General features: G+C 40.2%; 4 protein-coding genes and 3 long non-coding RNA genes across 8 annotated transcripts; 5 read left to right on the top strand and 2 right to left on the bottom strand.

Moving 5' to 3' along the window:
* Positions 1 to 7,176: 7,176 nt before the first annotated feature.
* Positions 7,177 to 29,564, bottom strand: LOC117759453. Its single transcript, XR_004613471.1, has 3 exons — positions 29,290 to 29,564; positions 14,848 to 14,855; positions 7,177 to 7,187 (listed from the first exon to the last, which is right to left on the bottom strand). It is a non-coding gene; the product is annotated as an uncharacterized LOC117759453 (long non-coding RNA).
* A 9,874-nt stretch (positions 29,565 to 39,438) lies between these two features.
* Positions 39,439 to 43,275, top strand: fgf3 (fibroblast growth factor 3). The gene is made up of 3 exons (XM_034581579.1): positions 39,439 to 40,572; positions 41,522 to 41,625; positions 41,920 to 43,275. The coding sequence occupies exons 1-3, from the start codon at positions 40,329 to 40,331 to the stop codon at positions 42,283 to 42,285; spliced, it is 714 nt and encodes a 237-aa protein (XP_034437470.1). The 5' UTR covers positions 39,439 to 40,328; the 3' UTR covers positions 42,286 to 43,275.
* Positions 43,276 to 47,437: 4,162 nt separating this feature from the next.
* fgf4 (fibroblast growth factor 4) lies at positions 47,438 to 52,254 on the top strand. Its single transcript, XM_034581589.1, has 4 exons — positions 47,438 to 48,051; positions 49,438 to 49,541; positions 51,279 to 52,033; positions 52,099 to 52,254. Exons 1-3 carry the CDS (start codon positions 47,658 to 47,660, stop codon positions 51,453 to 51,455), a joined length of 675 nt encoding a protein of 224 aa, XP_034437480.1. The 5' UTR covers positions 47,438 to 47,657; the 3' UTR covers positions 51,456 to 52,033; positions 52,099 to 52,254.
* Positions 52,255 to 63,087: 10,833 nt separating this feature from the next.
* Positions 63,088 to 82,682, top strand: LOC117759457. Its single transcript, XR_004613475.1, has 3 exons — positions 63,088 to 63,227; positions 69,148 to 69,157; positions 82,672 to 82,682. It is a non-coding gene; the product is annotated as an uncharacterized LOC117759457 (long non-coding RNA).
* On the top strand, positions 70,230 to 74,625 carry fgf19 (fibroblast growth factor 19). The gene is made up of 3 exons (XM_034581583.1): positions 70,230 to 70,528; positions 70,661 to 70,764; positions 73,813 to 74,625. The coding sequence occupies exons 1-3, from the start codon at positions 70,318 to 70,320 to the stop codon at positions 74,131 to 74,133; spliced, it is 636 nt and encodes a 211-aa protein (XP_034437474.1). The 5' UTR covers positions 70,230 to 70,317; the 3' UTR covers positions 74,134 to 74,625.
* An 8,006-nt stretch (positions 82,683 to 90,688) lies between the features above and the next one.
* On the bottom strand, positions 90,689 to 108,486 carry LOC117759464. Its single transcript, XR_004613482.1, has 3 exons — positions 107,098 to 108,486; positions 106,898 to 106,904; positions 90,689 to 90,699 (listed from the first exon to the last, which is right to left on the bottom strand). It is a non-coding gene; the product is annotated as an uncharacterized LOC117759464 (long non-coding RNA).
* Positions 98,318 to 126,325, top strand: plekho2 (pleckstrin homology domain containing, family O member 2). 2 transcript variants are annotated; one of them, XM_034581533.1, is made up of 8 exons: positions 98,318 to 98,641; positions 111,923 to 112,051; positions 112,213 to 112,335; positions 122,951 to 123,055; positions 123,174 to 123,272; positions 124,104 to 124,415; positions 124,521 to 125,079; positions 125,110 to 126,325. In XM_034581533.1, the coding sequence occupies exons 1-8, from the start codon at positions 98,633 to 98,635 to the stop codon at positions 125,850 to 125,852; spliced, it is 2,079 nt and encodes a 692-aa protein (XP_034437424.1). In that variant the 5' UTR covers positions 98,318 to 98,632; the 3' UTR covers positions 125,853 to 126,325. The 2 variants fall into 2 exon arrangements, with proteins under 2 accessions (XP_034437424.1, XP_034437423.1); XM_034581532.1 differs by having other exon boundaries at positions 124,521 to 126,325.
* Positions 126,326 to 127,417: the final 1,092 nt, after the last annotated feature.

Here is a 127,417-nt window from a genome sequence, read left to right as displayed (position 1 = left end):
CATTATAACACAACAAAAACAGTTCTGACTCAGTTCTGAGTTTTCATTTAGTTTTTTAGTGAAGTACATCAGAAAACTTCAAACAACTTAAGGTGGAGGAGGAACATTTCTCCTTCAAAAGAATTTAAATATAAATACTTTGACATCTCAAATAAGACATGTCAATGTATTAAAATAGTAATTCAGATAAAATACTGAGCTGCAAAGCTAGTCGCCAGCTTTAGAGTTTAGAGTTTGTATGTTTATGTTTTCACCTGGTTAATTTAATAAAGATGATGAAAAGCACCAGTACTGTCTCTGGCTTTGTGTGAGAGACCCCTGTGGCATGGTCTATTGCCACACTGGCGCCAAATTTGGGACTCCACGCAGCCAGAGACGCGGACCCGTGGGGGCAGATGGTGCTGGTATGGTTGGTGGAGGACTTTGCTGTCGCGTACCGGGAGCAGGCAGCGGAGAGCAGATGGTGGCTGGAGGCTCTCCAGAGGCAGGAGGAGAGGAAGACGGCGCTGATGGAGTGTCTGCTGGCTCGGTCCGGGCCTGCTCCAGCCTGCCTCACCGAGCTGAAGCCGGCCACTGACACTCGGTATGAATGACCTGGTCTGATCTGACCACGTCTGCCATGGTTCCGGCCAGTAATTGCTTTGATTCCCACCCCTGAGTACACAGCCTGGACGCAGTCCATATCTGGAACAAGGCCGTAAAACAGCTGGACTGTAACACGGATCTGCAGGTCTGGAGGCTGATCCGGTCCAGAGTCAGCTGCTATCTGGGTAGGCACTGTGCAGGGGAGGAGCTCTGTGTGTGGCTGGCCTATCAAGGAATGATGTGGACACAGCTATCCAATGAGGATGTTCATTCATCAGGAGTACAGATATTGACACATTTGTGTTCTTAAAAGTACATTATCCATACCGGATACTCCTTTCATCCGAGTATTCGGCTCAACCCTAATTATAGCATTGGGTCCAAGAAGGCAAAGAAAATTTGGACTGCAGGGGGAGACAATGAAGGGTTGCACACAATCAATCAATCAATCCAATCCAATTTTCTTTGTATAGCCATATTCAGAAATCACAATTTGTCTCAGGGCTTTACGATATGCAACATGCTCTTTCCTTACCCCTCTACAAGAACAAGGAAAAACTACCCAAAAATATCTAACAGGGGAAAAAATGTAGAAACCTCAGAGAGAGCCACATGTGAGAGATCCCTCTCCCAGGACGGACAGAAGTGCAATAGATGCCGCATGTAACTGAACACATTAGAAGAAACTGATTTTAGCCTAATGGAAAGGTGTGTCAATGTTTAAAGTATTTATACATAAGAAATTGTCTGGGACCGAGCAGGAAGACCAGAGAGCCACAGATAGTTTTCCTTGAAAAATAGTATTTTAATTTGGTTTTCATTAACAAAAAAGGAAGAGGTCAAACTTCACAAATCTGGGCCAGCGAAAGGTCAACCAACCAAACTAGCCTCCCGTACCCAGTGAAGCCAAGTTAACATCACTACACAAAACTCCCCCTCAACTTACACAGGGGAACATATATAGTGGCTGATCAAGCCACTCAAAACACAAAAGGGGGGTAGAATTAGACATAATAATATTGAAAACAAACTACAGCCACAACATAACACCCCAGTAGAAGGCCGTATAATATTAACTTAGGAACAATAATTAAACATAAATATCAAAAAGTAATCAAAGTTTAATAAATGAAGTATGTTGTATTAAACCAAAATCTATGTGTCCAGTTCTTTATCTGTGATGTGGTTGCGTGTGCAAAGAGAAACAAACTAAGCAAATTAGGAATTAAGAAAGGTTACCACCATGTTACTGAGTTTCAGTGTGTGTGGTTGCTGGTGCGGCAATTACAGAGATGAAGGGAGCAGCAATGACAATTGAAATGGAGGATTTATTGCCGGTAATGGTAAAATATGTGAGTAGGCATATTGTTTATCAAGCAGTCTTGTAATTTTAGTCCATGATCCGCCGCCACCACGATCACAATCCATCATCATGATCAACAATCCACCATTACGATCTATGGTCAGCTGCCACACATGCACACGCACACATACACAAACAAACAAACAAACAAACCAAGCAATTAAGTTCACACACACTCAAGGCATTTTAGGTTCTTTCTGGTCAGTCTAGTCACTCAAAGAGGAAGTAGGAAGATCTGGTGCATATAACTGCTCTGTGAGAGCAACGATTGGCCAAACACCTATACACGAACATTAGTAGCATGACAATGCCTTTGACCTGGTTCCCTGTATTTAGAGCCTTTGATTTTCTGACTCCACTTATTGTTCTGGTCCCAACCATATCAACCATTCATGTCCCACCCAAAGCCTGCTTTACACCCTTACTCTCTCTCTCTTTTTCAACCAGGGTAACTGCACAGAACGAGCATGCTAAGAGTATGAATGACATGCCAAAGGGGGGCTGGGGTGTTGGATTGTGCTGCATTGACACATAAAACCTGTGTTTCTCAGTTTTCAGATGCCTCATTGAAGGCTCTGTCCGCTTTGATATTTTAAGTAGATATCACAACAAAAGGGCCAACAAATGGCAGAAGCGGGGCTGGAGGACTATTTCAGCAACAAGTGGAGGAGCTAGTGTGTGGGCAAGGGTGGAGGAGAGCTCCCTCCTTAGGGACAGGTAGGGTTACCTGGGGAGAGATACTCATGTATTCCCCTCCTCCTCCTGTTCCTGCCAGATCATTGGAAAAACTATATCTGTAGTCCAGATGAGGTGAAGGTGCTGGACTGTAATGTCAGTCTTTCAGAGCCCATAGAAAATGAATAATAATGGAAGCACAGAAGGCTTTTACAAAAACATACAGAATATAATTTCTCATCCAGGATATGTATTCTAGAAGTACATTCTACTAATAATACTTTCAACCGAGTAACCTGTAATATGACAGCAGCTCTTGCTGTTCCCTGATGGTAAGACTGGAAAAAGGAAGTGCCTTGTGTACAATAAACATTTCAGTCACACCTCCTCACTTAGGTATGCAGCTCATTGAGTACCCCCCCCCCCCCCACCACCACCACACACACAGGTCTGGTTTTAATTAAGCAGCCCACCATGTTGGACCACATGTAGATCTCGTTAACACAAGTGTGGGTTTTCTCTGCCAACAAATTCATGATCATCCAAAACACACAAACACACACCTTGTGAAGTCCTACACCTCAATGAATGACTAAAAGCACCCACACATATACTTGGAACTAAAACCCTTGTAAACCTTTCCAATAGAGATTGCACCATTAATCTCACTCTCTGGTTTCGACCGCAAACTCACAAGTAGCACATTTGATTTTACAATAATAATTACATTATTTTTATATATAATAATGTATATTTGGACAAGCTCCTCTCCTTTAGAACAACCGCATTGGTCATTTATGTTCATTTGCACCATTGGAAGTAGCATTGTATTGTTAAACCACTGTCGAACACTGTTGATCACAGAAGGTGATTGGATTAGCCTGCCTACATTTGACTGTATGTGCACAAATGTTTGTGTGTTTTTGTTCTACCATAATTAGCCAAAAAGCATGTAGAGCAGGGGTCATTAATAGATGGACCATGCTCCAGATCCAGACCCAAGCGCTGTCTTATCTGAACCGGGACCTATAATCAATAGATCATTGAGAACTGTTATATTTTGACAGAGCTCTTCTATTTTAATCACAGCTTTTCTAGCTTTTACAGCACTGGTTTAGCGGCCCAGGAAACTCACAGGACAAAAGATTTCTGTCACTGTTACAAATTGCAATAGATACACACAAAATGTTAAGTACTCTGTGTTGTAGGCTGTGCTCTGATACTTTTAATAAAATGTCCTGTCCGAAATAGCACACGTCTTTAGAAAAGATGTTTTCAGTTGATACAGAGGAATTGAAAATAAATAGGACTGAAATGTTGAAATTAATGTAATAAAATGAAATTAAAGAATATTGTGAGGAATATATATAGAGAAAACTTTATATAAATAGCAAAAAATTGTATTGTGTCTAGTGGTGCACCGATGTATTATATTCGCCTCGTTTACTGCCATCGGCGTATCGGTAATAAACTTGACTTTCACCGATAACATTGGCCGATGTTCATTGGTATGTTTTCTGCAGCCTGCCAATCTGGCATCCAGATTATGGTACACTGACGCCGGGTTTACACCGGGCGCTGAAGCGCCGCGCCGCGCAGCGCAGCGCCAAGGAAAGCCAGGCGCCTCCCATCCACCCCCGTTAAACCTTTGTGCGGTTCACATGGGCTGCGATGCGCCGCGCCAGCGCCCTTCACCGATGGTTTCGGCGTTTGAGCGAGCGTATCGCGCCAGGAAACAGACTGAAAAATGATTTAAAACGATATAAATGACATATTTTATATGATATAAATGATCAAATATGCATCCCATACTTTGTATTCCCCTTCTGTTGTCCTGGAGTTTTAATTTTCCCAATTTTCCCAATCACATAATTAAATGTCCCCCTCTGCCCATCCACTACAGCCACACAAGCAGTCATATAGATAAAAACAGAGGGGGGGGGGGGGGGGCTAAAGGCTTGCTTGGAGAATACGTCATTTACCCCCGACACCCGACATTGAACGGGTTACATACAACAACAAGCGGAGAATCGCGGGCTGACCGGCGCGGAGAAATGCGGGTCCGGTGTGAACAGCCAGGCGACTGCGCGCTTGACAATGACGCTGCGCGGAGCGGGGCAAGCATCTGTTTACAGTTGAGATGATGTCTTGAGTAGGCCTGGTGATACTGTTAAATGTTTGGCTGAATAGGTGTCTATGTCCATCCATGGCATCTAAAGTTACACTTGTCACTTTTTCTGTTTTTCATATTATTCAATTAATAAGCAAATATCGGTATCGGCTATCGGCTAGATTGTTGTTTTAAATATCGGTATCGGCCAAGAATTTCCATATCGGTGCATCCCTAATTGTGTCCATTCCACAATCAGGGGATTGAAATGACTTTCATATTTGTATTTAGTTGTGATGATATTGTGAACTATAATTTCAATCAGCTTGTTGTTGACTTGACAGATTTGACAGAAGAAATCAGGAGCTCAGACAAATGTGAGGATTTACATCAGTTCTGTGTTTTATATTTAGGTGGGTGTGTCCACATGTAACTTTGATGTGTAACTTTAAATGTTGTTGTTGCATAGAATTATGGGGCAGCATTTTCTCTTCCCCTTTCATATAGGATGGTCCAATGTTTTCTATGCTGAAGGAGATAAGTTATGAAGCAATGAAGCTCGTTTCCTTATCATTTAGAGAATTTGAACAGCTCTCATTATGATCGCCGCTGAAATACTTCCAGGTCCATTCACTAAGTTAGGAAGGTTCCTAAACAAAATGGACTATTAAAACCCAATAACACATGTGATGCCATTCAGCCAATCAAATCTCTGAATTTAGAAGAGCAGTGAGTGAGTTACACAAGGCTAAAGCTCTGATACAGGATCTGGGACTGGAGAGTACAGATGGAAAACCAGAAACAGGTCTCAGGCAGATGGCCATGGGAAGATGAGGAGCAGGGGTCCAACGGGTTGCAGACCAGAGGCAAGGGGGAGGAACTGGAGTAGAAGTCGGACGAATCGCTGCCTGGGGACCAGGAACAGACGTTGGCTGAACCACCGACTGATGACCAGGGGCAGGAACTAGGGCAGGGGTTGACTGGGCAGCCAACTTGAGATCAGGAACAAGCTTAGGACAGTCCAACATTGAAGTTACAGAGACATCAGCCGAGACCCCCGACATCGGAACAGCATAGACGGCAGCTGGGACCCCTAACACCAGAACAGCAGAGAGATTAGCTTCTCCAAGGCCAGTGGGGTACCGAGGTACGGGTTCACTTAGGATGTGGACTCTGGACTGGTTGGTGGGCGGCTAGCAGGCCATGGAGCAGACTGAAACTGAGACTAACAATAAGGTGAAACTTCACTGGGTCCATGTCTTGGTCAGTTCATACTGTCATAGCATGGAGAGCAGCAGGACCCAACAAGGAGTGTCTTTTAATGCAGGCCGATTTCAAAACAAAGGAAAATCTGTGCAAAAGAAAAGCGGGGTCCATAAATCTAAATCTAAATCATCTAAACACGGAGAAACACTTGGAAAACCAAAAGAGCTGTAACACACAATAAGGATCCAGATGAACAAGGTGAACAAGATGAACCAGGGAAACAAGACAAATTGACAAGACAAAGGGAAGGGGCTCAGTTTCATGGCAGGTGGGATATAAGTGGAAAAGAAAGGAAGAGAAAATCAGGTGTTAAAGACATATCAAAATTTCTTTCATAACTTTAAGTCAGGATTATCTGTACATAATGTACCAAATTGTGAGAATTGGATCCTCAGCCTAGTAAGGGCTCAAGCACTGATAACACCCCCTAACAATTTTAAATATCAAAGGCCCCTGATTTAATTTTACCCCAAGACTAGAAAAAATAAATACAGACCATCTTACAGAGGAGTCAAGAGCCTGACACAAGTCTCAAGGAAAAGACTGGGTGATCAAGTGGTCACTGAATCCTGCATGGTGCATGCCACATTATCACCTGGCCTCCGTTATTGGTCTTCTTCTGCCTACTTATCTTCACGGGGCCTTCTCCTCCCATTCAGTTGACTAGGGCTGCTCACATCATCTTTCAGTTTAGCATAGTCAAAAGCAGTACAAGAAATAATCCATCGATCGAATGAAAGTTCCTGTTTTGACCAAATTCAAATAGGATTCACCCTGCAGCTGCATTAAATCATGGAACTTTCGCCTGTAGGCTTCCGGTACAGTGCCAAAAGCTTTTAAAACAGCTTTCCACAGAGCATCATATTCAAGGCCTACATGACTGTCCAAGGCTGCCACTGCTCTTTGGGCTTTCCCAGTAGGCACACTCTGCACCAACAATGAGCACTTTTCCTCAGGCCAATCACTTTCCTCAGCCACCTTTTCAAACATTTCAAAGAATATGTCAACTGCACTCTCTTCAAAACGTGGCATGAGACTGTGTGCTAGATTGTCATTTAGATGGACTTCCATCTCTCTTGGGACACTGACTTGTAACTTTTCCAGTAGCAGTAGGTCTTTCAGTTTAGCATAGTCAAAAGCACTAAAAGAAATAACCGAGCGCTGGCTGTGGTGGCTGTGGTGATGTCACTGAGAATATGGCTGCTTGAGAGATGGGCTCCGGCGTCATTGCTAATTATTATGCCTTTTTCTGTTGACATCTGAGACATTTCACTGTATTTAACATAGCATCAGACTTAGCATTCATTCCACCTCCAATTAAAATGCTGAATCTCTGAAAACACTATGGTAATACAACTCAGCAACAACTGAGCTTCAAGGCTAACATGAAAGCTTCGGTACATGCCTCTCTAATGCCTTCCCAGCCAGGGAAATCGAGGATGTGTGCTGGCAGGGTAAAAGAATAAGCTTCTACCGAGATTTTTCAAAGGCTTCTCAGGATCGATGGCACTCATTCCTACAGTTGTTTCACGTGGCCAAGATTCTGTTCGGAATCGGACTCCCTGCTCTTTTACGGATTCAGGAGGTGCTAAACACCGCTTTGATGACCCAAAGAAGGCCTTGCAGTGCATCAAAAACAAATGCTGCTCCGGATAGTACACTTTTACGGTAGCGTACCTTGCTTTGCCCCTCTCCCTGTAAACCACTGAAATGGACAATCTGAGTTATTTGAGCAGCCTTTTTTATTTAACTACGAGACTGTTGGCCGGTGAACTTTCATACTTTCAAAGTAAATATTTTATCCTTCTCTGCCACTGTGAGGTTGACTCAGATTTTTTTAGATCTGCTCATTCACCAAGCTCAACACTTTTCAGTTTTGTTTTAGTTTTGTTGTTCTTTTTTATCGGTGATGACCTGAACTTTGAACTCATTATTTTTAAGAGTGAACTGGCTCAATACTCCTCGTCAGTTTGTGTATATGCCCTGAATCACTTCCGTGGACACGCACATGGAATAGTCCATTGTAGTGGGGGGAGGGAGGTTGCTGAGACACTAGTTACTCATAAATTATAGGCATTCTGATGCTATTTTAGCGTATCAATTTTTAGAATGAAATGATTAATTAATGAAGAGTAAAAATAAAAAAATCTTAACCATAAGTTTATTAGGTGTTTTATGTGGCCCCTGGTAGTTTGGGGGCCTAAGGCAATTGGCGACCTTTGCCAATGGTTAAGTCCGCCTCTGGCTGCAGCGTGTTGGCTGAAGGACAAAAGCGATCAGATCTCTATCTCAAGTTCCTTCAAGACAGGGGTCTATCATCAAGTCAACTAGCAGCCTTACTCTCATAGGGAGACTGCAAGAAACCTTTAAAGTAAACCCAGTAAAAAAGCAGTGATTGAGTCTTGCTGTTTGCAAGCATAAGCAGTTGGTTTAAAAATGAACCTATTGTGCTGGAACTTATCCATTAACATTCCCATGGACGAGTAAATTTCTATCAATTTAAGAACTTGGTAAAAACAATTTTACTTTACTTTCACTTCCTCAGCCTGCAGCTTTTTCAAGCAGCAACCCCAGTGCAGCAGCCAGGGTTTGTCCCCATTGGTCCAGTATTACGAAGAAGGATATCACAATGCTTATACAGGCCTCATCTCAATCACTACAGACCTCTATGGAAGCGCTGCAAGGGGACGTGAGTTCATTCAACAAGCGCCTTACGGAAACAATAGTGGGAGAAAATTTCGAGCGGCTCACTTCGGCTGAAGCGACCATAAAAACCATGCAGTCACAGAACAAACTTCTCCAAGACCGTTTGGAGGACCTGGAAAACAGGTCCCGACGAACCAACCTCCGCATCGTGAACGTACCAAAGGGCAGCAAGACGGGCAGGGAACTGAAGCAGTTTATAGCAGACTTACTGATGGCGACACTGGGGCCGGAGCTGTTCACTTCACCTCCGCTGATTGACCACGCACATCGCACCGGACCGCTACCAGAATGAGGATCCACCAAGTCCAGGTCTTTTATTGTGTGCTTTCACAACTACTCAGATAAGGAAAAAATATTAAGATGGGCCATGAAACATGAATTAAAGTACCACAACGTGACCTTGAGAGTTTAACAGGACATGAGTGTCACACTTGCCAGAAAGAGAGCGGCTTTCAATGACATTAAACAGAAACTGTACAGAAAGGGGGTCTGCTTCGGACTGTTACACCCGGCCCGCCTGCGCGTCACCTTGGAAGGAGAATCCGTCTACTTTGACACCCCTGTAGAAGCAGAAGCCTTCTACGACCAATGGATAATCGGTTAAAGAAATCACGGCATCAAAAGAAGGTCCCAGAAGCAGGCGCACATAGGCGTGCATGCATGTACACTACCCATTTGATATGCGGACGTTTTTTCTTTTCTTTTCTTTTTTTTGGGGGGGGTAAAATGGTTACTGTCAGCCCGCCACTATCATTGTAAAGGTGGGAGCTACTCTTTTCTTTTCCCCTAAAAAAAAAAAAAAATACTGTTACCCTTTGTAGTACAAGTTCAAGTTTTGATAACTTTCAACATATACTTGTTGTCCGCAATTATACTTTACTTTATTAATCTCTATTGCGGTGCCACAAAGCTGGTCTTAAACTCTCATTTGATGTGTTGGGAGAACCTCCTAGTTAGAAGTAACTAAGGAAGGCTTAACTGGAAGTCCAAGTTAAAGTTAAAGGAGTCCTGCGGCTAGCCGCTGTTAGGGAGACCAGCATAGGAATGTTATTTTATGTTCAAGAAGTCTTATTTTTAAGGGTATTATATAGTTCAGGGTTGTTCAGGATATACACTGCCTCTATGGGAAAAGAAAAAAAATCCTAACTTTAAGTACAAAGCAGACCTATGTTAAATGGAATAAATACAGGAGATGGTATTACAAGATTATTCACTTGGAATGTCAAGGGACTAAATGGCCCCATTAAAAGAGCTAGAGTCTTCGCTCACTTGAAAATACTAAAGGTTGAAATAATTTTCCTACAAGAAACCCATCTATCCACAGGAAACCAAGTGAGATTACGAAAACCTTGGGTAGGTCAAATCTTTCACTCTACTTTTAATAGTAAATCAAGGGGGGTGGCCATTCTTCTTCATAAAAAAGTACTTACTGCAGCAGACATTATCTCAGATCCAAATGGGCGTTATATTATAATTTCAGGTTCACTTTCTCACACACCAGTGATACTTGTTAATGTTTATGCCCCTAACTGAGATGATAACTTTTATAAAGAAAATGATCTCCAATATTCCTACCCTAAACTCTCATAATTTAATATTTGGAGGAGATCTGAATTGCTTAATTAATCCCAGTCTGGATAGATCCAACCCTACTTTAAAACCGCCTTTGAAAATGGCGAAGACCCTGTCGGCTTTTATGGATCAGGTTGGATGTATTGATCCCTGGAGGTTTAAGAACCCCACTGATAGGATTTTTTCTTTCTATTCACATGCCCACCTGACCTACTCTCGAATAGATTATTTTTTTATTGATAAAACTCTCCTTCCTTCAGTGGCTAACATAGAATACTCTGCAATAGTAGAATCTGACCATGCCCCAGTAATTTTAGATCTATCATTTAATCTCTTACAAAAACCCCATCCCCTATGGAGGTTGGTTCCCTTCTGCTTGGGGATAAAAGCTTTTGTGATGTGATAAATACAGTTATTGATGAGTTACCAAAAAGATAATGTGTCCCCTTCTCTTCTTTGGGAGACTCTTAAAGCTGTCATTAGGGGGGAAATTATAGCTTTTTCTTCTTTGCAAAATAAATTACGTAAAGAGAAACAAGATCAACTCATTAAATCAATCAGAGATTTAGATTTACAAAACTCAACGATACCGTCCCCTGAACTTCAAAAACAAAGATTAAATCTGCAAAAGGAGTATGATCTACTGTCGCCAGGCAAAGTTGAAAAGCAACTATTAAAAGCTCAGGGTAGTCATTATGAATATGGTGAGAAAGCAGGAAGGTTATTAGCTCATCAACTTAAAGTTAAATCTGCCTCTCAGCAAATATCACAAATTAAAAACATATCAAATGATGTGACAGTAATTCCATCCGAAATTAATGACATCTTCAAAGAGTATTATTCTAACTTATATCAATCAGAAAACCCGCCAAACAACACAGACATGGAAAAGTTCCTTGAGGGCCTTATATTCCCAAATATTGATAACGACCAAGAAAGGAAACTCGACCTACCATTGAGCATGGGCGAGATACTGGGATCAATTAAAGCTATACAAAGCGGCAGAGCACCTGGGCCTGACGGCTTCCCCATTGAATTTTTAAAGAGATTTTCAGATAAACTACTGCCACTCTTGCTTAACATGTTTAATGACTCGCTATCCAGAGGCACTCTGCCACAAACCCTGACAAATGCATTAATTACTCTTTTGTTAAAACCTGGAAAAGATGCAAATGAATGCGGATCCTATCGAACAATATCTCTCCTGAATGCAGATTATAAAATGTTGGCGAAGGTCCTAGCTGTACGTCTGGAAACAGTTATTCACCAGGTTATCTCTGAAGACCAAACTGGTTTCATAAGGAATCGCCACTCTTTCAGCAATATCCGCCACCTGTTGAATGTTATTCACTCCCCTGTGCCTGGAGAAAACCCAGAGATGGTTATCTCTCTAGGTGTAGAAAAGGCATTTGATAGGGTTGAATGGCCATATCTATTCAGGATTTTGGAAAAGTTTGGTTTTGTCCTAAATTTGTGGCATGGGTAAAACTCCTCTACTCCTCACCTAGAGCCTCTGTTGTCACCGATAGATCAAATTCAGAATATTTCAAGTTATACAGAGGTACCCTTTAAGTCCCTTATTATTTGCCTTAGCTATCGAACCGCTATCTGTTGCTCTTAAAGCATCCCCGAACATCAAAGGAATTCACAGATGGAGCACCGAGCATTAGAGTCTCGCTATATGCTGATGATTTATTAGTTTATATCTCTAACCCAGTAGAATCTGTTCCTGCGTTAGTTGGTATCCTTAAACAATTTGGGACCTTCTCAGGATATAAGTACAATTTTTCCAAAAGCGAATGCTTTCCTTGAAACAATTTAGCAATAAGGACTCCAGAAATACAACTACCATTTTGTATATGTAACTCTGAATTCAAATATCTGGGCATCTATATCACTCGAAAATTCGAAAGCTTGTATGATAGGAATTTCTCTCCATTAATCAATAAGATGAAGACAGACTTTGATAGATGGAAAACCATCTATATTTCACTCACAGGCAGAGTTAATTCTGTTAAGATGTATGTTTACCACGCTTCTTATATTTATTTCAATGTCTGCCTGTGTTTTTGCCTAAGCTCTTTTTTTACTACCTTAGATAAGCATATTACAGGTTTCTTATGGAATGATAAGCAACCAAGGATAAGTAAAGTGATGCTACAAAGACATCCATCTCAAGGTGGACTCTCTCTTCCTAATTTCAGATATTACTACTGGGCAGCAAATATACAGAAAATAACATACTGGATCAAGCATCCTCAAGTAAGCTGGTGTCTAAATGAAGCTAAATCGTGTACATATTCCTCTCTTTTAGCATTGGTAACCTCTAGACTACCCTTCTCCCCAAGAAAATACTCGACCAACCCTATAGTAATTGCAACATTGAACATTCTTGCACAATTCCGTAAAAACTTTGGCTTCACAGATTTATCCACTCTTACTTCTATTCATGATAATCACCTCTTTCCCCCACCAAGACTAGACTGTGCATTCTCTGTATGGCTAAAAAATGGCATTTCCAACATTGGTCAATTATACATCACTGGGGTGTTTGGAAGTTCCGGAGATATATTTGAAAGATACAATATCCCTCAATCCCATCTTTTTCGCTATTTCCAAGTGCGACATTTTGCCAGATCTTACAACTCCAATTTCCCTAATTCACCTCTAGACTCAGTGTATGAGAAAATTCTGAACACCCAACAGAAGGTAAAAGGATTTATATCCCAAATATATCAAACCATCAACTCAATTACTGAGACTAACATTGGTAAAATCAAACCGGATTGGGAAAAAGAACTTGGCATGAGCATACCCAATTCATTTTGGAACCAGGCCCTTATAAGGGTCAATAAAAGCTCATCGTGTGCACGGTTAAATTTACTACAATTCAAGGTACTGTATCGCCTGCACTACTCTAACTCCAAACTTTCAAAAATGTACTCTAATGTGGTGGATAGCTGCAATAGATGTCATAATTCACCAGCAGATCTTACTCACATGTTTTGGATCTGTCCACAACTCACAACTTACTGGGACAAAGTATTCAAAGTAATATCAGACTCCCTCAGTCTTACTCTCATACCCAATGTGCATCTTTGGTGTTCAGGGTGAAGGAGACAAAACTTTAATAAATAAACACAAAAACATAATTGCTTTCTCAACCCTTTGGCACGAAGGAGAATCTTAATGGATTGGAAGTCACATCATCCCCCAAATTGTTCTATGTGGTTGAGGGATTTGGTGTTCTTCTTAAAATTGGAGAAAATAAAATTCTCGCTGCGGGGTCATCCTGAGACATTCAAATCCACTTGGGGTCCAATCATACAATACTTTGACAAATTGAAGACTCTCTCCTTAGATTCATAAACCTTTTCGGTTTCCCTTGGACTTTCCTTTTCCTTTTTGTCTTTTTTTATTAATTATTATTATTGTGTGTGTAAGTTTTCTCTTTTTTATTATTATTATGTTGTATTTATTTTTTTCCTTTTTTTTTTTAATTTTAAAAATACCATCCTGTAATTTCTTAACTTATTTTGCTTAGACTCCTTGAGTTATTAATATGGCAATGTACTTTCTGCATCGAGGCAGTGTGATCTGTTTTGGGGTGGGGGAATTGAAAAATTACATGTACATTGTATTATTACATTCTTTGTGCTTTTGAGAATAAAAATTATATTAAATTTTTTTTTTTTAAAAAGGTGCATTGGTCTGAACAGTAGAAGAACAATTCAATTAATATGCTGCATATGAATCATGGAAACTTTGAGATTGTTAGATTGTTGTATATCATTTTTATTTAACTGCTATTCTAATAGTCAACACCACAACTAAACAATTGTTTGCCAGTGATTGTCCTACACTAACATTCTGCTACTACTGCTGTGTGTTTGTGTTTTTGATATATGATTAATATATGAAATTTAATTTGTTTTTTTAAGAGCATGTGTAGATGGAGTGTATGTCTGCTTATGTATGTTTTATAAATGAGTGTACATAAGTGAGCATTGCTTGTATGCAAATCGTTTTTTATATATTTTCAAAGGTTCCTTTGTGTGTGTGTGTGTGTGTGTGTGTGTGTGTGTGTGTGTGTCACAGCCATTGATGGCCTCTAGAGTTTCATCCTTCCACAATCATTTGCCTGTTGGAAGGTGCAGCCGTTCCGCAGGCATCTGAGACCTGCAGCTAACAATCAAAGAGCTGTAGAAGTATAGGACAGATGTATCTGGTTACAGAAGGCGAGCAAGTGAATGAGAGACAAAGAGTGACACTGCGAGAATGATAGAGAGTGTAATGAGAAAGAGAAAGCATGGAAGAAAGAGAAAGGGAGAAAAACATTAAGACAGCTGTTATTTGCATTCATCCTCTCTTGGGATATATCATTTCCTTTTACAGAAGTAAGAAAGTTGATGTGGCCATCTCTTTAGCCATGTTTAAGCTCTTTCAGCATTTGTCTGTTCACTCATATTTCCTTTATGCATTCGAACCAAATTATACCAAAATGAATACAGGTGATACATAGACAAGCCCCTCCATTTGTCTTTTGCTAATATAAAGGTCTATATCAGACATGTCAAACTCAAGGCCTGCAGGCCGGAAGTGGCATACAATTATATCCAGCCCGTGATAAAATATCATATGTCTATCTTAACTGGCCCGCCGGTAAATAGGACTTTATGTGAAAAAAAAGCTCCATAGGCCGTACCACGGTGCGCAATGCCCGGCTAGACGCACACGGAGCGAGCGAGTGCTCCTCCCGCCTCCACTCACCCGCCGATTATTTGATGATATTAAATTATTTGTCCAGCGTTCCACAGATCCCAGTGCCTGCCCCGTCAAGTTCACCGTGTCTCTCAGGTATATCTCTTTCTCTTTTTCTGTCTTTTTCAGAGAGCCAGGCGGAATGCACGGGCTCCACTGACTGACCCACGGTGCGCAATGCCCAGCTAGACGCACATGGAGCGAGCGCCCTACCTCACATGCCGAGTATTTGGTGTTATTCAATTATTTTTCCAGCGTTCCAGAGATCCCAGTACCTGCCCCGTCAAGTTCACCCACACGCTTTTCTCTGTGATGAAGTGGGCTCACTGATGCACACCCTGACTCCATCTTGAGGGTTTCCACAGCACAGAACCTAACCCCAAACATTAATGAACTGGCAGCTACGAAAAGATGCCAAACATCTGGCTCTGTTACATTTACATAAAAGAAGAATTTAAATATGTTTTGTTTTTGCACTTTATCCAATATCCTGTCTATCCTGTTTAATAAATGTTGACCCTGTTTGGCCCTCGACGTAGTCCCAGTTATTAATTTTGACCCTCTCTGTGATTGAGTTTGACACCACTGGTCTATATATACACAATGCCTATAAAAAGTATTCACCCCCCTTGAATGTTTCACCCTTTTGTTGCTTTTATACATGAAATCATGGTCAATACAATTTGGCTTTTTTGACAAGAATTTTCCAAAAAAAAACTCTTTAATATCAAAGTGAAAACAGATTTTTACAAAATAATGTCAATTAATTAAAAATATATAAGGTAAAGTAAATGATTGCATACATATTCACCCCCTTCAGGTCAGTATTTGGTAGATGCACCTGTGTGGATATGTCTCAATCAGGCTGGCACATCTGGACACTGCAATTTTTCTCCATTCTTCCTTGCAAAACAGCTCAAGCTCTGTCAGGTTGCTCGGGGATCGGGCGTGAACAGCTCTTTTCAATTCCAGCCACAAATTCTCGATTGGATTGAGATCTTGGCTTTGACTTGGCCACTCCAGAACATTCACCTTGTTGTCTTTGAACCATTTCTGTGTAGCTTTTGCTGTATGCTTGGGGTCGTTGTCTTGCTGGAAAATAAATCTTCTCCCAAGTCGTAGTTCTCTTGCAGACTGAGTCAGATTATCCTCCAGGATTTGGCGATATTTTTCTGCATTCATGTTCCCCTCTACCTTTACAAGCCTTCCAGGGCCTGCTGCTGAGAAACATCCCCAGAGCATGATGCTGCCACCACCATGCTTCACGGTGGAGATGGTGTGTTTGTGGTGATGTGCAGTGTTTGGTGTTCGCCAAACATAGCATCTAGTCTGATGGCCAAAAAGCTAAATTTTTGTCTCATCAGACCAAAGAACCTTCTTCCAATTGACCTTGGAGTCTCCCACATGCCTTTGGGCGAATTCCAGGCGAGATTTCATATGAGCTTTTTTCAACAGTGGCTTTCTCTTTGCCACTCTCCCATACAGCTTCGACTGGTGAAGAACCCGGGCAACAGTTGTTGTATGTACAGTCTCTCCCATCTGAGCCACTGAAGCTTTTAACTCCTTCAGAGTGGTCGTAGGTGTCTTGGTGGCCTCCCTCAGCAGTCTTCTTCTTGCCCGGTCACTCAGTTTGTGAGGATGGACAGCTCTAGGCAGATTTAAACAAGTGCCATACTCCTTCCATTTCTTCCATTAAGTGCAAACACTTATTTTACACTATATCTTTTTAATTAATTGACATTAGTTTGTAAAAATCTGTTTTCACTTTGACATGAAAGAAGCTTTTTTTGCAAATTCTTGTCAAAAAAGCCAAATTATATTGACCATGATTTCATGTATAAAAGCAACAAAAGGGTGAAACATCCAAGGGGGGTGAATACTTTTTATAGGCATTGTATATAAGTCATTTTGATGGTATGGCTTTGATATACCGTGTGCATGTAATACAAAAATAAAATCTGTGTTGCTTGTTCAAACACAACTTATCCACTTCAAAATGTTAACTACCACATCACCCCTTGACTAGGTATTGATAAAATCAACAATTTATCGGCAAGATAGTTTTTTAATCAGTTTATCTATTACATTGTGAAAGTTGGAGGCTCAGAGAAGCTTTGACCAAAAATATTATAGTTGGACCTGGTATTAACATGCAACCTGTATATGGATTTCTTATCGCGATGAGTAAAATTTGTAAGACAGACAGCAATGTAATTAGATTTTTGGGCTGCACCATGATTCTGCTCAACCAGGTGTGAAAAACATCTGCACAGTGTGAGCATGTTCACAAGAAATCAACACATAGAGTGTACAGACTCTGTACCCAGGAGGCACTACGTGATGCTACCCCACTGCCCCCTGCATGACCAGGGGTGCCTACATGATGCTCACCTGCTCCTATTCTCTCGACAAGTCTTGTTAATGCTAGTCTAATGCTAAGTAACGTTAACAATGTTGGCCTGGCTCCAAAGCGGCACAAAGAGAAGGCATGAGTCAGACAACACAACAGAGATTCAACCAGAACCAGTACTAAATGCAACCAGGGAGCATCAAGCTAACGTAAGGCCCACTCCCAACGTTAGCAAGGAGCCTGTTGATCTCACGTTACCAACTCCAGCTACCACTACCACAGCCAACTACGATGTTAACAATAACGTCAGTAAAGTCGTCTGTTGTTGAAATGATGAAATTGTGTGTTTTTGCTTCCAGAATGTCTCATTGTCAAAGACATGTCCCTAGCATCTTGGGGCTCAGTTGGAATCTTTCCTACTTCCTGCAATTGGCTGCAATGTTCTGCAGTGTATGATGTTTCATTTATGGTCTGGCACAGGGCTTGTCCATGGATCACCAGATCTTTGAGCAACCTGATGTTGGATGTTGCAATGAAAATCCTGTAGCCAACCTCCACAGGGCAAACAATTGATTTCCAACCTCGTTGCTCTGCCTCAAATGCCATCTCTATACAGCAGCCTTTTCCTCTCATTCGCTTCATTAACAGCATCCTCCCAGGGTACTGTCTTCTATGAAGTTGAATTGACATTACTTCATAGTACTGTCATAGTACAGATACCAACAGGGTGTTAGACCAGAGTATCTTGTCTCAGTATGGTAGTTGTTATCAACGTTTTTTGGAAGCTGGTGAAAAGAGAACTCAGGCAGCAGCTGATGTCTTATGCAGAAGATTTTAATGTAGACTTGATGCATCAAGGAGACCAGAAGGTGTAACAATATACAAACGCTAACAGAGTAACATGAGCAAACATCTGAAGATGTCTCCCACAGCATCCCCATATATCTTCTTCTACTTGCGTCACCCATTCTAACAGCACATCCATGAATGGCTAGAATTGCTGTCACTCTCTATGTTACATGTAGGTGTTCACATCCTATTGGATAGTTAAGCCTAAAGCATGCATAACAAAATCACATTGTGTCCTTCCGTCTTGCCACTGGTGAAATACGCAAAAGAGTTGAAGTTGGTGAGAGTTGAAATTGGTGCCTCTCTCTCTGGAGCATGTGAGTTAGATATGAAAGTCCCTCAACGTAGACACTGCATTGTACTATTGGTTGGCCCTTTATCTATAACCTGACCTTGGGTACTGATGGAGAGAAGAGAGTATCTGTGGAATTTAAACCCGTATTATCCGCATCCGTATTATAAAAAATTCTTTAAAATCCCTAGCTCCACTGAGATTGACCATCTTGTCGATAGCTCTGTAAAGTCATTACGATTAACATTAGACTCAATAGCGCCTCTAAAAAAGAAACATGTAAAACATAGTAAATTAGCTCCCTGGTATAATTCCAAGACACATGAATTAAAACAAGCGTCAAAAAAACTAGAAAGGAAGTGGCGCTCCAGCAACCGTGTTGAAAATCTCCTAGCCTTGAAAAATAGTGTTAAAGCATATAAGAAGGCCCTCCACAAAGCAAGAGCTGCCTACTACTCCACATTAATAGAAGAAAATAAAAACAACCCCAGGTTTCTCTTCAGCACTGTAGCCAGGCTGACAGAGAGTCACAGCTCCACCGAACCCAGTATTCCTCGATCCCTAAATAGCAATATCTTTATGAACTTCTTTAAATTCTAACTATTAGAAATAAAATCAACCAACTCCTGCCTTCAATTGGCACTTATAAACCATCAAGAACAGAAATCTCAGAAACTGCTGAGAATCTTAACAATTATTTAGACAGCTTCTCTCTGATCACCCTTGATCAGCTGCCCACAGTAATCTCATGTTCTAAACCAACAACTTGTATCTTAGATCCCATCCCTACAAAATTACTTCAAGAAATTCTGCAACCTAATTGATAGTACGTTACTGAACACAATCAATCTGTCATTATCATCAGGATATGTACCACAGTCCTTTAAACTAGCTGTAATCTAACCCCTTCTCAAAAAACCCACCCTAGACCCGGAGGTTTTAGCCAACTACAGAACGATATCCAACCTCCTCTTCCTGTCTAAAATCCTTGAAAAAGTTGGAGCCAATCACCTGTTTGAGTTTCTCCAGGAAAGTAATGTATATGAAGACTTTCAGTCGGGGTTTAGAGCTAATCACAGCACGGAGACAGCCTTGGCAAAAGTCACTAATGACCTTCTAATAGCTTCAGATCAGGGATTTGTGTCTGTCCTCGTTCTGTTAGATCTTAGTGCAGCATTCAACACTATTGACCATCAAATTTTATTAGAGAGACTAGAACAGTTAATTAGCATTAAAGGAACCGCCCTAAACTGGTTTAAATCATATTTTTCAGATCGATTCCAATTCGTGCAAATTAATGATGTCATCTGTGCGCACCAAAGTTAACCACGTTGTTCCACAGGGCTCTGTGCTTGGCCCAATTTTATTCTCATTATATATGCTTCCACTAGGAAACATTATCAGGACACACTTTCCACTGCTATGCGGATGACACCCAGTTATACTTGTCAATAAAACCTTAACAATGTAATCAATTAACTAAACTCCAGGCATGTCTCAAGGACACAAAAACCTGGATGACCCGCAATTTTCTCTTATTAAACTCAGATAAAACAGAGGTTCTAATACTTGGCCCTAAACACCTTAGAGATACATTATCTCATGATATAGCTGCGCTAGACGACATTGCCCTTGCTTTCAATTAAACAGTCAGGAATTTGGGAGTGATCTACGATCCTGATTTGTCCTTTAATTCTCACTTAAAACTAATTTCTAGGACTGCCTTCTTCCACTTGCATAACATCTCAAATGTCTTATCTCAAAAAGATGCAGAAAAACTAGTCTACGCTTTTGTTACATCCAGACTTGATTATTGTAATTCCTTATTTTCAGGCTCCAACAGTAAGTCGTTAAAGACTCTGCAGCTTGTCCAAAATGCTGCAGCACGTGTCCTGACAAGAACCAAGAAAAGAGACCACATTTCTCCTGTATTAGCTTCACTACACTGGCTTCCGGTTAAATCTAGAATAGAATTTAAAATTCTCTGAAGGCAATCAGAGAGTGAGGTAGGTGGAAGGATGGAGGTAGGTTTGGTTGAAAGGTAGCGCTGGGTGTCATCCGCATAGCAATGGAAATTAATGTGAGATTTACAGAAGATATGGCCAAGAGGAAGTAAGTAGATGATAAACAGAAGGGGCTCCAGGACAGAACCCTGGGGAACACCAGTAGTGATCGGAAATGGCTGGGATTTGAAATAATTGAGTTGGATGAACTGAGTGCGGCCAGGAGGTATGATTTGAACTAGGGTTGAGCCAAATACTCGAGTATCTGGTACAGATAATGTACTTTTACGAGCACGATTACAATCCAAGTAAAATGTGTCGACATCCGTACTCGTGATGAATGAAAATCATCATTGGATAGCTGTGTCCACACCATTCCTTGATAGGCCAGCCACACACAGAGCTCTTCCCCTACACAGAGCCTACAAAAAATCCACTGCTGCTGCGCCACCAGCACCAAACAACACAATCTTGTTGTTGTCACAGCCTCTCTGCCCACAGGGATACTAACGTGTAACATCGTTATCTATGATCATATATTCTCAGCATCAGAGATGGGCAGTATTTCTATTACTTGTATTTGAAATACGTATTTCAATTACTTTTGAGTATTTTGTAATTTGTATTTGATAGGGCCAATAAAAAATCTAACGTAATTTGTAACAAAATACTTTAGAGTGGAGTAATTTTGTATTTAAAATACTCAAAATACTTTAGAGTGGAGTAATTTTGTATTTAAAATACTCAAAATACTTTCTCCACGAATCAAAAAACAGTTCACGAGTTCAGTCTTCAGATCTTCAAGTTCAACGGATTGTCTGTCAAGGTAAATATTTTATCTGAGTGTGACAGATGTCAACTAGCTTGATGTATAATTTATATCTGGATCTGTTTTATTTTATTTTATTATTTTATTTAAAAGGCATATTATGAAAGTATTCTTAGTTTTATTATTTCATACATTCTACAGTTGGCCAGGTGGACAACATGTCTCAGCAAGATGATGTTCAAGAAGGACCATCAACAAGCACAGATGGAACCAAGCCTGTGTCTGCAATCTTGGATGGGAAGTTCTTCAGTATTGTCTCTCAAACACCAGATGGGAAGGTCCAGGCGGAGTGTAAACTCTGCACCAAAAAGAAAGCAGTAATATCTGGAACTCTTTTAGCTACATCAACTTTCAAAACTCACCTGAAGAGACTTCACCCTGACAGTCTTGATGATTTTGAAAAGCACAAGACAGAGTGTAGGCCTAATTATAGTGGCAAAAAGACAAACACCCCCTATAGGCAGACCCGCCTTTTTGAACACACAGTAACACAGGGTAAACTTGATTCTCTCATTACTTCGTACATAGTGAAGGGAATGCATCCTTTGTCTACAGTTGAACAAACTGAATTTCTTGAATTGATTCATGGATTAAACCCCAATCTGACAGTGATTTCCAGACGTACACTGCGAAGGAAAATAGAAGCAGATTTCAATGCCAAAAAAAGTGATCTGAAAGAGAAACTGAAGACGGTGCAATATGTTTGCACCACTGCTGACATCTGGTCCACTAGTAAGACTAGCTTCATGGGCATAACAGCTCACTGGATCAAGCCAGATTCAACTGAACGTGAATCAGTCGTTCTCGCATGCAGACATTTCCCAAGTCCACACAACTACAACCGCATTGCTGAGATATTGGAGGAAATCCACTCAGAATTTGGCCTGTCAAATGAAAACATTGCAACAGTGACTGACAATGGGTCAAATTTTGTAAAGGCCTTTAAGGAGTTCAACATATCTGTTGTTGCAGATGAAGACGAGAATGATGACACAGAAGAGGATGGACTATCCTTTGTAACCATCAATGCTTCAGAAGAAGAAGTGTCTGAAGGTGCAATCATCCTACCACCTCATGTGAGATGTGCCACTCATACACTGAGCTTAGTGTGTACCACTGATGCGAAGCAGGCGATGAAGGACTCTCCCACACTCTCCTGTCTGAACCACACAGCCATGGGAAAGTGCTCAGCTTTGTGGAATGCATGAAAAAGACCCAAGACGGCAGAGCTCCTGTCAGAAGTGACAAAAGAACAGTTGAAAACACCATGCCCAACACGTTGGAATTCTATGTATGACAGTTTGAATCAGCTGGCCACTTTAAGAGAAAAACTTCAGCTCCCTCCATTCAAAGAGGTGGAGCTTGACTACCTGGCAGAGTACTGCAAAATCCTGAGACCTATTGCAGTAGCCATAGATCGGCTACAGGGTCAGATATCCTGCTACTATGGTGAACATATCCCTACCCTTTTTGCTGTGCAATCCAAACTCCATGACCTACAAGCCTCCAACCTAAGGCACACCTCTCCCCTTTTACAAGCCATCTTGGTAGGTTTTGAGAAAAGGTTCAGTAGTTATCTGGAGTTGAAGACGGATGTGAACGAAGCCATCTTGGCAACAGTCACTCACCCATTCTTCAAAATGCACTGGCTACCACCACGATTGTCAGGAGAAAGGAGGCGAATCCACCAGCTTATGCTCCACTCCTGGCTTGGCCTGGTGGCAGAGAGTGAAACGGCTTCCTCCAACCTCCAAGATGATGAGGAAGATGACTTCTTTGTTTTCTCAGCTGAAGAAACTCAAGTCCAGGAAAGACAGGAGATCACAAGCCTGAGTTAGAGACCCTTCGTTTTCTGGAGGACACCAGAAAAGACCTGCTTTCTCTTCAGCAGTCTCGTTTGCAGGAATAATATTCCATCCGCACAGGAGGCGGTTAACACCAGAAATATTTGAAAAGTTAGTTGTTCTTAAAGGCAACTAAACTGGCTACTCAGTGGTTGGGTCTCAAGAACCAAAATGGAAGGATTATTATGTCATAAAGATGTCAGTGTGAACCTGTATGAGACACTTAACACTGTAATATAGAACTATGTGGCCTACCATGCCACTGGCCAATGTAAGAGAGAAATAAGTAGGCTACCATGCCACTGGCCAAGGTACAGTAAAAGAGAAGTAAGTAGGCTACTCACTTGTTAAGTTACCTGTTCACTTTTGTATTGATTTACTATTTACCTTTTATTTTTATTCATTTTTCTGTGCAGAACTTGATGTACAGTAATTTATTTAGGCTCTTTACCTGTGTACAACTGGTTTTAATTCTATATTTTGCTTTTATAGTATACATAGGCCTAATGTTTGATGCTATTCATATGTGATGAATATTTTCTTGTTGATACAAAGCCAAAGTTTATGGGCTGTTAAGTCCCATTAATACAAATATATATATACATAATCAATCAAGTTGTTGTCTTTTAATAGCTTTGCTTAGTTACACTGACATCCTGTGACTGTTCTTCCTTTTTGTGGGGTTCACCAGAGCTTTGTGTACATTATATAACACCACATAATTAACATTGTGTTTTACTTTGTGTTGAAATAAAAAATACAGCAACCCCCTCAAAAAAAGCTACGACAGGTAGTCAAATAGGCCTTTGATCAGTCACACACAAACATCACACTGTTTTTATGTAATTTTTAAAAAGTAAAAAAGAAAAATCAATAAAAAAAACTGTTGATTATGAAAACTCCTTGAGTTGAGTATGTTGAGTATGAAAACCTGCATTTTACTTATTACTTGTTAATACTTCATGTGTTGTGTTCATTGATTCACTGAAGTTTATTCACTGAAGTTCCTAAAAACTTGTTCTGAATAGTTCTCTTACTCTTGTTATCAAAATTTTTTATCTGAAGCTCAATTGTAAGTCTGTTCTGTAAATAGTTTTCTAATCAATAATAAATAAAGCAACTTCTGATCAACCCATATCAATGTCATGCTTAAAATACCAAGTTCCGGTTTGAGTCCCGTCCACTTCCAGTTTAAGTCTGAGTACAGATACGGATACGGATAATTTAGTTGTTGAACAGATACAGATAATGGTGTACTCGCTCATCCCTAATTTGAACCTATCCAAGGGTGTGTTGGTGATGCCAATGGAGGCTAGTCTGTCGAGGAGAATATGGTGAGAGATGCAGGCGTCAAAGGATGCAGTTAAATCAAGGAGGATGAGAATGGTTAACAGTCCGGAGTCAGCTGCCATGAGGAGGTCATTGGTGATTTTTACCAAGGCTGTTTCTGTACTATGGAGGGGGCGAAAACCAGACTGAAATTGTCCACAGAGGTTATTGTCAGATACGTGAGAATGGAGTTGAGATGCAACAGTTTTTTCCAGGATTTTGGAAAGAAAAGGAAGGTTATCAATAGGACGAAAGTTATGAAATTGTTGGTAAGTATAAGAGTTATTGCAGCTGATTTGAAAGATGAGGGAACAAGACCAGATGTGAGGGAGGAATGTATGATGACAGTTATTAGGGAAGAGAGGGTAGGCAGGCTTTTACAAGGACAGTAGAAAGAGGGTCTAATCGACAGGTAGATGGCTTGGATTTCTGAATGAGGAAATTTAAACAGCAGAGGGAAGATTGAAACTCGAAAGTGAAAGAGAGAGAGGGGCTGAAAAGACCAGAGAGGATGGACTATAGGAGGAGTAACGAGTCAGTTGCTGTTGAATTTGGTCAACTTTGGAAATAAAAAAGGACATGACGGAGTGACAGTAAGAGGTTGAGTACATATGAGATCAAAGAGAGTCCGGTGGTCGTAGTATTTACTCCGGTGTTATTTACCAAGGAGAACAGGGCTCTTTTGTTCCCTCCACTTGAGCTGATTAAACCTGAGTAATTGGTTGATTTTGCTGTAGATAGAGCGTCCTTGTAGTGAAGAATATGATCGTTGTACATTTCTTTGTGCACAACAAGTCCAGTTTTCTTGTAGAGGTTCCAAGCGGTGGCCATTCACTTTGAGTTGGCGGACTGCAGGTGTAAACCATGGGGCAGAATGGGAAAAGGAGACAGACCGGGTTTTTAAAGGTGCCCGAGTGTTTAAAAGACCATGAAGTCATCAAAGGTGGATAAACAGTTTATGCTGGGGAGGCTGTCAATACCACTGGAGAGAGCATTTAAATGAATGTCCTTAACGTTGCGAAATGAGATTACACGTGACAGATTTGTTTTGGATAGTAGTAAGTTTACCTTAAACATATCAACAAATGATCAGAGATGGGGAGATTGACTGTTAGTCAGTCAAGAGGAAAAATAGCAGAACAGCAAATCAAGTCCAGAATATGTCATATATAGAAGAAGAAGAAGAAGAAGAAGAAGAAGAATGAAAGTAAAAACAATACGGTCCTTGCACTGGCCCCAAGACTTTGTCGTGGCTCAGCTCTGTTCTGTCTTGTGTCTCTTCTTGTGGCAGCTAACCTTCTGTCTTTTTAATCCAGGGAGAGTAATTGGACAACTAGACTCAACTGTGCTAAATAACTCTCCCTGGTTCAACTGGAGGTGCTCTGAATATACCTCCGAACTCTTGATGAGGATTAAGGACAGGGGATGTCACACCTTGTTAATGTGACAAAATTAACGAGGAACCAGTAAGCACAACACAGACTCAGGATACTTGGCGACAGTTTAATAATAATTGAATTAGTCACGGAGATGACTCGAGAAGGCGTCGGTTGTGAATCCGGAGACAGAGGACGAGGCAGACTGGAGCATGGAGCAGGAGGGAGATGAGCAGAACTGGGTACTTTAGCACCTGTGTTGACAACATTGTGGCCACCATACAAGTTAGGACATTTCCAAACCATTACAGCTGCATGCTCAATCTCTTGCATTTCGATCAGGAAACGAGATAGAGTACAAAACAGCAAAGTACAGACTGAGGAAAACCATCAAGGAGGCTGATAAGCAGTAGAGAGAGAAACTGGACAGCTTCTACTCTACCGCTGATGCCGGGTGGATGTGGCTGGGCCTGCAACACATCAGAGATAATAAGGGCACCACCACAGAGATCACCAACTCCACCATCACCCTGCCTGAACAGCTCAACCAATTCTATGCCTACTTCGAGACCTCCATCAGCAACACAAAGGGGAGGCACTTACACACCCAGATCACACAACCACCCCAAACTCATCGGCCACTGTGGGCTTGAGGTGGAGAGGGGGAGCAGCTTCAAATTCCTTGGCATCACATCAGGGTTGACCTCACCTGAACACTAAACACCACCCAGCTGGTCAAGAAAGCATAACAGCGGCTGTACTTCCTGAGGAGGCTGAGGAAACTCGGCATGTCACCAAAGATCCTCAGCAACTTCTACAGCTGCATCATTGAGAGCATCTTGACCAGCTGTATCACTGTGTGGTATGGGAGAATGACTGCAATGGACCACAAGCACCTGCAGAGAGTGGTAAAGACTGCAGAGAGGATCGCCAGGACATCACTACCCCCTCTGCAGGACATCTACCACCGCAGAGTCCACAGAAGAGCCTTCTCCATTATTAAGGACTCCACTACCCCCAACATAGACTGTTCACACCTCTGCCCTCTGGCAGGAGGTACAGAAGTGTGTAATGCAGGACGTCCAGACAGAGGAACAGCTTTTATCCAATGGACTATCTCAATACACTGATCCTTTACTCTGCACCAGCCCCCCACAACAAGACCATGTTTTACTGTCTATTGCACTACATTACTGTCTATTGCACTGCATTGCACAGATGTTTCATTGTACATATTTATATTATATTTTTCATACTTTGATATTTTTTATAACTATTAAAAGCACGGTGTTCGTAGTGGAAGACAAAGAAAGAATTTCATTGTACAGGATATGTGACAATAAACGCTTTGAACTTGAACTTGATACACACACTGCACTTATCGTCATTTGTTCATTGACTTATCGTCAATGAACAAATGACGATAACAGGGCCGTTTTCTGATCATCTGTCCAATTGAGGTGCTCATCCTCCCCCCCTGTCGGGCTCCCCTGAAGGTATATTTTCTTGGGATTTTCTGTAGCTTGACTATTACCTTTGACAACTCTGTGGTAGCCCCCACCCAGACTGCTAGGAACCTGGGTGTGATACTCAACAGTCAACTCTCCCTTACCGCCAACATTGCTGCAACAACCCGCTCCTGTAGATACATGCTGCACAACATCAGGAGAATACGTCCTCTTCTCACTCAGGAGGCAGCGCAGGTTCTGGTCCAGGCTCTTGTCATCTCACGCCTAGACTACTGCAACTCCCTCCTGGCAGGTCTGCCTGCTAGTGCCATCCGACCTCTGCAGCTCATCCAGAATGCAGCAGCTCAACTGGTCTTTAACCTACCCAAGTTAACTCACACTACTCTGCTCCTCCACTCCCTTTACTGGTTACCAGTGGCTGCCCGCAACCGTTGGGCATTGACATGGCCAAACCGTACACCCCAGCCCGTCCACTCCGCTCTGCATCTGCCAATCAGCTTGCTGCTCTCTCACTGCGAGCTAGACACTCAACAAAATCACGACTGTTTGCTGTCCTGGCTCCTAAATGGTAGAACGAGCTCCCCATTGACTAAACTTTGGATTAAAAAAAAAAATATATATATAAAAATATGTTGCACTCATATGGAACTTACCTATAGCACTTTGTAGTTTGGCTTTCTTGAAGAAAATTGTACTTCCTTGATTCTTGTTGTTCTGGGTTTGTACCCTCATGGTTAAATGCACTTATTGTAAGTCGCTTGGGTAAAAGCGTCAGCTAAATGAAATGTAATTTAATTTTAACATACAGCTTGATGTCATCTATGTAGAAGAGGTGGCTGATCTTTGCTCCACTTCGAAATCGGCATCCGTAACCACTCTTTTTGCCCATCTGGCTCAGGGGGGTCAGGCCTATGCAGAACAGCAGTGGAGACAGAGCATTTCCATGGTATATGCCCCACTTGATGGTAAAATGTGCAATGGGCTTTGAGTTTAGTTGGCCTCTAGATTTGTTTTCCACAGCCCCATTGAGTTATTGATGAAGGCTCTTAGTGTCCTGTTGATGTTGTACAGTTCCAAGCATTCCAGTATCAATATGTGCGACATCGAGTTGTAGGCTTTCTTATAGTTATTTTGGGTAAATCTTTCTCCACCATGCCTTTCTACAGTTGTGATAGATGGCTAACTTCTCTCCATAATGCCTTGATCTTGGCCTCTAAGCACCTTCTCCATGGGGGATTTGCTCCTTATGATACATTTTCTAGTTTTGAAGCTGCTTTGTTCAAAATTTGTAGCACTGCTCTGGTCCTAGGCCTTGTGATTTATCACACTCCCAAACAAAATGTAAATTTTCCCCTTTATTTTCGGAACTTTTATCTTTCATTGTTTAAAATTTTCGACATAGCCATCATTGTTGTTGATTTAAATATCCACATTGATAACCCAACCAATGGTTTTGCAGCTGAATACTTAAACATTACAGAATCTTTTAATTTAGTCCAACATGTGACTGGTCCAACTCATAACCGCGCCCACACACGTTTAAACCCTCGGCCTGAGCATCAACTCCTTGACCTAGGAAGAAGTTTTGATCTCTGACCATCTCTGTGTTAAGTTTGACTCCCTGTTCCACTTTGCCCGAAAAAACATCAAAATTACTAAAAACTCACACATCTTAAGTGAACATAGTGCTCTCATCTCACGCTTGACCATAACCCTTACGAATCATCTGATCCTAATGTTTTACTCAATGGCTTTAATAATCTCTGTCAAACCACACTAGATATCATCTTGAAACAAGTCTGAAATCACCTGTTAACACCTCTCCATGGGTTGATGACAAGTTACGGGATCTCAAAAGTCTGTGTCGAAAATCAGAAAGCAAGTGGAAAAAGACTAAATAGCATGTCCACTACTTACAGTTGCAATCAGAAATATTCAACCCCCCAAAGATCTTTAGGATTTATCAATTAAAGTTTTTTCAAAGAGCAAGATTCTGCTTCGGATGACTTCTTTATGAGTTAAGTGATACATAAAATCAACACAGAAAATGCATGATGTAGTATTTGTGTGTAACAGTATGTTTTGTTAAGATAGCCATGTCACAATTATTCATCCCCTATATAATATTGTTGTTTTTAAAGCTGTCTGACGGTTTTTATGGCCTAAAGTGGAATTGAAACATAATTAAGCTCTATAATGATCCTTCAATTGCTTCAGCTGTGATGCATATATAAACCCCACCCATGAAGGTATTCAAGGTGAGTTGCAATCATGGGAAAGACAAAGGAGCTTACACAAAAGCTGAGAGAGGAGATTATTTCCTCACACCTGAAGGGCCTTGGGTATAAGAAGATTTCCAAAAAATGTAATACCCAAGAGACATCATTGGGAGCATTATAAGGAAGTTTAAAACTTATGGAACAGCTGCAAACCTGCCTGGCCGGGGAAGAAAGCCCAACATTTCATCAAGGGCCCTTAGCAACTTAGTCAGAACAACTAACAGAAACCCCTGTGTGACTGCAAGACACCTACAGGATGACCTGATGAAGGCTGGTACAAGTGCTTCAGTGGCAACTATAAGATGTGCACTGAATAAACAAGGACTTCATGGCCGGACTCCAAGACGCACTCCACTCTTGACCACAAGGAACATCAAAAGTCGACTAGAATATGCCAGGAGGAATTTGGATAAGACTACAGAGTTTTGGGTGACAGTTCTATGGACTGATGAAACCAAACTGGAACTGTTTGGAGATATGGACCAGCAGTATATCTGGCGTGCGAAAGGCCAGGCTTATGACCAGAAGAATACCATCCCCACGGTCAAGCATGGAGGTGGGTCATTGATGATGTGTGGCTGTTTTTCTGCGGCAGGAACTGGCAATCTTGATCGTGTAGCCGGCATCATGGATTCCCAGAAATACCAGGCCATTTTAAAGAGGAATGTGATGCCTTCTGTTGACAAATTAAACCTTGGTGATCATTGGACTTTCCAGCAAGACAATGATCCCCAGCACAACCTCCAAGTCAACCAAAGCTTGGTTGAGAAAAAGATCCTGGAACGTCCTGGAGTGGCCTTCTCAGTCACCAGATTTAAATCCAATTGAAAATCTTTGGTGGGATTTAAAGAAGGCAGTTGCAGCAGGGAAGCCATCAAACATCACTGAGCTAGAGGCTTATGCACGTGAAGAATGGGCAAAGATTCTGATTGAGAGGTGTAAGAAGCTTGTCAGCACTTACCGAAAACGTTTGTTAGAAGTTATAAAAGCTAAAGGATGCACCACAAAGTACTGAAGCTGGGGGTTGAATAATACTGCACATGCACATGTGTTAAAAGAGTTACATTTTTCATTTGAACTTCAAAGTTAAGTCAACTTCTGTTGTCAAAATAACTCAAATATGTTTCAATAAATATTTTTTGTTGTTTAATGAGGTTTTTTGTCATTTATTGTCATTATCTTCCATCCAAATCACTATAATGTCTTTTGAGGTGAGGGGGTTGAATATTTCTGATTGCAACTGTATATATGAAAGACCTCTTAACTTCTTACAATAATAAAAGTAAAGTAGCAAGAGCAAATTATTTCTCAAAACTAATAACCAGCAATCACCATTATCCCAGATTCTTTTTAAAACCACCAATAGACTCATAAACCCAGCTCCTTCCATGACATTATAACTAACATTGTACCAGCTGCCACTGTCATTCTCTTCCTGAACTCATTGACACTGTGTCACACATGCGTTCATCTTCCAACCCTCTTGACAACCTACCCACCTCACTCCTAAAAGAAGTAATCAGTACTATTGGCCCTAGCCTTCTCAGAATTATGAATTGCTCCCTTTCTTCTGGCCATGTCCCTGATTATTTTAAGAAACCCCCCATTCAGCCTTAACAGAAAAAGCCAAATCTTGACCAATCACTCCCACAGAATTATCGGTCCATTTCAAAGTCCCTGTTCATATCCCAAATCCTTGAAAAGGTGGTTCTAGCCCAACTTTTAGCTGTGTGTGACAATAATATATATTTTGATAAATTCCAGTCTGGATTTCGCAAACAACACAGTACTGAAACCGCTCTCCTTAAAATTACAAATGATTTATTGATGGCTCCGTATTACTGCTCCTTGACCTTATTGCCACATTTGACACCATTGATCATAACATTCTCATCAATAGACTAACACAGTGCATCAGCAATTTTGGAATTGCCGTTAAATGGTTCAAGTCTTATCTCTCAGATTGAGAAATTTCCTTTTTTTAGAAATTTCTGTTTGGAAATAACATCTCATCCTTAGCGCGACACTGATGAGCGGAGTGCCACAAGGTTCTATTGTTGGTCCCATTCTTATTTCGCTTTACATGCTCCCATTAGGAAACATCATCATCCATTGTAATGGGATATCATATCATTCCTATGCCGATTGACACCCAAATCTACCTGTCTTTTAAGCCGGACAACGTCAGCTGCGTTTTTGTCCTAACAGAGTGCCTAACTGCAATAAAGGAATGGATGTCACTTAACTTCCTTCAGTTAAATTCAAACAAATCAGAAATAATTATCTTCGGTCCTGATCAGCTAGCAGGCAAACTCCTATCATCGCTTGCCCCTGTCAACCAATATTAAAACAATAGCTAAATATCTAGGTGTCACATTCGATTCCCAACTGAATTTTAAAACACATGTTAATGAATCATTAAATCCTGCTACTTCCATCTACAAAAATTCAGGATTGACTTAAAGATTCTTTTAATAATTTTCAAAGCTCAACATGGGCTGGCCCCTACTTACATTTCGCAGCTCTTGACTCCCTGCAATCCAAGTCGCAACCTAAGATTGGCCAGCCTGTCCTTGTTAGCTGTCCCTAGATCAAGGCCGGCTACTGTCTCTGTCAAGGCCCAGAGGCTCTGGAACTCCCTGTCTTATGAGATTCGGCTAGCCAGCTCGCTACCTATCTTTAAATCACTGCTCGAATCATATTTTTATAGGAAAGCATTTTTACAACCACATTTTATGTAGTTTCTTAAATAGGACAGCTTTTGACTCTGCTCTCTATTGGGGTAGGTATGTAGTTTAGTTTTTAAAAAGGCATAGCGGTAATGACGTCTCATCTACTGAGCGGGCCACATGGCTTGCATCGTGATGGCACCACTGTTCCTGGTCTCTCTCTCCCCCTATCTCTCTCTCTTCCCTCCCCTCTTTTCCACCCACCTCTCTTCCCCATTTTCTCCGCTCACCCCAACCAGTCAACGCAGATGGCCGCCTACGCTAAGTCTGGTTCTGCTAGAGGTTTCTATCAGATAATGGGGGAGTCTTTTCTCTATAAATTTGAATGGTCACCTATTGAAATTGACATGATTATTCTTATTCTTATTCTTCAGGCAAATGTATTGGCTTTTTGAGGGCCTAAACATGCTTGAAATCTCACCAAAGTTCAAAAGTGGTGAAAATGTACGTATTCTGCAGTAATTTGAAGTTGGCGTGGCAAAATGGCTCATTAACCCCCCCAAAACGCAGCCCCTTACTTCGCTTTCACCGATCTTCATGGAATTCGGTACACAAGTGACCAAACGCACAAAAAAGTTATGAAAAAAGCAACAGGAAGTTGGCAATATTGGATTTAGTGGCCATTTTGGCCATTTTACACGTGTATTTTAACGAACTCCTCCTAGAGCTTTCGTCAGATCAACTTCAAACATGGAGATTAAAACGACCTCGATTTTTGAGTTTTCGTCACACAGCGTGACTATGGAGTGGTGTCAAAGTTTGATTACACGCCATTAAAACACAAGGTTGTTTTATCTGTATAATGTCACAGTGTCAGTGGTCATAGAGTACTTTGATGTCTTAGACATTGCAAAGGTGAAATATTTATACGATCTGAAGAGAAACAAGAGTGTTTTTGACCTGAACAGATCAATGAGTCTGTTTGTACTGACAATGATAATAATAGGGTGACGTACTGGTAACAGGAAGTAAGCCTCTTTTTACATCTTTGATTTGATTTACATAAAATTTTCACCGTTAGGTCTGCACTAGATGGCGTGGACCAAGATGCATAATTGGTGGGCGTGGTTCGGTGTTGCGTGACGGACACAGAAAGTGAAGTTATCCTTCCTGCGGTGCGCAAAACGCTATACAGCTAAACAATATACAGCTCAAATGAGCTCAGACAAGTCATACGACCATGGTCAGAATTGTGACCTTTCCTCAAACTGTGTAAACATTGAGGTGTGGCAAAGATTGAGTTTTTTTAAATTCCACTATGCATTGTCCAATCGGCACCAAAATCTGTCACATGATCAGAGTCCAGGCCTGAACAGCTCCATATGTCAATATTAACTCAGGGTCATAGTGCCACCTACTGATTCACTGTGAAAAGGAAGTTTTTTTTTAACTCCACTGTGCACTGTCCAATCGGCCCCAAAATTAAAACCTAAGATCAGAGTCCAGGCCTGAACAGCTCTGTGTGTCAATATTATGTCAGGGTCATAACGCCACCTACTGATCAGCGTGACAATGACGTTGTTGTAACTCCACAGTGCATTGTCCAATTGGCCCCAAATTACTCACGCTTCATCAGAGCCCTGACTTGAACAGATCTATTCATCTGTATGTAGTGATAGTGATAGCGCCACCTACTGGCAACAGAAAGTAAGGTGTTTTACAACTTTAATTCGATTTACACAGGAAGTGAAGCGTTCCTGTGGTGCACAAAACGCACGCAACGCGGGGTCATTTCGCCCGGTCCCCAACCGCCCTCTCCCGCGGCCGCATCAGGTGCCGAGTTCACAAGTGCTCTGGCCCGCTCAGTGCTGCCGTGCAGCCCTAGTTATATTATGATTTGGCCCTTATAATTTTACTGACTTGAATACCTTTTATTTCAGTTCATTTATCATTTTGCCATGGATTTTTTATGTGAAGCACTTTGTAACCTTGTTTAGTTAAGTACTATGCAGATAAAGCTATTATTATTATTATTTTGTATCAGTTGGTCCTTACAGATCTGAGCAAATGGAAATGACGTGGAGTTCCCCAAGGGTTCATTCTTGGTCCAGCTCTGTTCAACATTACATGCTCCCACTAGCTTGCATCTTACAAGACAATAAAATATCCTACCATAGCTACGCAGATGACACACAGATTTATCGAACAATAACACCGGATGATTGTTGACCAATACAATACTAAATAAATGCATTGAACACATTAATCAGTGGATGTGCCAGAATTTTCTCTGGTTAAATAAGGACAGAATGGAAACTATTTTATTTTGGTGCCAAAAAGGAACATTCTAATGTCAGTACTCATCTTGAAACCCTACAACTTCAGACCTCAAACCATGTCAGGAATCTTGTTGTAGTTCTGGACTCTGACCTAAATTACTATATATCCACATCAACAGAATATCTCAGGTTTGTTCTGAACACCCTATCAGCTAGCCATATAGGTGGAGACTGGGAGCTTTGATTTTATCCAAAGCATCCTGCCTGCCATGCTCTACAAGTCTGCACCACAACTTTAACAACATTTCCTCATGAAGTAATGGTTATAATTAACAGCAGGTCACTTAGTGTGGAACATCTTCATGATCCAACTGGTCTTGAACCTCTCACTCCTACATACTACATACTATATACTAACCATTACATTACATGCCATCCTCTTAGCTACAAAGCGACTTACAATTAGTGCATTCTACATCTATGAGGGGCCATTTAGGGGTTCAGTATCTTGCCCAAGAACACTTTGGAATGCAGATGGGCATGCAGGTGGGGAAGACTGAGTATCGAACCGCTGACCTTTTGGTTGGAGGACGACCACTCCTCTAAGGTAAAGGTAGAGGAGTATAATTCTTAGCGTTTTTGCAAAGATGTTTTATTACGTCTGAAAAAAGGAGTCGCCAGTAACTTTAATTGTATTGGATTTGGCTGCAACACTGTTTACCCCTGTGACTCCAAAGTGTTTTGTGGAAACAAACACTTCACCCATACCTCCATCTGCATAGTGGTTAGTAGATAATGAGTGAATTTAAATTTTTCGTAGACTATCCCTTTAAAGACCACTCTATAGAACTTTCAAGGGACTTTCCAAGAACTTATTTTAATAACTATTAATTCTACTAGTTTGTTGTTTGCTGATAGATCTTTATCAATACATGATAAAGAAAGCCCTCCCTCAAATGTGAAACGAGGGAGTTGTAGGTACACTGAATCGAAGTCCTTGTTACCAGTTATAGTGTGTGTGTGTGTGTTATTCTAAATATATACTAGAAACTATAGTAGCATAGAAAACATGCACATTGTGGCATAGTTTCCTTTGTTGTTGCCTGCTCTTGTGATAAGTGAATACTAAAGAAGACCATTGTAGTCTAGCCCCATATTCCTCATCTAAGAAAACCTCAAATCTAAACTTAAGTCATTTAGATTTCTACCCTCTATCTGTATCTGCTGCTGAACCTCTTTGTCACTGAAGTAAAATCCACTTCAAGTGAGAATGATTGTTAATAATATTGTCCAACTGTTTTTGAAGCTTGAAAACATGATTTACCAAACCAGCATGCCACAAATTGAAGTGAGAATAGGGCTGTGCAGAAATGAAAAAGAGGGAGTCAGGATAAAAAAGTTGCCAATTTGTTTGCTGTGTCCTGGAACTGTACTAGACTTTTTTTTAAGCGCCTGACAAGCAGGTGAGATCAAAGTCATTGGGACAAAAGAGGCTCAGCAGCGATTTGTCAGGAGACGAGAGGCAGCGGCTGGGTTCAGCCCTCTGATCACTGCCTCGCCAAAGAAAACTGCCCATGAGAAAAAGTACAGCAGAAAGGGTTCAAAGGTCATTTTGATTTGCTCTGGATTACTGGTACCTCCCTTTTCTCCACTAAAAAAGGGAGGTGGGGGTGCAAGAAAAGGACCTGGCTAATAACCTTTGTATTATTGCAGAAAAGAAACCCTTTTGTGCCAAGAGGGCTTTTTGGGGTTGTTGTGGGGGGCGAATTTTTGGGAGGTCAATTAAAAAAGGAGCCCTGAAATTCTTGCCTTTATTCATGGTCGCAGGAGAGAAAAGGGGAAAGTAAAAATGTATGTTTTGGAGTTCTGTGTCAAGACACTTCATGTGGCTGGGTTTTGATTCATTTGTCAAGTGGATGATGGCAAAAGTAATTGTTAAACATATTTCAGTTAGGTAAATAATTAAAAATTGTCCAAGCATTTCTTTTGAAGAAAAAGTATTGTCTTGTCACTTCTAAACATGGTGTGAATGCACCCAGAATGCATTAAGAATGCACTGGGATCTGATCACTTCTGCTACACATGCAAGTGTGCAGTGTAATGTGAATTCAAATGCATCTTTGATCACATTGAAGGACCCATTTGTCAACTTGATATTACATAGATAGCTGGGCAAAACTCCTAAACACAGTTGATTTGCCTCTGCCAAATAGGACAAGGTTCTGAGGTGTGTATCTGAGCAAAGGAATCAAATCTGCTGCTGCAACCCTCGTCCCTCCAAACTGTGCTCTTAGACAACACTCAAGGAAACAATAAAATATACACCATGACTGCCTCTTTGACACGCTGACCAATGTTGTTTTCTGATTTTGACAGTCTACATTCTTTTTAAATCCCTTTATTGTCATGAAAATAAACTCTCTGTCCGGGAACCCTGTGAGACATAGGCCCACTACACTTACTGAATTTCAATAAAAGGTTTGCTATGCTACTAATGGAGAGGATAGTCATTGAACAGACCAGAAGAAATGACACAAGCTGAACTGTATATAGCTGTAGATATTGGAAATGTTGACGCCTGTCAAAACCGACTCTGTACAACTGTTTTGTCCGTAGCCTGTGACAATGAAGGAGATGCTATCAACACCCTGAAACACCACCTGCTCTTCAATGGACTTGGACATTTTGCTGCCCACCCCCAGCTTTTCAGTTCTGATGAAAAAATGACATCCATTATTGTGGAAGTGTAGAATCCTCAGTGTGACCACACTTTCCAGGTATAGTTATAGTTTGTGCATTGACTACAAAATTACCATAATTGTATACATTACTAGTACAATGCAGCTGTTTCCTTGCCTGACAGCATGGATAAAAGATGTGTCAATGAAGATCAAATTTGGAGACACCATCTTCCCTTATGGTCATCCCACACATTAGAACTTTGTGAATAATAGCTGCATGAATTGTATCACAAACAAATTGTTCTCGTTTTTTGGTTATATCCTTGTCCTCTTTCTCTGTGAGTTTGACCTTCACAATTTCTCTGATGAATTAGTGAATGCGACTTATACTTACTAGTGGTGGAAGCGCTTTAAGTGGTGGAAAAGACTGGAAGAGCACTATATATATGAATATAGTCCATTAATTATTTACCTAGGCATGCAAATAGTGTCAACAAAGAAAAGAAATTTGCATCTTTTAAGAAGTTAGTCGAGGCTATGGTTTTCTTAGGAAAAACATTTAGAATTTTATTTATGGATATTAAATCAGCTGCATAATATTTTAAAAGTTGGTGAAGAAGCCTGTAAGGGACTTTTAGCCTTATAACTAAATTATTGTTATTTTAACTACTACTTCATAGAAAACAATTAATAGGCTATATTACTGCTCATTTTGACCCTGGCTGCTTGTTAATTAATTGATCATCATGCTGCTACCAGGGGTGCTGTTCTCTCGATGTCAGGATCTATTTATTTCAAAAAAATGATCCCAGGGTCACTTTTGGATTTGGTATTTTTTAATGAAAAATAATGCATGCATCTCCCCGAGTATGTTTGAGATTAGGTCCAACATTAAAGACCCATAAAGGTCTCCACCCCAATGTGACCCCACATATATCCTTGTAGCCCGGAAATTGTAAATGCTTTCCTAGGGTATCCACACACTGTTGACACTGTGGTGACTATAAGTTTCAGTAAAGAACAAGCAGAGCAGCAAAGTCTGTGAAATGTAGGATTTAATTGTTGGTCTCAGCCCTGCAGAAATAAGACATCTGTGAGACCATGAAAATACATTTGAAGATGCAACCCACTGCTGAAAATATAGTTTGGACTTTTCTGCTAAGGTTTGTGTTGGGTGCATAATGTGAGTGAATTATAGAGTTTAGTATGGACTGGGGTCTCATGTTCTAATGTGTGTGTGTGTGTCTACGTGCCTCACAAATTGAGATCGTTTGCCCTGCTTATTGCTGGGATGCTATGTGGGCGGCGTGGAGGGAGCGTAATTAAAATAGTTTCTGAGAGAAACAGCACACCACATCTGAGGTTCCACCCTCTTCCAGCATTTAACCACATCAAGAGTGTCTCACTTAGAAATGGCCACCAGAACAACCTCAGATACACACGACCTGGCTGATGTTTTGGTGTGTTGTCTGACTTACAAGGGGTTTATGAGGCACAATGTGCACACATTTGTAATTAAAAGAGCAGCCTTTTTCTCATAATCGAATTAAATAAACTGACAGAGGCAAAAAGCTGGGTGATGTATGGCAGGGGAAGACAAATTAACCATTGACTCTCTGGGGGATTCTCAGCAGAGGCCTCCATAGCAGCAGTGGAACAGCGCCAAAGGGCAGAGAGATTTGTAGATGATGGTGCTAATTACCAGAATGCAAACCATAATGTGACCAAGATGGAAGCAATTTAGGCAGTAGTCATTTAGCCTGCTGCTCTTCCGCCCACCGGCTGCTGCTTAGCCAGAGCCCTGGCCTTAGGATGGGAAAAGTCTGGGATAATCCATTGCTCGGGTGAAAGATAAAGAATAATGCACAGAAGAGGGGTTCTTTGTCGAGAGGAGCACATGGAGAGAGCACTGAAACTGATCATTTTTTGTATCTATTTTCTTAATCTAACTTCAACAGAAATTAAGTGTAGAACTAGCAGGCAGTGCTTACAGTTCACAGGGAGGAAGGAGTTTGTAAATATTTTAGAAAAAAGATGGCTGTGAAATTTAACTGCTGAGAGAGGAAACTGGGTTGGATTCCCAGGCCAACCTGCAGCCACAGCTTGACAGCAGCTCTTAAGACCTCTGTGCATCTATGTAAGTGTAGGCAAGAAACCCTGATTCAAAGCAAATTACAAATTAAACGTACATGATTTACTGACCTTAGTTTCTGATGTTAGGTTTACTGGGTACCCTTGACAAGCACCTGTTTGATTGGGGTGAAGCTAGGCCTATTTATACATTATCTATTATGTGGACTACCCATAAGTTAAAAGTCAAGTCATTTTTTTATGACTTCAGTATGCTCAAATGATCAATACATCTGAATGAGAAAGTTGGGTTTAAGCAGCCAGACTAAACCATCCAGTTGGAGAGAGATTGGGGGAGAGGTGTCAGATTATTAAACATAAAATGTGGGAATCAACAGTGAAATTAAGTTGGTTTAAAAAAAAAAAAAAGATTATTTGTTTGTTTTGGTTATGGTAGATTGATTATGTATTACAACATCAAACACATTATTCCTCACCTGTTGCACAGGCTAACTCAGTCTCAGTCCGGCTGTATAGACTACTTTGGAAAGTCTAATTGCTCTTTCAGCAGAAGCGTTCAAGGGAGAGAGCTGTTCCACACTCAGCCACTGTAATTTTATCCACGCCGCAGTCTCTCGCTTCACACAGGGCTGATACCTTTGCCTCCCCCTTTCCTTTGTATCAATTGGTCGGAGTTCAGCCTATTGTCGCCACAAGCTTCTTTTATATCTGCGCTCTGATTGTGCTGCGACTCTCAGTCAGATCCACAGGAGGGACGTCTAGCAGCAGCAGAGCCTTGGAGCGGATCCCACCGCGGGGACGGCTGTGCTGCCAGCGGTATCTCTTGGACTCGTATGTGCTCAGTGCTGGAGCTCTCCAGCTTTTAGGCCCCGACACTTTAATGGGACCCCGGGAGCCGGGCAGGAGTTCTCCGTTTTTTGCCACAATCGTCTCTCCCCGGCCATGCCACAATGCTGATGATACATCTGCTGGTGTTGCTGAGCCTGTTGGATCCCGTTAGTCCCCGGAGCCGCTGCGACCCTGGCCAGGCTTGCGACCCCCGACAACGGAGGGACGCCGGGGGCCGCGGAGGAGTATATGAACACCTCGGAGGAGCGCCACGCAGAAGGAAACTCTACTGCGCCACTAAATATCATTTACAAATCCATCCTAATGGGAAGATAGATGGCTCACTGGAGGAAACGAATCCATTAAGTGAGTATTGACAATTTTTTCACATACAAGCTGTCATTGATAAACATGAAGTATCTAATTTTATATGACACAAGCTCATGTGTTTTCTAAATAATCAGTGCCTCTGTGAAAATATGGAAGTTGTATGGAAGTTTTTAAATGTAAATTGGTGGCATGAAAAAACAAGTTTCACCTCAGGTACTTGTATGAATATCTTGTAGCATACACTTCTTTAGCCTTTATTAAAATGTACAGTATTCAGCAGATTTTTGTCTCTTAAATTCGAATCTGATTGATTAAAAAATCTTATCGACTTTCACCGTCACTTACTCAGTGATGTGGACCTTTTTTTGACGGGACCAGTAGTCCGCAGAAGAACCTAACCCCAGTTTTAATCATGCAAAACGTAATTTGTGAGTTCTGCGAGGGATAGGTGTGAATTGAGGCTGGGTGAAGTTCAGTTTATGACATTGAGTGCATGGTCACGGTTAACATTAGTAGTGTTTGGCTGTCTGCAATGAATGGAAGTTAATATAGCTGCGCAAACGTGCGTGTGTGACAGCGAGACATCCAGTTTAATCTCTATTGGAAGTATCAGCCTGCATTAACTTCCCGTCGGGATAAATGCGCGCTCCCGACGGATGTTTATCTAATTACAGAGCATTAGAGCTTTTCTCTAAAAGCCATTGTCTAATCAAACACTGATTAAAAAGCCAATAAACCCGCAAATTAGGTGCTAAGAGGTGGCCCATAGAAGCGGGAATTAATCCATTTACTTTCGTAAACGTTCATTTATTTTAGTGATTTCGGCTTTATGTTTAAGACTATAGGCTTTTTGATATATGCTATTTCACCCTCGATGAAGGATTGCTGAATTTATAGAGATAAATGGAAAGATATTTGATCATAATGACTAACACCAAACACACTAAACTGTTGTCTAAGAGTTGTCCGTTTCTTTTTGTTGCAGGCATCATGGAAATCACAGCAGTGGATGTGGGAGTTGTGGCCATAAAAGGGCTTTTCTCTGGCAGATATTTGGCCATGAATGATAAAGGGCGACTGTATGCCTCGGTGGGTACAAATTTCATTTCATCATCTCATGTATCACCTTGTCTTCAACACAAACAGCTCCTGGCTTAGAGGGAGAGAAAGATAGGGCAGAAAGATTAACATAGTAGTCCTATGAACTGACTGAATTTCTGCTGGAAATTCTGTTACTTTGTGGATAATTTGCTGTCACACAGAGTCCATACAGAGCTGCGTAGAGTACTCAGTGTCTTTGAGAGTTTGCCCTGTGAATCAAAAACATACTGCAAGCTGCATGACAAATGTGGCTCACTGTTTCTTTCCTTCTCATATCCCCAGGAAGTATTCAACAAAGAGTGTGAGTTTGTGGAGCGGATCCATGAGTTGGGGTACAACACCTATGCATCTCGCCACCACTCAACCGAACAGCCACTGCCAACAGGGGGCATTAGCAACAAGCGACGAGCCAGCGCCAAACGCCAGTGGTATGTTTCTATTAATGGCAAAGGCCGGCCGCGGCGGGGCTTTAAAACGCGAAGCACAGACAAAGCCTCACTATTTCTGCCTCGGGTTCTGGGCAACAAGGACCATGAGATGGTGAGAGGGTTAAGAGACAGTCAGAGCGCACACCACCACACGCATCACCTCAGCAGCCGTGGTGAATGCCGAAGACGCCGGCATCGTGCCAGGAAAGGCCGGGGCTGACTGAGCAGACATTCAGAGGAGGGAGCTGACCCTGTAGTCCTGAGACTGTTCAGAACCATGACCTTGTTACACAGTGTAGCTTGATTTCAATGGAGGATGTGAAAAAACAGTCTTGATGCTGCCTTCTGGATTAGCAGAAGTATTTGTCATTGATGCACAAAGAAAGAAATCCATAGAAGAGGAAGAGAAGACCTATAGCCAACTGAAGTGTTGCGACACATTGGTTGAATTGCCCACACATGCACACACGCACACACAAACATACACTCGACTTCATGCATGCACACACACACACACGCACACACACATACACAAACTGTGTAATCTTCTATTTACTGATGTCTGACTTCTTCAAAAATTCTACTGTCTTACTACTTGTTACTGTAGACAAATGCATTAGTATAGATTAACACTTCAATCTAATTTTATAAAAAGTTCAAATTTAGAACAAGAGACCAATTTATCTTCATCTTTTCACAGAGCTACATACCTTTTGACAGGGATTATTGTAAATGCAGTATACAGGGATTCTGTAGGTTTTCATTTCACTGAAATGATTAACAGAATATAATATTTTGCTACACGAGTGCAAGTGCTAACAAAAATGATGGATATTGAACAGAGTACGTAATAAATCAAAGCACTTTTTGTCAGATTCGCATTAAGACACAAATGTAAAATCAGTATGGGATGTGATATAGTGGAATATTTTTACAATGTGATAGTCTACTGTCTGCAAACTGAAAGAAGTACTTTGTATATTTTACTAATGATATGAATATTTTACTAATGATATGAGTATTTATTTGGTGCCTGTGTTGTAAGTTATTGATAAGACTATTTCTGCATTTTGCCTGTTGCTAATTGTTTCATAGTTATCACTTATCACCTGCTTCCAACATAAATGAATATTGACACAAGAAAACAAGTGGCCAATTTGTCCTTTGTTTTCTTTTTATTTTCACTCCTACACATCTTATGGTTTTCCCTTTAAAATGCAAAGTGTTTTGGTTTCCTCAAGGGGTAAATGCAACTGTATGAACCAGATGTGAAGACGGTTAGACAGCTGTGCCTGTATTTGTCTGTAACTTCCTAAGGATCTCCGTACAAATACAAATCACATCATTGATGATTTACAGAGAGTAGTTTTCTGTGCCATAATCCTGCTCTGTAGAGCTGCAGTGGACAGGTATGGGTGTAACAGTAGGTTAGCTAAGTTTATTACAACATGCAGCCCCCCCCCCCTATCTACATGTGACATTATCTCTCTCTCTCTCTCTCTCTGCTGCTCATTTGTGAAAGTGCCCACCTGTTGCTGCAATACAGCTGAGCAGAAACTATAAAAATGACCATCAATGCAAAATTCATTACAAGAAGCATTCTTTTGGAAGTTCAGGTTTTGCTTTGCCTCACTCCCATCTATAGGTAGCTGCTATAAAGCCTTGTCATTCTATACCTGCGGGCTGGGGAGGCTTCCTGGCTTGGACAATAGCTCCTCCCAAGGGGGGCCTGGGAAGCAATGCCGCCTGAGACTATTGGGCTTTTTTTTTTTAAACACTGAGCAAAAGCCGCAGAGTCAATAAACAAGACAGGTCCTCTTGTAAGCAGAAACTGTGTCATACAAAATGTAACACCTTGTTATGAATGCAAAACTCTAATATTACTCAACAGGAATGCAGGACTTTAGAGGGGCTAGGGCCTTTTGTTTCCTCTCTGTCTGTTTTATCTAATAACATTTATCATCCCAATCTCTTACTACATGTCCTTTCTATCCATGACATCCCACTGAAGGCTTCATCCAACTAAGACTTGGCAGCTGTGCAATAAATACAACATTCCTCTGCAATATCAATTGTGCTGATGGAATAAGGAACCCTTAAATAATATTTTCTTGTGAATCATTTCTTTAAAAAGGTTAAGAATGAACAGGGGTTATATTATCAGCTTATAATTTTGATTACACAATATCAATAAGAACATTCTTGTAATTGTGCTACTTGCCAAAGTTCAATGATGGTTAAATAAATCTACGAAATAATGGCTACACAGTTGAACAAAAAGTGTAAACAAATTTACTGAACCAGTTTTCTTTGTATTAGTACTGTGGTGGGCTGACAGAGACATTCAGGAGTAAAACTGAACACTATAAAAGTGGAATGGTATTTTAAACTCTGCCCTCAGCTCATAGCAGGTGACCACAGCACATGACTGTTCACTTGTAAACATTGACCCCTGGAGGCAGATAGCTGTCTCCCTTTCAGACACCTGGTGACTTGTTGCCAGTGTGAATGTGCCTTTTAATTAATTGAGCTCAGTCAAAATCCCTGCCAACAAACACAGTAACAATCCAATCTAATTTCAGCAGTTACAAAAAAGAGTCATGTTTCAGTCCACATTCATAAGTTTGTCATCTTTTCACCAATGGAATGAACATATTTAGTTAAAAAATGAAGTTGAAGAATATCAATAAATCAAATTATTGAGCAAAGTGGTAAACAATGATACAAATTGACAATATTTCATATATATTTACATGAATAGAATATATTGACTGAAAAGACAAATTCACCAGTACAAGTCACTTAGTGAATCCAGTATGGGAGCAGTTCAGTCACAGCTGTCTAGCTGGCCAGCATCCAACTTTACTGTGCCAACAATATCAGAGGAAATATCCCTCCCCTGTTTGGATAAACAGAGCATGACACTTGATATACAAACTCACTAACAGGTAGGACACCTTTTCACATGTTACAGATGGATTGTTTGACACTAAAACAGGTTGATATTTGAACAGAATAATGTTTAACTGTGATGATATTATATGCTAGGTGAGTCTAAATAAAGTCTTCATCCACACAACCCTCTGAAAAAATGTGTTTCTTTTTTTATATTAAAAAACTACAAGATAAACACGTTACACCCTGTAAAAGGTTACAGGGTGCTGGTTATAATCAGTGCTTTTTGATGACAATTATATTTTTTAAGCCCAGTCATTGCCCTCTGGTAACGAATTATAAGAAGATGCATTATGTAAGATTGAAAATGATGAATAAATTGATAAACCAACCAATACTTGTGTTTTATGTTAAGACATGTTAGGCTCAGAATTGCAGCTGTCGCCCAGTGAAATCTAAAACCTCTTTCACTCAGCATAATTCATTGCGAACATGCAACCTAAAACCACCACTTCAGTACAACACAAACAAAATCTAAAGATGAACACAACATAAAAATCTCAGCATAACTGAAGAGACACAACTTTCTATACTTTTTTATTTAAAAGTGGTAAGAGGAGATTACAGAACCATGGACAGCGCCAGCACAGGGCCTGCTGGTCTGTGTGGCTTGCAAATGGTAAATGGTCTGTTTTAAAAAAGTACTTTTTAGTCTTGATGACCATTCAAAGAGCTTTAGGGTACAGTTTTTTGTCATTCACTCATACACACACATTCATACAGTGCATCTATGTTCAGCATTTTCTCTTTGAGAAGAGGCAATTTGGGGTTCAGTATCTTGGCCGGATTCAAAATTGATCAGTTGTCCTGGTGGTCAACCAACTCATCAACTGTCATGCAGGCCTTCATAAAGATGTAAAGGTATGTCAGCAATTTTACTTTTGGAATGTGATTCCTGCCCTGAAGGTCCAGTGGCCAAACGTTGTTGTGAAGATCAAGTTGTCCATCAAATGTTCTGGAGTGGTGTCCTGAGGGTTCCGCAGTCTTGTGTGTTCCTGAGTTAAGCTTTCTATCAGCCCAATGGTTGTTCAGAAGGCAATCAATGCCTTGAGTTTTCCTGAGACTCCATTGATTTAATGATACTTTGATGCTGAACTTTCTGATTCTGGTAGCCTGGTAGACTACTAGTTTCTCTTTTGGTTCATAGATTCTGAGTGTCTTTTGGTCCCCCAGACTGGGTCTTGTTGGTTAGCCGGTATGTCAGACTCAACACCACAGGACTGTCTCTGAGATCTAGCTGCATTCATGTAGCCATTTTGCAGCACACAAAGAAACAATGTTTTTGTACAAGGAGGATCAGCCAAATGTGAACGTGAGAAAACATTTCATGCGTAGTCAGTGAGGAGCAGGACAGAGCCACCCTAGAGATCAAAGGACTCTGTTGCTCGGCTGATAGATAGTGAAGACCCTAAGTCCTCAAACATATATAATGAAATACTTAGCAGAGAGGGTAAATATTAGTCCTCAGCATAGATTTATTGCATGAAGAATAGCAGTAGTAAAATGGTAAAATAAAAGGTGGGTAAGTTGATTAGTTTAATTCATTGGATATCAAATGCAATGCACCACTGAATCTTAAAGACTGTCAAGGATGACACATCAAAGTCCCACTGCCATGACACCAGTAAATTATCATCATTCAACCAAAGCATATCAACAAAAATTCAGAGAAGAAGAAGAAAGTTATGTTGTTTTAAAACACATTTATCACATTGGTTTGATATTGGCCTTACTTTGATGAAGACTAACTAAAGGAGGTATCTGCAATATTATTTAATATTTTGAATATTAAAATATGATTAATAAACAGAAGAGCCACACTTTTAGAACTGAAAGGGGAAACCAAATCAAACAATGAAAATGTTCAAATAAAACAAACTTGTATTGTAATGTGAAGACTTCAAATAAAGCTCCTCCAACTTTTTAAGAAATACCTAAGACTTATTTCTTGTAAACAATAACCTATAAACATGTTCACAAGCCATTACTTATCTATTCATGAACACGGATCCTATGATACATGGCCTATTAACACCTATGACAGTTCACAAACTTAACAAAGTTTTTCAGTCATAGCGTCAGAGCTCTTTAAAGTCTATGCCAAAAATGATAGCATTTTATCATGCTGGAAACTCTCTATTTAGTCTTACCATTGTTTTCTTTAAGGGCCCGGGATATGATTTTCCCTGTGACAGCTTTTTTCATTCGGTTGAATTGGACCTGTGTTTTTTCCTGTTATTGTTCATTTATAGAACTGTCTCCTGTCTCGACATCATGGTCTGTTAACTGGGCCGTTTCCTATTTTACATCCTCCCATACATATAGTATGATATTCTGCTGCTGATAATGAAAACCTCACACAATGAAGTTTTTTTTCACTATAACAACGCCTTCATTCATTTATTTTCTACAAACTTCTGCTTTGCTCTCAGATAAGACCGCTATTATTTGGTTTGAATAAAGCCCCCAGCTCTGTTTGCTGCGCCTGAATGTGAAAATAAAGTTTGTAGGTTTATTCTAAGTGTGGAACTGTGATGTAATGTGTGTGCAGGTATAAATATAGAGGCATGGCTGAACAGCGCTCATGCAGATCAATGTCGCTCCGACGCTGAAGCCAGTGCGCCTGTCGGTCTGGGAATGAGTGCAACTTACACACTATCCTCTCTGCCGCACCGCTTCTTCTTTTTATTCTCGCTTCATTGGAAAGGCAAACGCCGGGCGGCTGTTTTCAGAGCCAGACCCAAGATGGGCTCTTTGTCGGCCCTGCGGACTGTCCTGGTCCTGGGCCTGGTGACCGGACTGGCAGGATGCGCCCCCGGCCTGAACCGAACAGCGGACCGCTGGGAGGCCCTCTACTCCCGGTCTTTGGCACGGATCCCGGGAGAGAAGCGGGAGGAGATCAGCCGGGACAGCGACTACCTCTTGGGCATTAAAAGGTTGCGGCGCCTCTATTGCAACGTGGGGATTGGCTTTCACATTCAGGTGTTACCGGACGGTAGAATAACGGGGATACATAATGAGAATCGTTACAGTAAGTTGTGTCAATTATTTATTGATTAGAAACTGATAATTGGTTTCTCCACCTTTGGCAGTTTTTGGTGTTAGAGTGAAGAAATTCACTGTTACTTGGGCTAGCAAATACCAATTTGATAATTTATTTTTAATGAGTTTTGAAGAAATGAGAAGTCTTCAGGAGCTAAATTACTTCATTGACATTGTTCTGATCTGGTTTCCTGTTAGTAACTAAATGCTCAAACTCTCAGAGATCATAGGCTTCTGAAGGAGATGATGCTCATCCTTGTCAGTGAACAGCTCAGTTATTGATCCATGCTTTGGTGTGAACATCTGGAATTCTTCCACAATGCCCCATGAGCACATACTCTGTGTGCCGGTGCTTTCTGCCTTGTATGTAACCAGAGCTCGCTGTGATCCAGGCCAGCGGCCAGCCAGCACCTAAAGTTAGGACACAGCGCATGGACCCATCTGTTAGGATAGATTAACCCCATCGGTCCGGCCCAGGCAAAGTCATCGTCACATGTGCTGACACGAAGAATAACAAACTTGGCTTACATGTCAAATATAATCCCTGTCATGCCCTGTTTGTGAATTGTGGTCCCATCAAAGTGACACAAAGTGAGCTGTGGAACTTAAAACTTGTTTTCTTTTTTTTGCGGCCTCTGTAGGCTACTATTTTGAGACAAGGCATAAAAATTCAGGGAGATACATTACAGAACGTCTCTGTGAGGAATTCACGCCACTGTAAAGCATTTTCACATTAGAGCAGGAACAAAGAATACCTAGCCAAGGCCAAGTGAGAATAGCCTATAGGGTTCAGTAAACAGTCAAATATTTCTGCAATTAATATAACTTAGCTTATATCCACAGAACTACAAAAGTATATAATTGTTATTTGGTCAGTTGATTGAAGATTTAGCTTCTTTGACTTCAAAATCCACAAATGTTAATGTAAAAAAAAAGGAATAACAGAACTGTTTTTCATACCTTTTTTTTTTTTAGATTTGATGCCGGCTGGCATAAAATCACTTGATGAAGCCTAGTTTGATCAGGATTTCTTTTACTTTAATGTAAAAAATGATCTAGTTTGAGTCAGCACTTTGATAGTTTTTAACACAAGACATCATTTGTTTCACATATGAATTAGCCAATAACTAAAAATGTAAACTGTCATGTTAGTCAGCATCAAATAGTTGACAAACTTTCACATCACCTGACACATATTTAGACAGGTGATTTGTTATTGCCAGAATCTCAGATAAAGAAGGAATTATTTAGCTTTCTGTTGAGCTCCAGACTGTCCAGCTCGTCATCTGCGACACAGAGCAATGTCAGAGTCACTGAGAATCAGATCCAGCTATCAGACCAGCATGTTTCAGTGTGTGGTGTGTTTTTCCTGAAGGTCTTCTGCAGATCTCTCCAGTGGAGAGGGGAGTTGTAACTCTGCGGGGTGTGCGCAGTGAATTCTTTGTGGCCATGAACCGACGAGGAAAGCTCTATGGATCTGTGAGTGTACGAACACTGTCACATCACTGTATCAAACACCCATAAACAAACAAACACACACACAACGTTTTTAGAAGACAAAGACTTTTACTTGCAATTTCACCAATTTTGCTCTGTTTCACAGATCCAACAAAAAGTGTCAGGTGTCTTAATTCTTTAACTATTTTTTTGCTGGTGTGTCCCTTGGTAACACTTAAAAACTATGAATAAGAGACTAAATGTGGAGCAGCATCAGAAGCACTAAGCAGGATCCCTGGACCTGAATATCAGTAAGGAGACTCAACACAGGGACAAATTTACATACATACTGTATATTAAAACACATAAACTGCAGTTCATATACAATACAGCATATAATTACCCCTAAAATAATAAACTAAAATAATAAAGTGCGCACATAAGAGTCCCTTTAATGTCCTTGAGTCCAGTCTTTAAGTGTCAAATTGGTGGATTGATCATTGGAGCCCAATCCGTATTTGTACAGTGTCTGTCCTACCACACCATTGAGTGAAGACGAAAATGGAATGCCTCTCAAAGATCCAAATGTTGGCTTGCCATCCAGTTAACTGGAATCTCGATTTTTTCGGTGGATATCCTCTCTGGCACCGGTCTGAAGATTCGTCTCTTACCTAAAAACCTGACTGCTGAATAGTTAGAATCCCTGTATCTTCCAACAGGTCAGCAGAGCTAGCTTACTACCATGAAAGATTTCAGGTAACAAAATCTGAGCGAAGCAGGTAGTATAATTGTAGGTTGGGCAGCAAGATGGCAGACAGGTAAAAAAACTCACCACAGAATAAATTGCCCAGGTAGGACGGCTGTGTCCCTCCCCCTTCTGGCTGGGTAAAACCGTCCCTATTGTTCACACAGTGTTGTTGTCAATAGGAACTATAGTCTTGGTCTTGAGTGACTTCACTTAATATTATTCAAGTCACACTTCATTTCTACTTGAATGTACCATTTTAAATTGCTCTAACAAAACTTTCTCACAATTTTTGAAAATCGAGGTGGGGTTCAAGCCCAGGTTTCAGAAAATTCACTAAATAAATCCAATTACTGATTGGATCAAAATTAAGCAAAGTCAAAGTGTTGTTTAACAATAATGAAAACTGATAAAATGAACTACACAAAATAACCCAACATATTTTAAAAGGCAAAACATAATGCCAGTAATGTTCCATGGAACTGCATGAAAACCACCAACTCTGAAACACACATTTCTCCATGTGTAAATCTAAATGAAAAACAAAGTCATTCCTCTACAAAGTAGTAGTAGTTAAGATTTATAAAAAATGTTTTTTTTACCCTGATACCTGATGTTGCTATTGGTTGCTATCAAGTTATTTACACATTATTTAAGCTTGTACTCCTTCAGACATTTTAGTCATTCTCTAGTTTGAACTTAGGTAGTTGACTCTCAAAGTTGGTTAATAACTAAATTCAGTTGGAAAGGGCCATTAATTGTTAGTCCTCTCAGTGAGAGAAAATAGCACAATCAGAGAGCATGATGTCCGACTGCACTCACATCATTTACCCTTTCGCATACAATCTCTGACAGAAACAACTGCTGTACAATAGTCCTGCAGTGAGAAATAAAGTAATTGTTTGATAATTATCACATTGAACAATACAGACTTAACATTTCCCCCAAAATGTCCCTAGAATCTTTGTCTTCTCTTTGCCTTGAAACAATTAACATTTTAAATAATCCCTCTATCTGCCTCTTCCCTCTTCCAGTTACACTACAACAATGAGTGCAAGTTCAGAGAGAAGCTCCTCGCCAACAACTACAACGCCTACGAGTCGGTGGCCTACGCAGGGATGTACATCGGCCTGAGTAAGAACGGCAAAACAAAAAGAGGAAACCGAGTGTCCCCCGCCATGACGGTGACACATTTCTTACCAAGAATATAATCATAAATAGACTTCACCTCAATGTGGAGGAAGCAGGAGGGAGGGAACTCCAAACTATGATGCACTTTCACTCCAAGCTTTATGCAAGTGTATGATATTTGATCTTTTTATATGTATATATTCATTTTTCTAATTTATGTTTAACAACAGTTTTGTATTTTTAGGAGGGGTTGTCTTTTTACTGTGGGGGATCCGACTTTTTTGTTTAAATTTTTTAAATTTATCAAATATTTGCTGCTACTGAATGAAATCGTATTTCAGAATTTTGGTTTTCTCTACACTGATGTCAATATGCAACAGTGCACGGGAAACATTTATCACTTAACTATGTTTTTTTTTATTTACAACAAAACAGGACCTGTTGAGTCTCAGCCTTCAAAGAGAATTAAGTTGCAAATCTGGTGTCAATGATTGCCCAATGCAGCAGGTCTTTTGTATGGCACTGGAGCCTAATTGAAACCCTATCATCTTTCTGCCAGAGAGAGAGAGCGATAAAAAGGGAGAGACAGTGTGTGTGTGTGTGTGTGTGTGTGTGTGTGTGTGTGTGTGTGTGTGTGTGTGTGTGTGTGTGTGTGTGTGTGTGTGTGTGTGTATGTATGTATGTATGTATGTGTGTGTGTGTGTGTGTGTGTGTTGGGGGTAGTGGGGGTTGTTGAAGAAACCCCACCACCTCCACTAGTCTGTTTATAGCTTTGCCAAGGCTGGTGAACTCTGAACTATTCTGCCGTCAATCTCAGTCAGATCTATAAGACTGCCGATAGAGAGAGGCACCCTCTTTGACATTATATAAGTGGGGAGTTTGGGGATTTTAAAGGCAATGTCAAAGCGCTCAAATGCAACAGAGAAACCATAGCCCTGACTGAGGAATAGGAATATTCTTTATGTCAGGTTATTTCTGATTGTTCCGTAGCGCTGGGAGTGGAAGAAATCTGTCTGCCTGCTATTACTCAGGATATGGTTATGTAGATTGGACAGATATGACCTTTATTGCTGAGTTGTATCATTTATCTAGTAATCTTTGCCTTCACATAAAGTAATATGATGGGAATTTTGACAAAATTGGAAAGTTGAATTCACAATCAATAAAACAGCCCAGACTAAACAAATTATAGCCATTTATAACCTTTCAAATGTTCACATCTGTGCTGCTGTTCTGCAAAAGTTACATAGTCTTTGATTTAAAAACACATAGTCTGGTTGTCAATGTGAGGTGTGAGGGAAAGATACAGTCCAGCAAAAATGGCACAATAGTTCCATAAAGAACTTACAAAACATTTTAACAACAGTAAGTTTAAGATATATTTTTCTTAAATTGTGAACAGAGCCTGGCTATCAGTTGCCCCCTGTCTGAAGTCTGTATGCTAAGCTAGGATAACTGCCACTAGTACATGAGAGTCAAATCTGTTTTCATTGATTAACACAATTATTTCCCAAAATATTGACCGGCCCCTTCATTCATATTAGTACCTTGAGTCATGGTCTTACTTGAGTTTTTAAAGGAATTTCTGAGGCTTAGTGCATTTACCCTCCTCTCATTTCTATGTTCTGTAGTGATAAACAACAACAAACCTAGGATAAAATAAACTCACATTTATATTGTTGTGAGGATAGAAACTTTGATGCAGTTCCAGTATGACCAATTTCCACTTCCTCCTTGTGCATCTTCTCTTTTAATAAACCATCATTGATTTTCAGGTATTGCTTCAACCTCCTACAGCACAAAATCCTTCCCCTGCACTAGCTCAGTTTACAAATTCCCTAGATCCCCTTTTTCTTGTATTTGTTTCCTTTCTGTCTTTCTGAGTCCCTGCAGTTGACGGCAGCTCAGCTCTGGTGGCCATGTTGTCCTAGTTGCGCCTTGTCACGTTCCAGCTATCTTTACCCTGTGATTTACTTTTAGAAAGGATAATCATGGGAGAAATATTTACGGACAGCTGTTGGACAGTACTATATGCTAGGGCCAGTAACCCTATATTTTTCTTTATATATTTTGTAAATATAACCTCTAAGTAACTGAAGGTGCTGGTATTCCTTTTGGAGCCGGGGGTTGGGTGGTAAGGGGTGACAGTTTTAAATCAACAGAGCTGTGGGAAGGTTCTGTCTCAAAGCATGAAGTGCATTTGATTGGTTCACTTTGGTTCAATCAATGAACAGGTACACCAATCCTCCACAACACAGGTCAAAAAAGGACTGGTGAGAAATAGATGACCATATTTAACCTCTTTCTTCTTTTTTCTTTGCTATGCTCTCCATGTTGTCTTATACAGTCTTTCATCTTAGAGGTTTGAAATCTCAGTTTCAACATTCCACGTACAATTGCATACATTGTAAGTCAGGCCCAACTGTTTGGGACTGATTTATCTTATCTCTGCTGAGAAACAGTGCCTTCAGTAGAACTGATGGCCGGCCCCACTGAACACACATGCTGGGTGTTAGGTTACAAATTGGTAAAGCAAATATCATGCAAACCTTTGCTGTCGTTGCTTCAGGCTATAATTCCTGCAAGAGTATAGATGTAGAGAATGATCTGAACTCTGCGGGTTCAGTAATGTGAAAACAAATTTAGACTATCAGATCAGGTGCTTAAGCAACTGTCTGCTGGCCCTGTAAAATCTCTTTTTACAATAAATTTAAATCTTTTCTCCAGGATCCCATCTGGTAATATATGCAGGTGTACTGATGTATCTGGTGCTCACAGCTGGGCTCAGAGTTCTCAGGTGTCACTGTTTTGCATGGCAGTCATCATGTTTACAGTAGAATACCTTTCTGGCCTCTGTCACTGACCCAGGGCTAGCCCTCTACTCTGGCTGCTCATTTGTTTATTTAGCTACAAAGCAAGACCAGGGAAGTTCAGAAGTCTGTCACTGGTGTAGCACCCTCATTACTCACTCAAATTATGGACGAAGTGGTAAACAGCAGGTTGACTGTCATAGCTGACCACATGGTCTTTGACAGTCTCACAGAATGTCCATAAAAAGTTTTTGAGGTGTGTTTTTCTGTCATCCATCTGCCATGGAACTTATCATGATTTAATCTGTGCATACAGGCAGCTTAATGGCTCGTGTAACCACTTATGCCATATGCCTATAAACATGACCTGAAGCATTTTACGCTTAGTTTTCTTGGATTTTATGCTAGTAACTACAATTAATTTGTGTTGGCATCTGAGTATGAGGTGTTCAACGATTCAGCCAACTCATGAAACCTTTACCATGTAGGTTCGGTTAAAGTATGTAAAGTATGTAAAGTTTGTCAGCTGTTGCATTTGTTGTGCGCATGTGCCCTGTAAATTCATGTTAACGGCACATTTATATGAAACACCCACCGCCAGCACCTTTACATCCCATGAGTTAAATGCCTGTGTCTCCATTCTGAGGTTATGTCAATTGTTGTTATGAGTTCAGAGGTTTGGTCAGATCATGGACATCTTAGACTGGAGATATACTTATAACTTTTTCACACATTTGCACAGATGACCATATATGTTGTATGTTATTGTTCACATACATGCTGTGTACTAAGTGTGTACTACTCATGTTACGGGAGTGTTCCCCTAGAGGGTACACCACAGAACTAAGACTGAATAGAACTTTACATTCTGTGAATTTAATCCACATGGACACTGTAGCTGTGTCTCAATTCAGTGGCTGCATCCTCCGGAGGACCCGGTCTACGCAGCTGACGTCAGCTGCATCCTTCAACTGCTGGGTACACTGTGTCAGGCAAACCGAAAGAGACGGTCTGGTCTTCCTATTCCGTCACCAGCTTGTCCCGCCGTTACAGCCGTTGCCTAGCAACAAAGCTACAGATGAAAACATCATTCAAAATGTTTAACGTTTGTGTACTGTTAGTTGTTCGGTTGAGTACTTGCATTTAAAATAAATTCTCCTGGGGTTCTCGCCTCGCTTTTTGCCACCATTACCTCTTTGAAAAACAGTTTGTCACTGAAGCGCAATGAATCATGGGATATGTTGGGCCAGTAAGGATCCACCCGGTGGAGCCTCCGATGCTTAGGGGTGGAAGGACACATTTGTCGCCCGCATTTGGAGGAGCCTTTGAATTATGACAGTCTAGTCGTGCAGCTGTGATGCAATCGGTCTACAAATGCAGCCGACAAAGAATGTGGCCCCTAAATTGAGACACAGCTTGTAGGTCACATACTGCCTCTATATATTGCCGCTAACATGGATGTGTGTACTGCATCTTGCAGATGCTTAGCGTTCATTTTCGTGGACATGCACAACTCACAACACACCAAATAGATGCAGGATGCGTCGGTGATAATCATGTGACAGCTCATACTGAGTACCTCAGAAACAAGGATGGCCTACAACTCAATTGTTTGCCTGAACACCTCCTCAACAGACACACACTAACATGCCTTTCACACTATGTCTTCTGTACAGACAGCATGCAACTTAGTTTTGTTATACTGCCCAACATCACAGCAGATTTCCTCCCATATCACTGTTATTTCAGGACATTTTCTCACCTACCTGTTGGTATTAAGTCCCACACAGTTTACATGCACTGACATAAGTAATTCAGCACCAATATTTCCTCTCAGGAACAGTGTCCCGTTATAATCTATTCAACATGTTATTTTGAGTGGAAATACTTTTTACAAAAAATAGAACAATATGGACATTAATAGCAATGTTGATGGAATAACAGATACACCGTTATTACATGTTTCAGTGGAATTATTTTAATGTTAATTTTGTAATACTTTAAGCTCAACATACATGAGGAGGAAGGAGAAATGTCGCAAAAAACCTTACTGTCTGCATGGGTTGATCCATTAGGTGAGAATGTTTTTTGTGACTCTTTAAACTTAAAACCTTTGCAGCACTATTGGGTTTGTATCAGGCAGTATGTACTTTATCATTCTGCTTTCAGGACAAAATAACATCAGCTTATTATTAAAGAAATGGATTCCAGTCAGTTGTTCAAACTGCCCATTACTCATCTACCAACTGTTAAGTCTTGATATATTTCTTTCTATTTCTGCTGCCTCAACGTCTGTGTTTAGGGAAAGGATTTTCTATTGTGAAGTGATGATATGATAATGTACTTGTATATTGTATAGCGTATGATTCTGAGTCCTGTGGTCTTAAGACAATTTTGTATCAACTACTTTTATCAGTTGTCCTGTAGTTTTATACAGGGCCTAATAAAATGTCACTTTGTATGTGCTATGCACATGGCTAAACTCTAAATACAGGGAATAAAATAAGCTCTCCTAAATGTATGGTGTGTCTTGTGTGTCAGTATTTTTGTGATACAATTTTCTTTTATCATACAGTGCTTTTTCAATTTAAAATGTGTCTATGTGACACTGCATTATTTCAATTGTTCATGATAGAAAGCGAACTGTCAGATTTTTGGGCATTATAAATAAACATTGAATTAAACAGCAATGCAAATAAACACATAAACTGTGAGTGTACTCATATTATTTGATCTTACTAAAGCATGTGACCAGTGCTAATCAAGACATGCATATCAACACATACCTGCGTATATAAATGGTAAATGGTCTGTATTTACACTTCGGCATCTGGACTAGGGAAGACTGGGATCAAAATGCTGACCTTCTGGTTAGAGGCACAGCCGCCCTATTTATACACAGATTACTTTATTTTGAATTGAAGATAAGATCCCATATTTTCAAAAGGCACCTAATCTTTTAGGATGAATTTAGGTAGCAATGTGTATCGAAAAATCTCTCCAACCATTCATGATCTATACTGCTTACCTTTTGATGGTCATAATAGCCAATCCTAGCTGACGTGTGTGATACACCCTGGATGTGCAATTTCTCTTAAGTAAACAGTTTTGGTGTCCAATTAATGCAAGCTGCATCTCTTTGGACTGTAAGTACTATTATACTATAATTACTATTAATTTAATAGCAGAGATGTGGAACAGGATATTACAGATTATACAGTATATGATACCATGAAACTAAAGGGTCATTCCACCAAATCTAAACACGAAGAGCAGTCAACTCAGCCTGTGAAACACCCATATAATGTCCTCTGTGTGTCTGGGGGAGAAAGATAAATTCTACGGCATGTAGTTTAAAAGATGAGCACATTTGACATACTGGGGAAGGTATAATTAAAGTCTTAGTTGAGTTGTATTTATTGGGAAAGTATTGTATCTACTCAATCTTCTCCACTCGAAAGCTACTCCAATGTAAAAGTTTGCTACTTGGGAATGAAAAAAGAATACTGTATATCACCCAGTGCTGCATCCAATATGACGATTCTCTGTAGCCATTGAAGCGTCAGGGAAGGCAATGTTGGTCAAGCAGGTGGTCGGTCACTTAACAACACCTAAACAAATTTATGGAACAAGAAAAATAAGAAATATACAGAAGTATATAAGGGCGTTCCAGAGCACGGACGATGTAGGACGTGTTTTACTGTAGCTCCGCGTGAATGTGTTGATATATAACTTTATTAACTTCTTATGTCTGTCCACTGTTCATTTCTGTTACGAGTTTGGACTGCTTTTACTATTTTACACTTTGTTGGGGCCAAAGCAAGATAAATGGCGAGTTCTCGGGCAAAAAATTAGTCTGCCAGGCCTGGTCGCAGTAGGCCGCCACGTGAGTCCCCAGATCCTGAGTCCCCGGTTACGCTGCATTAAGGTCATGATGAATGATCTATGGGCCGAGATTGTCACGAAATTCAAATCCATAATATCGGAGACGGTTAAGAAAGAAGTGACAACCGCCCTGAGGAAAACGTTGACGCACAAAGCAGGACTATTTCAGACCTGGAGTGTTCAGCTAACGATCATGACGACCAGCTAACTAGCTTGCAAGCTAATATTACTGTGCTTTCTGCTATGGTAGAGTCTTCTAGCAAGAAATGTGAAGATTTGTCAGCATGCTCCAGATGGAATAACGTTCAACTGGTGGGTCTGCCTGAGGGATCCAAGGCTCCCCGACCTACTGAATTAATGGCCCAACTTTTGCAGGACTTATTGGGCTTCGAGGCCTATCGCACAGTGCGTGCTAAACTGAAAGAGGGTGAGCCACCACGTCCGATGGTCATCAGGGTTACCCTATTCCAAGTTAAGAATGACATCTTACACTGCGCTGGAGAGGCTTCCCCCCTGCTATATAATGGAAAAAGGGTTCACGTTTTTCCCGGATTTCACGCCGACTGTGGCCAAGCAGAAGGTGGCCTTCATCAACGTGAAGAAGGAGCTTCATTCGTGTGCTAACGTCAAATTCGGCCTCCGATACCCGGCTACACTGCACATCACCATGTCGAGGGGCCAAACTCATCGGTTTGAGGATCGGGACCAGGCACTTGAGTTCGTGAACAAGAAACTTAAAAGAACTACAGTCCCAGAGGGGGACTGACTCCTGTGCCTGCTGGATCCCGCTAGCCACTAACGCATTCATTTTTTTAACGCATTAACGCATGCGCAGAATGACCCGCTCCATATACCCATACCCACCCCCACCCAATCACTCAGAGCGACACACACAGTGAGATAAGCAGAGGACTGTTCACGTGAAGCCGGTAAGTGACTTTGTTAAAGAACATTGGAAAAAAACAGTTACACAGAGTTTCTTTCTCGTCCACATCTGCTCAATGATCAGAGCATGCTGCAGTTGGTTTGTACCGAGCCGGACTTTCTGTGTCCTCCTCCACTCTCCTGCTGACCTGACCTGATTTTTATCCTCATCACTAGTTATCAGGACCTGATCAGTACATGAAGTAACTTAGTGTTTGTTTTATTCGCTCCAGAGTTTATGAGGCTGCATTCAAACATCATGAAAATGACTCGTCAACATTTTGTGCTCAGTACAACACGAGACGTGACGCTCACAGTCAGGACTCAGTTTTAAAATGAGCGGAGCGAGACGGATTCATGATCCGACACCATCGATCAATAACTAAACACCTGATTATACATATGTCATCTAAATCATCCCAATAAAAAATGTACTATTACTCATTAATTATTGTCTGAATATTATCTTATTTTGGGAGGAGACTTCAATTGTTGGCTGGATCCTCGTTAATTGAAGCCTTTATGGATGAGTTTAATGTGGTCGATCTTTAGCGCCCTTCTAATCCTGTTAAAAGAGAATATACATTTTTCTTGCAAGTTCACCGCACTTTCACTCGCATCAATTTATTTTTGGTTGACAACAGGCTGCTTATATCCGTCTCTAGTTGTAAATACGATCCAACTGTCTTATCAGACCACGCTTCAGTCTCTATGAATATCTACTTTCAGAAGTTTATAGATACTCGGCCACTGTGGCGTCTTAACACACATTTACTGCTAGAGTAGGATTTTGGCAATTTTTTTTCAAAGCGGCTACAGTTTTTCTTTCGGGTTAATTAAACTCCAGATGTAACAGCTTCTGTGTTGTGGGAAAAATGAAGGCTTTTATACGAGGGGACATTATTTCATATATGGCACATGAAAAGAAACTTAACAGAGAGAATATGATCTTATCGTTTCACAATATACTACTGAACTCTTGCTTCACTCAAGGTCCAAATTTTATGAGCAGGGAGACAAGACAAGTAAATTGATGGCTCATTGGTTGCGGCAAATATCTGCATCTCAGTTAATCCCAAAAATTGAAGGTGTCACATCGGACCCATTAGAGGTTAACAAAACGTTTATGGTTTTTTATAAGTTGTTATATACTTCTGACCACTCCCTTGTGTCAAACTGGGATATTTGCAATAGACATTCCTTTTCTAATCTCAGGAGAGTATATTTAATGTGGTTTATAACCCATCATCTACTAGTCACTCAGAAGCCTTGATAACCCTGGACACCGAAAAGGTGTTTGATAGGGTGGAATGGGATTATTTGTTTTTCACTTTGTGGAAATTTAGCTTTGGGGCAAAATTCATTTCCCGAATTAAATTATTATATGCGTCTCCGAATGCCACAAATAGTATCAATTCACAATACTTCCGGTTATATCGCTCCACTAGGCAAGGGCTGCCCGTTAAGCCCTCTCTTATTTGCTATAGTAATGGAGCCTTTGTCAATTGCTTAACAGTCCCACCCTTATCTATGTGGCACAGTTAGAAATGGTGTAGAGTTAAAGTAGACCCTTTACGCGGATTATCTTGTTGCTTGTGTCCGATTTATCATACTCCATCCCTGCAGCGCTCTCAGTTCTAGACTAATTTAGTAAGGTTTCCAGATATAAACTTAATCTCAGCAAAAGTGAGATATTTGCTGTTAACAGACATGACAAAGAGTATCCACTCAACAACCAACCTTTCTTCCTCTTTCTTCTTTCCGCAAAGTAGATAGTCTTATAATGGAGTTTGTTTAGAATAAGAAGACTCCAAGATTGCGACGTCAGATTTGACAGAGGCCCAAAGCTCTGGGTAGAATGGCGCTACCTAACATTTTGTTCTATTATTGGTTAACAGATATTACAAACTTGAACTATTGGCTTCGATATGAGGATAGTGAGGCCCCTCCATCATGGTTGGTTATGGAGGCAAACTCCGCTCATCCGGTAACATTGAAAGCCTTATTGCACTCACTCATTCTTTCTTCTATCTCTCGTTACACTAAATATATGATTGTGGCCTCCTGCATTAAAATTTGGGTTCAATTTAAACCCCATTTCGGGCTTACAGACGTTCTCTACTAGGGCACCATTTGTGGCAAATCATATCTTTCCCCCATCATTATTGGATAGTGCCTTTTCTATCTGGGCTAGTTTAGGTATACAAACTGTGAGGGACCTATATTTGGATACTGTTTTTGCATCTTTTCAACAACTAGTTGACAAATTTTCTCTCCCTAAAGAACATTTTTCAGGTACCTTCAAATTCGCAATTTTATCTGCAGTTCATTTCCAAATTTCCCTGCAATCCCTAACGTTTCAGCACTTGATATCTTTTGGAACCTCTCCTGTCACTGGGGGGGGCGATCTCTATTATTTATTCAAATATAAACAACCTCTGTTCAGGCTCCTCTAATGTCCTCAAAACTACTTGGGAGACAGATTTGGGTGAGATAATTGTTGTCAGAAATTTAATATAAAATAATCCTAGTGATGTTTTCAGTAGTGTGTTTCATCTAAGCTGTATGAATTGTTGTTTTCTTTACGCTAAAATGGGCCCTTCATATTTAGATACTTTATATTAGAGAGTTTTTACAGTTGTCCAAACTGGACAAGCTACACAACCTTTGAGTTTTAATATCAAATGAAGGCGGCCACAGGTTCTTTTTCATGTTTGGAAGAGGAAGGTGAGCCTAGTTTAAACACCACTAGGCTTATTTTACATTCAATTTCTGCCAATATATAATTTTCACCTAAATCTTACACACTGGGCCTTTAAACCATGTGAGTACAATGGTAGAATCAGTCCATAAAGCAGCTTTTAGAAATTCACTTAACTCCACAGTTCCTACGTTTTTTCCTCTGGAGGAGGTGCAAGTGTGAACACAAATGTCCCAGTGAGACATATAAGGACATCCGTTTGTCATGAAGCGAGCGGTGTGCTGAACAGAGAAGTTGAAATTATAAGAGAGAAAAAGAATTTCACAGCAGAAATTGAAACAATTGTGTCGGAGGTGGAAGCCACAAAAGCAACACTTCTCTGTAGCGTGTCCTCCAGAGCGACCATGTTTTAAAAAATGTAACCAGGGCTGCAATAACTGAGGCAGTGAATGCTGTGTCCTGCACAGTGCTGAGCACAAGAGCTGTGGACATTTCTCTTAGATGCATCACGATGCGGACGTGGACTCCGCTGAATAATTATAACACCGCTGCTTCAGGATCAGGACAGACGCACATTAAATGTCCGGTCATCCTGTGTCTCTGTCGGAGTCTGTTTCCTCCTCACTCCCCCTCTGACCTGCGGTCACTTTACACTTAAGCAATTATACAACACCGTCAATGATCACAAGTTATTAGGACATGTACAGGACTGATGTTTACTTTGTGTTTGTTTGATTCTCTCCAGAGTTTATGAGACACATGTTTAAACCTGCTACACAACACGTGATGTGACACATTCAGTCAGGACATCAGGGTTAAAGTGACCAGAACGACCCAGAGTCACGATCTGACATCATCGATTAATAACTGAATACATGTGATATTAGTTTGTGTGTGAAGAGGGGAGAGACAAGCGGACACACACACTCCTGCAGACAGAAGATCTTCCTGCAGATTATGACTCAACGCTGTGTTTTAACTTTTTTGTTTCAGAAGGAGCGACGCCCCATTTATCCAGGAACATAAATATGAGGGAGGGGGGCCTCAAGTTTACAGCTAATTAGCCAAAAGACCAAAACAAGTATAGTTAACTTGTGTCTTGCTAATGTACACGCATGAGCTACTAATGTAATAACTTATGGCAAACAGGTTTAGGGGAGACACTACAAGTAAATACAGTCAATTATAGGCCAATAAACAATTTAATGAAAGCCAAAACTGCTACATTTCAATATGAACATTCTTATATACTTTATTGTAAACTAATCATACAATCTCAACTGGTATAGTTGAAGATTTTAATTATGACAATAAAAGATGAAGATGAAAGGGTGTCAATTTCATGGTTATTTAATACATTTGGTCAATGTGTAACAGGTACCAGGGTTGGTAACACAGCAACAAAGTATATTATGTAAAAATACAGTGTGAATGCAGCAGCAATGAAGACACGGAGCATTCAGTTCATCATCCAGACTGCATCTTATTCAAATTCAACACAATTTCAAAGACAAACATTTCTCTGAGTGTCAGTCTTTGTTTCAGTTTATAACTGTGTTTAAAGTGCATACAACATTCATTCAATTGTCCTCTCCTTTGTCATGGAATGTGTTCTCAGTGTTTCTCACACTTCTGGTGTACATCTTGTGTTTTGTTACTTCAATTAAAATCATAGGAAACATTATCACTCATATATAAGTGAACAGGGCTACTATAATGACATAGTGCAGGTTACAGTGATACTTGATACTGAAATCAGAAATTAATTCTGGCTCATGTGGGCGGAAGTCCGGGGTGCAATTGTTCCAGTGCCAAACGTTTCACCTGAGTCTGTCATTTACCGATCTCTCTATAATGCATATGGATTCCATATGCATTATGGAGTGATCGGTAGTTGACAAATTATGGAACATAAAATAACGTGACTATCACGTATATTATTAGGAATAATATTAGACCCTGAAAATCTGAGAAATGACTGTTGACGTAATTTAATCAAATACTTTGGGGCATACCACAAATGCGTTAGTAAATTAAATTATTGTTGTCTATTAAATACTTTTTTTTTGTTTTAACATATTATCTAGGACAGCCGGACCCAGTGGAGGTGGTGGGACAGAGGAGGATGATTGCGAAGCTGCCTTCTCTGATGGACAACCAGTCCCACTCCCTGCAGGACACCATCACAGCACTGGGCAGCTCCTTCAGCAACAGACTGATCCATCCTAAGTGTCTGAAGGAGAGGTATCGCAGGTCGTTCCTTCCTGCAGCAGCAAGACTTTACAACCAGCTCTGCTCCAAGTAAAAACTCCATGCACCACCACTATGGACTGCACTTTAACATTTCTCAACTTTGCAATAATCCCTGAATATTCATTTATAAAAAATAAAAATAAAAATGTATTTCTTTACCCTGTATATACCGGTTTGCTGTTGTAACATTGCAAATTTCCCCATTGCGGGACTAATAAAATATCTTATCTTATTTGTGCGTACACATGGTCTGAGGAAGTTCTAAAATTGTTTGTACTCTGCAAACAAATTTAGGTAAGAACATATTGATGAATCCCAGATTTGTGCATCAAACGTTCGCTGGACTATTGTGAAAAACATGGCGGCCTCTGTAGAGAGGAACTGCTCTGTATGTAAATATAAAGGGAACAACAATTTGTAGAATTTAGATGATTACACACTGGTGAAAACATCACTAGGATTATTTTATATTCAACTACTGCCAATAGATCCATTTCACCTAAATCTTACACACTGAACCTGAAAAAGCATCATATCTAGCCAGATCTACAGACATCATTATTTTTCCTGTTTTGCATAGTTTTAGGCACTTCCTATTTTAATTTTGTACAACAGCCTCCCACCATGATCAGGATCCACCATCACGATCGGATGCAACCATAGTCCACAATCAATCGTCATGATGACCACTCAAAGCGGTTTACAGTATGCCATTCACCCATTCAAACGAGAGGACGGCCGCTCTACTGCTCAACCACAGCTGCCCAGCATGTACTGGGGTACTAACATGTATTGATGAGACATTAATGTCTTTAATGGGTAAAAGAGGGAGAAGAGGAAGGAGAAGCTCCATGTGGCATATGTGTGTCACAGCTCCTCTGTGCCCCCTAGTGTTTTCCTCTTCCCTTGTTTTGTCTTCCCTCCACAGGTGTGCCATCCAGTGGCGGAGCCAGAACATTTTCAGTGGTGTGGCCAGGATAGAACCTGTGATAATTTTGGGGTGGCATAAAAATCACTATTACATGGACATAAAAATGTGTTTGAGTAGAAAATACCGGGCTACATAAAGGAAAAGCTTACAATGTGTGTGCACACACACACACACACACACACACACACACACACACACACACACACACACACACACACTAGCAATCAGAAATATTCAACCCCCTCACCTCAAAAGACATTATACTGATGTGGATGAAAGATAATGACAATAAATGACAAAAAACCTCATTAAACAACAACAAATATTTATTGATACATTTTAGTTATTTTGACAACAGAAGTTGACTTAACTTTGAAGTTCAAATGAAAAATGTAACTCTTTTAACACATGTGCATGTGCAGTATTATTCAACCCCCAGCTTCAGTACTTTGTGGTGCATCCTTTAGCTTTTATAACTTCTAACAAACGTTTTCGGTAAGTGCTGACAAGCTTCTTACACCTCTCGATCGGAATCTTTGCCCATTCTTCACGTGCATAAGCCTCTAGCTCAGTGATGTTTGATGGCTTCCCTGCTGCAACTGCCTTCTTTAAATCCCACCAAAGATTTTCAATTGGATTTAAATCTGGTGACTGAGAAGGCCACTCCAGGACGTTCCAGGATCTTTTTCTCAACCAAGCTTTGGTTGACTTGGAGGTTGTGCTTGGGATCATTGTCTTGCTGGAAAGTCCAATGATCACCAAGGTTTAATTTGTCAACAGAAGGCATCACATTCCTCTTTAAAATGGCCTGGTATTTCTGGGAATCCATGATGCCGGCTACACGATCAAGATTGCCAGTTCCTGCCGCAGAAAAACAGCCACACATCATCAATGACCCACCTCCATGCTTGACCGTGGGGATGGTATTCTTCTGGTCATAAGCCTGGCCTTTCGCACGCCAGATATACTGCTGGTCCATATCTCCAAACAGTTCCAGTTTGGTTTCATCAGTCCATAGAACTGTCACCCAAAACTCTGTAGTCTTATCCAAATTCCTCCTGGCATATTCTAGTCGACTTTTGATGTTCCTTGTGGTCAAGAGTGGAGTGCGTCTTGGAGTCCGGCCATGGAGTCCTTGTTTATTCAGTGCACATCTTATAGTTGCCACTGAAGCACTTGTACCAGCCTTCATCAGGTCATCCTGTAGGTGTCTTGCAGTCACACAGGGGTTTCTCTTAGTTGTTCTGACTAAGTTGCTAAGGGCCCTTGATGAAATGTTGGGCTTTCTTCCCCGGCCAGGCAGGTTTGCAGCTGTTCCATAAGTTTTAAACTTCCTTATAATGCTCCCAATGATGTCTCTTGGAATATTACATTTTTTGGAAATCTTCTTATACCCAAGGCCCTTCAGGTGTGAGGAAATAATCTCCTCTCTCAGCTTTTGTGTAAGCTCCTTTGTCTTTCCCATGATTGCAACTCACCTTGAATACCTTCATGGGTGGGGTTTATATATGCATCACAGCTGAAGCAAATGAAGGATCATTATAGAGTTCCCAAAGGCTTAATTATGTTTCAATAAAAACCGTCAGACAGCTTTAAAGCAACAATATTATATAGGGGTTGAATAATTGTGACATGGCTATCTTAACAAAATATACTGTTACACACAAATACTACATCATGCATTTTCTGTGTTGATTTTATGTATCACTCATTAAGAAGTCATCCGAAGCAGAATCTTGCTCTTCTGTATATATAGATATAAATATAAATATATATACACGAATGTAGTGCAATATACAGACTATCTTCCAATTAACAGATTATTTATTATTCCATTTTCTATATTCAGAATTGTTTTTAAACTTTGTGTGTAGAGTTGCGTTGATTGATTTTTGCTGATGGTTTTATTTATATTTTATGTAGGGCCTGCCACTGTAGAATTGCACTAAATTTCAGCTGTGTGATGATAATAAAGACATTCTTTGTATTCTATAATACAAGTGTCCACAACTACTGACTATTAGGGCTGCACGATATTAGGAAAACATGCAATATGCTATAACATTGCTGAATATCGCAATGACGATATGACTTTCGATCAATAAACATAAATAGTCCCTGGCTACGGTCGCAGAAGCCACGGACAGCTCCACAGCCGAGAGAAGGCGCACAGCCCGGCAGCAGCAGCACCGGGTCCGGGGCAGAAACCAGAGAGCCATGCACACTTACAGTAATCATTTGGAGTCTTTTCATACATGTTTGGACCATGAAAAGTTATTTTTTTACAGTTTAAAGCGGCTCTGTCGGTCATTTATCGCTCCTCGCTGTGCGCTGCGACAACCGCGTTGAGCCAAACCGAGCGCGACACCATCTCCTCCAGCTACACATACATTTACTAAGTTTAAATGGTCTGTTATTTTTACTCAGACTAAGTTTATACACGTGTCCGATCACACTGTATATGTGTGTGTGTGTGTGTGAGAGAGAGAGAGAGAGAGAGAGAGAGAGAGAGAGAGAGAGAGAGAGAGAGAGAGAGAGAGAGCAAGTAAGAGAGAGAGAGAGCAAGTAAGAGAGACAGAGAGAGATGAGGGGAAGCGAGCGGGACGGCTGATGAATGCGCTGCTATGAAGAAAGATTTAACTTATTAATAAAAGTATCGATCATTATGTGATGATCAGTGTAGATTTTGTGGTGACAAACAAATCAACTTTTAGACTGTAGCTAGTAAGAAACGTCAGATTATTGTGGTCAGCTGATCAAGGGTGATCATAGAGAAGCTGGATTCTCGGCTGTTCCTGAGATTTCTAACTGTATTGCTAAGTTAGCTATAGCATCAATAAACAACTCTGTGTGTAACCTTAATGTTGTTGTAACGTTAGTTAACGTTACATGAGCTAGATAGTTGCATTAGTGTAGTTGCAGGTTAATATGAAAATAACAACGAACGTTATCCTCAACTTGCTTTTTTTCCGTTAGCTATCGCTTTTTTCTGTTAAAAAAGCACCATTTGACAGGGTTAGGGGGGTTAACAATTGATTATATTAATTACAGATGTCACCTAAATGCCTCACATGCAGACGCTAGGCAAAGGGCCAGTGTGACCCACACTAGACGAATTTTCGTCACTGCAAACGCCTGCAAACTCGCCTAATTCCTGGCAGTTAGTGCCCGTTTACAGGAGGCGAATTCCGCGTTAGCCCGTGACACAAACGGGCAGAAACATACCCCCGCTTTCGCAGTGGTGGGGGCTGGGGAAGGGGGCGTGCCGCCGTGGAGTGGCGGAGCGAAGGTGTGATCTAATTAGCATATGAATCGCAGCGAAATCGCTTGTTAGAACTTATCTCACTTCACCATTGGATGAAACCACAGACCTTTGAAACGAAAAGTCACTTGTGATTGGCTGGTAGATCTGTTGCTATTGATTATCTGTGATGCTGCTCTTCTCTTCTCTTGGCTTTTATTTAGAAATATTTACTTTGACTTTTGGGTTTATACATTTTACTGCATCCTGCCTTAAAAGTAATACTATAAGTTAATTTTGCTGATCTGCTTTTATGATTTTACAGGACTTATGTCAGTTTTTGTACAAATCTGAAAAGGGTTTTATATTGTAAGATATCCTATATCTTAAAGTAAAACATAAAAATGACAAAAAGTTTTGTCTTGCTATAGGGACCTTGTATGTAACTTGGTATCATATTGAAAGAAGATAAGAATCATAGCATAAATAATCAATACATAAATAATCTCAATTAACCAAAAGAGTACCATATACCATATGTATAGTATGTCCCAATATGTACATGTTGGTACAAGTGGGCAATGTGTTAAGTAAAAGAATAATTTGGGAATCTGTTTGGAAATATATACTATAGGTTTTTTAAATCTACTATGGGCTTCCTGTTCTAATATTTCATGATGCAAGTTAAACTACCGAGCAATATAGCTGTAAATGATTTGGATCAACTGTGTTGGTTCTGAGAAGAAAATTAATTATGTTGACTTCACTATTAGTGTCCTCTGTGCTTTAAATCCCCCATCATGCTTTGAAACGAGCAATTAATATTCTACGCTGCCATCTAGTGACAGAAGCTGTGGCGACAGATTAGGTAAAGGGAGGTCTTACGGCATCAATTAGCAAAGATAATTCATAAATAAATGCTTGTCAAAAGTGCTTTAACGCTGTAACACCATCTCCCCCTAGAAACCCTCAATTTGCACATTTAAAACCTTTACCAAAAGACAATTCTTCAAAATGTGGGCTTGAGTTGCATTTTGGTGAATAGTGATGTTTGCACTCCATTACAGTTTAACTTGTATGTAAATGCAAGTCAGAGCAGCGGAAGCACAGGCCAGAAAGTGATAAGAGCGGAAAGAAGACTGTCATTTTAGTGTGCAGTGACCCAGTCTCACAGCTCCACTTGGAATCAGACCAATCTGTAGACTTTACCCTATCCACAAATAAAAAACGTGCAATTTGACTGAGTACATTTGGTAGGACTTTATGTAACATAATTATGCAACATGATCATCAATTTGAGACACCGGTAGTCTACAGGCACTGTAGCCCAAACTACGCTTTAATTAACGTACAAAAACCAAAACAATAATACTACTACGGGCTCACCTACTTCTAAAACAACCCCTACCACTTTGTACTAACAAGTCTACTACAACTTAAGCTATTACTATGGCTTCCTCTACTGCTACTGCATTGTTTATTTAATGTCATTCTGACAATAATCTATGAATGTGACATTGTTAGCAGACAGTGTGTGAAATACAATATGTCTTATACAATATGTCCCCTACTAATACCACAGTGGTGGAGGAAGTTTCCAGATCATTTTCTTTAGTTAAAGTACCAAAACTATAATATAATGATAAAGCATTACAAATAAAAGTGTTGCATTCAACATGTTATTGTAGTGAAAGTATGTCAATATTATTTTTAGCACTGATGTATTAAATTGTATATATTGTACAACGCAATAGGCACACCATCTGCACAACACGGTAGTGGTTTGAGTTGGGGGTCACCAGACATTAAAGTCAAAGCATTAAAGAAAATCTCAGATGTATGAGAAATACAATGAAAAGCAAATACATTGAAAGCAATGTATCTATATATATATATATAGATAGATATATAGCTACTAATATGCTACCAGTACTGAGTCATATTTCTTTAAAGAGTCAGATTTTTGAATGAAGTTTACATGACACATTAGCGACCCCCGTTAGGGCTTGTCTGGGCCCAGTGGAGAGCTATGATTCAGTTGGATGTCATGTAGGGGTGTGTTGTGGTCTGCTTCTGGGAGGGTTATCTGCAACTGATAAGGGCCACGTTTAAAAGGCAGGGTTAGGATTAGACTTCTTTACTTCACTCTGCCAGCTGGAGGGAGCAGTAACAGTGCATACAGAGGATTTGATTAATCATGATTCTGCTCGTGGTCACTGTATCCGTTGCCAATGTGTTTCTTGCTGCTGGAGTTGTTTGCTTACCCCTATTGGACCAGGGACCCCACATCAACCAAGGCTGGGACCAGGTGGTACGACTCAGGCACCTTTTCGCTGCCAGGCCAGGACTTCACCTGCTGATCAGTGGGGATGGACAGATCCATGGCTCTGCAGACCAATCTCTGTACAGTAAGTAAGGCAGTTAACACACATACTTAAATAGCTGGAAACTTTTATTGTTGGTAAATCATATTGATGATTGCAGTAGAACTGAAGTGGGTTTGGTGTGATTCTTCATTCTGATGAGGATTTGAACTGCAGGTCTGCTGGAGATCCGTCCAGTGGATCCAGGCTGTGTTGCCATCAGAGGAGTAGCAACTGCACGATTTCTCTGCATAGAAGGCAATGGACGACTGTTCTCATCAGTAAGGATTTATATGATAATGTTACAATCTGCTACCAAATTATGTCTACATCTGTTGTTAATTGATAACAGAAGTTCCAAAAATTCGAATTATTCCAAAAGTAATTCACTAATTAATCTATTTCTTTATGTTTAGGTCTAATTAATTAATTCTGTCTCATTACCACTGCCGAACAGAATTTTGGTGATTGTAAGGTTTGCAACCCTCTTACAAACTTAATGTAACATGTACTGTGTGTAAACAATCAGCTAAACCAATGCCTTCAAATTAAAATAACCTAGTCAATACATTTATAATACATTTAAGTAAAGATTATTATTTTTATTTGAGATTAAACCGTAGTCTAAACCAATTTCAGTTTGAACAAATTCAATTGAATACATAATCATCTGAGTATATACAGAAAATTATACAAATTTATGATAAACATGTTTTAATACCATGATTAATAATGACTAAATGAATGACTTATGATAAATGTCACTACACTTTCCTTCTGTAATAGTTTTATTGGAGATTGCTTTTATTCAAAAAATGTGCTGATATTTAACTGGGCTTAATTTTTAAATCCACATGCAGAGTTCACTAGGAATTACAGTAAACTACTGATGCTAACTGAAAATCTACCAAATGATCCACCCATGTACAGTCTATGGTTCTAGCTATGGTCTGATTGAGCCAAAAGAATATGTTAGGCTACTTACTGTGGCTGTATAGTCTGAGAACTGTATCTGTTCACTGGAGCAGCTCCCTGGCTATGGATTAAACAATTACATTGGTATTGTTGCACTGCAGGTAACAGGAGCTATTAGGCAAAATTTAGTCTAGAAACCCAATGGGAATCAAAATCACTGACACACACTGAACAAATAACTACCCTGGAAATATAGCCATGCTCAACAGTGCATCTTGAGCCTCATGAGTGCATCCCTATGTGTCCAGATAGGGATGACACATAAATTATTACTTTTCATTGCTCACTCTTCAGCAAATACATTACATCCCCTCAGTGCTTCAGCTGAATCGTCACCTCTTTTCAAAACTTTTCCTTCCTCAGTGTCCTCATTATCACCCAGCGCACACACCTACATTGATATTTCAATTTCATTCAGTGCTTGAAGCTCATAATTCAACTTCTTTTATCACTTAACAGTATGGGAAAAATTATTATTAAATGTAATAATTTGATAAAAATGCACCTTTTAAAACATAGCCATGTGCTGAATAATGCTTCTCCCAAATAGGTTTCACACAGTGAAGATAGGTTTTTGTAGACACTGCTGACATGAGTTATTCTGCTGTTGGTAGTCAGCTTCAGTGTTCCGAAAACACTGCATGCCAATCAGTCATTCATTCAAACAGTCGACTGGTTCATCAACCTTTGTCCGGTGTGGTGCAGGGTAAGATGTGTTTGCAAAGTGAAAAACCTGAATGAAAAGCTCCAGCAGCAGCAACAACAACCTTGGCCTCTGGCTGGCTCTCTTTCCCAAAAGTAAACAGCCATCGAAGAACGTGCAGCACCATTTATGTATGTTTTTTCTGTTGCTGTTGATAAAAACAGGTTTCTAAAAACACAATTAATGCAAACTGTGTCCAAAAATACTGAAAAAAAACCCAATAAATATTCTAGCAAGCACTCAAAATTAATAACTTTGCTGAGACCATGGCTAAAATGACTTGCTAGAGGGGCCTGGGGCAAAACTGAGCTCCTGGGCCCCCTTTATAGGGAAATTAGTGAGCAGGACTCCTGTGCTGGAATATAAAATGGCTTTAGTCGTATTGTATTGTAATTCAATTTTACAGCTGCATCTAATGATTGACTGATGAATATGTTCGCTATCTAAAACCAAAATATATATTTGGGAGAAAAAAGTAAAATACTAAGCAGCTTTAATCAAAATAGTTACACATTAATTTTTTATTAAGCAACTAATTGCTTCACAAATGGTCAATGGACTGTATTTATTTGGGCCAAGTGCAGTTGGAGTGCAGAAAGGGGGAGCAGGGGATCGAACCACAAACCTTTAGTTAGTGGATGGCTATCTTCTATGTTTAATGTTGGAATAAATAGAGGGTCACACATCAAGGTGGGGCCGCACGGACAGCATTCTAAGAATTTGACTGAAGAATGCTCAGTACCTTTCAAACTTTGCTAACAAGTTAATATTAGCCATACCAGAATAAACTGTAGATTGGTAACTCCTGAATATACTAAGGTGAGCAAGCAAATATGTGTGTTATTTCCAGTGAGTTAATATGTTTTAGATTATTGTTTTAAGGATTCTTGAAAAAAAGACATGATTTGTTACTCTGCAAAAACAAGGCAAACTAATTTTACTTATGTGTTGATTTTTCAATATCTCCATGGAATGGAGTAATAGGACCAGGCATAAGAAAATGAATAGAAGAGGAAGGTTTAATTCCATTTTGCAATTCTAAATTGAAGTTTAAATGTTGAGGAAAAGAGTTGAAATGTCAAGAATAAAGTCACATTAAATGGAGATGTTTAAATTTTTTGCATATATTGAGAATAAAGACAAAATATTGAGAATAAATTTGAAATTTCAAGATTAAAGTAAAATTTATGAAGAATATATCAAAATACTAACATTAGCATGTATGACTGCCTAAACAAAATAACTTGTTTTGATGAATTGGTGACATTGTACTTCAGCATTAGTTTTAGTAATAAGTAAATTATTTCTCTTTCTCGCATAAACATTATGTGGTAATTGGTATAAGGATAAAGTAGAGATTGTGCTGCTGTTCTGAAGCTCACATCTGTCAGTCACTCGACATTTCAGCTTTCTTCTTAAAGTGCAAAAAATATCTTCCTCTGAATTAGTGCGGCCTATTCAGAAAAAATATAAACTTTATTCTTAACATTTTGGCTGTATGCTTGACCTTTCAAATTTATTCTCTGCATTCGGACTATATTGATGCAATACAAAAAACTTAGTATTTAGTCTTTACAAAACCTTCCATCTCAATAACTCATCTATTTGTAGGAGGACAACATAAGAATGTATGCCTCTCTGTCTTTTCCAGCACACCTACAGCAGAGACGACTGCACCTTTAGAGAGCAGATCTTACCAGACGGGTACAACGTCTACATCTCTGACAAACACGGAGCTCTGCTCAGTCTAGGAAACCAGCGGCAAAGGCTGCAGGGTCGAGACAGAGGTGTCCCGACATTGGCTCAGTTCCTTCCTAGGATAAGCATTCTGGAACAGGCCTCAGCCCCAGGACGGGACATTCCTGACCAGCAAGGGCTGAGAGCAGCACAAACAGAAGAACATATGGACTCTATGGACTCATTTGGAAAGCTCTCTCAGATCATTCACAGTCCCAGCTTCCACAAGAGATGAGACAGTAGCTCTGAGACATCTGTAAACACATGTGTCCTGGGGTGTTTTGCTTTGTCTGAGGCTGAGCACGCCTCCTGGCATGTTGCCGAACCTGGGATTGACTGCTTGTCCAGCCAGCCTGCACCTGGAAAGGTTGCTGTGAAGTCTTTCCAGCACTGTCCTTTCAAATAGTGCAGTGTCCTACAGAGTGGAGAATATCACAAATATTCAGTATAACATTTCTGCCTGTTATTTTCAGTTAAAACCTTTGTTTTGAAGTTCTCAAACAACACAACAATACAGGAGGTTTTATCACTACCCGCTAACACAACCAATAGGAGCACTGCTTGAATTAGATATCCAACTGTTAAAAATCACTGTTGGGAAATAAATAACCTTTTTATAATATGACAATGCTGTAGTAATTGCTGCAACTTGGATGGGTTTAAGGAAAGATCATGGTTTGGGTCCAAATCATGTTTTTGTTAAGGTTAGAGGACCTTTGGTGTCAAGGACAGACAAGAAAAATTGTGATATGTGAATATGGGCTATACAAATGAAATCTGATTGATTGATGGTTAAAATTATAGACACATGGTTATGAACAATAGTCATGGTTTAAAAAAAACACAAAATGGACTTTTGGTTTGAAATGGTAAAAGAACAGGGGTCTTTTATATTGAAGTTCAGTTTAAGTTTTGAAGATCCCGTTCTTCTTCCATCTGTCACTTTATAATATGACTGGACATCCTCCTTGGCTCCTGTCATAATTACTACACCACTAGAGGTCACTGTCACACAAATGTAAACATGTTTTGGGGCATCTACTGAATAGACTATATATATATCTGAAATGAGTCACACTGAAGGAAAGTGCTACATAAAGGTGCAACTAAATCTCATCATACATCAAATATTCTTTCTGTCATTACACATAGTCTTTCTGGTTAGAACAGTCAAATTTCATTCTTAAAATGTTTTTTATGCCACAAGAGTCTCAGCTTCAACTGTCTTAGTGAAGTGTGGCAGGGAATAGTCAGGATGATAGTCAACACCTGACAAAAGTATTGTTTTCTTGTTATGAGTTATATGTATTGTATGTTATAAGTTATTTAAATATACAACAGTATGAATGTTTCATTTTGAATGCACCTGTGGAATTTTTCAAATAAACTACAAAGCATTCAAAGAGGGTCACTGTGGGATATCAATGTTCTCCCTCCAATAAGGTCCTGCCTTTGTCCTTGCCGTCAATCTTTTGCTCCACCCCATTTCGCTTTGCCATCGCCAACGTCATCCAAAATGGTTCCGCTTTCATCCCTGCCTTTGCTGAAATCCTCCAGATATAGCATCCTATTAATTTGTTCATTTTGCATTTTCTATTTTTTATTTATCACTAATATTATATTTCCTGCTTACTACTCACTTCTACCTTCTGCCCAATTCCTGTCCATTCCTTCCTGCCAGTAACCCCTTGTACAGTCTCCTCAATTCCATTGTTCTTTGCCAGATTACCATTGTTATCCTGGTGTACATGTTCTCTTGCATTCCTTCTAGTGTTGCTCTCTTGTTTAAAGGGATAGTTAACAGAAAAAGGAAAATTCCCTCATTATCTACTCACCACTATGCCGGTGGAGGGGTGGGTGAAGAGTTTTGAGTCCACAAAACACTTAGGAGTCTATGGTAAACAGTGTTGCAGCCAAGGTGACCTCTTCTTCAGATGTAATATAACAACAGAAAAAAACACAACATGCCTCCATACTGCTCGTGTGGTGTCATCCAAGTGTCTGCAAACCCCGACATTCATATTTGACTCGAAGCGGTGTCATTTACACCGTGTTTTAAGCCTAAAATGCACTACCAGAAGTAGAGATGGTAGAGGACATAGCGATGCAAATGCAAATCCACAATTTGTCTCATAGGGCTTAACAAGGTGCGGGCATCCTCTGCTCTTAACCCTCAACAAGAGTAAGTAAAAACTACCAAAAAAACAATATTAACAGGGGGGGGGGGATGTAGACACCTCAGAGAGAGCCACATGTGAGGGATCCCTCTCCCAGGACGGAGTATTTAGGCTAAAACATGGTGTAAATTACGCCGTTACGAGTCGAAAAATGAATGTCGGGGTTTGCAGACACCTTGGATGACACCACACGAGCAGTATGGAGGCATGTTGTGTTTTTTTTCAGTTATTTTTTTATGACTGAAGAAGGGGTCCCATTTACTTCAATTGTATTGGATTTGGCTGCAACCCCTGTTTACCCCCGAGACTCCAAAAGTGTTTTGTGGACTCAAACACTTCACCCATCTGGTTTCCTGGCTGTTCTCTCTATCTGAGTCCTTACTTGCCATCAGTTCCACAACAGAACCTGTTCATCAGTTTGCCCAACATCTGGGTACGAGCATAAATATACACAAAGAAAGGCAGTTATGCAATTTTATCTATTCAATGCACAATATTCACATTGATTTACAAGCATCTGTTTAATGCACAATATGTAGCTTCTCAGTTCAACAATATGTTTTGCAGAGGAGATGCTACTGCAGCACAATGTTTTTACATATAGGCTTTGAGTTGAATATGGCCATAAACATGACTATTTCCTTTTATAAAAGTAGTCCTCTGTACTCAAATAAATACCAGTGCTATTCAGTATGAAGCCGTGCATCTTCCACACCTGCAAATATTTCACAATAAAAAAACCTTTATTAAACAAATGAACGGATTCGGTAAACAGAAACGCTGGAGTGCCTATATTTTGAAGTTGATGTTGATTTTGATGTTTGTGACATAAATTCAACAGACACAAATTAAAGGGCCCCATATTGTGTAAAATACATTTTTCTGGGCTTTTACTATCCGTAATTACTTGAAGGGGTCAGTAGGGACCCTCAAAGTATGAAAACAGTCACTCCACGGACTTTTTCACTCAGTCCATTCTAAGAAATATGTTATTGAAACGTCTCGTTTCGTGGTTCCTCCCCCGTATGAGTCGTTCGGGATCGCACTCATCTCTCAGCCCCACCCAGCCGGTACCAGTCCAGCCTCCGAACCCACCAGCCCAGCTCACCGTCACCACGCAGACTTGTTGCTGAGCTAGCAGCTTGTTAGCTACCACAGGCTAAGCACATAACCACAACAAACAACACTGAAGAAACACTGCAGCGTGGAGGGAAGCAAGGAAGAGAATGTGTCCGTGCACATTCCTTCTAAGAACGTTACTGTTCGAGACCAGTGGTTACGCTTTATTTCTTCTGACGTGCCGTGTCGCTGTGCTCAGTACGGAGTAGCGTAGACGTTACTCGTTACTCGGGACTGAAACTCCGTACTGTAACTCGGGACGTTACTCCTACATTGGCCGACTTTCCTGCTAAAACTTGAACAAACATGCGGACGGGTGTAACTTACCGTTCACAAACAGCCTGTTGTAACCGACTGTAAATATGTGGCTGGTCTTCTACAGCTGTATCCAAACATAACGTGACTTTCAGCTGTGTTTACCAGAGTGAATGCGCCAGAATGAGACCGGTGATAGGCCTGGTGCAGCCAGCCAATCAGAGGAGGGGCTCAAGAGGCTAACCCTAACCCGAAAACAGCCTGTTCTGTCTGCAGCTCCAGAGAGAGGCAGCAGAGAGGACATGGAAATACACATTGCAGCAGTTTTTTCGACTTTAAACCACTGATATATCATCTTAGGGGGACCAATACCTCAAATTAAATCCCAGAAAGATGTAAAATATGGGTCCTTTAAAATAATCTGTCGACGTCAAAAACGTACATATTTCCAACACTTCCCGAAACTGTTTCAAGTAAAAGCATGCCAGCATTTCACTTTCTGAATCCATTAATTTGTTTTACGGGGCTTTGATTGTTATCACAAGACCGGAAGATGCACGTCTTCATATCATACAGTACATAATCCGACCTGTACTCAAGAAAATGCAGTAGATATAGCAGCTGCTCTTCCGCCAGCAGCGGACTTGCACCTGATCTGCGGTGCAACGACAGCCAGTGTTCCAGAGTTACGGGGATTGACAGTGAAGATTTTCCGATCGACGGGTTTGGTGACCTCTACTCTAGCGGAAGGTGACAAGACACAGGTGTAGATAGTCAGGGCTGGGAAAACAATCACAAAGGGGGGAAACAAATGAGGACTGAAACAAGAGGAGAGGTAAGTAACATATTGCAATAAAAACAGGAAGTGACAAAAAACAAAATAATAACAAAAACATGACCTGACACCGAACAATATGTGATACGGTTCTTTCTTGGCCCATACCTCAATCTTCCACCATGGGTCAATAGGTAGTTTTTGCATAATCCTACATATATATATATATATATATATATCCATATATATCTATATATATATATATAGATATATATGGAGTGAACACCGCTTACGTTCACGTTCATCATTTGCAAACTGATTCGTTCAGTTCCAACGTTTAAAACAAATATGAACGCGTTCATTAAAGGAGGCAGCTGCAGTGCAGCGTGACCCCAACTCTTCTCACATTCTCCAGTCTATTGCTCCCGACCTTCCAGGCTCTTGTCATCTCACGCCTAGACTATTGCAACTCCCTCCTGGCTGGTTTACCTGCTAGTGCCATCCAACCTCTGCAGCTCATCCAGAATGCAGCAGTTCGACTGGTCTTCAACCTACTTCACTTACTGTCCTCCATTTTTTTCTCTGGTGAATATGTTCCAAATTCATATTTCTTTCTTTTATTTTCTCAGTTATGTTTCTATGTCATGGTTGACAAAGATCACATGCAGTAGATGTCAAATTCACAGAGAAATGTTCTGAGAGCACTTTTATGAGCTGTAGGAGACACTCATGTTTTCCAGTGCTACAGGGTCTCTTGTGTGTTTATGACAGGGGTATGATGACCTGTGGATGAGGCTGAATGTTACAAGAAAAATCTGACAAGTTTTTCATTGCTATGCTGAGACCAGCCAGCATTAAATGAGCAAAGGAGCAACCAGTCAACTACAGTGGATCAGAGTCCTTAATTAAGCACAATCGAACACATAGAATAGAACACAACGCAGATTAAAGTGAAGTTAACGGATGTGCACACAGTCAGCCAAAAGACTGTTTAAGACAAGGACACCCGTTACAATGGTGCCTTGACCTTTAAAGGATTGGTCTACAGATCGACGTCAGCTCGTTCGCCGTGGGAGGCTTCTGTCACTCATGGTACTCAGGTATTTTCTATTGGACCGGTCCGGTAATGTGTGGACTGTTAAAACAAAAGACATAAGAAGCTGTATTTTTCTCCACAGACTGAGATAATGAGCAGAAGGTAAGAGTGATATTTCATGGACTTTTTTCTTTGAGAGTTTTTTATGAAAAAAGTATAATGGTCGGTTTTGATAACACCAGAGATATTGTTTTACTTGATGTGCTGCTGTTTGCTGGTGTGTTTATACACCTCTGTTGTTTGTTGCTCTAATCAGAATTTTTAAAAACACTTTTTCAATGTTTTTTTTCCCTGTGTGTAACTTGACTGTAAAAGGGCAGAGGCTAAGACATTTTGTCTTGAGTCCGAGAGTGAAGTAGTGATATTTCCCATGACTCTTTTAAGTACCAGTTTGGTGTGGGGAGGGATGTGTTAAATCAAACCTTAGAACCCAGAACACCAGGGCCTAGAGTCACAGCATTAGGAACTCCACAGTTAACCTCAACTCATTATATTGATCATGCCATGCCAAGCAAAATTTAGCAGAATCCAGATTTAGGTTCACTCATTTCACAGTTAGCTGAGAAGCTGGGTGAGTCTTACAACACACTCCTGATGTCAGGTGAGGATGCTATGTATGGAGTATTGGATTAGGCTCAACAAAGCAGTAGATGTTGCAGATGAATGCCTCAAGAGACAAGGCCGCAGCATACATGACCCAAGCCATGAGGTCAGTATGATGTTTATCAAGCACTGCCCTGACCAGTCTCTCGCTAATTTAAAGTTTTCCAGTTTAAGTCTGTGGAGTAGTGGTCTGCCTTTGAAATCCAAGAGAGACTTGATGCTGCAGCAGCTACGCGGTGAAGAGCAGGTGCACCAGTTCATACAGTCCAATCCCAGTGTTGTGTGCCTATGGTTGACAGTGCACCTGTTCTGAACACTAATGTACCGTCAGCAACGTTTCCAGTCCCCCCATCCACAACAGGTCAATCAATCAATCAAATTTTATTTGTATAGCCCATATTCACAAATCACAATTTTTATCACAGGGCTTTAACAAGGTGTGACATCCTCTGCCCTTAACCCTCAACAAGAGTAAGGAAAAACGACTGAAAAAAACTTTTAACGGGAAAAAGAACGTAGGAACCTCAGAGAGAGCCACATGTGAGGGATCCCTCTCCCAGGACGGACAGAGGTGCAATAAATTAAATGCCATGTGTAATGAAGAACATCAGAAAGATAAGGGTATTTACAGCATTGGTTAGAATAAACAGTTTGTAGCATAATGGAAGGTAAATGAATTGATGAATTATTGTCAGTAATGGTCGAGTATCTCAGTAGACATATATTATATCAAGCAGTCTTGTTGTAATCATAGTCCATGGTCAGCAGCCACCACGATCAGGATACACCATCACAATCGGATGCCACCATAGTCCACAATCATGATCCACTGCCGCCATCAGGATCCACCATCAGCTGCCACTTCGATCGTGGTCCACCACCATTATCAGATGCCAACACGATACAGGATCCGCCATTACGATCACGATCTCTGATTCACGATCCACCATCATAATCCACGATGTGGCCGCAGTCGCGGCCCTGGATCTGCGGACGATAAGGCAAAGGGACTCCGGGGGAGAAGTCAAGTCACTAACATGTATTGATGAGACCTTAATTTCTTTGATGTGATAAGGAGGGAGAAAAGGAAAGAGAAGCTGGGAAGAGAAGCTCCGAGTGTCATGTGTCCCCCGACCTTCTAGACCTATAGCATCATAACTAAGAGCAGGTCTAAGACAAAACCGGACCAGCTTTAACTATAAGCTTTATCATAAAGGAAGGTTTTAAGCCTACTCTTAAACGTACAGATGGTGTTTGTCTCCTGAACTGAAAGTGGGAGATGATTCCAGAGGAGAGGAGCTTGATAGCTGAAAGCTCTGGCTCCTACTCTACTTTTAGAGACTTTAGGGACGACAAGTAAGCCTGAATTCTGGAAGCGCAGTGTTCTAGTGGGGTGATATGGTACTATGAGCTCTTTAAGGTATGATGGTGCCATATTATTAAGGGCCTTGAAGGTGAGGAGGAGAATTTTAAATTCTATTCTAGATTTAACCGGAAGCCAGTGTAGTGAAGCTATTACAGAAGAAATGTGGTCTCTTTTCCTGGTTCTTGTCAGGACACGTGCTGCAGCATTTTGGACAAGCTGCAGAGTCTTTAACGACTTACTGCTGAGCCTGATAATAAGGAATTACAATAATCAAGTCTGGATGTAACAAAGGCGTGGACTAGTTTTTCTGCATCTTTTTTGAGATAGGGACATGTAAGATTTTTGAGATGTTACGCAAGTGAAAGAAGGCGGTCCTAGAAATTTGTTTTAAGTGAGAATTAAAGGACAAATTGGGATCGAAGATCACTCCCAAGTTTCTGATTGTTTCATTGGAGCAAGGGCAATGTCGTCTAGCGCAGCTATATCATTAGATAATGTATCTCTAAGGTGTTTAGGGCCAAGTATTAGAACCACTGTTTTATCTGAGTTTAATAATAGAAAATTGCGGGTCATCCATGTTTTTATGTCCTTGAGTTTAGTTAATTGATTACACTGTTCTGGTTTTATTGACAAGTATAACTGGGTGTCATCCGCATAGCAGTGGAAATTTATAGTGTGTCCTGATAATGTTTCCTAGTGGAAGCATATATAATGAGAATAAAATTGGGCCGAGCACAGAACCCTGTAGTCTCTGTTACAAAAGTTGATGATCAATAGTGTTGAATGCTGCACTAAGATCTAACAGAATGAGGACAGACACAAATCCCTGATCTGAAGCTATTAGAAGGTCATTAGTGACTTTTGCCAAGGCTGTCTCTGTGCTATGATTGGCTCTAAACCCTGACTGAAAGTCTTCATATACATTACTTTCCTGGAGAAACTCACACAGCTGATTAGCTACAACCTTTTCAAGGATTTTAGACAGGAAGGGGAGGTTAGATATCGGTCTGTAGTTGGCTAAAACCTCCGGGTCCAGGGTGGGTTTTTTGAGAAGGGGTTTGATTACAGCAATTTTAAAGGACCGTGGTACATATCCTGATGATAATGAGAGATTGATTGTGTTCAGTAACGTACTATCAATTAGGGGCAGAATTTCTGTAGGTAACTTTTTTATAGGAATGGGATGTAAGATACAAGTTGTGGGTTTAGATGATGAGATTACTGTGGTCATCTGATCAAGGGTGATCAGAGAGAAGCTGTCTAAATAATTGGTAAGATTCTCAGCTGTTCCTGAGATTTCTATTCTTGATAGGGTATTAGTGTCAACTGAAGGCAGGAGATGGTTGATTTTATTTCTAATAGTTAGAATTTTATCATTAAAGAAGTTCATAAAGATATTGCTATTTAGGGATCGAGGAATACTGGGTTCGATGGAGCTGTGACTCTCTGTCAGCCTGGCTACAGTGCTGAAGAGAAACCTGGGGTTGTTTTTATTTGTTTCTATTAGTTTTGAATAGTAGGCAGCTCTTGCTTTGTGGAGGGCCTTCTTATATGCTTTAACACAATTTTTCCAGGCTAGGTGATTTTCAACACAGTTGTTGGAGCACCACTTCCTTTCTAGTTTTCTTGATGCTTGTTTTAATTCATGTGTGTTGGAATTATACCACGGAGCTAATTTACTATGTTTTACATGCTTTTTTTTAGAGGCGCTATTGAGTCTAATGTTAATCGTAATGACTTTAACAGAAGCTATCGACAAGATGGTCAATCTCAGTGTGAGCTAGGGTTTTTAAAGAATTTGTTGGTTATATCGACGGATAATACTGGGTTCAACTGATAATTGGAATTTTTCCTTAAATTTAGCTACAGCACTATCAGGTAGACATCTAGAAAAGGAGTTTTTTACAAGTGGCATGTAATCTGATAATGAAAAATCGAAGGTTATTAATTATGGTCTGATAGAATTGGGATTACGCAGAAGTACTATTAGATGTTCAATTTTGACACCGTATGATAGTACAAGGTCAAGTGTGTGGTTACAACAATGAGTAGGTTGGTGTACACACTGACTGAAACCAGTCAGTGTGTACACTGAGTCTAGTACTGAAATAAATGCAACACTAAGGCTATCATATTTATTGTCAACATGAATATTAAAGTCACAGACAATAATAACTTTATCGGTCTTTAGGACTCGGCTTGATAAAAACTCATGGAATTCCATAAAAATTCAGAATAAGCCCCCGGAGCACGGTAAACTACAGCAAATATGATTGGCTGTGGGGGTTTCTTGGATTGGTGTGGAAGACTAAGAACAAGACTTTCAAATGAGATGTAGCTTCGTTTAGGTTTAGGATTAATTGATAGACTGGAGTTAAAAATAGCAGCAACTCCACCTCCTCGGCCAAAGTCTCAGGGAATGTGTGTATTTACATGACTGGGGGGGAGTAGATTCATTTGGGCTGACATATTCATCAGGATGCAGCCAGGTCTCAGTGAGGGACAATAAATACATTTTGTGATCTAAGACTAGTTCATTTACTAAAATAGCCTTCAATAGCAGTGATCATATGTTTAATAGTCCACATTTAAATGTCTTTGTTTGTTGTGTTGTTGCAGAGGTTGTGTTAATTTGTATTAGTTTTGTGTGTGGAATTCTCCTTCTGTTAATGTTTGATTTAAAAAAATGTATGGGAAGGGGGACAGACAGTCTCTATGGGGTTGTGGTTGTGTGACTGATCCAGATGGATCGCAGAGAAGTGTGTAGGACTGCAGCTCTGCATCCTGGTAACAACTCTAACGCCGGGTTCACACCTGACGCGGAAGCGCCGTCCCGCGCAGCGCCATTCTCGCACACGCAGCTGCCTGGCTGTTCACACCGGAACCGCATTTCTCGGCGCCGGTCAGCCCGTGATTCTGCTTTCTCCACTTGTTGTTGTATGTAACCCGTTCAATGTAGGGGTTCGGGGGAACATGATGATGGTCTTCATAGCCCCCCCAACCCCTCTCTATCTCTCTCTGTCTGTCTGCTTGTGGGCCTATAGTGGATGGGCAGAAGGGGAAATTTCATCATGTGGGGGTGAAAATCGGGGGAAATTGAATCTCCAGGACAACAGCAGGGAAATCCAAAGTATGGGATGCATATTTGATCGTTTCTATCATATATAATATGTAATTTATATCACTTAAAATCGATTTTCAGTGTGTTATCTGGAGCGATATGCTTGTGCCGAACGTAAATAATTGACCAGACGCCGAAACCATCTGTGCGGAGTGCGAGCCGCCCTCTGCGCTGCGAGGCGCATCGCAGCAGTTGTGAACAGCCCAATTGGCGGACAGCTTTTCCTGGCACTGCGCGGCGCGGCGCTACCGCATCCGGTGTGAATCCGGCGTAAGTTTCTTAACGTCGCTCTCAGCCCACCAGCAGTGCTGGTGTACAGGATCAGCAGTTAAACTAGGAAACCCACACCTGGCGAGGGGAGGTGTGGGTAACACAGTTGAATCTCCCTCTGACATCTGCAATTTGGCTGACCTATGTGAACAAAACTGTGCTAAGGTACCAAAGGGGTCTCAAGTAGTCATTCAGGCCACTCAGAAAATCAAAACCTTCAATGAGCTCTACTCTCCTGTTGTTGTCAACCATAATTTGCAGCTCATTGGCATGTAGCATCAGCGAACACGCATGGGGAAACTCAAGTCTTCTGCTGTTTTGCCAGAGAAGCAGCGACCAGAAGAGAACATCATCTTGGTTGGCTGTGGTGGTTTGCAGACACAGCCTGAGGGCTTTTATGACTTGGAGATGCAATTTTATGGTGTTAGCTGCATAGTGTCAACTTTGGTCGTGCCTGGTCAGTGTGACGAACTCATATTGGGTCTGTAGTGGCCGTTTTACTTCGTTCCACATTACCAAACGCCACTTATATTAAGCCTGCGGAGTGTTTGTTAAGTCTGACTCGTGTCCAACATATATACCTTGCCTTGTTGTGAAAACCCAATGTCGACACACTTCCAGGAGGCAGGTAAATCTTGAAAAGGGTTTATTTTCCAGTTCCAGCACAACTTACAGACACACCTTATATCGATCCTTTACCAAATTGGCTATGCTGTCTTTTCACCCTGTCACGATGTCATGTCGTCACGTTTTCACGATGTCACGTCGTCACGTCTTCACGATGTCATGTTTTCACGATGTCACGTTTTCACGATGTCACGGTCAAAAACTTATTGCGATCCACTCCTCAGACTTCGCACTCACCACGACGTTCATGTGCTCAATAACAACAACACGCACGTGCAATGAACTTCATTACGGCATCCTCACCTGTCGCAAATAACAAGCCGCAAACAGTGCCCAAAACAGAATATAATTAAATACAGCAGACACACTATACAAAATATATTTTAACTGTATAAAAATAAAACTACAAACCTGGATAATTTAAGAACATATCAAACCAACATTAATATTTATTTACACACACGCAAGCTGCATGGTGGCTCTTACAGGGTCCTAACATTATCAAGCACGTGATTCATGCCCTGAAATGTGATGATAACTATTGGGACATTGCATCCAGACATCAGTCTGACCCTGATGTCGAACAAAATTGGTACTTTAAAACTCATCCAGGCAGTGACAAGAGGTCTCAGGGCCTCTTTCGTAAGCTCACACCTGCAGATTGGAAGATGGAATGTGGGAATGCATTTGACCAGTTGAAAACTATGTTGTTGGAGTGTGTCGTGCTTGCCCGTCCCAACTCTGATGAGCCCTGAACTTGTCGGTTGATGCATCATTGGATGGACTTGGTGCGGTATTATCTCAAAGTTTGCATCTCACTCCTTTGACGGTGGCAGACGCTTTAAGTCATGACCCCTTTGCAAAACACAATGGTCAGAGACTGCTGGAGGAGTCATACTCTACTTTAATACAACAGGCCAGTGAGTTGGGGGAAGACTCTGTGCAGAATGTTTTCAGGGTCAGCTGCCTGCCTCTATCTGACACACCTGTGTACCACCCAACACCACGGCTACAGAGTCCAGAGCACTTTGTTTGACCCAGCATGTCAAACAGTATATATATAGTGGTCAAAATGTGTTGCCAATGCATTTCTGAGGTTTTTCCTTTCGTTTTCTATCAAGAAGCAACCATCTAGGCGAGAAAAACATGGTGCTGACTCAAAGGTTCTCAGGTTGTGTAAACAATGGGACAAATTGGAAGTCCACAATGATGTTTTGTACAGAGTGACAAAAAAAAAAAATCCTGTGTCCAAACTAAAAAGATTTCAGTAAATGTTGCCTCAGATTCTGAAGGACAGAGCGTTGTCAGGCATCCATGATCTGGCAGGTCATCAGGGCCAAGACCTTACATTTTTATTGGCCTGATATGGAGAAGGATGTACGGGCATATGTCAAGTGTTGGCAGAGATGTGTGCTAAGTCACCTGAACCAGCTGCTCATGCACCCCTGGAGAGTATCAAGACTTCCGCTCCAATGGAGTTGGTGTGTATGGACCTTTAGTCGAGAGGATGGAAAGCAGCGATCTGTTGATGTCCTAGTGGTCACCGACCATTTCCCTAAGCTCGCTCATGCATTCCCTTGTGCCAACCAGACAGCGAAGCAGGTCACTAAGAGGCTCTGGGATAATGTGTTTACGGGTTCCCCGAAAGAAGTCTTTCTGACCAGGGCACCAATTTTGAGAGCAATTTGATTGATGAGTTGGTGTTAAGAAGTCGCTGTTGGGACCTAGTATTTATGAACTACAGTTAGGCCTACATGTTTAGTCAGACCCTGACCACATGTTTCTTTGTTCTGGAGATGATGGAGAGCCTCCAGAACTCAGTCTCCCAGGGTGCTTCAACTTCACACCGAGGTGTGAAAACTGACCGTGGACACAGCTTTCAGCCACTATTGGTAACTCTGGGCCCCATGACCCATGAGGTAACCAGGCTAATATAAGCCCAGTTCCCGCTCTCCTATTCCTCTTTCTACTCAACTCTCCGAGAGGAGAGGTGTAGCTCTCCAGCTCACCAAGCCAGGGAATCTTCCTCCCTACCCAAGCTCTACCAACCTTCAAGCAGGCCTGCCTAGAGCAGACTGCTAAAACCTTCCAAAGGCAGCGACACGAGAGCCTGCCTAAGAACTTCAGCACAAGAGCTGCATCGCACAGCAGAACCACAACAACAGTATGTTTTTTGTATGTGTACAGGTGTCTATGAGGCAAGTTTTCTTTTAGGTCAAGTGTTGTGGGGCGTACAATGTGTCACATTGAGCTATGGGAATTCAGATACCTGATCAACCTCTTTCTTCCCTGAACCTTGTATGCGAGGTTACTTCTAAGTTGTGAGGACTAGGGCTTTATTTTTCGCTCGGTAAATTTCCACCGCTATGCGGATGACATCCAGTTATACTTGTCTGTCAGGGAGCGAGCAGGAAGATCAGAGAGCCACAGATAGTTTCTTTGAAAAAAATGGTATTTTAATTTTGTTTTCATTAACAAAATTGCAAAAAGATAAACTTCACAAATCTTGGGCAAGTAAAAGGTCAATTAACCAAACTAGCCTCCAGTAACAGATGAAGACCAGTTAACAGCACCACAAAAAACTGCCCCTCAACTGACACAGGGGAACACATATGATGGCTGATCAAGCCACTCAAAACACAAAAGGGGGATAGACTTACATACTAACATTGAAAACAAACTACAGCCACAACATAACACCCCAGTATAAGGCCATACAATATTAACTAAGGAAAAATAATACTTTTATTTATTTATATCTTTTTTTCTGTGATAATTAATCAAGTTTTCTTTGAGTTACCAGTTCCTGGGGATTGCTGCTGGAGTCGTCTGGCCATGCATCAAAAGGAGGCCCAGCTGCAGCAGACAAGCTTAAATGACTTTAAGCACTAATTGGACTGCACCGTGTCCCTTGTTATCATGGGGAGGGACATTGTTTCCTTATTTCGATTTTTAGTTGTTAATCTTTGATTATTGTTTGATATTTGCTGCTATTTTTAACTCCAGTCTATTAATTAATCCTAAACCTAAACTAAGCTACAACTCATTTGAATGTCTTGTTCTTAGTCTTCACCAATCCAAGAAATACCAACAGCCAATCATATTTGCTGTAGTTTACCGTGCTCCTGGGGCTTATTCTGAATTTTTAACGGAATTCCCTGAGTTTTTATCAAACCTAGTCTGATAAAATTATTATTGTTGGTGACTTTAATATTCATGTTGACAATAATAATGATAGCCTTAGCGTAGCATTATTTCAATACTAGACTCAATAAGTTTCAGTCAGTGTGTACACCAACCTACTTATTGTTGTAACCACACACTTGACCTTGTATTATCATACGGTGTCAAAATTTTAAATCTAACAGTACTTCCGCGCAATCCAATTCTATCAGACCATAATTTAATAACCTTCGATTTTTCATTATCAGAATATATGCCACTAATAAAGAACTCATTTTCTAGATGTCTACCTGATAGTGCTGTAGCTAAATTTAAGGAAATAATTTCAATTACATTTAAACCCGTATTATCCGTCGATATAACCAACAAATTCTTTAAAAACCCTAGCGCCACTGAGATTGACCATCTTGTCGATAGCTCTGTAAAGTCATTACGATTAACATTAGACTCAATAGCGCCTCTAAAAAAGAAACGTGTAAAACATAGTAAATTAGCTCCGTGGTATAATTCCAAGACACATGAGTTAAAACAAGTATCAAGAAAACTAGAAAGGAAGTGGCGCTCCAGCAACCGTGTTGAATATCTCCTAGCCTGGAAGAATAGTGTTAAAGCATATAAGAAGGCCCTCCACAAAGCAAGAGCTGCCTACTACTCCACATTAATAGAAGAAAATAAAAACAACCCCAGGTTTCTCTTCAGCACTGTAGCCAGGCTGACAGAGAGTCACAGCTCCATCGAACCCAGTATTCCTCGATCCCTAAATAGCAATATCTTTATGACCTTCTTTAATGATAAAATTCTAACTATTAGAAATAAAATCAACCATCTCCTGCCCTCAGTTTGCACTAATACCCTACCAAGAACAGAAATCTCAGAAACGGCTGAGAATCTTACCAATTATTTAGACAGCTTCTCTCTGATCACCCTTGATCAGCTGACCAAAATAATCTCATGTTCTAAACCAACAACTTGTATCTTAGATCCCATTCCTACAAAATTACTGAAAGAAATTCTGCCCCTAATTAATAGTATGTTACTAAACACAATCAATCTGTCATTATCATCAGGATATGTACCACGGTCCTTTAAAATTGCTGTAATCAAACCCCTTCTCAAAAAACCCACCCTAGACCCAAAGGTTTTAGCCAACTACATACCAATATCTAACCTCCCCTTCCTGTCTAAAATCCTTGAAAAAGTTATAGCCAATCAGCTGTGCGAGTTTCTCCAGGAAAATAATATATATGAAGACTTTCAGTCGGGGTTTAGAGCCAATCATAGCACAGAGACAGCCTTAGCAAAAGTCACTAATGACCTTCTAATAGCTTCAGATCAGGGATTTGTGTCTGTCCTCCTTCTGTTAGATCTTAGTGCAGCATTCGACACAATTGACCATCAAATTTTATTACAGAGGCTAGAACAGTTAATTAGCATTAAAGGAACCGCCCTAAACTGGTTTTAATCCTATTTTTCAGATCGATTCCAATTCGTGCAAATTAATGATGAGTCATCTGTGCGCACCAAAGTTAACCACGGTGTTCCACAGGGCTCTGTGCTCGGCCCAATTTTATTCTCATTATATATGCTTCCACTAGGAAACATTATCAGGACACACTCTGTAAATTTCCACTGCTATGCGGATGACACCCAGTTATACTTGTCAATAAAACCTGAACAATGTAATCAATTAACTAAACTCCAAGCATGTCTCAAGGACATAAAAACATGGATGACCTGCAATTTTCTCTTGTTAAACTCAGATAAAACAGAGGTTCTAATACTTGGCCCTAAACACCTTAGAGATACATTATCTAATGATATAGCTGCGCTAGACGACATTGCCCTTGCTTCCAATGAAACAGTCAGGAACTTGGGAGTGATCTTCGATCCTGATTTGTCCTTTAATTCACACTTAAAACAAATTTCTAGGACCGCCTTTTTCCACTTGCGTAATATCTCAAAAATCAGACATGTCCTTTCTCAAAAAGATGCAGAAACACTAGTCCACGCCTTTGTTACATCCAGACTTGATTATTGTAATTCCTTATTATCAGGCTCCAGCAGTAAGTCGTTAAAGACTCTGCAGCTTGTCCAAAACGCCGGAGCACGTGTCCTGACAAGAACCAAGAAAAGAGACCATATTTCTCCAGTATTAGCTTCGCTACACTGGCTTCCGGTTAAATCTAGAATAGAATTTAAAATTCTCCTCCTCACCTTCAAGGCCCTTAATAATATGGCACCATTATACCTTAAAGAGCTGATAGAACCTTATCAACCCACTAGAGCACTGCGCTCCCAGAATTCAGGCTTACTTGTCGTCCCTAAAGTCTCTAAAAGTAGAGTAGGAGCCAGAGCTTTCAGCTATCAAGCTCCTCTCCTCTGGAATCATCTCCCACTTTCAGTTCGGGAGGCAGACACCATCTGTACGTTTAAGAGTAGGCTTAAAACCTTCCTTTTTGATAAAGCTTATAGTTAGAGCTGGTACAGGCTTGTCTTAGACCTGCTCTTAGTTATGCTGCTATAGGTCTAGAAGGTCGGGGGACACATGACACTCGGAGCTTCTCTTTCCAGCTTCTCCTTCCTCTTCTCAATCGTTATCACATCAAAGAAATTCATATCTCATCAATACATGTTACTGACTTGACTTCTTCCCCGGAGTCCCTTTGCCTTATCGTTCGCAGATCCAGGGCTGCAGCTGTGGCCACATCGTGGATTATGATCTGTGGATCGCGTATCAGAGAGCGTAATGGTGGATCCAGTATGGCGGATTCTGTATCGTGCTGGCTGATCGTGATAATAATGGCGGATCCTTTATCGTGTTGGCATCGGATCTTGATGGTGGACCACGATCGAGGTGGCAGCTGACCATAGACTATGATTGCAGCAGGACTGCTCGATACATAGTATTTCTCCTCAGATACTCGACCATTACTGACAATAATCCGTCAATTCATTGACCTTCAGTTATGCTTCAAAATGTTTACCCTTATCAATGCTGCTAAAACCCTTATCTTTCTGATGTTCTCCTTTACACTTGACATCTATTGCACTTCTGTCCGTCCTGGGAGAGGGATCCCTCACATGTGGCTCTCTGAGGTTTCTACCTTCTTTTTACCCTGTTAAAAGGTTTTTTTTGTAGTTTTTCATTACTCTTGTTGAGGGTTGAGGGCAGAGGATGTCACACCATGTTAAAGCCCTATGAGACAAACTGTGATTTGTGAATATGGGCTATACAAATAAAATTTGATTGATTGATTGATTGATATTTATTCAATGGCACAATGGATTGTTTTAAGTTTTTTAACAAATCTTCCTGGCCTATGACCACAACTATTTATGTGTGTTAATTGTTAAAATGATTTACAATTTGTTCATATTCAATGTGCCTTCCAAACAAGACCATATAAATGCAGACAAATGGATTAATAATCAACATTAGTTATTTCAGATGGCTAATAGCATCAGAGATGGCTTGTGGAAGTTGTCAAAAACACAATTTTGAGATAGCAAAATAATTGAATTTGTTATCAATGTCATTATTTAGGTTTGATAAATATAATTTTGCTTTTGTATCTATCCAATGCAATAGGTTACACATAATTATACATAGTATTCATATTATTATAATTAATAATATTAAAAAGGATTGTATATTAAAGAGTAGGCAAGTTGTAATGATAATAATAATAATAATGGTAGTAGTATATTGGTATATACTGTCTTCTTACATATACTGTACATGTAGTCACACAACAGTATTACACAATAAAAACTGTGCATATTATGTTGGTGGGTTTGACAGCAGTGCATGTAACAACTAGACATTAACAAAGTGTGTGGGGCTTCTTGAGGATTACAACTGAGACAGATGTCGGCAATGCACCTTGACGTTGGTTGCAACCCGACAATAAACAGTACAAGACAGATGCTACTTGGTGTCTATTCAGATAACACTGACAATATTAGATAAGATGATGTTAGATAATAAACGTGATAACCCCAGTTTTGGTATAAACAGCAAGGTATTGTGATCAAAACACATTTCAAAATACATATCGCATCAGGCTGTAAAAACAGGATTAATGATGTATCCCCTACCAGCCTATGCACAAAAGTATATACACATACACAGATAATTACTTCCACTAAGGAGGTTATGTTTTCATCCACGTTTCTTTGTCTGTTAGATGGCAGGATTACGCAAAAACATCTCATGTGCATGACCTTGTCAAACATTTTTTTTACAAGGAAAATCAATGCCATCTAGAAATGCATTCATAAAAATTCCATGCAATAGTTCACAGTGGTTGATGGGAAAAAATAATTAATTAAAAAAACACACTAAACAATGTATTTGCTAGCAAGTGTCTTTAGTCGTAGACTACAACAATAATAATCGTGCCATGTCCATATTTCGCTGTTTAAGGATACAAACAGTGTAGTCTGTAGAAAAGACTACACTGCCCATGACTGGTCTAAAACTCTGTCAAAATGCATATTGGTGGCATCACACTCATAAGCACAAATCCAGTTTGAATTTTTTTTTTTTATCATTTAGTTTCTTTACAATCTGAACCATTTTTTACCCCTGATTTGGACTGACAATGTTATGTGTATTGCCTTCACCTCACTCCTATTAGCCTTACTAATCAGAAATGATGATGTGGTAGCATGCGCTATGTATTTTACTCTCTTAAATAATCAGTAGTCTTTTACAAGAACAGAAAAAAACTACATAGACCACGCTTTCAATATATAGCACCAAGGCCGTAGTCATGAATTGAACATTTTATATAACTTTATTTATTTATTTTTTATATTTAAAAAAATACAATTACATAAGTATATCAAATTATATCAGATATACAAAAAATATCTTTAAATTAGCATGTATACATTAGACTTAGATACCACTTGCTGGCCAAGCAGACTAATTTCCGATTATATCACGATCGCGAATCAGAGATCGTGATCGTAATGCCTTTTTGTAATAATGGCGGATCCTGTATCGTGTTGGCATCTGATAATGGTGGTGGACCACGATCGAAGTGGCAGCTGATGATGGATCCTGATGGCGGCAGTGGATCATGATTGTGGACTATGGTGGCATCCGATCGTGATGGTGGATCATGATCGTGGTGGCTGCTGACCATGGACTATGATTACAACAAGACTGCTTGATATAAAATATGTCTCCTCAGATACTCTACCATTACTGACAATAATCTATCAATTCATTTACCTTCCATTATGTTACAAAGTGTTTATCTAATAAATGCTGCAAATACCTTTTATCTTGGTGATGTTCTCCTTTACACGTGACATCTACTGTACTTCTGTCCGTCCTGGGAGAGGGATCCCTCACATGTGGCTCTCTCTGAGGTTTCTACGTTCTTTTTACCCTGTTAAAAGGGTTTTTTAGTAGTTTTTACTTACTCTTGTTGAGGGTTAAGGGCAGAGGATGTCACACCTTGTTAAAACCCTATGAGACAAATTGTGATTTGTGAATATGGGCTATACAAATAAAATTTGATTGATTGATTGATAAATAGATTAGAAACACATCGGATTTACTTAATTGTAACAAAACAACAGACTGTCCAGCAGTCAAGCAACTGGGCAGAGGGGAAGAGGAGAAAGACAATCATGCAGAGAGCACACAACCCTTTTGGGGAACAAGGAAGCCCTTGTTTAACACCTAGAGGTAAAACATTTTTTTTACTTTTGGTGCGATTACATTAATCTAGGTCACTGGAATGTGGATTATGAAATGAATGGAGGAAGTCCCCTCCAATTTTTAACATTATGACATTTGGAACATTTACATTTTGTAATATTTCACTTACAATTTCTGATTATTAAATATTTGAACAATACAGAATTCCACTAATTCCTTTTAACACACAATAATAACTAAAAATACATTTTCTCCACTGTTTTTTACTATACGGCATAATGCATTTTTTCCCCCTTGTCTAAACTTTGTGTAAGTTACTGTAAACTTTTGAAGCTGTGTCTTAACTAATTATACTGGTTAAGAGCTTTGCTGATTTTCTTCCCCATACAGAAACTACCCTTTTTGCCCAGGGGATCAATAACATATATATATATGCACAGTACTACTTACCAGAGACTTGTTGTGTATGCCACTGGATTTGGGGTGACAGGTCTGGCAGGGTCGTGGGAGACAAATAAAGCACACACACAAACAAGATACACTGACACACACAAAAAGAGAGAGAGAGAGCGATGGACAGATGTTGACTCTTAAAACAGCCTTGGTTTATCTTTATGAAGGACTGGATTGAGTTTGGAATAAAGAGCAAGGGACAGGTTATCTGTAAAACAGTAAAATTAGCTATGAGAGTATGGTCAAAAGAAAGCTTTTTAACGTTAGCATATAAGCCTAGCTATGTTATGTTGTAAACAAGTTTACATGTTACCTTGATAACATTACCAACTTTGCAAAACTTTGATCAGTTAAAATTCTTAAAACAATAACAATTTCGTTGAGACAATTGATAGGTTTAATGGTGAAATAAGTATTTGAATTGGCGATTTAAATAACTTCGAGGGCTTACCAGGGCAGGGGGTGAAGGAGAAGGACTTTAAGGGGACATATTATGAAAATTCCACTTTGTTAGTGCTTCTACACGTTAATGTGGGTATCTGGCATGTCTACCAACCCAAAAACTCTGGAAAAAAACCACTCACGCGTTTTGTTATGGTTCCTCTACGTCAGAAACATCATGCTTGAGTGACTCGAATGAGCTTCCTATGTATTGTGTCGTCACAATCCAGTGGGAGTCTCCCTACATGGCCTTGGCCCACCCCCCACCTCATCCCCCCCGCCCCCCCACACTCGTTACGCCGGGTTTACACCGGACGCGGAAGCGCCGCGCAGCGCCATTCTCAAGCGCACAGCCGCCTGGCTGTTCACATGGGACGCGCATTTCTCCGCGCTGGTCAGCCCGCGATTCTGCTTTCTCCGCTTGTTGTTGTACCCGTTGAATGTCGGGGTTCGGGGGTAAATGATGGTCTTCATAGCCCCCCCCACCCCTCTCTTTCTCTCTCTGTCTGTCTGCTTGTGTGCTTGTAGTGGATGGGCAGAGGGGGACATTTAATTATGTGATTGGGGAAATTAAAACTCCAGGACAACAGAAGGGGAATACAAAGTATGGGATGCATATTTGATAATTTATATCATATAAAATATGTAATTTATATCGTTTAAAATCATGGGGGGAGAGGGGGGAGCTGGCTCATTAGCATTTAAAGGAACAGGCACTCAAAACAGGTCACTCTGTGGAGGGCTGTTTTATACAGGGTAAAAAGGGTGCTGTTTTAAATGATCCTTGTGGTATTTTGACCAAAGTATGTTACAGACATTTCATTAAGACCCCAAGGAAACCATATCAACTTGTGGTAAAATGGGCATACGATGTCCCCCTTTAACGTCCGTTTTACAGAGCTTTGCGCAGGCGCACTGGTCGCTCCTCTTACAGAAGTGAAGGAAAAATTACAAAAACTAACGGCATGATATTAAATAATCGACTAGGTTAGGTATAGTTCATCGCTTAAACTGTTATTTATGTTGAGAATAATTATGTTTTTAAAATGTCGGTCAGAAAAGTGCGAGTTAAATCGAGGAGTCTGAAAAGAAAAAGGAAAGAGAAAGAAAGGAAACGGAGGGCAGGCAATGCTTAACAGATTTCATTACTAGTAATGGCTGTGCCGCATTTGTGTGTCGCAGATTCTCCATTGTCTGATGCTGTCGCCGAGGACTTAATTCGCCGTTACTGACAGCTCATAGTAAAATAAGAATGCGGACTTGAACCGGGACATATCCGTATATTTTGCCACATCTAGTCAAATCCCGCTCAAAAACAACTACTACTTCCGTTGGTGACCCTTCACAATAAAAGTCCCATACAGTTACACGGCTAATGATTACAGGAAAACACAAATTCACTGACCAACAATAATGCAACTAAATGAAATAGCTTTCTTGCTTTCACACTGGGTCATGATCCACCGCGGAGCTACAGCTGAGTTTTTACCGGTTTATACAGAGGGTTTATCTTGAAGATGGACATAAATGTGTGTGTGTGAGAGAGAGACAGGTCGAGCAAGAGAGAGAGACCGAGCAAGAAAGAGAGACAGGTCGAGAAGGAGAGAGCGAGAGAGAGAGACAGGGCGAGCAAGAGAGAGAGGGAGCGAGCAAGAGCGAGAGAGAGCCTTTTGCCCTTGACCTGAGGTCTTTTACATTAACTTTTAATATAACTACAGCCTTTCTGAGGTTTCTGATGTGATCACTGTATTTCCTTTAAAAAACAACATCTTTTTTGTTGCGATGGATAACATTATCAGTGACTTGAGCACAGGATTCCAGACCACAGCAGCCATATGTGAAACATTTGCACCCATCCTGAAGCCAGCAGATATGACTCAAGAGCAGATAAAAATAGCATGCCAGGCACCTGGGGAATAAACTCCAATATATAGGCTAACATTTAGTGAAACCTGAATTGTCTTGTTCTTGTTCCACACAAGTGGCTAAACCAGCTGGGGGCTACCTCTATTGAAATCTAGTTAGTTAGTTTGGTCATACCGGGTAGGTTGTTCTTCATTTCTGTGTCAGTTTCTTTAATTATTGACAAAATATAACAAAATTAGAGATTCCATTCATTCATAAATGAATACTTTAGGTTGATGGGATGAAAGCTGTAAATTAAACATGTGGTTTAAGTTTCTGCAAATTAAAGAGTCTAGTGAAGTCTTTGGTCAGTTGTCTTTTCTTTTGCAGTAAACATTTTCTTGATGTATGTGTTAGAACACTAAGATGGTATTTTTAAGGTTTGTTTGATACTTTATGAAATACCTGAATAAATGTTAAATAATGTTCTTTTTAGCACAATACTCCAAACAAACTTCATTTAACTATAGTAAAGTAACAGTTGGCAAAAGTCTGAGAAAGGAGAATTGAAATGCGGTGAGATTTCATATTTACTTATACAAAATTTGGTATGTACTGTTCATTAGGGACTAACCTAACATACACTACAGATTCATTTGTACAGCTGACTCTGTTATTAGTAAATACATATTTTAAATATGCATGAGGGACATCATAAATCGAGACTGGAAGGGGGCCCACAAAGACTGCTTGTGTATAGGGCCCATAATCTTGTGCTACGCCCCGGACTATCGCTGTACATTTTCGTCGGAATTCAAACGAAAATTTGCATATAACTTTACGTAAGATATCTTACGAACCCTTTCGTGAGACTATCGTGCCATTTATATCAAGTTAGTTATCAGTACCCCATACTTTGCACATTTCCAACTTTGCTACTCGGCAGTTTAATTCACAATTGGTACTGTTCCTTTCAGTATTTTTCTACATATGTGAGAAACTAATAAATTGTCTATCAGGAAAGCCGTCAGCCTCCCGTCCCGTTTATTCTAGACATAGGTGGTGAACTCGATTGGAGTTTAACTGTCATATCAATTTCGACCACTACACCGCATCGGAGCGGCCATACTGAGGATTTCAGCAAGTATTGAGCAAAGGGAACAAGAGAGAGCTAAGCAGCCAGCACTAAAATGTTCATCAGTCAGTGAAAGCCTCCAAGAAGGCTAACAGAAGTGAGAAGCATGGTGACGGTACACCGTGAAGCTCCAGAAACATGTCCTGCATCGAGTGTCTAATGAAAAGTGAAGCTGAGAGAAGGCTGCAGCTGAGCTGCGATCAACACAGCAGATATGTCTCAGACGATCGTGTGTGTGTGTGTGTGTGTGTGTGTGTGTGTGTGTGTGTTTGTGCGTGTGTGTGTGTGTGTGTGTGAGTGTGTATGGCACTATGTTGCTCCTCCTCGGCTGACTTTTCGATTGAAGAGTGTAAAGACACATCAACCGGAAACCAAACTTTTTTCTTCGACTTTTTTTCTCTGAGGCAAAAGAGGAAAAGGAGACGACACTTGTTTTCATGAGGCCCACACAGTTCCTCATTTCGGTCATTTACGTCTGCTGTTGGAAATGTGTCAGCTGTCAGGAGAAGCGACCACTTTCTGCCGAGGGTAAAGCGACGTCGACGGATTTCAGGCCAGTCATAACTCACTAACGGATTTTGGCCCTTTATCATGGAAGATGTGAGTAGTGGCTTCAACCACACTGTGTTACTACGTTGCTTGGTAATGTACGGCAGTTTGCATTATGTCGGTGATGTCAGCTCGTAGTTAAGACATGTTTTACTGAGAGGGACAGCGAGCGTTTCACGGAATGACGTTATAAAGTAAAATACTTTCCAACTCGACAGAGTAAGGCTCGTACATAGGAATGTTTTTGCCGTTAGTTTGGGTTTTTATAGCGGTACCAGGCGGTCTGCTGCAATCATCTAAAGTCAACACGATGTGGCAAAAATTGCACCTGCCCACCTGTCAATCCGTTTCATCAGCTTGTTGGTCGAGTTAGATGACAAAAACTGGCCGCGAGGAATAGCGAAAGCTCCTTTTGAAATGTGCCAGTTTATTGTAGCGCAACGCGGGGATATGAACACAACCTTAATCTAATAGTTCATATCTGCTTTTGGGAATGGGTTATCGAATGCGTATCTACATATTCTGTTTGTCAATAATCAATTGAATTGTGACGCAATATTGTCGTTGGTGTAGGCTTATAACAGATACCCCATCACATTACAGGCTATTGCCATGAGATTTGTTTGATTTGTACATCTGTTTATAGAAACACATGGCATTTGATGCCAACATCTTTGTAAAAGACTGTGTACTGACAGAACGTGGACTGATGGAACTTAACTACTAACTACTAAGTTTGACATTTCAAGGAAGTAAACTTATGAGAAAAAGGAAGTGAGAGACCTACTTTGTTACCTACAGTATGCAGGGAACATTTCACACCACTCCCTTCCAGCGTAACACTGGTCAAAAACATTAATTATCTAGCAGCCCTGACTCCAGAATCCAGAATCTGTTCATTAATGTAGCATTTATTTATCTTGTATAGAGATCATCTACTTTCTAATGACTAACTGTACATTCCAGACTAAATAGATTTATAAACCCTGCAACAGCCCACATTTTAACTGTAACATGACTTCCCCCTAATTCTAGATAGATAGATAGATAACCTTTATTTAGACAGGGTATAAACCAATTGAGAGCAGAGCTCTCGTTTACAATGGGGCCCTTCATTTACATAAACAAGTAAAAATTACAATACAGAGGAGTAAAATGTCTCAAAAAAGGGATAAGATAGCCACATCAAGAAAAACAGGAGCATTCATCAACTAAAACTTCCTTTAACAAAAATTGTAACTGTTCTAAGGTTAAAAAACGATCTAGCCTAATTGAGTCCTGAAGTTTATTCCAACTATTATTACATTACATTTCATTTAGCTGACACCTTTATCCAAAGCGACTTGCAATAAGTGCATTCAACCAAGCCATTCAAAAAGCCTGCTCAACAAAGTGTTTGAAATCCCTCTTTACAATAACACGTGGTGGAATCTTTTCTGCTTAAACTTTCCTTTAATTTTGGTGTGATAAATTTAAATCATACACAAAATGAAAACCTTTAAAACCATCACTTGGGGTTATTTTGTTATTACAATATCACAGTGACTTGAACAGAGACAATGACAATATGAAACAAGTGGCAGTGTTTGAATAAAACTGAAATGATGTTGAGTTTGGCTGGGGATTCCCAGAGTGAGTGAGAAACTATGGCACTGCCTGAAAAGGATGCAATACAAAAGTGTGCAAACACTGCCAACTGGAGTCTGTTAGGCAATGTGTGTTTCATGCATGAAATACAGAAATTAAATTTCATTTAGCAATCAGCATGTACAGTACATGACTGCTATATGAATTGTATTTAGTATTTATTCTGCAAGTTGGGCAAAGACTAAAAATCATTTGTAATATCACTTGCGTTACCACAGACAAACAGGTGGCATGTAAGCAGGCACATAACCAACTCTGTGTGGGCTTGTTGAAAAAGTCTGTAATGAAGTTTACTTGTTACTTAGGACGACGATGTGCTTCAGTTAAAAGCAACAGCAAAAAACATTTTGAAAAAGAGAAATATGTTCACAATAACTGCAGTATGTAGTTTGTATTTCCTGATTCAAAAGATGAGTAGAATTCAGAATTTGAAACTACTTAGCTTGTATGGATATTGTACTCTAATTTCTAAAGCCATATTGCTGGGCTGAGGTTCTCCAAACAGCTGTTTATCGCTCTTATGTTCTAATTTGTCCAACTTTTCCTCTTCCAAACCTGCTGCACATTCTTTATCTTTCACCCCAAAGAAATTGTGCTGATCATTTGTCCCTGCTGTATGAGTCATCCTGTTATCCCACTAACCTAGAGTGCATAGTGTGACGTGTCTCCCTGTCCCATTTATCAAAAATGAAACAGACAACCACATTATGTGTCAGGCAGAAAACAATTAACCTTCTCTCATAATCATGCTGCTATCCAGGCCCCTGCCACACAATGAATGTGTGTGTGAGTGAACCCTCTTACTGAGGCACTGCTCAGAATTTCTGGGAACATTCCTTTATGACGAAAAAACAAGTTCTCAATAGTGAATGCATGTATGTGTTGCAGGGACAAAAAGTCTTAAAAAATGGAAAGATGAGGAAAAATGTCTCTGGAAGACGTAACATTTTTGTTCTTACTGCACAAGGGCTTTATTTGGAATGAAATAGAAATCGTGAAGTAACACATTTGTTTGCTTCCATCTTTGATATCTCTTTATATTTCCACTCTTTATCATTCTTTATACTAGGACATGTCGCCATCTGTGTCTCACTCATCCTTGGGGTTCTCTCTTACACCTGATACAAAGACACGCCAAGTACGACACAAGTGTCCCACATACGAGTGAACATTAGTGTGTTGGTCTTAAAAGTAGGTGTGGTCAGCTGCAATCTTGGTGCATTGCTGTCTTGAGGCAGTGGAAAGCGATAGTCTGACTTCTGTGAGATCAGTGGTGCAGTTCTTCAATGTTATTTTTGGTCTCATCAAGATAGAAACATGCACCTCAAGATTCAAGATTCTATTTACTGTCATTTACTGGGGCGTGGGGGAGTAGGTCAGGCCGGATGGCTCCCTGGCCTGAATTTAACTGTGGGGGTATACGCAGGTAGCTGGGAGAGCACCTTCACCTACACTGGAGGATCAATCAACGCAGGTGAACGCTGTTAGCTGATTGATCCTCAGGTTTAAAAGCCAGCAGCGGAGCTGTCTCGGGAGACACACTCTCCAGACACTCAGGACCGAGCACACAGGAGAACAAAGGAGAGACACTAGTGCTGAGCCAGTCCCTTTAAGTTGGTTTATTTATGTTTGTTCGTGTGTGTGGTCTTTAAATAAAGATGGTAAAACCTGAATGGTTCGTCTCTGGCTGCTGTGACGAGAGCCCCGTGGCATGGTCTACTGCCACAGTAATGGTTTTGGATGTGGTGGCAACAGAAAATTGCTCCTATTCCTTCCTGATTGATTCATCTCTAGTTTTTTGTCCTTGTCACTACTGGCAGAATGAGGCGGTACCTGCAGCTCAGGTTGCACAGGTAGTCCGGCTCCTCCAGGATAGCACATCCATATGTGGGGTCACAAAAAGGTTTGCTGTGTCTCCCAGCACAATCTCAAGGGCATGGAGGAGGTACCAGGACACCAGCTGTTACACAAGGAGAGCTGGACAGGGCTGTAGAAGGGCATCAACTCAGCAGCAGGACCACTATCTGCTCATTTATGCAAGGAGGAACAGGAGGAGTACTGCCAGAGCCCTACAAAACGACCAAACAGCTTTGTGCAGCTCGATTGGCATTTGCCGGAGAACACAAGACATAACAGGTCTGCCACTGGCCCCCCGTTTTCTTCACATATGAGAGCAAGTTCACACAGAGCACATGTGACATGCGTGAAAGAGTCTGGGGATGCTGTGGTGAACGTTATATGCCTATCACATCATCCAGCATGACCAGTTTGGGGGTGGGTCAGTGATGGTCTGGAGAGGCAATGGTACCCTGACTGCTGTTGGTTACCGGGATGAAATCCTCAGAGTGATTGTCAGACCTTACCCTGATGCAGTGGGCCCTGGGTTCCTCCTAGGGCAGGACAATGCTGGCTTTATGTGGCCTGAATGTTTAGGCAGTTCCTGGATGATGAAGGTATTGAATCCATTGACTTGCCCTCAGGTTCCCCTGACCTAAATCACATTGAGCACACATGGGATGTTATTTATCGGTGCATCAACGCTGCCAAATACAGGAGCTCACTGATGCCCTGATCCAGGTTTATGAGGAGATCCCCCAGGACACCATACACCGACTCATCAGGAGCATGCTCAGACGTTGTCGGGAGTGCATACAGGCACGCAGGGGTTGCAATTTAAACCAGCCTGCAATTTAAATTTATTATTTAGCTTTTCTGTGTGGTTTTGAATCCAGCCCTCAAAGGGTTTTTCCTGCGTAGAGAATAGCGAGCCGCTTCAGTCAAATTTCGTGTCACCTCCGCCTCCCGACATAATACTAGTACCGTGGAAACGGCTAGTGATCACATTTGTCCCGGTCCACAGTGATGTCTACAAGCGATTGATTACTATAAATGAATTGTATAGCTTCTTTATTATAGTCCCAGAACCTGAGGGAAAGGTTTTTTGTAAACTGAGACAATGTATGGAGAGCCAGAGGAAATAGCGGGGGTTGGCAGTGCGCAGCCAAATGATAGCGAGACAGAGATCAGTAAATTACTGAAATTATTAAGAAAAAAACCCCAAATGATCAGTTTTGATCAGGAGCTGTGCATGGCTCCCTAGGTGTCTGTCCCGGACTTAGTGCCGCTGTTGCCGGGATGTGCGCCCTCTCCCTTGGGCTGTGGAGCTGTCGGTGGTCCCTGTGTCCATAGCCAGGTGTAATTTTTTTCAATAAAACCACGTTGTTGGAACGGAAGTAATGCAGTGGTTGAAATCTCCCCCTACGATTTGGGACAGCGCTTCAACAAGCCATTACATAATCAGTAGTCGTCGTGAAAACCCAACACGTCATCAGTAGTCGTCGATGTTTGCCCGGGAATGTCAATGTAATAACATTGTTGAGATCTTAAATAAACCATTGCTATTACTCGCAGTTACTAAAGTGACAAACCTATAATATCCTAATACCATCTATGCTAATGCAGGTGAATCAATGACATTTGCCATTCATCCAATGGAAATTGAAAAGCTTGGATGCTCGATTATTTCATGTATTAATGAAAAGCTCAAAGCTTAAGGTGGTCTGTAGACAACCCTGCCAGGATGCATTGTTATTAGAGTAGCAGTTAAGTTCAGTAACCTCGCTGCTATATGCTGGTTAAATCAAGTGCATTGTGTATCTTCAAAGAGGGGGGATGCAACATGAAATGATCGCTTTTTTAGTAAAAAAAATTCCATAATACATTGAAATGATATTAAACTGAGATATTACAATCATTATCATAAATTCTCATCGACCTCGGTTTGAGGTGTGGTCTGAAAAATCGCAGTTTCGAGGGCTGTACAGCCCGAACACTTGGCCCTTCCCCTCTGTCCCAACAAGTATCAGGACACACTACACCTACATGCGAACGCGCAAAACGTAGGGGCAGGGCTAAGGGTTAGGGTTTTCGATACATTTTCGGTTAATTGCCCAGCTCTACTCCATCAGAAAGGTTAGAGAGGCACCAATGATTGTGCTGGCTGTCTTCACTATCCTATGAAGCTGGTTCTTCATAGGCCTTGCAGCAACTCAACCAGGAGGTCATGTTGTAGGATGGGATGCTTTCATTGGTGCCCTTGTAGAAGGTGGGGAGGTGTGGAGTGGGGAGACCTGCCTTTCTCAGTCTCCAGAGGGGGTGGAGCCGCTGCTGGGCTTTTTTGACGGTGGCTTTTGTGTTGACGTTGGAGGTATACTCATCCAATAGATGTACCCGTAGGAACCTTAATGTTACTGTCCTTCTTCACAGCAACACAATCAATGGTCATCAGTGTGTGATGTGGCTTGTCAGCCCTCTTAAAGTCAATCACCATCTTCTTTGTTTTGTTCAAATTGAGGAACTTATTGTGAGATCTGCTCCATGCTGTTAACTGCTCCACCTCACTTTTGTATGCTGACTTATCATTGGCAATACAGTCGTGGGTGTGCAGGCTGAACAATAGGGGCCTCAAGACACAGCCTTGGGGTGAGCCTGTGCTCACTGAGATGGGTCTTGATGTGCGGCTGCTAACCCTGACTGTCTTCTGTCTAGGGCTGCAACTAACGTCTATTCTGATAGTCGATTAATCTATCGATTATTGAAACGATTAGTCGACTAATCGGATTATGAATCACACAAATTCTCAATTGCTCTTATTTAGCCATCGGCTTTTAAATTTAGCTTGAGGTTGCATGTGATGACTGAAAATAAAGACAATAAAGATCGATACTTCATTCAAAAATGTCTTTTAATAAACGCATATTAGGCTACTAGTGATACAAAAACAAAGAAAAATCGAGTTTTTGTCCATTTAAAACCAAGGACAGGCAAAGTGCTCATATAATTTTTTTAATTTAAATTCAAGTTTCCCTTTTACCTGTGAAACCAAGAACAGGCCAAGTGCCGATACTAAAAATAAATTAAAAATCAAGTATCCATTTTTTCTGTAAACAAAAGGACAGGGAAAGTAGCAGCAATAAAAACATCAACAAACAAAACTACAGTCTTCTTCGGACTGCATAATTGTGATTTAAAAAGACGTTAGGATAACATTACGCTTTTAAACAAGTTAAAAAAAGTTTTAAAAAATCTACATTCAAACCATATTTTTGTAATGGATTCTAGAATCCTGCACACAGGTATTGAGGGAGTTGCCAAGACAACTCCGTTTATATAGCAAGCTAGATAACAGGCTATCTTACCGAGGCGAGTCTGCATCGTCTACATTACGATGTCAAATGTGCCTCCTCTTCAAATGCGCGTTTCCTGCTTCTCTAGAAAGCAAGGTCCGCCTTACAAATATTGCAGGTAGTTTTTTTTTCGGGGCTATGTTAAGGGAGAAATTCTCCCATACTTTTGACTTGCTATGCGATGGTGTTGCAACGGACACCGCCATTGGTCTATGTTTTGTCGCTATTGCACATGCGCGACTTTCAGAGATAGGAAGGGAGCGAGATGGCTCACTCCTCAGCTAATTCCATCAGCACCTCCGGTAAAACGACGTTTAGTTCAGCTGCACGGCACGAAAAACGCAACCAACGAATCATCGACTATTAAATTCGTCGGCGACTATTTTTATCATCGATTTTTGTCGACTACGTCGACTAATCATTGCACCCCTACTGCTGTCACTGTGTCAAGAAGTTGAGGACTCAGTTGCAAGTGCTAGTGTACAAATCCAAGTAGTCAATGACATTATGGAACATCTAGCAAGATGCCAATAGACCTTCAATGTTGGTACTACTTGATCTGAGTGGTGTTTTGATGTTTGACAATTTTATACCCTATTTGACCCTTCTGACAATTTTGGGGCGTTCCCGACTGGTGTCCAGTCTGTGCCGATTATGTGCCCAAATAATCTTGAAGTGTGAAGGATTTACTAAATCAATGCTGCTTATTGAGTCAGAGACTCCCTGACCTTGAATCGTAAATGTAGGATTATTGGCTACAACAGAAACCCTGCAATAGCCACTGAGAGGGTGCTGAACGGGAAGTTTCACCAACCTGATGTTTCGTACTTGGATAGCTGCGACTAAAACAATACATTTCCAACTCAACTCCAGCTCACGCTACAAAATTCCATCTTCTCAGCCATTAATGTATATCTATAGTTTTTTTTTTTTGCAGCAAAACAGAACACACGTCAGTCCTCCTCCATGTTTGATTTTCTTCTGAAGTCACGTTTAAGTTCAGAAGGTGGTAATAATGCACCTAAAAGTTGTTTGCCAAAACTGAAGAAGAAGAATCACATGAGTTTCTGTGAGATTCCAAGTCTCTGGAATCGCCACTGTGAAGTGTGTGGTCTTTCATTCTGGTCAAATCGTCTAGTGTGTGCAATCTGATAATAAGAAAAAAAATCGGTCAAATATATAATTATGTCTGTTAAAAATCCTCTCGCGTTCACCAGGCTTACGGGATCATATTGGACTGTCGGGTACTGTTTTTAACTGTTTTTATTCTTATCTTTCTGGCAAAAAGTTCTCCATTTGAAATTAAAGATAACTCCTCCAAACCATCTTAATTAACCTGCGGGGGTCCCCAAGGATCAGTTTTAGGGCCACTCCTTATTAAACCTTAGATTATACCCCTCAGTGATGTTATCAGGAGACATGACACTCCTTCAGGAACTCTTTCCATAGCCTTATGTGGCTGTCTCCTGATGACACAGGACCTTTTGATCCCCTTTTAAAATGTATTTTAGATGTTAATGCCTGGATGACACAAAAGTGTTGTTTTTTATTCAGAGCTGACCTTTAAAGTTTATATGGGGTATGTCACCAAATCTGCTTTTATCATCTGAAAAATAAGTGTGACCATTTCTCTCTCTGACAATGTCAGAACAAAAATTTGAAAGAGTCCAATACGCTTTGAGACTATTAAGAGTTTTATAGAATCTATTTGGTTGTAGTTGAGATGAGGCTCTTAGAATTTTCTCTCATGAATGCTTTTTATTTTTTCTAGATATTTGTAAAGTAGAGAATTTTTTTGGGGGGTGAATTCCACAATCGGGGGATTGAAACAACAATTACGCTCAAGCGTTCAGAATGTATCCAGTTTTCACTGTAAGTGGAATCCTTTTCATGTCTCAAGGCCTTTGCACGATATTTTGCATGTTATTAATATTTTTCAAACCTGTATGAGGTCAATGCAAGCTTTCAAATTAGCAGAATAATTAAATTTTTGGACCTAGGTAGATGTTCCATCATGTAAACATTGAATCAATTAGAATGCATGCTGTTGACAATGTCACATTTTGAAGCAGTAGTAGTAGTAGAGCTTCCTCCTTTATCCAGTTTATCCGTTGATCTATTTAATAACTTTGTCTTCAGCTATTGCTCACAGATATTATATTTTAATTATTTATTTATTTCTTATAAATGATATGGTATAGTCAATTTGAAGCTAGGATCAAGCAACAGGTGACCCAGCTCCTGTCAAAGAATATGCACAGCTGGGACTGTTTACACCAAACTGGTCCTTCCTTAAAATTGTTTGTAAAGAAAAAACCATGATCTTGGTTTCAGGTGTTGCAGCAGTTCTTCAAACCATACAGTTTCCTCTTGGGTGTTCCAATGTAGTTCATCTTTTTTTCTTTTTATTAAGTAAAAGCAGCACCAGATCATCATTGCATCGATTTTGATCACATCTTCCTTTCCCCAAGGCACAATGTTTTTTATCCTGATAATTTATTCACAAAATATGATGTGCCTAATGTAAATAGCTGGGTACGTTGAAATTCACCTCCAAATGATTTGCTATTTTGTGCCGTTTATTTGCATTGCCGTTGAGCAAAGGCTTTCATTATGAGAGTCTTCATGCTGACAGATTGTCCTGGTATTAAAATAAAGCACTTAATTCTTGTCAGTTTCTTTACCCTATTGTTAGCAGACACATCAGAGCTTTCAGTTCCGCTTGTGATGTGTGATGTGATATGTAGAACTGAGGCCATTCTGTCTCAGGTTTATACAAGTAAGCAGGATGGTTTCAATGTAAAGCATGGGGCTGGATTGAGAAGGCTCACATGGTGTATAATGATTCACTTCCTCAGGAATCTCAATGCACCGGCGTCTAATGAATAAGCCTTTATATTTCGGATTGCACAGTGTGGAACACCTTTATCATATCAGCAGCACATTTGTCAGTCACTGGCAGCAACACAAAAATGGCAGCATATTCTCACATCTTTGAATTTGACCATTTTTTTAGGTTAGAAATTCATCATTACAACTTTATTTCTTTTTCATCCTGGGTTTAAACACGTTTTCAGCTAAATTATGTAGTGGTCCAGTCCCACTGTTTTCTCTCAGCTCAAGTAGTAAGGAGTGAGTGTGGATGAAGTGTGAGCTCCAGTGAGGCTTGTGCTGAGTTCAAGCTGGGCAGGTCAGCGTGAAAATCAATGAATGCCAGATGCTCAATGACCTAAAACTTAATCAGAAACACATGTCTGCAGAGGTGTGTCTCTGTGCTGTTTCTTGTCCTCTTCAAACCCAGATTGCACTTTGTAATGTTATAACTTTTTCAGTTTGTCTTTGCAAAACATTATAATCTAAGAATTCTTTAGATTGCTTGTACATTTTTGGACAAAGTTGGGTTATAGGTTGGGTTGGGTTTACGCTTCAGTACAGAGCAAACTTCCTGTGTGAGTTTAAAATTGGATCCTCTTAACTTACTACATGATATCACAGTGCTGAGCTATAGTAGTCAGCTGAGCCTTCAGTAAAGGAAACCCACTGCTGCTCTGTTCAAGCGTGTGGTCATCACTGCTCTGTACCGAAGTCTTTCACCAAGCCCCATGCATTTTTTCCATGTTCACCCATGTAACAGGCATGCATAGGCCACTCTGTACCTAAGGGTGTTTTTTTGGACTGCACAGTGACGCTGCTTTGTCTTTCGGTGGAGAATTTGGTTTCACTATCAATCTATCATAAAGTAGTTTATTTATATCCGTCTCACTCTCTCTGGAATACCATCCCTCCTTGTTCGGCCTTTCTTTCTTCACAGCTTCACTGCTGTTTTCTAAGTTGAGGCACAATAATTGCAGTTACAGTGAAAGTGGAAAAAGAGTTATATGACCTCCCAACCCCAAATAGAAAAAAATTATATCCTGTGGAAGTTTCTCCAGCAGAAACAAAGGCTGTGAATTTTACAGACACCTAGGCTACTTGTCAGTGATTTAGACACAAAAGGAGTATCTAGGTTTACACAGTTCTTGCTTCACAAATCTGCTGAATATATGTGGTATGTGTAGACAAGTCTACATCATGGAGGTTGGCAGCTGTAGTGTTGCCTGTGTAGACTCACAGGTACAGTAGATCACAATTGTGACCCTGTTTCATTATCTATACATATCATGTAGGCAGCTAATGTGCAGAGCAGAGCACAGATAGTGGTCAAGGGTGCTGTAGTGTGAGGTGAGAAGAGATTTGTAAGAGGCAGAAATGAAAATGTCTGATAAGAAGTGAGAGCTGCTGTCGGTAAAAGGCCCCAGCCCAACTTCTCTAACAACTAACTATTTTTGCACTGACACCACAGTTTAAACAAGGTCTTGGAATTTTCTCATTTGCTGCATAGCTTCGATGTGAGTTTGAAGTGATCACATGTTTACATTTGATTTTAGACCTTGACTGAAATTCTTAGCAACTAATGCTTCAAATTTAAGAAATAATTCATCATATGTTGAGCTGCTAATTACTGTCAAATCTGCCTTGGGGATATGACACACATTTATAAAATGTTCTATTTGATTTATTTGCATAGAACTACATCACAACATACGTTACCTCAGGGCACTTTACATAGTAAGGTCAAGTCCTTACAATATTATAGAGAAATAGCAAGCAGTTGGCTACCTAATATGTGGAATCAAAACAGCTCTGACCAGTTCCACATAGTCATTTCACATAGACTTCAAAACAGGAAGAGATCATGATCAGCTGACGTCTTACTAATAAGTAAATTAGAATTTCAATATTGTGCCACACACATACTTACTCACTCAATGACTGATAACGTTACTTGTTGTGCCCTGCAACAACACTGCAACATCGCTAAAATGATAACCCAGTTAAATATAATAAATGCTTGGGCAAGACACTTACACTGGCCCCTGGTGGCTATGCTTGCAGTGTGTGAATAGGATGTATGTTAGAGATTTGCTATTTTCTCTGTGTGTTTGGGATCATTGTCATGTTAAGATTAGATTTCTCTCTGGCCAAGCTTTTGGAGACTGGTTGTTGGTTGTTGGGTTTACAATATCATATTTGGAGTGACATATATAAATGCCATCTCTCCTCTTGCTGCTCACTTACGCTGCTTTCAGACATGCACTGAATTACTATGCAGTTTCTCTAGAATAAATCTATGTGTGAACGCAAATATTAAGAAGGTTGTGCAATCGGGTTTTTATTATTCAAGAAACATAGCCAAGCTTAAATCTTTTATCTCTCACACAGACCTGGACAAAATCATTCTCACCCTCTTCCTTTGTAGTGGTCTTATTCAGAAATCAATCCATTGTATACAATTATTCCAGAATGCTGCCGCTCGGCTTTTTTGACACAATCCCAAAAATTTAACCACATCAACCCTTTTAGCATCCTAGTTTGTTTTAGGATTGATTTTTAAATTCTTCGAATCACTTTTAAAGCCAGACGTGGGCTGGCCCCTCCCTATATTTCAGATCTTTATCTCCCTACGCACAGTCTGTGATCCTCTGGTAAAGCATTGGTAACCATTCCAATATCTTAGCTGAAAATCAAAGGATACAGAGCCTTTGCCGTGAGGGCCCCTACACTATGGAACAATATGCCAGAAGAGATTAGACTAGCAGAATTGGTTACCTGTTTTATCTCACTTCTTAAGACACATCTCTATAAAAAGCTTTTATGGTATATATGAATTTTATTATTTGTATCTTTATGATTATTATTTCTGTACTCTGAATTTTATATTGTTTGTTGTCAAGCACTTTGTTAATTGTATTGAATGGTGCTATACAAATAAAGTTATTATTATTATTATTATTAATATTAAAACCTTCTAACCACTGCTATTCATTGTGTTACAACTTATGTTTAGTAGTTGACTGATGCTCCTGTACCCTCTCCATCTTTATGAAGTCTCATATTCTTGTTTGTGACTCGTTCAGGCAGTTCATCACCATGTGCATTTGACAAAACTCTAAAAGGTTGAAATTAAGGAAGCTTGTTTAACAGGGTTCATGTAATCAGTTAAAATTTTGGTAAAAGTTGTTGCATGGTCACAAGTAAACTGAACTTTGGTATATTGAGGTTGTACTTTGAGTCCCAAGTCTTTCATATACTCTATCGTACCTATTTGTTTTTATCAAGTACCCTTCACGTCAACTTAAAAATAATACAATTTATGTAATATGATGCAATTTTTATAATTTGAGGCATACAGTGATATCAGTCAATCAGTCATATCAGTCATAATCAGTCAGTGATACCTTTCATCTGTTAAAGAATTTAGATCAAACATAAAAATCATATGTAAAAATCGTACATGGATAAAAATTTTAAAATGTTTTCCTGGTATGTTATAAATGATCAAATCAATATCCTCCATCTAATATACTGTGCAATACCAATCAGTAACAATGATAATAAAACAATGTACACTCTGCTGGTCACTACTTCTGTGTGATTTGCTTTCTCTATGTCATTGTAGGGTGTGAAAGAGCCAAAGTTCCTGGGTCTGGCAGGTTGGGTGAAGAAGGCTCCTGGCAGACTGTTGGCAAGCTATAAGGACCGCTATATTCATTTGGAAAAGACAGAGATTGTAGTGTATGAAAATGAGGTACACTTTTATGTCTGCCGCTCTCACTATTCTGCTGCTTATTTCATGTAACTATTTTAAACTATTCGAAATCATTTTATATTGTGTTTCAATAAAAACAGAAGCTCTCAAAATATGGGTCAAACTGTCACAATCGCATGCACCCACACTTTGTGTTGCAGGACCTCCAGAAGTGCGTAGAGAGAATTGACCTGGAAAACTATGACAGATGTCATGAACTAAAGAGCCCATTCAAGAAGAGGCACAGACTGATATTGATTCGATCAATCAAGTCTAGAAATAAGGTGAGATGAGAGGTGCTTTAGATGAGAACATAACTTAATGTAAATGTAAAATGTCATGTTATCAGATAGAATTAGGCCATATTTAAATACAATAGCTCAAACACATTAAAAAGAGCAAACATTGTTGGGGTGTTGTTTGAATTTAAGGATTCCAATTCTGATTTAGATTCTGCTTATCGATTCCAAACTTCGATTCCAATATGGTAAAAAAAAAAAAAAATGGGTGAAGTGTTTAGATAGCAAAAACATTGTACTTTTAAGAAGTAAAGACATAATCCCTGCATGAAAAACTGAAGGAGCTGAAAAAAGAAGCTTTCAAATTATGATTTCACCCATGTTGTATTTATTTGAACATAAATGCTACCATTCGATTCTAATTTGGAACTTGGTACTAGTATGGAAACAGAAGCAGACAAAGGTTTAGATAAATGATGGCTCCTTCCTTTCAAAAATAAATATTTTCACCAAAAGATGAGGACAGGCACAACTAGCAAGATGCCAGTGTACATTTGTTACATAACATGCATCAGTTTTGTGTTAGTTTATCTTTTAACATGGTTACACCTATCTCCATCTCTTTACAGTTTCCTTGGTTACAGGTGTCATTTATTGCCTGTCACAATGTTTGTGGAAAAGGCTCAATCACTTAATACCCACAAGCTTTGTGGAGAACGTGTGTTGGAAAAGAGTGTTCTCTTTCTCATATATGCAGTGTTTGTGTCCCTCTCCCTTTCATTATAAGCTCTCTCTCTCTCTCTCTCTCTCTCTCTCTCTCTCTCTCTCTCTCTCTCTCTCTCTCTCTCTCTCTCTCTCTCTCTCTCTCTGCTATTTGTTTGGTGAACATCTAGATGAAAATGTATCTGGTTGTTGATGTTATTTCACATACTTATGTGTGTATGTACAGAATATGTATAAATATATTTATGTCGTCAGTATGCATACGACATGTTACTTTTATTGGCAGAGTGTTTGCGTATCCATTACAAAGCGAAGTTATAAAAAAGGGTAAATGTTGCAACAAACAACAGTTTTGCGAGTTGAGATACGTTCATTTAACATTTTAATACAGTTCCTGAATCTGATGGTAGTTTGTATCCTTTTGGGGTCATTCAGTGTGAATAAAGTGAGTGTCACAAGGATGCTAAGAGCTACTTGGCAGCCTCTTGGTTTCTCTCGGGTAACCCTGTTTAGCTCTGGCTCTGCATCACTGAATGATGCCAAAAATACAGAAAGACTTTCTTAAAGTACCACAGCAACAGCAGTTATTCCTACAATATGTGGCTGCTTGGCCACAAATGGTTAAAGGTGAATTGAATGTCACTCATTGAATACAATTGAAAGTAAAGTTTAACATGGTCTTACATGGAAATAAATGGAGGTAATTGCACCTCCATTTATTTCCATGTAAGATGGTTTTATATATATGAAATTTGAAACATTAAAATAGCAGCAAACAACTATTTTCTATGTAAATATTGGTGGAGTAATCTAAGCAGAGAATGAAGTCACACTCCCCTTGTGTTTGTTGCCACACGTTCATGTTAGAGAGAGCAGCATTGAAAAAGAGATGCAAGAAGAAGAAGAGGTTTCTTTTTTACTGATGGAGGGATAATTAAGATGCAACTGGTGGTCAGTCAGAATAATGTGATTGTCCTGAAGGGGGGAAATGGGGAAATTGTTTCCTACATTCAGCAACTTGACATGGGATGAAGATTGAAATGTTAATGTATTGATGGTCTGCTACATTTTTCTAATTGATCCAGTATCCTTCAGTTCACTGCAAAAACTAAATAAGTAATTCTTAAATTCTATCAAATTCTCCTGTATTAAGCAAAAAAATCTGCCAAGGGGGTTGAGATCCTTTTGCTTGACTAGAATTCTTAAAACTAGTCTAAACTGAAAAGACCTTAAAGGCATAGTTGAAAATGAAATGAAACTTTACTCATTATCTTCCCACCTTAAAGCCGATAGAGGGGTGGATGAAGTGTTTGAGTCCACAAAACACTTTAGGAGTCTCAGGGGTAAAGAGTGTTGCAGCCAAATCTAATACAAATGAAGTAAACGAGACCCCTTCTTCGAATGTAATAAAACAACAGAATAAAACATAACATGCCTCCATACTGCTCCTGCGGGGTCATCCAAGTGTCCGCAAGCCCCGACATTCATATTCAACTGGAAACAGCGATTTTAGCTGAAGAGAATGTCCTCTGATTCCTCTTCTGGAGCCACGTTGAAGTACGCACTTGCACACCGGAAAACCGCACACACTCTCGCCCAAGTGCAGAAGAGGTCTAAAGAAGAGGTCGCCTTGGCTGTAAGATGGTTTACCCCTGAAACTCCAAAAGTTTTTTGTGGTATCAAACACTTCACCCACCCCTCCATCAGAGATAAGAATTAAGAAGAAAGGGGACAAACGTCAGGAGCAATCAACAAACAGAATGACTAACATGGAGGAAGAGGTCAAAAATAGTCTTGAAAGTTTGATGCTGACCATAAAAGAAGATATTGCTGCATAAATTATGGATTTCCAATTGGAATTTAAACAACGCTCCATCGAGACTAAAGAAGGCATCTCGAAGTTAAGAGAGAGGACAAATATTGAAGCACTGAGCCAATTGTTGAAAAACTGGAATACTTGGAAAGACAGAATAATATAAGGATCCACCAGGTAAAGGAGGAAGCTGAAGGAGAAGATATGGTGAACTTCCTAAGGGTGCTCATATCCAAAAAACTGGAGATCCCAGCGGAGCAAATTAATATTGTTGCAGCGCATTGATCAAAGCAGAGAAAACCTACACACAGCGGGACATCACCAGGCTCTAATGTCATTAAATTTCTAACTTGGGACGCACGTCAAAAAGTTCTCTGCTGCGCATGGGACAAGAAAGCAATACTGTACAAGGGAAATGGATTTACTTTGACCAAGACTAGTCATCTCAATGACAAAAGTAGAGAATTCAATATGCTACAATAGGAAAAGAACTGCGAGAAACGTGTGAAATCCCATTTCATCTACCCAGCAAAGCTACGAGTTATTGGAGACGATTGTACACAGATCTATAATTCAGCCAGGGAGGCAGCCACAGCACTCCGTGCTTAAGGCACCATCAGCGGAGTTCAACACCTGCTGGGTAAAAGACTGCTGCAGACCTACTGAGGGAGCTGGGATGTATAGCTTGATGTATAGCTCCAAAGGTATCTGGGACAGAACCTATCCCAAATGCACACACAAATGCAAACTGTATACACGTACACAAACACACGCAAACACAAATAGCCTACATTTAGCCGAATCCTTTTCTCTATGAAGTAGCAATAGTTAGTGAGTGAGTGAATGAAAAGCTACTTTTCAAGACATGATATTTAAAGGGATTTTTTTTACTTACAAACTGTTGAAGATGAAAAGGTGTTAAAAGGATTATGCATTATTTGTTTAAATTTGTTGTGTTTGTTTGTAAGTGTAGAAAAACCTGACAAGTAGGACTGTTAAATCACTATGGTAACAAATAATAAATTTTCTGTAAAATGTCTATTTATTTATTTATGTATTTATTTCTAAATTATCTCACAGTAGTATTCTTTTACCTTTGAGGATTTTAAATAAATGGATACACAACTGAGAATGTAGATAGAAAATATAGGTTTGAAGTCAAATTTGACTGGTATATGGCATATATCATGTTTCTTTTTGTCGTTTTTTTTGTCTCTTCTTTTTCTTCTTAAGTAGATGATTATATCTGAATGCTCTGCCAATAATGACACCGCAAGACGGTAATGAATATGAAGGCAAATTTAAATTCTATAAGGAAGAAAAATTATGAAAAATAGGTCACCTTAATATTGGCGTGGGTTGTGTACAATTCACAGCAACGTATAATTCAGCTTTTTCCTTTTATAAGAGAAGCTGTTGCTACTATACCAATTGGGGTATAGCCCCAGATTCCTATTTATGATTAGGGAATCTGATCAAGCTGCTAAAATAATGAGAGGTGCAGCTAAGGAAATAGGGCTGAAGGATGTAGAACCCTCCACCCAAAAGAAAGGGACTATACCTTTTTCTCAAAACCTTACTGTAAATACTCAAGACTAGATTTAAGAATCACATATTAAGGGTTACAGAATGCAATATAAATCCAAATACATTATCATATTATGCTTTGATATTCATGAAATTGAACCTTTACGGAATGATAAAAAAAAAAACGAGAGTGCAAATGAAAACACTTATAATGGCTAAAGAGCAGGGGGGCTTGCCCTCCCTAATCTTAAACATATTTATTACGCTTCCCAATACACACTTGGTTAAATGACCATTCTGAAGCTAGGTGGAGGCTAATTCAGAAAAAAATGTGTTGTGTCTCAATAAAAACAATACCCTTTTGTAAAGAAAACCAACGAAGGACACAAATAACTGACAATATAGTAACTAAAAATACACTGGAGGCTAGAATTGAATTAGGAGATACTGTGACAGAAGACCCAATAGTATTCAGAGAGATAAAGGAAGACCCAGGATTTGAAGCTAATAAACAAGATACAGCTTTTAATACTTGGGCAATGTATAGATGAAAATGGAATAATGTAATTTGAGCTTTTCAGGCAAAATTACAAATTATTACACTCACACTTCTTCCGCTACCTACAAATGAGAAGGTACATATACAACAGAAAAATAGGAAGGAAGTCCAACAGGGATTTACACCCATTTTTTGTGGGATTTACACCCACAAAAAAGAACTATAACAATGTTAAAGTATCAGTTTATGTTATCTTAGAAAACTCATGTACAACAAGATACAAGGGCAAAACTAAAATGGGAAGAAGATCTTAATATATACACACATTATTCTAGAATAAAATCAGGGAGGAAATCAATATTACTCTAAAAGGGGTCATCCAACTGAACACAGACCTGGTGCTGCTAGGCAAAATGGAAGACAAAATACAAAACAAACAAAATAAATACTTGCGCATATCAGCACTTAAACAGATAAGAAATTGGCTCCAGAAAATATGTGCCCAAACAGAGACATGGAGAGACCCTGTTCAACAAATATATCAAATGGAATATCTAACTCACAAAATGAGGGGGAACTGAAAACAGTTTGAAAAGAGATGGTCTAAATGGTCTATCTACAGTTAAATGGTTCATAATGAATGGAAAATTGTGGAATGTGATGTTCCATGACAGGCCCTTTGGGGAGCACTACCTTACCTAAAGTAAAACATTGTATATTCTTTTGCTTTTTGTTTTCTGTCTCACTTCATTTTATTCTATTTATTTTATTTCCTACAAATGTGTATATATGTATAAATATGTATGTCTATATGATTGTTATGATGTATCACTGGATGACACATTTATATAAACTGTAAAAAAGATTATGTCATCCTAGGTTAAGTGACATGGGTGAGATGAATGTGGTCTTGTGATGACAAATCATCTTAGAAAAAAGAACAAAGAAAACCCACTTTTTTAAAATTAACTTGTTTGAACTGACAAAAATATTTAAAGGGGACATAGCATGCAAATTCCACTTTGTTAGTGCTTCTACAGGTTAATGTGGGTATCTGGCATGTCTACCAACCCAAAAACTCTGGGGAAAAAACACTCGCGCGTTTTGTTATAGTTCCTCTAAGTCAGAAACGTCATGCTTGAGCGACTCGATTGAGCTTCCTGGGTTTTGTATCGTAACAATGTACTGGAAGTCTCCCTACATGGTCTTGGCCCACCCCCCCCCGTCCCCCCACACTCATTACGCCGGGTTTACACCGGAGGCAGCGAGGCTGCGTTCCCAAGCGCGCAGCCGCCTGGCTGTTCACACGGGACGAGCATTTCTCCGCTGGTCAGCCCGCGATTCACTCACATGTGGCATTTGTCTGGATCGTTGGGACTGGGAGGCTGCAGCAGCTGCTCGGGCGCGACCGCTCGCTCTCCCGTGCGTGAGCTGGAATTTGTGTCAGCGCCACACAGCCAGCAGTGTGGAAGACTTCCGCAGTGTTCAGCGCTACTGTAACACTGCGGAAGTCTTCCACACTGCTGGCTGTGTGGAAGACTTCCGCAGTGTTCAGCACTACTGTATGCCGGGGTACAGTAGTTACGCCGGGTTTACACCGGACGCGGAAGCGCCGCTGCGAGGCAGCGCAGCGCCGTTCTCCAGCACGCAGCCGCCTGGCTGTTCACGCGGGACGAGCATCTCTCCGCTGGTCAGCCCCATAGACTGTATATATAAGGTCAGCCCGCGATTCTGCTTTCTCCGCTTGTTGTTGTACCCGTTGAATGTCGGGGTTCGGGGGTAAATGATGGTCTTCATAGCCCCCCCCCCCACCTCTCTTTCTCTCTCTGTCTGTCTGCTTGTGTGCTTGTAGTGGATGGGCAGAAGGGGACATTTAATTATGTGATTGGGAAAATTAAAACTCCAGGACAACAGAAGGGGAATACAAAGTATGGGATGCATATTTGATAATTTATATCATATAAAATATGTAGTTTATATCGTTTAAAATCATGGGGGGAGAGGGGGGAGGGGGGAGCTGGCTCATTAGCATTTAAAGGAACAGGCACTCAAAACAGGTCACTCTGTGGAGGGCTGTTTTAGACAGGGTAAAAAGGGTGCTGTTTTAAATGATCCTTGTGGTATTTTGACCAAAGTATGTTACAGACATTTCATTAAGACCCCAAGGAACCATATCAACTTGTGGTAAAATGGGCATGCTATGTCCCCTTTAACTTAATCTGAAATTAATAATTAGCCAAAAAGACTGTTTCTTCTAACCAAACCTTACTTTGTCTTAAATTCAAACTTAGCATTCTTAATTTTAGTTGTTTTTTTTAATTAAAACATAGAGGACTGGGGCGGCGTGTAGCTCACCTGGTAGAGCTGCCGCCCCATTGAGGCTAGGCCTCATCCATAGGGGCCGGGTTTGAGTCCGACCTGCGGCCCTGTGCTGCATGTCTTCCCCTACTCTCTGTCTGACCCCCTTCACAGCTTACCCTCTCTCTCTCCACTCCAAATAAAATAATTAAAACAATAAAAAAAACATATAGGATCATCTATCAATCAGGACAAGAGCACTTTCAGCACACAGACCATTGTAAATACATTGGCAATATTTTGTATCTTTCACCATTAGAAGCTAAAGGAAAACCTGGAAAAATCACAAAAGAAATCAGATTACATACATGAACAAGTAACCAAAGCACAAACTGACTTATTCTTTGAACAAGGAATAAGAAGGAAGTGTTCAAATACATGGATAAGCAGCTTGAATATCTGAGAACACAGTTCGCTGCCTCCCTTGGCTGGAGACTATGACCATTAAACTGACCTGCTAAAGGATCTTATTTCTGTCCTATCCCCAATATCTGGTGCTATAACCTACTTCAGGAGGAGCTGTCGCACTGCAAAAATGCAAACAAAACACTGTCAGAAGAAGTCACCAGAGAAATACAAGTGTTTAACCTAAAGCAAACTTGGGTTATAAAGTCTTATCAATCCCACAAATGCTGTACAATAAAAACAGAACAGAACCATGGTAATTTGTTAAAACAAATATGTGGTATCAAACATACATTTTTACAGTCAAGATCAGATTAAAGTAAGAAAAACACACATTCAGGACCTGAGAGAAGGATTACAATGAATACACATTTAATAATTATATAATTATAATTTTTGATAAGTAGAGGCTCTAATTTGCAGATATATATGTTTTTATTAAGCATTTATTTGAATCCAAGTAAATGTTATTTATTTTTGAAAATGTCCATGTGCTAGTAAAAATACATGCATGCTAAAACAAGGTCAGTGAGCACAAGGGCTCTATCAAATGCAGTGATGTTAATGTTTTTATTCTGTTAACCACCATTTCAATACATTTTACACCCTATCTGGTCTCCATTATTTAAAAGAATCTCTGTAGTTTTCTCTGGATCTCTACCTAATATGACCAGTGATGACATGTTTAGCCATATGTTGTAATTGAACTGCTGGCTGTCGAGGTGGTGTCCTGCAAACGGTATGGGCTTTGTAGACAATTGGAAAACTTTTGGGAGAAAACTTGGTCTTAGAGGCGTTCATCCCACTTTGAATGGAGCGGCTCTCTTATCTAGAATATAACTCAGTTTATAAATTCATTTACAACCCAGAGTTAGGACCAGAAGGCAGAGCTGCATATAAATCAACAGAACCTCTGCAGCAACACCACAAAGCAAGATAATTAAACATGGACGTTAAACGTAAGAGCATTGTCATCAAAGGCGGTTTTAGTAAATTAATTAACCTCAGATCATAATATTGATTTACTGTCTCTCACTGAGACCTGGCTTTATCCTGAATAATATATCAGCCTAAATGAATCTACTCTCGCAGTCATACAAGCACTCACATACCTTAAGCTCTGGCCGAGGAGGTGGAGTTGCAGCTATTTTTAACTCCAGTTTATCAATCAGTCCGAAACCTAAACTAAGCTGCAACTTATTTGAAGTCTTGTTCTTAGTCTGCCACACCCACCCAGGAAAACAGAACAGCCAATCCTATTAGCTGTAGTTTACCAAGCTTTAAGAAAACTAGAAAATCACCTTGCCTGGAAAGATAGTCTTAAGGTATATAAGAAGGCCCTCCACAAAGCATTAGCTGCCTATTATTCCACATTAATAGGAGAAAATAAAAATAACCCCAGGTTTCTCTTCATCACTGTAGCCAGGCTGACAGAGAGTCACAGCTCCATTGCGCTTCTACAATGATACAATTATAACCATTTGAAATAAAATCTACCTGCCCTCAATTATTTTTAATACTTTTAATTATTGAACAGCTTCTCTCTGATCACCCTGGATCAACTGACTTCAATTATCTCATTGTCTAAACCCACAACTTGTATCTTAGATAGATCCCAGCTCATCACAGCCTTGGCAAAAGTCACTAATGACCTTCTAATAACTTCAGATCAGGGATTTGTGTCTGTCCTTGTTCTGTTAGATCTTAGTGCACCATTCAACACTATCGATCATCATATGCTACTACAGATAGACTAGAACAGTTAATTAGCATTAAAGGAACCACCCCAAGCTGGTTTAAATCCTATTTATCAGATTGATTCCAATTTGTGCAAAATAATGATGAGTCATCTGTGCGCACCAAAGTTAACCACGTTGCTCCTCAGGGTTCTGTGCTCGGCCCAATTTTATTCACCTTATATATGTTTCCTCTAGGAAACATTATCTGGACACACTCTGTAAATTTCAACTGCTGTGGATGACACCCAGTTATACCTATCAATAAACCCTGAACAGTGTAATCAATTAACCAAACATTAAGCATGCTTCAAGGATATAAAAACATGTGATGTCCAAGATGTCCAGCCCAGAATGGCCCCTTATAGAAGAAAAAAAAGTGCTGCCCATAGCACTGTATGACTGTGTGTGTGAATGGAAAACTGTACTGTTAAGCGCTTTGAGTGGTCATCAAGACTAGAAAAGCGTTTATAAATACAGACAATTTACCATTTCTTCTATTCAATGTTGTAAATACTGTTATTTTGTTGATGCGTTCAGTTACATGCGCAATCTATTGTACTTCTGTCCGTCATGGGAGATGGAACCCTCACATGTAGCTCTCTCTGAGGTTCTATGTTTTTTTCGTAGTTTTTAGGGTTTCAGGTACTCTTGTCAAGGGTTAATGACAGAGGGTGTCACACCTTGTTAAAGGGATAGTTCACCAAAAAAGGAAAATTCAGGGGTGGGTGAAGTGTTCACAAAAGACTTTTGGAGATTCAGGGCTAAACAGTGTTGCAGCCAAATCAAATACAATTGAAGTAAATGGTGACCAATTCTTCAAATGTAAAAAAATTACAGAATAAAACTAAATGCCTCCATACTGCTCCTGTGGTGTAATCTAAGTGTCCGTAAGCCCCAACATTCAAATTGTACTCGAAATGACATCATTAACGTAATGTTTTTATTCTAAATGTCCTATGATATTCTCCTCTGGAACTGCGTTCTCGCGTTTATACCAGCGGACATTTAGGCTAAAAAGATGCCGTCCATCAGCATATAGTGGTGAGTAGATAATGAGTGAATTTAAATTTTGGGGTGAACTATCCCTTTAAGCCCTTTAAGACAAATTGTGATTTGTGAATATTGGCTACACAAATAAAATTCTATTGATTGAAAGCATGGGACACTTTGAGATAAAGGGAGTGTGTGTGTGTGTGTGTGTGTGTGTGTGTGTGTGTGTGTGTGTGTGTGTGTGTGTGTGTGTGTGTGTGTGTGTGCGAAAATTATATGTTAAATGGAGATTTGGATTTGCACTTATTATACACTTTATTTTTGGGCCTCAACAGGGATTGGATCATGATTGCCCTTACCTGATATCCTTCCATAGTTCTTTGTACTAATTCTATTTTCCTATGCTACCCAATAATTCTGGGAGCACTGGTTTATAATGTATGTATTAGAGTGTACTTCCAAATTCTAAACTAATTAAAAAAATATACAAGGTTTGGAAAATGAAAGGGGTGTGTGGTAACTACTCCCTAATATCTACTGTGCATTTTACCTTCTGATCATCATCTTTGTTTTTTAGGTGACTATACTCTGTTATGTGTCTGACAGGTCACTGATGTTAAGTTCCAGGCTCAGACAGCAGAAGAGAAGGAAGCTTGGATCAAAGCCTTTTCTGAAGGCATCAATCGAGCAAAGAACAAAGTCTTTGATGAGGTCAGTGTCCATGTAATTCATACAGAGACATAACTGTCTTTTCATTTCATTGACATCCTTCCTTTCTATACACACTTTGCTTTTACCATCTTAATGAATGAGTGTTATGTTTTCACAGGTGAAGGTTGATGAAAGCAGTAATTTAGACCATGTTACTCGAACAAGGCCAAAAGGGAACCGTAACCGGCGGCCACCAACAAGGATACACATGAAAGAGGTTTGTGTGTGTTGTTACAACCAGATTCCCCCTCTCTCAAGATCTTTTCACTCAGACCACATTGGGAGGTCTGGGATGCATGACATCCAGCTGACGTCCCTTGACTCACTACAGTTTAACAATTAATCAAAAATATTTGTGTATACTCTGCTCTGTAAGCCTACCTTGATTTTATCGGCCACTGCCACATTATCAAAACTCACCACTACATAATGATTTCTATCTCTAGCTTCTTTTCTCTGTTGCTTGTGCTGAAATACACACACACACACACACACACACACACACACACACACACACACACACACAAGTCAACAGACACATTGGTATACTCAGATTGGTTAAAAACAACATAATTTGGTCTTTGTAAACAGAAATGACGTACATCTTTATTCTCATATAGTGGGGAAGTGAGATCCAATCATAAGTGGTTACAAGAGACACACTCAGGACACATTTTAAAGCCTGGTCTGAACAGAAGAACATAGCACTGTCCACTTGTGCTCAGATTTCTTAGGACAGATGTTAATACTAGGTCTGATAGGGGCCACTGATTGTTAAAAAAGTCAAACTGTCAGAGTGTGTGTGTGTGTGTGTATGAGAGAGAGAGGGAAAAAGATGGAGATAGTAAGTGTGAGAGAGTGCGAGAGAGAGAGAATCTGTGGGTGGATTTTGTTATTTCTGTATTCTGTGGAATCGATATTTCTGTTTAAAAGAGAAACTCAGTAAACTCACCATGTTTCCTTCCTTGGCCTATATTTGAGAGAATGACAATTTAAGATATATCGGCTTTTATAAATGTCTCGCCTGAATTATCTTTTTGCCCTCTAGGTAGCTGATGTGTCGTCTGATGGTATCCTACGTTTGGATCTTGATCTGGAGGATGCTGTAATGCCTAGTGGGACCCATCATGCCAATACTGATGGTACTGTGACCCCTAAAGAAGCCATCACAGTCCTAATGCCGTTTTTGAATGTAACTGACGCTGAAGACAAACAGCCCAGGTCAAGTGCTGAGGAGATTAAACCAGAGGATAGTCCCAAGAAAAACATAATCAAGCCTCCAATGCCCCCTACCAAAGAGACTAAACTCATTTCAGTACCCGAGGATGAACCTGATAAGGATGATGCCTCAGAGAAAAGGGTCTGTATCATACTATATTCTACCACTTACCTTACAGTACAGAATATTGTTGTATGTCTTTATGTTTGTATAACTTGGTCTGTAACATAAAATTCATGTTTTAAGGTCCTGAAGCCGCCTATGCCTCCATCTAAAGAGGCAAAGTCCTTTATCACACCTATTGAAGAGGCTACAGAGGAGGGCAATGCTGAGAAGATGTCTGAAAAGAGTCCTGATGCCAGGAAAAAAACAGGTGCACCACCAACCCCACCCAACAAACCCAGTTCCGGAAGCCCCTTTAGCAGCCTCAAAGAACCATCACAATCCAGACTAAACCCCCACCCTCCTACCCCCCCATCAAAAGAGAAGAAACCCTCCCAAGCTGCTCCAGACCAAGAGGTTCAAGGCAAAGCAGATGAGAATAAGAAGAAGGATGATGACAATAGGAAGGAGACAACAGGAACAGCAGTAGAAACAGATGAGGATGGTCATTCAATTTTCAAAGAAGCTCTGGAGAACATAAAAGGTGATGTAAGTCCCAGCACAGAAGAACAGGTTTCTGAAGAAGCATCAAGGGAGTATGTAAGCAGTCATTCTCCTCTTGTAACCACCAAGAAACAGCCAGAGGAACCTGCTCAGTCTGACACACAACATTCAGAAGAGAAGTCAACTATAAGTCAGCCAAATGAGAGAGAGGACCATACTGCTTCACTGCAAACAGCCCCAGATAGCTTCGACAGTTCTCTTCAAGCAGAAGAACGCATAAACAAGTATCAAGTCCCCTCAATTGTCTTTTCTAATGAACCACCCACTGACAGCTTTAACTTGAGTCCACTGCTCTGTCACTTACCTGGGGAGAAGAAAAGGAAGGCAGAGGAAAAATCTGTTGACAGCGGTCAGCACTCAGACAATGACAGTGAAGGCTCTGGGAGTGAAGACACACTGGCGGCTTCCACAGCTTCGTTGAGAGGGAGCCATGCTGGACTGGATGTGTTAGATGCCAGGGAGGATAGCATTCAGATATCTGGACAACATTCATACAACATACAGGATATAACCAAGCCTCAAGTTAAATCAAAGGTCTTTCCCTTTCCACACTCAAAGCCCACAATTCCTCTCAAACCCTCCACCAAGGTCAGGTCAGCTTCCATTGGAGATCTGCTGTCAGACCCTTCAGTCTGTATTCCGGTGAGACCGCATACCATAGCTTTGGCTCAAAGTAACTCGTCTCCTACAGATGATGTCATGAAACTTGAGACTGAAGTGGCTCTGGAAATGGAAAAGACGGATGAGCTCCTGAGCAGAATGTCCCAGTTCCAGAACAAAGGTGACAGTGAGGGCAAGCCAGAGAATCTGCTGGCCGAGGCCATGGAGAAATTAAGGAAAGCTGACCATGTCCTCAGGGAGGTCAAAAAGCTGAAACTCGCGAAGAACTCCATCTACAGAAAGAGCTGGTGAATGACAGTCATAGCAGATTGACAGGGAATTGACCATTTGCTAAACCCCTCACCTGGATAGTTATTGTTTCTCTTGTAGCCTAGCAAATTAAAATAGGCACAGCAGCCCTGCTAAGTTTTGAATCTCTTCACCTATAGTTTTTAATCTTGAAAGGCTAAGAAAAACAAACAGAAAAACATGAGATGGGTGCAAGGAACAGATTTAACAGTGTCTGGTCTAATTTTAAGCTTCAATAATCAGCATGTACAGCTAACTAGGTTACTAACGACTGTAGTGGAATGTTACTTCCAAATCCAAGTAGTCTGACATCATTTTGTGTGTTTACAGGTTTAAAAAGGTCCCGTTCATGACTAACTCATTCACTTTGTATTATTTCCCAGGGGTGTGGAGGTTAGTCTGGAGCTCTGTCCCTCAATTTATCAAATTTGGGAAATGTATCACTCCCACATCCCCTGCTAATTTCACCTGAGATACAGATTACATTTTTCCAAATCCATCCTAAAAGCCTGTCCCTTGTAAGCAACGGAGCCGGCCCTAGCCCCACCGTCTCGGTACCGATCTAATGGCTATGCTTGAGGATAGTGCTTTGGTTGTTACGGCTATAATGAATCCAGAATGACAGCGGCTCTTATCACCACAAACTCTCTTGACGTATTTGTGTGTGTAATCTACCTATATGGCACCGCTTTTTCATCCTGAGATGTTTATTTTCTTTTAGTTTTTTCATTTTTGCGTCTGTTGTGTGTTAGAAGCATCATCAAACCCTCCGACGATCGTGGTCGATCCAGCAGGGGATCTCCTGCTGTGCCCTCACATCGGATTCTGCAGACTTTCTGTGGAATTTATACTTGGGGGCCAGGCAGACAAAGTATATAGAAAGTGGATTCACACATACTGCTCTTCCAGATAAAACGATCTCCGGAGTTCAGTGTATCTGCAAGTTACAGATTCAAAATTGCTCAGGAATTCTAAAAACTAAATTTGACACTGTTATCACTGTAAATTGCATATGTTCTATGTGAGTGGCAAGACTGACTTTAGGAATGTTAGCTAGATGGCTCAGGGCTTAGTAAATGGTTAATTAATGGACTTTTTTTTATGGCTCTTTTAATGGTCATGGCACATGCAACAGTTTGCTCATTATTAACTAAGTGCAATTATTTCTAGCTTAACTTTCTCTGCAGCTGAGTGAAGTGCTTAATTTTCGACTGTATTGTTTCTTTTTTCTTTGTGAAATATCAGACATTTACAATAATACTTACTTGAAAGCTAACATGAGAATTTATAACATAACAGTAACTACATTTAGAACTAAAAAGTACTAAAACATGTTAAAACCAAATTACAAAACTGTTGATACTTAGGGTTAGGGTTATATAGGGAATTTATACTGTACATATTTTCACTACAGCACATGCTGTTTGTTGAGAAAGAAATGTACCAACAAAACCCTATTTTATTTTTTTTATTCTATTTTTCGATGTATCTTTTCATTCTAATGACATGATTACGGCAATGATTTTTATCAAAGCACTGCATTCTACATAGATTACAGTCTCTTTTCA

This window comes from Hippoglossus hippoglossus, chromosome 3 (assembly GCF_009819705.1).
Source record: "Hippoglossus hippoglossus isolate fHipHip1 chromosome 3, fHipHip1.pri, whole genome shotgun sequence".
Lineage (NCBI taxonomy): Eukaryota > Metazoa > Chordata > Actinopteri > Pleuronectiformes > Pleuronectidae > Hippoglossus > Hippoglossus hippoglossus.
The sequence above is the reverse complement of the archived record's forward strand: the minus strand, read 5'-3'. Positions and strand labels throughout refer to the sequence as shown.

Bases quoted from the DNA above. Each gene is read 5' to 3' on its own strand.
- fgf3 (XM_034581579.1), top strand. From the start codon at position 40,329: ATGCTGATGATACATCTGCTGGTGTTGCTGAGCCTGTTGGATCCCGTT. The intron at 40,573-41,521 runs GTGAGTATTGAC...TTTTTGTTGCAG, and splicing joins GGAGGAAACGAATCCATTAA to GCATCATGGAAATCACAGCA. The intron at 41,626-41,919 runs GTGGGTACAAAT...TCATATCCCCAG, and splicing joins AAGGGCGACTGTATGCCTCG to GAAGTATTCAACAAAGAGTG.
- fgf4 (XM_034581589.1), top strand. From the start codon at position 47,658: ATGAGTGCAACTTACACACTATCCTCTCTGCCGCACCGCTTCTTCTTT. The intron at 48,052-49,437 runs GTAAGTTGTGTC...TTTTTCCTGAAG, and splicing joins ACATAATGAGAATCGTTACA to GTCTTCTGCAGATCTCTCCA. The intron at 49,542-51,278 runs GTGAGTGTACGA...TCCCTCTTCCAG, and splicing joins GAGGAAAGCTCTATGGATCT to TTACACTACAACAATGAGTG.
- fgf19 (XM_034581583.1), top strand. From the start codon at position 70,318: ATGATTCTGCTCGTGGTCACTGTATCCGTTGCCAATGTGTTTCTTGCT. The intron at 70,529-70,660 runs GTAAGTAAGGCA...TTTGAACTGCAG, and splicing joins TGCAGACCAATCTCTGTACA to GTCTGCTGGAGATCCGTCCA. The intron at 70,765-73,812 runs GTAAGGATTTAT...TGTCTTTTCCAG, and splicing joins ATGGACGACTGTTCTCATCA to CACACCTACAGCAGAGACGA.
- plekho2 (XM_034581532.1), top strand. The intron at 123,273-124,103 runs GTTTGTGTGTGT...TTTGCCCTCTAG, and splicing joins CAAGGATACACATGAAAGAG to GTAGCTGATGTGTCGTCTGA. The intron at 124,416-124,520 runs GTCTGTATCATA...TCATGTTTTAAG, and splicing joins ATGATGCCTCAGAGAAAAGG to GTCCTGAAGCCGCCTATGCC.